Raw genomic sequence first — 144,179 nt, forward strand, 5'->3', positions numbered from 1 at the left:
ACACTGTTAACCCTTTAGATCCCACAGTCCTCTCTGCCATGCTAACACGTGCTACGTTGCTCAGTCGTGTCCAACTCTTAGTGACACCATGGACTCTAGCCCGCCAGGCTGCTCTGTCCATGGGATTCTCCAGGCAAGAATACTGGAGTGGGTTGCCATGCCCTCCTCCAGGAGATCCTCCCAACCCAGGATCTCTTATGTCTCCTGCACTGGCAGGCAGGTTCTTTACCACTAGTGCCACCTGGGAAGCAAGGCCCAGGTGGGCTTTGGTGACAAGCCTGGCTGCTTTTCATAAGGAGGGAGGCTGGCTTTCGGGCAGCCACAGTCTCAGGACGCACCTAGAGGATTCCCTCTGGTCGGTTCTGCAGAGCTCAGGGCCACCTGGGCTCTCAGGGGAGCTCAGTCACTGGGAGACCAGAATCACGCATCCCAGCGTACTTAGCAGATGAGGACACCCAACTGGGGAAACCAAAGAACAGAGAGAGCGGAATCATGAGACAAGCGCTGAGTGACGCTAAAAGCGACTGCTAGCGGCACACATATCAGGAAGCCCAGGCTCTCCTGGGAGATTCCTGCTGTCGTTAAGACCAAGTGCAGGAGGAGATGTGTGCCCGAGACTGAGCTGGACACACTGCAGGTCCAGACGCCAGACGTTGGGGGCATGGGCGAGCTGGAGTGATTCAGCCCCATCACCTGTGAGGACACCTCAGGCCTGGAGCCGTTGTGCTCAGAATTGCAGTTCCCGCTAGCTCTCAGCACAGGGATCCTGTTCTTAGCACTGAATTGGCTTTGGGATGTGTCCGGGAGCATCCCTGCTCTCAGTGGGCCTGAGTCTTACATCTAGATCCCCTGCTCCACAGAAAGCTTCTTCTGGGGGTTCCTAGGACCCCACACCCCTGCAGGTGGATCTGGGAAGGAGAGAGATGCTCTCTGCAGTGTGAATGGTGGGAAGGGGAGAGATGCTTTCCATAATGTGAATGGTGGGAAGGGCAGAGATGCTCTCCACAGTGTGAATGGTGGGAAAGGGGGAGAGTTGCTCCCTGAGAGTGAACAGTGGGAAGGGCAGAGATGCTCTCCACAGTGTGAATGGTGGGAAGGGGACAGATGCTCCCTGAGAGTGAACAGTGGGAATGGGTAAGATGCTCTCCGCGGTGTGAACAGTGGGAAGGGCAGAGATGCTCTCCGCGGTGTGAATGGTGGGAAGGGGACAGATGCTCTCTGCAGTGTGAACAGTGGGAAGGGCAGAGATGCTCTCCACAGTGTGAACAGTGCTGATGCAAATGCCACCACCCCACATGACCCATGTTCTCATATTCTCATGTAAATGGACATCAGCTGCAGAATTTGGGTGCAGGGAGTGAGGGGGGTCTTCTGACAGCCCTTCCCCTCTCTCCTCCAGATTCCTACTGCTGGGCCCTCATCCTCAACTTGCCTCAAGACAGCACCCACTGAAGGGAGAGCTAGCCAGCAGGTCCCAAAACCCAGGAGATGGCACCCAAACCTCTGCCCTCCAGTGTCCACGTGCTGCTCGTCCACCAAAGCCTTGTCTTTCCACCTCGACCTCTCCCAGGCTTTCCTCCTCCAGTGTCCAGGCTTTGCACCTGCTCCCACCCACCACATTCCTTATTCCCCGCAGCCTTTTCTTTCCAGCTGAGAAAGAGAAAAGCCCGGAATCTGGACTCACGCCCACCCTGCCTCTCCTCCTGGGGACCCATGTGGTCTGTTACCAATAAGCCTGAAATGGTCAGGGCTAACGTCCGCTTCCACTTCTTTCTTCCACTAGGTTATTTAAACCTCCCATGACCTCTTGCTTTTGGTAAAGAAGCAGTTCTCATTTGTGGGGAATTGACAAGGAGATCCCAGGTGGGAACTCAGGGTCACTGAGTTACACAGTAAATGCTCTAGCCACCAATCCGGATACTTGCCCTTCGTAGACTCAATGATCTGATTGCTATCTGTGTTCTGGTTCCTTTCCTGCTGAGCTGAACAGGGTTGCCTGGGGAACAATTCCCAGGTCCCTGTTTCGAGCAGGGAATCATTTCCCGCAGGAAATCTGGGCACTCCAGAAGCCAGCTGGGGTTGGGGGGGCGGCGGTGCAGCGCTGCTAGGCCCTGGCCAATCTCACCACGCCAACAGGGGCAGGGGGCTGGCCTGAGGGCGGGGTGGCAGCTGCAGAGGGCGCTGGCCTGAGGCCTCAGCCCGCCTTTGCTGACGTTGGAGCCTTGGAGCAGGGCTGCTGACGTGTACTGACTGGGCTGGCTGTTTACTGAACTGTTTTTTAATAGCTACACTTCCAGTAAGACCTGAGAACACGCCACAGCACCCTCATTTACGGCACTGAGCGTGTCACTCGGGCAGCATGTGGGCCAAGAAAGGGAGAGTCCAGGAAAGGTGAGGTTCACAGGCAGTCAGGAAAGTCACCTGACGTGAAGAGAGAGAGCCTGGGGTAGACCAGATGGCTGCATCAGCGCTGTCCGGGACTACCCCATGGGCTGTATTTTGGAAGGGCCAATTCAGGCAGGATTTCTTCTTGAAAAGGTCCAAATAGCCAAGGCACCTTATTCTGGGAATAGGAACTAGTCTCAGACTGGCTGGTTTCCAGAGTGACGTGGGCGAGTCATTTCTCCTCCTTTGAGCTGCAGTTTCCCTACCTGTTTTGGTGAGGGTGTTCAGCCACTGATTCTCTTGGGGGGCAACAGCCAGCCCAGGGTTGGCATGGGGGCTCTGTCTTTCCGGCCATGGGGCTGTGGGAAAAGCCTTGTCTTGTGAAGACATAATCTTGTCATGAGTTAACACAGACGTTAGTGTCCCTGCTGCCTTTGGGTGCTGCTGTTCTGAGTGTTTGTGTGATAACGCACACAGAACACTTAGCAGAAAGGCAGGTGCCCAGCAAGCACTCAACACCCAGGAGCTCTTATCAGCATCAGCACCCGTTCTTGGAGGGTCTGAGTATTGGGAGCACTGTGCATTGGGCAGGGTGGGGATGGTGTTCTCAGATCCCATCCCACTGGAACATTCCACACCGCTGATCTAATTAAAAGGCACTGACTCTTTTCTTCCCTCTTGATAAAAGTTACAGAAACCTCCATTTCCATTGTACTCAGATTCCTAAAACACAGTCCTTTTTTAATTTAAAACGATTTCCCTAAGGCAAAAGTCAAGCTGTCAATTTGGAATGAAAGATGATGATGATGAAAGCAATAAAAAAAAAATAATAACAATAAATTCGTCTTTACTTGGTATTATAGATTTGAATAGGCTTCCCTGGTGACTCAGGGGTAAGGAATCTGCCTGCCAATGCAGGAGGTGCAGGGTCAATCCCTGGGTCGGGAAGATCCCCTGGAGAAGGAATGGCAACTGACTCCAGTATTCTTGCCTGGGAAATCCCATGGACAGAGGAGCCTGGTAGGCTCCATGGGGTCACAAAGAGTCAGACACAATTTAGCAACTAAACCACCCCCACATAGACTTGAAAAGCACTTGAATCCTCCTGACAGCCCCGTAAATACGAGAAGGGAAAGTTATGTCCCATGAGTTGCAGATGCAGAAACTGATGTCCAGGGCGATTGTCCGAGGTAATGTGCATAATGAGGGCACGGGGGTGGGGGTGGGGGACTAGAAAGTGTGTCCCCTGGCTCCAAATCTAGCTCTTTCTAAAGAAAACTCTATAGTAGTTGGCTTTTCCAAAACTGGGGGGAGGAAATTGCAAAGACGTGTATGATTTGTCTCCCCGTTTTTGCACATGGTTGGCTGTTTGAGAGGCTGTGGACACAGGCTCCAAATGTGCTGTCCGGGCATGTGTAAACGCCACTCTCTGCAGGCTCACTGGGGTGGCCCTATACAAGACCCTCCCACCGGCAGCCCCTCCTGTGGAGGTGTCCTGGGTCATGTGTCAGCCTTTCCTACCTTCCTGGGCCACCTTGGGTAAGCCCTTGAGGAGACAAGAAATCCGTGTGGAAGCCAAGGAAGATTCTAGTCCGGTTCTCCTAGGGGGTGGGGAGATATGCAAGCTCAGCCAATGGAGGAGAGTGACTGGTTACTAAAAGCACTTATGATGAGTGGAGGAGACGTTGAAAACAACACCAAAGGCCAGTTTTAACTGGAAATGACCCGGCCAAAAAGGACAGCGACAGAGACCCTGTGGCTCAGATACCGGGCCTTAAAGGCTTTGCCCAAGTGCCCGGCCACCCTCTCTGACAAGCCGACCGGACTCGACAGGACAGGAGGGAAGAGGCCCCAGGACAAGTCTCATCAGGCTGCAGGGGGCCACTTCCTGGACTTGCTGGCGTCCGAGACCGACGCCACCGCCTCCTCCTCGCTGACACGTAGGCAGCTTATCTCAGGTCTTGTTTTGGCTTAGAAATCCTTTAATCTCCCAGGATCGTTTTAATGGCACAGCCTCTATTTTTATTCTTGGATGGTGGAGAGAATCAGAGACTCAGCCGACTCCTCTGGACGTGTGGAGGCCTGTCCCCCAGAGCACTGAATTCCTTGCCGCTTGCAGCCAAGTGAAGCCCGGAGCCGGGATTCTGAAACGAACACGCCGACAGGAGGGGGCTTGCTCTCAACCACCGAGCGTGGGGCATCGTAGGCATTCGGCAAATATTTGCTGAAAACAAACCCTGAAGGGCTCTATTAATTCCAAGCCGTTTTCCGCCCTGTTGCACAGCCCTGGGGACACGTGGGGCGGCAGCCCACAGGTCGTTTTCTGAACTGATGAGTCCGGTGCCTGTAATTTTCCCAAAGCGAAATATCTGTGGATGTGGCTACGTGCCATGGAACCTTCCAGGCTTCTTGCTTTCCTTTCCATTATAAGGTTACTTTGCTTTACCTTCTTATATGTGGTCACTGTGTTTACCCTCCTGACTCTCTCTAAGGGGAGCCCCAGGGCATGTGGGTGCTGTCTTGAGCCTAGGCTTCCTTTTTGCCTTCTTCTTTTTAATATAGTTCATATATTTTAAATTTTGTTTTTAATTTTTAAAGTATGGTTGGTTTACAACGTTGAGTTAGTTTCAGGCGTATAGCCACATGATTCAGTTCTAGATATATGCATACGTATATATATATAGGCTTCCCAGATGGCTCAGGGGTAAAGAATCTGCCTGCCAAGGCAGGAGACACAGATTCAATTCCTGGGGCAGGAAGATCCCCTGGAGAAGGAAATGCCAACTCACTCCAGTATTCTTGCCCGGGAAATCCCACGGGCAGCAGAGCCTGGTGGGCTACGGTCCATGGGGTTGCAGAAAGTCAGACATGACTTAGCGACTGAGCATGAGCACATATATATTACAAATATAGGGCTTCCCTGGTGGCTCAGTAAGGAAGCTGCTTGCCAATGCAGGAGACATAAGAGACATGGATTTGATCCCTGGGTTGGGAAGATTCCCTGGAGGAGGGCATGGCAACCCACTCCAGTATTCTTAACTGGAGAATCCCTGTGGACAGAGGAGCCTGGCGGGTTACAGTCCATGTGGTCTCAAAGAGTCAGATATGACCGAAGTGACTCAGCACGTACACAGGCACATGTGTAATATATATATTATTTTTTAGATTCTTTTCCCTTCTAGGTTATTGTAAACTATTGAGTACAGTTCCCTGTGTTGCACAGTAGGTCTTTGTTTATCTGTTTTATATATAGCAGTGTGTGTATGTTAATCCCAACCTCCTAATTTATCCTTCTTCCCCTCCCCTTTCCCCTTTGGGAACCGTAATTTTGTCTTCTAAGTCTGTGAGTCTATTCCTGCCTTGTAAATAAGTTCATTTTATATCACTATTTTAGATTCCACCTATAAGCGATATCATATGGTACGTGTCTTTTTCTGTCTGTTTGCCTTCTTCTCCGTGCTTATCAAAATCCATCCTGGGCCCTATAGGAATGGCATTTGGGTTGTTCTGGCTGCCGTGATCTGGGAGCTGCAGAATAACTGGACGCCAGCAGCATCGTGCTCTAGGGATGCTGTTTCATGTTAAGCCGTCAGCACCCTCCCCAGACTGTTGGAAGTGGGGAATGAGAACAACGGGTCCTGAGTGGGCCCTGGACATCTGAGGCCATGCATGGAGCCTCCTGAGCGAATGAGCAGACATGCTCCGGGAGCTTACTATAATCCCAGAGGTCCTGGGGAGAAGGTCAGATTCAGAAGCCCACTGGTTCCCCATCTGGCTCATGTAGTCACAAGGCCCTTGCGGAGGCCATGACCCACACAACCACCAGAGCTGCCCCTTCTGAAGGCAAAGGCTCAGCTCATAGCTAAGCTGAGGTAAGTATCTCTAACCTGCTTCTTATTCTAGGATGTGTGTCTCTGTTAGTTAGGATTTTCCCAAGAACAACAGGATATGATTGTTGTTACTTCACTCATATCTGACTCTCTGTGACCCCTATGGACTGTGGCCCACCAGGCTCCTCTATCCATGGGATTCTTCAGGCAAGAATACTGGAGTGGGTTGCCATTTACTTCTCCAAGGGATGTCCCTGACCCAGGGAGTGAACCCAGGTCTCCTGTTTGGCTGGTGAATTATTTACCATTGAGCCACCTGGGAATCCTATAGGATATGTATCTATCTGTATACACAAACAGACTTATTATAAGGAATTCACTCATGCAGTTATTTGGGCTGAAAAGTCCCCAGGTCGGCAGTCGGCAAGCTGGAGATCTTGGAAGAGCTGATGTTTCAGTCCAGCATACAGGCTAGAAAAGGCCAATGTCCTAACTCACGCACTCAGGCAGGAGGTTTTCTTTCTCTCTCTTTTTTTTTAATTTTTAAAAATCAATTAATTAATTTATTTTTGGCTGTGCTGGGTCTTCCTTGTTGTGCTGGAGCACCTCGTTGCAGTGGCTTCTCTTGTTGTGGAGCACTGGCTCTGGGGCGCACAGGCTCAGGACTTGCAGTGGGCAGGCTTAGTTATCCCATGGCACGTGGAATCTTCCTGGACCAGGGATCAAACCTGTGTCTCCTGCATTAGCAGGCGGACTCTCAACCACTGGACCACCAGGGACGTTGTAGGCTTTCCCTTTTATTGGGCTTTTTGTTCTTCTCAGGGTTTCAGTTGATTGCACGAGGGCCACCCACACTAGGAAGGGCAATCTGTCATACTTGGTCAACTGATTGAAATCTCAAAATCTCAGCCAGAAACACCCAGAAAAATGTTTAACCAGATATCTGGGCAGCCCATGACCCAGTCGACACATAAAATTAACCATCCAAAATTCCAAACCATATTTCCCAGCCTCGGAGAGACTGAGTTGGTCGAAGATCTTGCCCAAACCAAGGATGGCGCTCTGTGGGCTGAGGGACGATCTGTGAAGGTCTGTAGGATAGTCCCCTAAAGCAGGGACAGCAGCAATAAGCAAGGATGGTTATGGCCTCTCTCCTAGAGATATAGACGGAATCAGTCAATTGGTTCCTAAAGGAGAAGCAAGGAGGCATCCAGAGAGAAGTGGAGACCCCTGGGCAGTAGGGGATTCAAGCTAATGGGGATGCCGTAGTGAAGACGCAGGAATGCCTAATGCCAGGGGGCCAGCAGGACAACATGGAACCCAGAGCTGCCTTCCACGCTGAACGACCACCCAGATCACCCTCTGTGGGGCCTGTAGTACATTAGATTCTGTCCACTCTCGTGTCCCTTATTACCAAATGGTTCCTGAACTAAATCATAGAACCCCAGTTCTTAAGGTGAACTGCATGAGTCTGCTCCTTACCATCAAATGAGGTGAAACTTTACCACACATGAGACTCTAATGCCAGTGACGTGAATCCACTTGACTCTTCAGATTGACTGGAGTCCAAGGAGAAGAAGAAACTCACAAGGACACTTTCTGCTCCATCTCCTTCCTCTCTTGGCTGGATGAGAGCTATATTAGAGTAAGAGAAGCAGTCTCCAGAAGACTGGAGACCTTGTCATTGTGTCGATGCCACCGTTCACAGATTTCATTGGATAGAGAAATGTGGGATCAGTTGTTTTCCCCCGTTTGCCATTATAGGCTTTCAGACACAGCTCACTAATCTCATCTTTGATGTTCAGCACAGTCCTTGTAAGTCTTCCCTAAGTGGAGGGTTGGGTAGGTGGAAGGAAAAGATGAGATAAATTCTTACCATGGCAACATTAGAGTCATTATATATGTTAGCTAGAGGAGCATAAAAAATGTACCCTGATTCAGTTGATAATATTGTTAAGCACGTGACCAGTAGGGTCCTAGTGCTTAGAAGATGTCAGTGACTAAAATAAAGATCCCTGACATGGGCACTTACGTTGTCACGGGGGAGCAGACATCAAACAATGAAACATAATAAGATAAAATAGTTAAGTATAATACAGTAAGGTAATAAATATAATAAAATGAGCAAATACAATAAAACTTATGGGATGTTGAAAGTGATAAGGGCACTGGAAACAAGGAAGTATAGAACATGAGAGGGGTGTGTAAAACTTGTTGGGAGGACAGAGGTCAGTCCTACTAAGAATATGATCTTTATGAAAAGACTTGCAAGCGGTGAAGGAGTTAGTCATTGGAGCATCTAGGGCAGAGTGTTCAGGCACATGGAACAGTCACTGCAAAAGTTCTAAGGCGGGAATGTCAGACATGTTCAAGGAGTAAGGAGAAGGTGGGACTTCCCCGGTGGTCCTGTGGTAAAGGATCCACCTTGCAATGCTGGAGACGCAGGCTCAACCCTGCAACTAAGCCTGAGCACTGCAGGTACTGACACTCTAGAGCCCGTCTGTGCTCCACAAGAGAAGCCCATGCCTCAGCTAGAGAAGGCCTGCATGGTGTAATGAAGAGCCCACACAGCCAACATTTCTAAAAAAGGGGAAAAAAAGAATAATGAGAAGTCCACTGTGGTTAGAAGTTGGCAAGAAGGGAGGATACACGAAGCTGGAGAAGAAGGAAGTGGAGTCAGATCACGTAGGGTGTTGGGGATACAGAGAATGAAGGATGGGTCTGAGTCAAAAAAAAAAAAAAGGCAAATGGTGCTGGATTCCTTTAATCCCTGATAGAATCAGTGACTCTCCTGGTGGGGGAGGGGAGCAGTGTGGCATAGCTCCTCCAACCCCCAGAACCTCTTTTTGCACAGCTCCCTTCTTTAGAAGAGCACACTGTCTTAAGGAGGCATCAGTGCTGAAGGGCAGTGATGCATCTTGCCCCTTGCACATGTGAGGGAAGGGAGAGTGCTGAGGACCAACGATGTGGACACGTTGAAATTAACTAACCTTTATTCTTGTCTGCTATGGGCAAACTCTCTTCTAAGGCAACTCTCCATTTGTATCATCTATGTCCCAACAAAAGTATCCTGACCAAGAATATACTAATGTGGTACAATTTTTTAAAGACTCTGAAGGGGTGTATCTTAGTGAAACAAGTAAGGTTTCCGGTAGTTTTCCACGAGTTCATTTCGGATCACAGAACCAATGTAAACTTCATCACTTTCAGATGGAGCTAGATTCTGAGGGGCGGTGACTGTATGATGGGTGAATATCTTGGTTAATGTGGTTTTGTTCCTTGGGGTGCGAGATTTCTCTGTCCTTTTAAACCCCGTTGAAGACATTCTCTGTGGCTTCATCTGATGTTTCTAATAGTCTGTCTTGCACAGTGAATACGTTTTTGGATGTAAGTTTCTCCTTTTGAGTATTTGCTAGCTCAGATGCATGGCAAGGTGGATTCTTCACCACTGGACCTTCAGGAAGTCCCATCTTCTCCTTATTCCTTGAATGTGTCTGATGCTCCTGCCTTAGGACTTTTGCAATGGCTTCCCCATCTGCCTGAACCCTCTTCCCCAGACGCTCCAGTGACTAGCTACTGTACAGGTTCAGGAGGTATGGGGAGTTATATTTTTCTGAGACTCAGCCCCCCGCAGAGATGGTCCTCAGAGGTGCTTCCTGCTCCCCCTCAACTCCTGGCCTCACTGTGGCTTCATTATCCAGAGCTGGCTCTTGACCGCCTCATGTGACGGAGGGACATTTTATCAGCAGAATTGTACTCGATCGTGATATTAACAAGTGCAGTGCCCTGGATGCTTGCATTCCCCCTAAATTGATGTGCTGGTGCTATAACCCCCAACATGATGGTATAAGGAGGTGGGACCTTGGGGTGGTGACTAGGGTGAGATAAGTTTCTGAGGGTGAGGTCCCCATGATGGGGTTAGTGTCCTTGTAAGGAGAGGACATAGCACCAGAACTTAATCTCTCTTCCTGTGAGTGCATGGCACGAAGGCAGGAAGAGGACCCTCACCTAGAATGGAATCTCTTGGCACTTTCCCCTCACAGTCCCACTTAGGTCGATGTAGGATTTGGGCAGTGGTGTATACCATAGTCCTGTTCTGTAAGCCTCTGCTGTTCTTCCTCGGCTATGTTCCACAGTGTTCCCAGCCTCCAGAACTGCGAGAAATACATGCCGTTTAAGCTTCTCAGTCCATGATGTTTTGTCACAGCACCCTGAGTTAAGATAGCAAGGATGAGTAGTCCCTACTATGCAAACTCACAAATGTTTACTATTTCTATTTTTACACTTTCTGACCATTTTTTAACATTTGAAGTATAATTGAAGCATAATAAAAGGCACGGCTTTTACATGTTTAGTTCAAAGTGTTTAGTCACTCAGTCGTGTCTGACTCTCTGTGACCCCATAGACTGTAGCCTGCCAGGTTCCTCTGTCCATGGGGATTCTCCAGGCAAGAATACTGGAGTGGGTAACCCTTCCCGTCTCCAGGGGATCTTCCCAACCCAGGGATCAAACCCAGGTCTCCCTCATTACAGGCAGATTCTTTACCGCTGAGCCACCAGGGAAGCCCAAGAATATTGGAGTGGGTAGCCTATCCTTTCTCCAGGGGATCTTCCCAACCCAGGAATCAAATCAGGGTCTCCTGCATTGAAGGCTGCTTCTTTACCAGCTGAGCTACCAGGGAAGCCAATTCCCTGTTTGAGAAGTTTGGACTATTGTCCACCTCTATCAAAATGTAGAGCTCATCCATCAACCCAGAATGTCCCCCTTTGTTCCTTTCCAGTTAGCTATCGGCCTACTCTGATGACCTTGAAGGCAACCACTGTATAACTTCTGTCATCACAGACGAGCTTTGCCTATTCTAGAGTTTCGATTAAATGGACTCTTCCAGGATGTGTTACTTGTGTTCATGACTCTGTCACTCAGCATTTTTGAGATGCTTTCACGTAATTGCACCTATCCATGACTATGCCAAAGCTGTTGACTGTGTGGATCACAATAAACTGTGGAAAATTCTGAAAGAGATGGGAATATCAGACCACCTGATCTGCCTCTTGAGAAATTTGTATGCAGGTCAGGAACAACAGTTAGAACTGGACATGGAAAAACAGACTGGTTCCAATTAGGAAAAGGAGTACATCAAGGCTGTATATTGTCACCCTGTTTATTTAACTTATATGCAGAGTACATCATGAGAAATGCTGGGCTGGAAGAAACACAAGCTGGAATCAAGATTGCTGGGAGAAATATCAATAACCTCAGATATGCAGATGACACCACCCTTATGGCAGAAAGTGAAGAGGAACTAAAAAGCCTCTTGGTGAAAGTGAAAGTGGAGAGTGAAAATGTTGGCTTAAAGCTCAACATTCAGAAAACGAAGATCATGGCATCTGGTCCCATCACTTCATGGGAAATAGATGGGGAAACAGTGAAACAGTGTCAGACTTTATTTTTCTGGGCTGCAAAATCACTGCAGATGGTGACTGCAGCCATAAAATTAAAAGACGCTTACTCCTTGGAAGGAAAGTTATGACCAACCTAGATAGCATATTCAAAAGCAGAGACATTACTTTGCCAACAAAGGTCCGTCTAGTCAAGGCTATGGTTTTTCCTGTGGTCATGTATGGATGTGAGAGTTGGACTGTGAAGAAGGCTGAGCACCGAAGAATTGATGCTTTTGAACTGTGGTGTTGGAGAAGACTCTTGAGAGTCCCTTGGACTGCAAGGAGATCCAACCAGTCCATTCTGAAGGAGATCAGCCCTGGGATTTCTTTGGAAGGAATGATGCTAAAGCTGAAACTCCAGTACTTTGGCTATCTCATGAGAAGAGTTGACTCATTGGAAAAGACTCTGATGCTGGGAGGGATTGGGGGCAAGAGGAGAAGGGGACAACAGAGGATGAGATGGCTAGATGGCATCACTGACTCGATGGATGTGAGTCTGAGTGAACTCTAGGAGTTGGTGATGGACAGGGAGGCCTGGCGTGCTGTGATTCATGGGGTCGCAAAGAGTCGGACACGACTGAGCAACTGATCTGATCTGATTTGATCTGATGATTTTTATTGTTGAGTAGTATTCCACTGTATGAATATACCACAATTTTGTTTATCCCTCTTCCTGTTGATGGCATTTTTGTTTATTTTTTTGGTTATTGTAAATAAATCTTGCATGTGTCTTTCTGTAGACATGCTTTCATTTCTCTGGGGTAAGTACCTGGAAATGGAATTGCTGGGTCATAAGACAGATGACTGTTGAACTTTAAAAGAACTGCCAAAGAGATCGCTAACACAGTTGGACCATTTCATTCCCTCCTAGCAATGTAAGAGTGTTCCAGTTGCTCTTCATTGCAGCCAACATTTGGCATTGTGTGTCTTTTTCTTATTTTAGCTATTCCAATGGGTGTGTAATGGCATCTAGCTGTAGTTTTAATTTTCATTTCTCTGCTGACTAATACTGCTGAGTAACTTTTCATATGCTTACTGACCTTTCATATATCTTCTTTTGTGAAATGTCTGCTCAAGTCTTTTGACGGTTTTTAAAATGGTTTTTTGGTGTTTCATGTTAATCTGTAGGAGTTCTGTTATTTACCTTTGTACCTGTCTTTCCCCCTGGTTACTCTCCAAATTCCTTGAGATATTTTACTACTTCTCAACTGCAGTGCTCACCACCATTCTTTGTCAATAGCAGGTACTTAATATTTATTGGATTGTGAGCAAGTGCTAGGCTCTGCCTGCTTAGTGGTATAACTTGTTGATTTTTTAAAAAAAATTATTCAGTAAAGTTTATATATTTAATTTTTTGATAGCATCTTTTACTTTTCAGCTTTTGAATTTGACGTTAATCTTGACCTTTGGCAAACATTCAGTATATTTATTTCCAAATGTGTCAAGCCAATCTGGCATATACTACTTGAGTTTGGAAACTATAATAAACTTTATAGTTAATCTTTATAAGACTTAGGAATATCTGAAGTATTCATGATAGGTGGTCTCTTCTAGAAGTTAAAATATTTATAGTTTTAAAAAATAGAAGATTATGACTATCATCTTATGTTTTTTCTCCTCTTCTGAAGTTTATGAGACACTTCTTAACCAAGAACCAGAGCCTAAGGGGCAGAGGAAAAGAGTAGAAATACTTTTATTCAAAGATAAAGATGGTGAGCATCAACAAAGAGAATATTTGAGGCTTTTAAACTCCCATCTACCTGCCAGGTTTGTCAACCAGAGCATTATAAATGATTGTATTACTTTGAAAGAACACCTGCAGTGATGTCATTTCAAATTCCTAAATTAGTTTCTAGGCAGACTGGCCAGCTCGGGACAGCCAGAGAATTATTTCCACTCATCCATTTGAATTTCGTCTGACTCTTTGCTCTTGAGTATTACCCCATGTTTTAGAAAAGCTCTTCAGATTGATTCAGAGGAGCATAATCTTGACTTCTGAAAATTATAAGTAGCCAACAAATTTATTATATTTCACTTGTTTGGTTTTAAACTCAAGTCAATTCAACAAGTCAAAAAATTTTGGACCACCTCAAAAGTTATATTTGCTTGTTGCAGATAATACTGCATAAAAATATAGAGAAAATGAAAATGATCTGAAAGTGTATCTTCATAAAATAATTATTAAAATTATAAATAATTTTAAAATAAAAATAATTATAGACTTATTTAAATCTCTTAAGTTTACTTGAAATCTTTTTAATTTTTCTTTTCCTGGGATTTATATCATTCCTAGCCCACAAAAAGGAATCATAGTGAATATACTCTTACGGATTCTAGGTTTTGTTTATTCAGTTTTGTTTTTTCTAGAATGTTTTCACACATCACTGCAGATATTTAAGGGCTGTGTTTGTCCATTTTTAATGTGCTTTTTCTCATTGTGTTTGGGCTGCGTCTCCATCAAGCTTTATTCTTTTCTTCATGCTGTTAATAAGAAATCTTTGCTATCCATGAGCTATATTTTCAGCTTGCTTGATGTTCTTTGGTGTAGAACTTATTGACTGTTGCACATTTATTTTAAAATCTGGCTCTTTTGCTAAGCTTTCCTTTAAATTCCACACATTACAGAGTTGATTCGCTTAGATGTTTAGGTCGCCTAATCTTAAGGTTGTATATAGTAAACATTTTGTCTCTTCCTTTCCAACAGTTATAGTTCTTATTTCTCTTTCAGATCTTATTACATGAGTCAGATCTTAAGCAACATGAAGCACTACTGCTCGAAGCAGCCACGCCTGCCCTGCTTCTGATTTTAATAGGAAAGCCTTCGGTGATTCACTATTTAGTAAGATGTTGGCCATGTGTTTGTGTAATTATTATGGTATGAAAGAAGAATCTTTTAGTTCTAGTTCTCCCTGAGGATTTTTTTTTTAATTTGTGTATTTATTTTAGGTGTAATTTGATTCCCTTTAAGCCACTATTAAAAAGTGGGTGCTACTGACATCGTTGGTGTTTTTTTTCCTAATCTGAGCTATTTATTGAAATTGTATTGAGGTATGGTTGATTTACAGTATGTTCCATCCTCTGATTTCAATAATGACCATCTCAGGGACAACTTTATTCTCTTGGTACCTCATTCACAGGCTCACTTATTGTCCCCTCTCCTCCATTATTTTGAACAAATGCCATCGTAATTTTATCTATAGCTCTTTTAGCTTTTATCTCTAAAATACAAAGACTCTAAAAGCTAAAGAGAATATTACTGTTCACCTAAAACAGTAACAATAATTTCTTACTACCATCAAATATCTATTTATTCTTCACCTTTCCCCAATTATCTTCTACATGTTTATGATTTGAGTCCATACTTTACGATTGGTTAAGTTTCCTACATTTTTTTTTGAGTATATATTTCTCCCTCCAACACTGTTTGCCTTGAACTTTCTAACATATAATTTCTTATTTGCCTTTTCTTGATTATATTTGCTTGAAATTTAGTTTTTTTTTTCTCATTTCTATATTTGCTCCTTTCCCCCTGTTTTCTTGATTATATTTGTCTAGAGTTTATCTATTATATATATGTTTTTAAGAATCAGATACATAACATTGCTATGTTTTAAGTGGATAACCAAGAACCTACTGTATAACCTGTGGAACGCTGCTCAATGTTATGTGGCAGCCTGGATGGGATAGGAGTTTGAGAGAGAGTGGATACATGTATAGGTACGGGTGAAGCCCTTTGCTGTCCTCCTGAAACTATCACATTGTTAACTGGCTACACTTCAATGAAAAGTAAAAAGTTTAAATGGTGAAAAAAGCAAATCAAGTGCGTATTTCATTAATCAGCTCTGAGGCTGTAGTCTTTGGCTCCTGCAAAATGTATTTAGGTTATTGCCATTTTAGTCTCCTTAGAATTCTTCCTCATCTCTCCAAGCCTGTTTTCCTCATCTTATACTCCTGGCTCATCTTACATTTTTTTTTTTTAAAGAAAGCGAGGTTTATTATTTTTTTAATTTTTTAAATTGCAATCAAACTGACGGTGTATAGAAGTACTTGACAGTAACACTGGCCACACTGCATGTGGGATCCTTGTTCCCCAACCGAGGATCGAACCCACGCCCCCTGCAATGGAAGGGCAGAGTCTCAACCAAACCACTAGACCATCAGGGAAGTCCTGCAGTGTTTATTTTTCATCAACCTTATTTCCATCATCTGTGGAAGAGCAGTGAAGACTGTTACGTGCTGACCCCTACCCACTTGATGCCTGGGCAGTGGGGCTGCAGCCCTGTCTCCAGGGGCAGGCTGGGCACGCCAACCTTCAGCAGCTGAACAGCCACTGAGGGTAACCAAGAGCCTTCAGACCATCCTGGGACCTTGAGTGAAGCCAGACAGCCCACGCCACTCCTCTGTTCCCATCTCTCTGTGATCTCTATACAAGGAGAGATTGGATCTGAATTCCCACTGATGCTCCAGGGAGGTGGTGCCACGTGCGTGCAGAACACCCCAGGCCAGGGCCCACCACATCGGATGCACAGAGCAGAGCACACCCTGGGCCGTTGGTCACACATTGTGCTCCTTCCTCGAGGTTCTCATACAATTACTGTTCCCCCACCTTACCGGGCCCAGGAGTCTTGTGGAGCTGGTGACAAACTTGTCCCTCACACAGTATACTACCTACCACCTTTCTGTTTTTAATGCCCACTGTTCTTTCTCTTTCACCACAGTCAGTTCCTAGATTGTTATTTTCTGATCTTGTTTTGTGGAGGTATCACCATCTTGTATTCTACCAAGGATGAAAAACTATCTCCAAAATAACATTTATTTTTCCTTTAGTAAGTGATTTTCAGAAGTTTTTTTCATCCTCCTCTGAGTCTTCAGGATTGTTGCTTCTTTCAACTTTTTTGAATTTTGTATTCAAATTGGTAACATATCTATTTTTTCCTTTTAGAAATGAAGTACTCTTCCAAGAAGAGACAATTATCTAGACTTAAGTTTGGCCTACAGAAAAACATATTCACTGTCCTTTTATTGTTAATGAGATTGCTGATTACACTGGTCAAGGCTCATAGTGGCAGATAACAGAAAAAAATATATATATATAAGTGTATATATATATACATATATGAAATGTTAGTCCTTCAGTTAGGTCCAACTGTTTTTGATTCCACGGACTGTAGCCTACCAGGCTCCTTTGTACACAGAATTCTCCAGGCAAGAATACTGAGTGAGTTGCCATTCCCTTCTCCAGGGGATCTTCCTGACCCAGGGATCGAACCTGGGCCTCCTGCATTGCAGGCAGATTCTTTACTGTCTGAGCCAGCAGGGAGTTTTATACATACATATATATGTATGTATGTATATATATATGTATATATGTGTATGTATGTGTATATATATGTTGTTGTTGTGTTGTGCTTAGTCATGTCCAACTCTTTGCAACCCCATGGACTGTAGCCACCATATATATAATTATGATTGATTCATATTGTTGTACAGCAGAATTCAACACAACATTGTAAAGCAATCATCCTTCAATTAAAAAATTAAAGTTAGAAAAAAAGGAAAGTGGTTTCTCAGATGGTATTATGAAACTGACAGAATCTCATTGAGACCCAGGACATGAGATTTGATTGCTATACAACTGGAAGCAATGGGAACCAAGGGAAACGCCCAACAGTGTGTGGAGATTTTCTAGAGGAAACCTCAGTCAGTGCTCACTGCCTCAGTCTCATCACTCGCTGCTCAGTACCGAAGTTATTAGGAGCAGACTTCAGAAGCTCCGTCGGAGCTGCCCCAGGGGAGCCAGTGTGTCTGCTGCCTTGCTTGCAAAGACCTCCAGTCTCTCGGCGCTTGGCACTGCCTCGTATCAGTTGCATCCTTCTGGTGTCATGTAGGTATTGACTTGTAAGAAATTAAGTCACACACACCATTCTGGCTCTCCCTAAGTAAAGGTTTTGGTTTCCCAGCATCTGTTATTCTGGAAGACTCACTAAAAGTTGAACTTCCCTGGTGGCTTAGTCAGTAAGGAGTCTGCCTGCAATGCAGGAGACCCAGGTTAGATCTTTGGCTTGGGAAGACTCCCTGGAGAAGGAAATGGCAATCTGTTCCAATATTATTGCCTGGAAAATCCCATGGACAGAGGAGCCTGGCAGGGGGGGAGGTGGAGGGGCTACAGTCCATGAGATCGAAAGAGTCAGACATGACTTAGCAACTAAACTTATCTACCTCACTAAAAGGCAGTAGCAATGGCATCTGAGTGAGCCTGTGAAAAGTTTACTGCCCCAAAAGTTCAGTGATAGATGGAACATGTCTGTGCACAATCCCAGATCCAAGAGGTCTTCATCATTGGTGACTTTGCTACTTAAGTACTGGTCTTTACAATACAGTGATTTTCTGGAACTCTCTACCAAAGAAGGGTGTTTTTAAAAAGCAAACAGACAAACAAACCACAGTTCTTTCTCACACTAACTCTAAGGCTTCTTCTGCTTGAATCTGCTTGTTCTGAACTTTATTTTCTCAGATGAAATGTCTTACCAGCAATCTCTCCCCAAACCCTCCATGCCACAAACCTCTATATCCACTAGTCTTTGAGACTTTCAGTTTCTGAGTGGAAATATAAATATGTGGGGCTTAAAAGGAAAAACCAGTTCTGACAGTAACAGAGTAGTCGACCAGCTGCACCGTTCCTGGTTTGGTGCAGATGATGGATGCATCAGTGGGAAATAGAATGGGGACAAGGAGGGCCTTCAGCAAATCAATTGACTTGTTTGAAGACATTCAAACAAGTTACCTCTTAGCATGTTTTTAGAGGCAATGCCCTATGACTGTATGAAACTCAAAAGTCATTCATTTACATATTAGAAGAGTGCTTTTTCTTTCTTGACAAAAATGATTCAAGACTTTTCAAAAATGGATATCTACATGCAAAATAATAAAACTGAAACCCTATCTCACAACACACACAAAAATGAACTCAAAATGGACCATAGACTCGGATGTAAGAGCTAACACTACAAAACTTTTTAAAAAGAAAACAGAGGAATAAATCTTTGTGACTTTGAATTGGCAGTAATTTTTAGCTACAATACCAAAAGCACAAATGACAAGAGAATACATATATAAATTGGGCTTCATCAAAATTTTAAAAAAAAGCACAAAAGACACAGACTGAGAGAAGACATTTGTCAATCACATATCTGATAATACACATATCCAGGATACATACAGGACACTAGCAACTTAACAGAAAGACAAATAATCCAATTTAAAAATGAGCAAAGCATTTAAACAGACATTTCTGCAAAGAAAAGACCAAAAGATGATCAATATCATCAGTTAAGAGATGTGAATCTAAATGAAAATTTGATACATGTCACACCCAGATAACCACAATGGTGTGATCACTCACCTAGAGCCAGACATCCTGGAATGTGAAGTCAAGTGGGCCTTAGAAAGCATCACTATGAACAAAGCTAGTGGAGGTGATGGAATTCCAGTTGAGCTATTCCAAATCCTGAAAGATGGTGCCGTGAAAGTGCTGCACTCAATATGCCAGCAAATTTGGAAAACTCAGCAGTGGCCACAGGACTGGAAAAGGTAATTTTAATTCCAATCCCAAAGAAAGGCAATGCCAAAGAATGCTCAAACTACCGCACAATTGCACTCATCTCACACACTAGTAAAGTAATGCTCAAAATTCTAAAAGCCAGGCTTCAGCAATATGTGAACCGTGAACTTCCAGATGTTCAAGCTGGTTTTAGAAAAGGCAGAGGAACCAGAGATCAAATTGCCAACATCCGCTGAATCATGGAAAAAGCAAGAGAGTTCCAGAAAAACATCTATTTCTGCTTTATTGACTACGCCAAAGCCTTTGACTGTGTGGATCACAATCAGTTCAGTTCAGTCGCTCAATCGTGTCCGACTCTTTTCGACCCCATGCATTGCAGCACGCCAGGCCTCCCTGTCCATCACCAACTCCCAGAGTTCACTCAAACTCACCTCCATTGAATCGGTGATGCCATCCAGCCATCTCATCCTCTGTCATCCCCTTTTCCTCCTGCACCTAATCCCTCCCAGCATCAGAGTCTTTTCCAATGAGTCAACTCTTCACATGAGGTGGCCAAAGTACTAGAGTTTCAGCTTCTGCATCATTCCTTCCAAAGAACACCCAGGGCTGATCTCCTTTAGAATGGACTGGTTGGATCTCCTTGCAGTCCAAGGGAGTCTCAGGAGTCTTCTCCAACACCACAGTTCAAAAGCATCAATTCTTCGGTGCTCAGCTTTCTTCACAGTCCAACTCTCACATCCATACATGACCACTGGAAAAACGATAAACTGTGGAAAATTCTGAAAGAGATGGGAATACCAGACCACCTGACCTGCCTCCTGAGAAATCTGTGTGCAGATCAGGAAGCAACAGTTAAAACTGGACGTGGAACAACAGACTGGTTCCAATTAGGAAAAGGAGTACGTCAAGGCTGTATATTGTCACCCTGCTTATTTAACTTATATGCAGAGTACATCATGAGAAATGCTAGGCTGGATGAAGCACAAGCTGGAATCAAGTTTGCTGGGAGAAATATCAATAACCTCAGATACACAGATGACACCACACTTATGGTAGAAAGTGAAGAAGAACTAAAGAGCCTCTTGATATAAGTGAAAGAGGAGAGTGAAAAAGTTGGCTTAAGACTCAACATTCAGAAAACGAAGATCATGGCATCTGGTCCCATCACTTCATGGCAAATAGATGGGGAAACAATGGAAACAGTGACATACTTTAATTTTGGGGGCTCCAAAATCACTGTAGATGGTGACTGCAGCCATGAAATTAAAAGATGCTTGCTCCTTGAAAGAAAAGCTATGACCAACCTAGGAGCATATTAAAAAGCAGTGACATCACTTTGCCAACAAAAGTCTGTCTAGTCAAAGCTATGGTTTTTCCAACAGTCATGTATGGATGTAAGAGCTGGACTACAAAGAAAGCTGCATGCCAAAGAACTGATGCTTTTGAACCATGTTGGAGAAGACTCTTGAGAGTTCCTTGGATTGCCAGTCAATCCCAAAGGAAATCAGTCCTGAATATTCATTGGAAGGACTGATGCTGAAGCTGAAACTCCAATACTTTGGCTACCTGATGTGAAGAACTGATTCATTGGAAAAGAACCTGATGCTGGGAAAGATTGAAGGCAGGAAGAGAAGGGGACAAGAAAGGATGAGATGTTTGGATGGCATCACCAACTCAATGCACATGAATTTGAGCAAGCTCCAAGTGTTGGTGGTGGACAGGGAATCCTGGTGTGCTGCAGTCCATGGGTTTGCAAAGAGTTGGACATAACTGAGTGATTGAACTGAACTGAACACCCAGTAGGAAGATTAAAATTTTTAAAAGACAAAATTTGGCAAGCATTTGGAGAAATTAGACCTCTCATTCATAGATGGTACTATTTTATTTTTTAAATAGTGAATTACATTTATTGATGGTCTTTTGTTTTTAATTAAAGTATGATTTAGTTGATAGTATTTTAAAATAGTGCAGTGGCAGTGACTTTGGAAAACAGTTTGGCAGTTTTCAAAAATTTAAACATAAAGTTACCATATGACCCAGCAATTCGAGGACCTATTTCATATTTAAAACATATATCTACACAAAAATCTATACACTAATACTTATATAATCATTATCTGTGCTAGTTAAGGAGTAGAAAAGCCCAAATATCCACCAACTGATGAATAGATAAGCAATTATTGATTGGAATATTACTGCTGCTGCTGCTGCTGCTAAGTCGCTTCAGTCGTGTCCGACTCTGTGCAACCCCGTAGACGACAGCCCACCAGGCTCTGCTGTCACTGGGACTCTCCAGGCAAGAATACTGGAGTGGGTTGCCATTTCCTTCTCCAATGCATGAAAGTGAAAAGTGAAAGTGAAGTCGCTCAGTCGTGTCAGACTCTTCGCAACCCCATGGGCTGCAGCCTAAACAGGCTCCTCCACCCATGGGATTTGCCAGGCAAGAGTACTGGAGTGGGGTGCCATCGCCTTCTCTGTGGAATATTACTCAGCAATAATAAAAAAGATATGAAGTACTGACACGTGATGAATATGGATGACTCGAAAACATTATGCTGTGTGAAAGGAACTAGTCACAAAATACCAGATACTGTATGATCCTACTGGTACTAAATGTTCGTATTAGGCAAATTCATTGAGACAGAGGGCAGATTAGTGGTCAGCAAAGGCTTAAAAGAGGGGAGAAACGAGAGACTGAGAGTGGGTACAGTGTTAATTTTGGGGATGGTGGAAATGTTTCAAAATAACAGTGTTGGTCACCCACATTTGTAAGTACAGTTGACCCTAGAATAAAACAGGTTTGAATTGTGTGGGTCTATTTATACATGGATTTTTTTTCCCCAATGGTATAGAACTACATGATCCATGGTTGATTGAATCCACAGATGCCAAATGGCAGACACAGAGGGCTGACTATGAAGTTATGCATGTATTTTCAGATGCGGCTGGTCAACTCTCCTAACCATTGCATTGTTCAAGGGTCACCTGTATATGAAAAGCCACTGAGTCATACATTTTTTAAAAGGTGAATTTGGGGGTATGTGAATTATATCTCAACAAAATTATATTTAAAAAGTAATGTATGAGATTTGAATTTCAAGCTCATGGCATGAAGTACAGTCCTAGCTTCAGCTAGAGGAATTAACTAAAAAAGAAAATAAGAAATTGAAGTTCCAAATTAAAAAGTATTTGAAAGCAAGACAAAAGAGAGCAGAAGAAAGAAAATAATAAAGATAAAAGCAATAAGTAATCAGATAGAAATTTTAAAAACATAGCATACATAATAAATTCAAATGTAGTTCACGGGAAAAAAAGACAACAAAGAACGTAGACAACTCTACTTAGGAAAAGAGGGAGAAGCACAACTATAATCACATAAATGACAAAGGAAATAATGAACAAAGCAGAGGAAGTTAAAATATAATGAGAACCATCTCTGGCCATGAGAGAAGACAAAGTTCTGATTTACCCTCTCACTGTAAACTATTTGAAAATTGGACAAAATTGATTAGACAACTGTTTTTGGACATTAGACAATACATAGCATAGATCTACAGTCCTTAGTGGGCTTCCCCCGTGGCGCTAGTGGTAAAGAACTTGCCAGCCAATGCAGGAGGTGCAAGAGATGCGGGTTCCATCCCAGGGGTCAGGAAGATCCCCTGGAGAAGGGCATGGCAACCCACTCCAGTATTCTTGCCCAAAGAATCCCATGGTCAGAGGAGCCAGGCGGGCTACAGTCTGTAGGGTTGCACTCGACAGAAGAAGAGTCAGACTCAACTGAAGCGACTTCACATTCACAGCCTCCCTACTCACAGAGAAAGAAAAGAAATAAGCCTTTCGATTGCTCCAGCTTCCTAACTCCAGACATTTTTCCGACCGTAGGTGACAGAGGGGCAACCAAGACAGAGCCCAGTCACTTCATGACTTGAAGAGACAGAGATCAAAATTCAGGGAGATTGGGGCTAGACGAAGTCATAGGGCAGGTTCCCAAACAGGAAAGAGCTACTCAGAAAAAAAAAAGCTGCAGGAACGTGCATCGAGGTTCCTTGGATGTTTGCTAAGTCCTGGGTTGCTTCTGGATACGGTGGATACAGGCAAAGACTGGCTAGGTGCTGTAAGCTGAAGGAAGTGTAATGTTAAATTCTGCCCAGTCAGAGCGGAGAGTCCTCAGTTACAACCTGGGGCATTCATTGAGGAACCCAGAGCAGTCACACCACACTGGCAGGGCTGAACTTTCTGTGGAGTCAAGTTATTCTGGCCCTTCCCTAGCAAACCAAGGCTCACAGGGATCAATCTGACCTTCAAGTAACTTTTCTCCTTCCAAAACAAAGTCCATCACTCTATACAGGAAAACAACAAAATCTAGACATCAAAACATAACATTTACAGTAGCCTGAAAAAATTACCAAAAAAATCCCTATGACTAGGAGAAATTCCTATCTTTAGAAGCAAAGCAGAATTTACAGATGATGGAATTAGTAGATGAGGACATTAAATCAGGAATTACACGTAGATTTTAATATTTAAAGGAAAACATAATGAGGAGAGACATGAGATACATTTAAAACGACTAAATGGAAATTTAGTTCCAGTCCATCCTAAAGGAAATCAGTCCTGAATATTCATTCGAAGGACTGATGTTGAAGCTGAAACTCCAACACTTTGGCCACCTGATGTGAAGAGCAGACTCATTGGAAAAGACCCTGATGCTGGGAAAGATTGAAGGCAGGAGGAGAATGGGACGATAAAGGATGAGATGACTGGATAGCATCACCGACTCGATGGACATGAGTTTGAGCAAGCTCCGGGAGTTGGTGATGGACAGGGAGGCCTGGCCTGCTGCAGTCCATGGGGTCGCAAAGAGTTGGACACGACTGAGCGACTGAACTGAACTGAAATGGAAATTAAAGAGATGACGCTTACAATAAAGGAAATTTAAAAAACATTAGCAGAAGGAATAATAGTACATTCTAATACTTCAGAAGAAAAGACCAATGAACTTGTGGATGTAACAACAGAATTTACATAAAATGAAGCATAGAGTGAGAGAAAAACTGAGAAAAAATGAACTGAGATTCAATTATTTGTGGAAAATTTTCATGCCCTCTAACATAATGGTCAAATCACCATCTGCAGTGAATTGGGCTCCCGGGATTTGGGTGATTCTGGGAGCCCAATTCACTGCAGATGGTGATTGCAGCCATGAAATTAAAAGACGCTTACTACTTGGAAGGAAAGTTATGACCAACCTAGACAGCATATTCAAAAGCAGAGACATTACTTTGCCAACAAATGTCTGTCTAGTCAAGGCTATGGTTTTTCCAGTGGTCATGTATGGATGTGAGAGTTGGACTCTATAAAGAAAGCTGAGCACTGAAGAATTGATGCTTTTGAACTGTGGTGTTGGAGAAGACTCTTTAAGTCCCGTGGACTGCAAGGAGATCCAACCAGTCCATCCTAAGGGAGATCAGTCCTGAATATTCATTGGAAGGACTGATGTTGAAGCTGAAACTCTCAATACTTTGTCCACCTGATGTGAAGAGCTGACTCATTGGAAAAGACCCTGATGCTGGGAAAGACTAGGGGCATGAGGAGAAAGGGACGACAGAGGATGAAATGGCTGGATGGCATCACGGACTCAATGGACATGGGTTTGGGTGGACTCTGGGAGTTGGTGATGGACAGGGAGGCCTGGTGTGCTGCGGTTCATGGGGTCACAAAGAGTCGGACATGACTGAGCAACTGAACTGAACTGAACATGATGGTAGTTGAAATCTCTGAAAGAGAAGTAAGCAGAAAATTATTTGAAGAAATAACGCCTGCAAATTTGATGAAAATCGTATAGTAAGAGAAGCTCAATGAATCCAGAGTAGGATAAAAACACAAAGGCACACACAGGGGTGGATGGGGAGGGAGGTTGGGAGGGGGATTTGGGAGAGAGGGGACATACATACACTTGTGGCTGATTCATGCTGATGTACGGCAGAAACCCACACAATATTATAAAGCACTTATCCTCCAAGTAAAAAAAAATAAACATGTACACACACTCCACCATAAAACATCCCAATAAAATAGCTGAAAACCAGTGATAGAAAAACTCTAAAAGTAGAGGGAAAAGATGGGCAAAAAGGAGCAAAGGTAAGAATGACTGCAGATTTCTTGCCAGAAACTGTGCAGGTCAGAAGACAAAGGAATGATGTATTAAAGGAAAAGAGATAAAGTGATGATAGATAAATAGATAGATGATAAATCTTGTCAACCTATAATTCTATATTCAGGAATTTGAAAATGGAAGTAAAATAAAATCTTTTTGAAAATGAAATTAAAATCTTTTTCAGACAAACATAAGCTGCAATAACTCACTTCCAGGATATCTGCTCTTCAATAAATTAAAGCCAAGTTCTTTGTATCAAAAGAATATGAAACTTGGAATCACATGAGAGCTTGGATCTAGATAAAGAAATGGAGAGTTAAAAAAATTGGAAAATACATGGTTAATATATATTTTTTGCTTCATTTAAAAATTCTTTTAAAAGATAATCAAATATTTAAGAAAAATATAAAAATGTATTGTGTATTTAATATATGAAACATAAAATGTGACAATAACAAACAGAAGGGGAAACATAGAAGTATAATGTTTTAATGATTGTATATTATACATGAAGTGGCATAATATTATTTCTATGTGGATTGTGATGTATTAAACCTGAATATTATAAACTTTAAGAGTAATCACTTTAAAAATAATAAAACATGAAAAGAATAGCTTATTGGCAATAATGCATGTAAATAGAATAGCAAAAAAATACACATAATCCAAAAGAAAGAAAGGAAAGAGAATAAAGAAATACAGAAGGGATGGGACAAACAGAAAATGCAACAAGATAATAAATTTAAATTCAACAATGTAATAGTCTACACTCCAAAGACAGAGCTTCTAAGATACAAAAAGAAAGACAAAACTGTGATCTTCAGAAAACCTACTTTAAATGTGATGACAAAGATACGTACAAGTTAAAAAATGGAAATAGATCACGAAAGTAGTAATCAAGATAAATTGAGCAGCTTTATTATAGGTCTGTTGGTAAAGAATCTGCCTGCAATGCAGGAGACCTGGGTTCGTTTCCTGGGTCCAGAAGATCCCCTGGAGAAGGGATAGGCTACCCACTCTATTATTCTTGGGTTTTCCTTCTGGCTCAGCTGGTAAAAGAATCTGCCTGCAATGTGGGAGACCTAGGTTCCATCCCTGAGTTGGGAAGATCCCCTAGAGAAGGGAAAGGCTGCCCACCCCAGTATTCTGGCCTGGAGAATTCCATGAACTGTATAGTCCATGGGATCCATGGACTATCATGGACTACTCAGTCCATGACTGAGCAACTTTCACTTCTCTTCACTTCATTAACATAAAAGAAAATAGATTTTAGAATTATGAACATGGATAAGGAAAAATATTTCATACTGATAGAGGTCAATTTACCACAAAAACATAACAATCTTAAATGTGTGTATACATACAGTAAATAAAGCAAAAACAAACAGGCCTGCTAGACTAGGCAAATCAACCATTTTACTTGGAAATATTAGCATTCCTTTCTTAATAATTTATAGAACAAGTAAACGGAAACTCAGCGAGGATATTATTCATAACTTGACGTAACTGACAAAAAAAGGTCTCCCCACACCAGCAGAATAAAGCATTCAAGTGCTAATGGAACATACAAGATAGACTATGTGCTGAGTCACAGAATGAGCCTCAACAAACTCTAAAAGGATTGAAATCATACAAAGTTTATGCTTTGCATAACAGCAGAATTTAATAAGAAATCAACAACAGAAGAGTATCTGGAAAACCTTCAAATATTTGGAAATTAAACAGCATGCTTCTAAATAATCCATGGCCCAAAGGAGAAACCACAAGGGAGATTAAGAATATTTTGAGCTAAATAAGAATAAAAATGCAAGCAAAACTTGTGAGGTACAGTTTTTAAAAGTGAGTTGAACTTCCACCTTAAAATTCTAGTAAGGAGAAAGTGCAAATTAAATTCAAAAACAGGAAAAAGGAAATAATGAACATAAAAGTGGAAATCAGCAAAATGAAAAACAACAAAATATCAATATGAATGAAACCCACAGTTGCATCTTTGAAAACAAAATACACAATGAAATTGATATACCTTTAACTAGACTTATTCAGAAAATACAAATGACCACTTCAGGAATGAAATAGAAGCATCACTAGATACTAAAAGATTTAAAAGGATAATAGAAAATATGAGCAATATTACACCAATTACTTCAATAATGTAAATGAAATGATAAATTTTTTCACAGTATTACTTAGTGTATTAAAGAATATCCTTATTTTTAGGATATACAGGAAGAAATATGTGAAGCACAGCTCACTTTCAAACAGTTTGGGACAATTTTGACAATTGGTAGGCTGAGATTTTGACTCTAATTGGTGAGTGTATTTCTTTCCTTTTCTTTTTTCCAGATTTTTTTGGTGTGGACCATTTATAAAGTCTTTATTGAATTTGTTACGACATTGCTTCTCTTTTTTTTATGTTTGGCTTTTTGGCTGTGAGGCATGTGGGAATTTAGCTCTATGACCAGGGATTGAACTGCCACCCCGCTCCAGCTCCCTGCTTTGGAAGCCAGTCTTAACCGCTGGGCCACCAGGGAAGTCCCACTGTGTTTCCTCCTTTATCTTTTCTGTATCCTTGAATGTGTTCATAATTCAAAGTTGGGAAAAATTGATCAGGCATAAATGCTTGTCAGCTAAGAGGCTCTCACTCCAAATTCTCGTTTTGAAATAAGATGATGGTGGGAAAGGCGGGGTCATGACCTTTTTGCCCAGAAGGCAGTGTTGTGACCTTCCCTCTGTGTCAGGGTGAAGCTTCTTGGTGGAGACGCTGGTGGGTTGTGGAACCTCCTATAAGACAAACACAGAGAAGAAGGACCTAGATTACTGGGTGACTAGTCTTCAGCCTTTCACCAGCAGCAAAAGCCAACAAAAATACCAAGTAGCTTAATCCAGGGGTCCAGCCACTAAACAACTTTTAAAATGCCCAGGGCAGTCCGCTTTGGGCCTTGCTCTGTAAACAGAGCCCTGACATACTTAATTCTTCCCAGAGGTTGGAAAAAGAGGCCTTGACTCACACAGACATGAAACTCAGCCTAATTAAATACTAATTACTCATAAGAGCTTTGTTTACCCAAACTTCCCGTAAACCAAGTTTGGTATGAAATGAGAGTAGGCAGAAAGAAGCATAATAGCTGCTAGGAAAATGACACAGATAGCTTTATTCAGTCCTGAAAGTCTTTTTTTTTTTTTTTTTAATGCAGAAATCATGTTGCTAATTGCACAAGAATAAGCAACACACTGAGTTGATAAACCCCACATGCAGGGACTGAGAACAGCTTCCCTTCATTCCTAAGGAGCTGAGTGTTCTAAATGGGTAGAATTGCAAGTGAAAAACAGTTGACCATCTAAAGCCACTTTGGATGAGACAAGCAGAATTTCCCATATTTCTATATATCTCTTTGTGATGAGAGGCTCTGTCAAGGAGACAAACGATTTCGTGCTTATGATTTTAGTAAGATATAAGGAAAAGAGGCAATGGCACCCCACTCCAGCACACTTGCCTGGAAAATCCTATGGACGGAGGAGCCTGGTAGGCTGCAGTCCATGGGGTCGCTAAGAGTTGGATACGACTGAGCGACTTCACTTTCACTTTTCACTTTCATGTATTGGAGAAGGAAATGACAACCCACTCCAGTGTTCTTGCCTGGAGAATCCCAGGGATGGGGGAGCCTGGTGGGCTGCCGTCTATGGGGTCGCACAGAGTCGGACACGACTTAAGTGACTTAGCAGCAGCATGAGTTTCCTTTTGGCCTTTGGTCCTGGCTGACGTCTGGGCACCCAGCCACCCTCTTTGAGTGGAGACCTGAGAGGGAGCCAGAGAGAGGAACAGCATCAAAACTGTCTTGCAGGATGGTGGGACTTCCCTCGTGGTCCAGCGGTTAAAATCCACCTGCCAATGCAGGGGCACAAGTTCGATCCCTGGTCCAGGGAGATCCCACATGCTGCGGGCCAACTAAGCCCATGTGCTGTGCTGTGCTTAGTCACTCAGTCGGGTCCGACTCTCTGCGACCCCATGGACTGCAGCCCACCAGGCTCCTCTGTCTATGGGGATTCTCCAGGCAAGAATGCTGGAGTGGGTTGCCATGCCCTCCTCCAGGGGATCTTCCCAACCCAGGAATCGAATCCCAACCCAGTCTCCTGCATTGGAGATAGATTCTTTCCCAGCTGAGCTACCAGGGAAGCCCAACCAAGCCCATGCACCCTAACTACTGAAGCCCACTCACTCTTCCCTAGAGCCTCTGTTCTGTGATGAGAGAAGCCACCACAATGAGAAACCCTAGAACTGCAACAATTGATTCCTGGGACGGGAAGATCCCCTGGAGGAGGGATGGCTACCCACTCTAGTATTCTTGGGCTTCCCTGGTGGCTCAGACAGTAAAGAATCCACCTGCAATTCAGGAGACCTGGGTTTGATCCCGGAGTTGGGAAGATCCCTTGGAGAAGGGAAAGGCTACCCACTCCAGTAGCTCCTGTTCTCCAAAACTAGAGAAAGCCCATATGCAGCAACAAAGACCCAGAACCGCTCCCCCAAAATATTAGAAAAAAACGTTCTTGCAGGATGAAATCAATCTACTTACACAAGGGGTTAGTTGCTCAGTCGTGTCCAACTCTTTGCAACCCCACGAACTGTAGCCAGCCAGGCTCCTCTGTTCATGGGATTTTCTAGGCAAGAGTAGTGGAGTGAACTGCCATTCCATTCTCCAGAGGAACTTCCCAACCCAGGGAATGAACCCAGGTCTCCTGCACTCCTGCATGCAGATTCTTTACTGACTGAGCTACAGCAAAGTCCAAATTCACTTACCGCATACTACTTATATTTTTATGATCCATTTGTTCAAGAAATGGAGCGGCTCCATCATTAATGCCCTGTAGACACACCACTAGGTACAAGACACAGACAGAATAAATTCTTGTTGTTAAGCAGCTTATATCCTGGTTGATATCATACAATCAAAGTTTTTAAATAGGAAAAAAAGCTGTGAGGAAAACTTTGGACCCAGAAAATCTGAATTCTCATCTCAGCTTTGCAGCTAGCTTTTGGGGGGCCCTGATAACGAGTCCTTTGACACCCATCCCCCCCAACCCAGAACTAGAGGTCTCATACACTAGGTGTGAAAACTTCACCAGATTTCCAATTACAGTCCTTCCGGCCCAATCTTTGTAAGGGGATATCTGAGTACAGTCCAGTGGGGAAGGGCCCGGGTTTTGAGGTAAAGTATTTGGGTTGCTCAGTATTGAATCTCTGATCTTGTTCAACTCATTTAACTTCTCTCTAAGCCTCCGTTTTCTTGCTGCAAAATGAGATGATCACACTCGCTCAAATGAGACCCCACAAACAAAGCGGCCACTCCACTATTGACCTAGCTGTGGCTACCCGGGGGACTGTGAAAAAAGTTTTGCAGTGCAAAGACGATGATTGTTTTGCTTGTGGAGCAACCAGGAAAGTGGGCAATTTCCTCCAAATGCCCTGTCAGCCAAGGCCCAGCCTAAGAACGTTTGGCTCATAACAGAGAAGGAGCCCCACCTCCCTGCGGCCTTCTGATCATCCGTGGTGGGAAGAGCTGCAAAATTCCTTTCAGCTGAGAAAAAATTCCTGGTGGCACGAAGATTCATTATCCACATGGAGTTGATGTTCCTTTCAGGAAATGTGTCCATCTGAACAAGTCAGGGACATCTATCTTGTGGCCCATCCTGGCTCCAAGACATGCTGCAGGAGGAGCAGAGGGACTCGGGCTCTAGCTGCTGTGTGCAGGCGTGTGCAGGCGTGCCCCTCGCAGTGAATATGGTGGGGGACGGCCCTCCGGGGTCCACGTGTTGGGGGGTGGCTCCCTGTGACCACCCGCGTCTATCCCTCAGGGGCTTTGGGGTAGAAATTTCCAAAGCAAGGCTGGAGCAGTGGTCCATTATAATACCATCATTGCTTCCAATTTCCAGACCATGGTAGATAATTAACAACACAAGACTGGGATCCAGAGCCCGCAGAGAACCTGCACAAACCTCTAAGAGAAAGACAAACGAACCAATTACAAACTGCGTCAAAGTCCTGAGCAAGTGCTTTATCATAGAGCAGAGGTCCGCAAAGGAAGGCCCCACAGGCCAAATCCCGCCCCTCCCCAGCCTAGTTTATTAATAGCTTTATTGGAAGAAAGCCACCACCCCCCCCAACCCACTTCACTCCCACATGGTAAGTAAGGGCTGCTTTTCTCTCTAGCAGTGGAGCTGACATGGTTGGAGCAGAGACTATGTGGCCTGTAAACCAAAGATTTTACTCTCAGTGCCCCCTCCCCAAACTCCTTTTTTTTACTTTCTCTATTTTACTTTATTTTTTATTTATTTTTAAATTGAAAGGAAACTGCTTTAAAATGTTGTGTTGGTTTCTGCCATAAAACAAGGCAAGTCAGCCGTAATTATACAAATATCCCCTCCCCTCTTGACCTTCCCTCCTGTCCCCCTATCCTACCCCTCTGGATTATCACAGAGCACCAGACTGGGTTCCTTGTGTTACATGCAACTTCAAAGTGAAAGAGGAGAGTGAAAAAGTTGGCTTTAAGCTCAACATTCAGAAAACTAAGATCATGGCATCTGGTCCCATCACTTCGTGGCAAATAGATGGGGAAACAGTGGAAACAGTGGCAGACTTTATTTTTGGGGGCTCCAGAATCACTGCAGATAGTGACTGCAGCCATGAAATTAAAAGACGCTTGCTCCTTAGAAGAAAAGCTATGACCAACCTAGACAGCATATTAAAAAGCAGAGATGTTACTTTGCCAACAAAGGTCTGTCCAGTCAAGGATATAGTTTTTCCAGTAGTCATGTATGGATATGAGAGTTGGACTATAAAGAAAGCTGAGTGCCGAAGAATTGATGCTTTTGAACTGTGGTGTTGGAAAAGACTCTTGAGAGCCCCTTGGCCTGCAAGGAGATCCAAACAGTCCATCCTAAAGGAGATTAGTCCTGAGTGTTCACTGGAAGGCCTGATGCTGAAGCTGAAACTCCAATACTTTGGCTACCTCACGCAAAGAGCTGACTCATTGGAAAAGACCCTGACGCTCGGAAAGATTGGGGGCAGAAGAAGAAGGGGACGACAGAGGATGAGATGGTTGGATGGCATCACCGACTCAATGGACATGGGTTTGGGTAAATTCCAGGAGTTGGTGATGGACAGGGAGGCCTGGCTTGCTGTGGTTCATGGGATCACGAAAGTCGGACATGACTGAGTGAACTGAACTGGATGTCTATCTTACGTATGATAATGTGTATATGTCGATGCCACTTTCTCCATCCATCCCACCTTCCCCTTCCCACACTGTGTCCACAGTTCTCTACATCTTCATCTCTGTTCCCTCTTTAAAAATGGGTTCATCAATACCATTTTTCTAGATTGCATGTGTATGCATTAGTATATGATATTTGTTTTTCTCTTTCTGGCTAACTTCACTCTGTATCACAGGCTCTGGGTTCATCTACCTAACTAAAAGTGAAAGTGAAGTCACTCAGTCGTGTCCAACTCTTTGTGACCCCATGGACTATATAGCCCAGCAGGCTCCTCTGTCCACGGAATTTTCCAGGCAAGGGTACTGGAGTGGGTTGCCACTTCCTTCTCTTCTCCAGGACATGTTCCCAACCTAGGGATCCAACCCAGGTCTCCCTCATTGCAGGCAGATGCTTTACCATCTGAGCCACCCTACCTAACTAGCACTGACTCAAATTCATTCTTTTTTATGGCTGAGTAATATTCCATTGTGTATCTGCACCACAACTTCTTTATCCATTCATCTGCCCATGGTCATCTAGGTTGTTTCCATGTCCTGGCTATTGTAGATAGTGCTGCTAGGAACATATAAGCCCCTTTCAGAAAAATCTGCAGATCCTGTAATATAGGGGTCCCCAGTCTCTGGGATCGAATGCCTGATGATCTGAGGTGGAGCTGATGTGATGACAACAGAAATAAAGTGCACAATAAATGCATTGTACTTGAATCATCCCCAAACCACCAACCCTCACCCTAGTCCGGGGAAAATTATCTTCCACAAAACCGGTCCCTGGTGCCAAAAGGTTGGGGACAGCTGCAAGAAATCTGAGTCCAATAAGCACATGAAAAGGTGCCCAACGTATTAGCCAAGAGGAACATGTTAAGCCAAACCCACAGTAAGACACCCTTATGCACCCATTAGAATGGTGAAAGCCCCAGAGCCTGACCATTGTGACAATGATGGGGTAACTGGGGCTCCTGGCTTTAGCACCCATGGCTGAAGTGCAGACTGGCACCATCTTGGAAACAGCTGTACTGCATCCAATACAGATAAACACACGTGCCTCCATGACCAGTGATTCCTGGGGCTCAAGAGAGATGAAGCCTCAGGGCACCAAGAGACACTTGTGAGAATGCTCATGATATATTTAGGCACCAGAGCCCCAAACATGAACCAGCCAAATGGTCATCCGCTGTGGGCCCGAGGTGAATCAGTGTGGTATATTCCCGTAATGGGATGGATGGTGCACGCCAATAAAAAACTATCACAGAGGCAAGGGCGCATCACAGACACGGTGCGGATTCAAGAAGGCAGGTCCCAGGGTGTGTCCTGTGTGAACCCACCTGCAGGGGCTTTAGTAACATATGGGTTGGGGGCTCCATACAGCAGTCATCTCCAGGTTGGGGATGATTGAGGGGGGTTGGTTGTTGACCACGAGGGCCCGCTGGGACCTAGAATGTTCTGCATGTTGCTGGGGAAGGTATCACATGCTGGAGATGTATGTTGAAGGTCCCTAAATGGGACCCCAAAGATTCGAGCACCTGCAGTGGAAGTGTTGTATCTCAATAAAAAAGAAAAATAGAAAGAAAGAAAAAAGACCGGGAACCCTTCGGACTTGAACCTTACCACCAGCAGCAGACCGCTGCTTAGTGAGGTGAAACCATAATACCTTCTAAACTTGGCCCTGAAGAGGATTAACATTCCAGAATGTACTGAAGTCCTTCCTAGAAACTCATTTTTCTCCCCATCCCCTCTCACCGAAGCCCAGGACACTAACTATGGGCTCACCTGGCCCTGGCCTGATGCCTGATGTAGGCGTGTTTTAAGGTGACACCCGTTGGGGTGTGTGTGTGTGTGTGTGTGTGTGTGTGAGTCCTACTGCGGAGACGGGGGACGTGGGCTGATGCCAGTTCTGCGCTGGTGGTGATGGAGACCCATCCTGTTCACTGGAAGGCGGAGATGCCTCCCCAGGGTCAGCTGGTCCCATTGGGGTCCCAGCAGTCTTCCTAGGTGAACCCAAGCCCCACCTTAAGGCACAAACACTGGGGATCCCCGTCATACTTCGGCCAAGTAAAGCGTCCTTCCTGCATGGTGCACAGGAGGCGGGCAGACGCAGGATGCGTGAAGGAGGGAAAGCCAAGGCAGCTCCTTTGGGTCTCCAAGCAGGTGAACGTCTCCCGTTAGGGGCTGGGACTTGTGCTGCTCTCCGACAGTCCCCAGGAAAGGCTCGGAAATTTCCCCAGGTTTCATGGGTTACGGAGGACAGAGGGGTGGACTCACCCCGGGGCCCGCCCGGGGACCTCCCCCATCACCGCACAGGTGGAGCACGTCGCAGCCGCCCAGGAACGGGGCGCGAGGCTCGGCGGGTCCCTGAACGCCTATTCCTGGGGGTTTGACTTCACGCCGCCTCCGGGCTCACCCTGAGGGAGGCGAAGGGCCACGCAGGAAACTCAGTGGGACAGACTGTGAGCCCCAGTCGACAAGGCACCCTCTGTGAAAACATGACCACATGATGGGGGTCGCAGGGGCGGCGGGCCTGCCTCTCTGCACCTTTCCTTCCCGCCATTCTTGGGACAGAGACGCCCCCCACCCCCAACCCCCAGGAGCCGGCACAGAAAACAGAATGGAATTTGTCTTCATGGAGCTTTTCCAGGATTACACGCAGGTGCGAACTGTGAACTCAAGGTCCCTGGCGGAATTCACGATGAATCGGTGTCAATCCCAGCACATTGCCTGGAAGGTTATTTTTGAAATATTTAAGGATGTATGTGTATGTTATTTTTCTGTTAAAAGTATGAGGTATGGCTATCAGACATACATACGTTTTTAATATTACCGCAGGTTCCGGCTAACTGAATCCCAGCTTCGAGTTTTTGCAAGCTGTATATTTTGAAGTATCCAGCCGCACTGTTTGGTTTACAGTGGGAGCTGCAGCAAACTGAAAGGCTGGAAAGAACAGAAATGTATTCTCCCCCAAGTTCAGAAGACCGGAAGTCTAACTCAAGGTGTCAAGCCAGGCTGGTTCCTTCTCAAGTCCTGAGCAAAGGTCTTTCCGGGCCTCTCTCCCAGCCCCTGGTGGCCGCACCCTCCCAAGCTCTGCTTCTGTCTTCACGTGGCTTCTTCCCCATGAGTCTGTCTGTTTGCCCCTCTTTAAGAACCTCAGTTACCCAGGATGGGGCGCCAGCCCTAACCCAGTGCCACTTCATCTTGACTGACATCTGCAAAGATCCCATTTCCAATAAGGTCTCCTGAAGTTCCAGGTGGACATGAATTTGGGGAGATGCTCTTCAACTTAGCAGGAGCCCCGAGTGTCCCTATCAATTTTGTCACACCCCACTCCAGTACTCTTGCCTGGAAAATCCCATGGATGGAGGAGCCTGGTGGGCTGCAGTCCATGGGGTTGCTAAGAGTCAGATATGACTGAGAGACTTCACTTTCACTTTTCACTTTCATGCATTGGAGAAGGAAATGGCAACCCACTCCAGTGTTCTTGCCTGGAGAATCCCAGGGACAGGGGCGCCTGGTGGGCTGCGGTCTATGGGGTCGCACAGAGTCAGACACGACTGAAGTGACTTAGCAGCAGCAGTAGCAGAGGACAGGCAGGAAAACCAGCCCGTGACCACGTCCTGAGGGAAGGGCATCTCAGGACATGGGCTCTGGAAGAAGTGTTTGGTGAGCACAGGAGGGGAGGACACGGGCTGGTGAGAAGGTTGCCATGGTAACCGTCTCACGTCTACCATGGTCCCCCTAGTTCCCAGGGGTCCCCTTCCTCCATAGATTATCCACAGTCCACCCACCCTGCACACACCCACCTCTGTGGATGGCCAGCAACCTCTGCTCCTCCCTTGACAATCTGGGATCCTGGGACAGAGCCATGGAGAACCCAGAGATTTGAGTTTTCAGGGTTCCTTAATGAACTTGAATGAAGTTGAAGTTGGATGAACTTGAACTTGAATTCAGTTAATGAAGGAAGTGCTGCATTTTAGTTTGAAGCCAGTGAACATTTAAAAAAATAAAAAACACAAAATTTTTAATGTTCACTGGCTTCCAACTGGGCTTCCCTTGTGGCTCAGCTGGTAAAGAATCCGCCTGCAATGCGGGAGACCTGGGTTTGAACCCTGGGCTGGGAAGATTCCCTGGAGAAGGGAAAGGCTACCCACTCCAGTATTCTGGCCTGGAGAATTCATAAAATGCAGCGTTTCCTTCATTAATTGAATGGAGGCCACACATTACAGCAGGATTAGCTGCACCTCTGATGGGGTCATCAAGCTAAATGACACATATTTCATCCCACATGGATGCGGTTGTGAAATCTTGAAATACTGCTTCGAAATTGTAATAGTTATGAGACCTGACACTGATCTTATTCTACAAAATGCCAAGAAAAAAGTGTAGATCGCTTTTCCACAACTATAATCCAGGGTACAACATTTGGTTTCATTTGTCATCCTCTGAATTTTGTATGCCTAAAACTAGGATTCTGAGAGGGGGGGCCCCTGATCTCCACCAGCCTGTCCCCAGGAGTCACAGCACGTCCTAAGTAGACTCCCCACAACTACACTGTGAGGTAGGTATGAAGAAGCCTCCCATTTACAGATGAAAGTATTGAGTTCACCAAGTGGATAAGTTTCCCCAGGACCCAAAGCCAGTAAGTGGCAGAGTTGGGACTCAAATCCAGAAAGTCTGGTGGGGAGCATGCCTCAGCGCGTTGACTCAGGGGTGACGATCAAGCTCTGGTCCATTGAGGTGGCAGGTGTCAGACCCAAAGCTGATGCATCCTTGAGCTAGGTTCACAAGAAAGTGTGATTTTAATTTTTCCTTTTTTAACTAAATTTTTTCCTTTTCCTGTACATTTCCCCCTAGGTACTAGAATAACAAAATTGTCTTATACTTGCATTGTAGTCTTGGTGTTTGTGTTTATCTGTGTATGTGTGTGTACATGTGTGCATGGGATTGCCACCAATAAGAAACTTTCACGTCATAAAGTAGAAAAATGTCTAAACAGCAAGAAGTACACGTGTGCGTGCTCAGTCGCTTCAGCTGTGTCTCTTTTGTGACCCTATGGACTGTGTAGTCTGCCAGTCTTCTCTGACCGTGGGATTCTTCAGTCCTGGAGTGGGTTGCCATTTCCTTCTCCAGGGGATCTTCCCAACCCAGGGATCAAACCCATATCTCCTGTGTCTCCTGCATTGCAGGTAGACGCTTTACTGCTGAACCACTGGGGCGAGCCTGGAAAGACAATAAAACCTACCGAAAATGAGCGCAGAATGTCAACTCCTCTAAATTATTTAATGGATTTAGGCCATTTGATAAAAATCATGAAGTTTCAGGGATAGTGTATTCGTGTGTGGTTTTTTTTTTTTTTTTTTTTTTTTTGCATTGTGTTTTAAAACCAATTCAGTTTCTTGGGGGCAAAATTTAGATTAACTGTATCCATTTCTAATAACCGTTCATAGCATACAGACATGGTCTTTATTATTTCAAACATCTCTATGTTAAACTTCAATGACGGCTTAAGGAATCATGACTTTTGATTTAAATTAAAATACATTATTTATACTACCTTATTCTATAATTTATACTAACTTATTCTAGAGGGTGCAAGACATACAAATAAGTTATTCCTCAGAAATGTATTAAATAAAACTTTATTCAGAAAAAAATCTTACAAATTATAATGCACCATCTATACGAATAAAAATCGATTATGTAACAGAAGCTAAAATAAAAAGATAAAACATCAAAATTACTTTAAAAAGGGAAAACACACACTGATGTTGTGTCCTGGTCGTGAGTGTCCGGACCCGGCTGCGCTGAGCTGAGTCCCGCCTGCAGGTGACCGCGGGCCCGAGTCCTCACGGCTGGACCCTCCCCCTCGCCGAGGGTGCCTCCTGACCCAGGGGTTCCCCTGACCCCTTCGGGCCCCTGTGGGCTGTGGGTGAAGCAGCAGGGGCATGAAGGCCCCTCGGGGAGAGCTGGGAGTTGAACTCGACCTGGGCCAGCAGCTGCCTGAGGCGGGCCTTCTCTCGGGTCAGCTCGCTGAGCGCTCTCTCCATCCCCAGGGCTGCCACCCAGCTTTCCTGAGCTCTTTCCTGGCAGAGACCCACCTCCTGGCGATGGTAGGCAGTGGTTCTCTCTAATTCTTTGCTCATGTCTCCAGCTATCTTCTTGGAGAGGTTGCGGATCTGACACACGGAGTTCAGCTCTCTACACACGTTGAGGAGTTTCTTCTTCGCTTCCAAGCAGCGCGCTTCTTTCTTGAACAGTCTTCTGTGAAGTTGCATCACGTAGCTGTCGTGTAAATCAGGCAGGCTTTGAAGTTTCCACTTCAGCAGCTGGATCTCACTGTCGAGCTGTGAATTTTCACACCACAGGGACGCTTCCTCAATGTGGAGACTTGTGATTCGTCCTGGAAGCTCTTCCCTCCTTTGCTGATCTCCCCTCGGGTGTCTGGCGGTTGCTTGCTGTTCCTCTTCGGGACGTGGCAGGGACACACTGCAGTCAGCATCGTCAGGGACGCCCTTCAGGTCACCCTCCACCCCCTGGACAGGGGGATGGCTGTTTTCTGCTTCCTTCTTTGGCTGGACGTCTGGGTTCCCTTCATCCCCGCAGTCTCTGAGGAGCTCAGGAAAGGGGAAGACGGTCAGCAGGTGTTTTGCTATGAATCTTAGTCGGTTGACCCTGTCTTCCAGGACCCGCTCCTTGCGGGCCTTGGACGGCTCGGGCCTCCTCCCTGCCCCTCCTTTTCCTGGACTCGCTGCTTTTCTCTCTCGATTTCTTGGTCAGATGGTTCTGGACTTTCTGGAAAATCAACACTGTTGTTCAAATCACTCATGTCTTTCTTCTGAGGTCGTTCTCCACCATCCTCTGATGCTTTGAAGGCGTGTTTTCCGTCAGTAACTTGGGAAAGGGAAGAAGACTGACCGCTCCATGCCTTCTCCAGGAGGTCCGCCGTGTCCTGAAACGATGACCCGCTCAGGTTTGCGTTCACGGCCGACAAGCACAAGGTTTGTGACGTGGGAGAACTGGCCTCCACCCGAGATGGCTTGAGGGCTTCGTCAGCCTGAGCCCGTGGCCCAACATTCTCACTACATTTTCCGCAGACTTCCTCACGGGCAGAAGACCTTTTCCCTAGCGACTTCACACTTCTTAAATTGTGCCATCTCTTTACCATGAGAACCAGCACCACAGCACATACCAGGATCTCCCAGGAAAACTCAGGGAGACCTGAGTCATGTGTCCAGCTCTCAGAGACCACCAGCAGAGTGCCCCATAAATGCTCCAGCATCAGCTGGAAGGCAGATCCCAGGGCAGGCAGCAGGCCCTCCATGTCTGCGAGGGCTCCACTGCTCTATCTCTGAGATCCAGTGTCCCGGGGACCTCAGCAGACCACTGAGAACCCTGCGAAGTGTTCTGTCTCCAAGGTAAACATGTGCCTGACAACCAGGGCTGTCAGTTAGGCTGGGGGAGGGGAGGCCAGCCAGGTTCTAGGAAACAGTTCTCCCTAAGTGCTCTGAAATAGTGATCTAATCCCCTACACAGGCCCTGGGGGAGGTGGAAACAGCTGACCTCAGCTTGGAGGTGGGCCCTATAGGCACAGCTGGCCCTACAGCGAACCTTGTGGGTGGGAGCACAAGAGCAAGTCAGTGCAAAGTGGTGAGACCCACCAGATAGGACCCACAGTCCTATTTGCATTGTGATGATGAATGACCTCTTCCAGACCTTATTTGGTGGAGTTTACCAGCAAATGATAAAATTGTTTCTGAAGGGCTTTATATGGAGATGAATCATGGCTGATACACAATATTTTTGTCCATTTTCTATTTACCCTTTTCCCCCCATTACTGTCTCTGTCCTTCCAGCCTGCCCAGGCCGTGGGTCCACCTTGAATCAGCCTAGCTGGCTCCCTGCCATGTAAACACACAGGTGCGTGCTAAGCCCTGGTCATATGTACACAGCACAGGAACAACTGGCAGGGGTCCAATGTGGCAGTCTCAGGCTGTTTTGCCATCTGAACACGAATTTGGCAAGCAGGAGGGGTCAGTTACTCATAGCACATGGACAGAGGCTATGCCATTTCCAGTTGCAAAGGTGTCAACACACCAGCTATGACCAAAAATGGTCTCTCCCCTAAAGTTAGATTTCAAGCATCATCACATGTTCTAACCTTGCCCAGGAATTGCAAAAGGGTTTACACAATAAGGGGTTTCCTCCTTCCCTGCTTGAGTCTCACTCTTCTGTCGCGTTCTTACAGAAAAGACAGGTTAACATCTAGCCCAGGTTATGGGACTCTCTCATCCACTCAGAGGACTGAGCTGCTGCCAGCTGCTGTGTGTCCGAGGGCTCTGGTTGGAGGCTCCTGGGTCATTTAAAATTCAAAGCCAAGGGCAGTCACAGAAGCCTGGGGGAGTCCTGGGTAGCAGTTTCAACGACATCAGCAAAACTCAGTCTGGTTATCTCGGCAAGGGAGAAGCATCAGGAGACAGAAGACCTGGGTTTGAGTCCCAGTTCTGCTCGGTGTCAGCTTTATCACTGAACTCTGAACCTACGATGCTTCTGGAAGGAGCGTGGCTGTCAGAAGCCATCTGTTTTGCAGGACTCCTGCTGGAAGGCTTTGGCCGTGACTTCCGTGGACCCTCCAGGCCATTGACTTCCCTCAGTCCTAAACCAACAGTGGATCATCCACCCACTCCCCACTTTACGGAGGGGAAACTGAGGCATGGAGTGAGTCATGCGGCCAGGATCACACACCAGTGCTCCAAAAGCTGGGCAAGAGTGGTAACTAGAGGTTTAGCTCCTAAGCACAAAAAAGCCAGCTTGCTCGATGTTTCCAAAGAGGTGATGAAACAGCCCACCCTGCCCCACCCTTGGGCCCTGCCCACCTCCTCTGGCCCCACAGCCACCAAGCTCCCATCCCCACCCCCTGAGCACTCACCACATGGCCCCTCATACGAGGAGTAGCCGGGACTCAGGGAGCGGGGGCCCTAAGGGCAGCTCCTAGCTCTGCTTCTTCTCCACCTTGTGGAAAAGCTGGAATATGGACCACACACACCTCATCTCTTTATGACCTCAGATCTGACCATGTTAGGGGAAAGTATTATTAAAAAAAAAAATCATGATAAAATAAACATTTTTAAAAAGGTTTGGGATTTGAGTGGAACAAGGAAAAGAAGAATGCTGCTGATAGAAAGACTTTGAAAAGATCCAGTTCAGCCTGCGTGAATGAACTTCTTCCTTGTCATGGAGACATCAGACCGTTCTTTTTGCTTTAAATGGAATATGCTTCATCTAAACTGGCTCTGGAAGGGTAAGATTGTAAGCGTGGACGCAGAGAGACAAAAGAAAAATGTTTCCTCCCTGTACACCCTCACTGCCCCAGTTCCAGCTCTTTTGTTCTGGGCGAGCTTCTCCACTTTCTAGAATAGTTCTCAAAGTGTGGTCTGCAGACAACACCCTCTCAGGGGGATCCTCAGGATCAAAATGATATTTATAATAACATTAAAACATTCATTTTTTTTTTTTTTTTTTTTTTTTACTGTGTTGACACTTGCACTGATGGTACTTAAAACCCTTGAAGCCTTAGCACTAAACCATACTAGAGTGTTTCATCATGTACTTACAGGGAAAAAGCACCAGTTTCCTTTAAAAATGTTCTTGAATAAGCAGTAAAAATTAATTTTCTTAATAAGTAAAGATACATCTTTTTGGTTCCTGGTTAACCACATGGGAAATATACAGAAGATCTGGTGCTACTGAGGGAGTTTCGTTGTCCTGGGAAATGCAGTTGAGGCGTGCGCTTGAGTTGCAAGCTACACTGACCCCTTCATACACAACCGACAAACGAGGTTTATTCGGATTTGCGTGTTTGACAAGCATTTCCCCAAAGGAAAATTAAGTGAGCCTGTCAGCCAGTGCCAAAGGAACAACAGATTATTTGTTGCTGATGATAAAATTTGAGCTCTCAGGTGAAAAATCTGAAATTTTGAAAAAAAAATTTGTGTCTGCCACTGGGCGCTTGATAGCTTCTTAGGACTTTTCTGGTGAAATCAGTGGGGAGTGTAACTAATGTGATCATTTTACAGTGTATGTTGAAATGAGTCAACATTTTGAGGCAGTATTTTCCGATGACTAATGCATGTTACAAAATCACACTTGGGTAAAAAGATTCATTCAAGTGCAAGATGGACCCACGGAATTTCATGATTGACAAGTTTATTAACATAGCTTCATCTTCCAACTGCAATTCATGCTTAAGAAACTACCATGTGTCAGCTTAGGTGTAGAATATAACAATATCCAGTTATCTGAAACAACTGTAAAACATGCTCCCTGTTCCAGTTACAGATTTGTGTGAGGCAAGGCAGAAAGTGAAGAGGAACTAAAAAGTCTCTTGATGAAAGGGAAAGCGGAGAGTGAAAAAGTTGGCTTAAAGCTCAACATTCAGAAAACTAAGATCGTGGCATCTGGTCCCATCATTTCATGGCAAATAGATGGGGAAACAGTGGAAACAGTGGCAGACTTTCTTTTTTTGGGCTCCAAAATCACTGCAGATGGTGATTGCAGCCATGAAATTAAAAGACGCTTACTCCTTGGAAGGAAAGTTATGACCAACCTAGATAGCATATTGAAAAGCAGAGATATTACTTTGCCAACAAAGGTCCGTCTAGTCAAGGCTATGGTTTTTCCAGTGGTCATGTATGGATGTGAGATTTGGACTGTGAAGAAGGCTGAGCGCCAAAGAATTGATGCTTTTGAACTGTGGTGTTGGAGAAGACTCTTGAGAGTCCCTTGGACTGCAAGGAGATCCAAACAGTCCATCCTAAAGGAGATCAGTCCTGGGTGTTCATTGGAGGGACTGATGCTGAAGCTGAAACTCCAATACTTTGGCCACTTCATGTGAAGAGTTGACTCATTGGAAAAGACTCTGATGCTGGGAGGGATTGGGGGCAGGAGAAGGGGACGACAGAGGATGAGATGGCTGGATGGCATCACCGACTAGATGGACATGAGTTTGAGTGAACTCTGGGAGTTGGTGATGGACAGGGAGGCCTGGCGTGTTGTGATTCATGGGGTCACAAAGAGTCGGACATGACTGAGTGACTGAACTGAACTTAGTTTCTTTAAAGTGTATCATAACAGATTGATGCAGAAGGCAGTATGTAAATTCAGCTCTTTTTCATTAAATCAGACATCAAAGAGATTTGAAAACACGTAAAACAATGCCATTGTTCCTTTTTTGGAAAGAGTTATTTCTCATAAAAATGTTAATATAGGTGTTATTTCAAAAATGTGGAGTCATATTTTAAATTTTTCTTTAATTTATAATATATTTATATATATATATAGTTAATATTGATGATCAGTGATGTGCTGTTAAATGTATTTCAGTTCAGTTCAGTTCAGTCGCTCAGTCAGGAAAAGGGGACATCCATTGAGTCGGTGATGCCATCCTGCCATCTCATCCTCTGTCGTCCCCTTTTCCTCCTGCCCCCAATCCCTCCCAGCATCAGAGTCTTTTCCAATGAGTCAACTCTTCGCATGAGGTGGCCAAAGTATTGGAGTTTCAGCTTTAGCATCAGTCCTTCCAAAGAAATCCCAGGGCTGATCTCCTTCAGAATGGACTGGTTGGATCTCCTTGCAGTCCAGGGGACTCTCAGAATGTATTTAAGCTCCCTTAAAAGGGTTGGTGGGGAGCCCTGATTTGTAGCAAATGCTGATTTTGTTTTTGTTTAAATAAATGTGTATTTATTTTTAGCTTCACTGGGTGGGTCTTGGTTGCTGCACAGAGGCTTTCTCTAGTTGCAGCAGTCAGGGGTTACTCTCAAGTTGGAGTGCCTGGGCTTTGGTGATTGCAGCATGCAGGCTCAGTAGCTGTTGATACACTGGCTTAATTACCCTGAGGCATGTGGAATCTTCCTGGAACCAGGGATCAAACCCATGTCCGCGGCCTTGGGAGGTGGACTCTGATCCACTGCACCACAGAGGACATCCCAGATGCTAATTTTGGTGGTGCATAACTGCTTTCATCCCAACCAAGTTCCAGCTACCAATACCTCACTGATGCAGCGCTGGGGAGAGGCCCACACCCTCAGCTTGGGTTGGCCCATGGCGAGCCAGCTCCAGCACAGCTTGGACATGATCCATCTACGGTTCTGGAATCCTCACTAATTCTGGAGAGTGGAAAGGAGGTCCAAGAATGAGTTTGCGCTCAGGCGTCCTAGGACCACCACCCTCATCTTGGTCACATCAGAACTCCAGGGCAGTCGAGGCCTCAATTACAAGTCTTTGAGCTTCCAACCCTAAGGTTCTTCTTTCTTTAACTGGATTTTTAAAAACCTATTTTGGTTTTTGGTCATTCCACACAGCATGTGGGATGTTAGTTCCCTGCTGCTGCTAAGTCACGTCAGTCGTGTCCAACTCTGTGAGACCCCATAGACGGCAGCCCACTGGGCTCCCCCGTCCTGGGATTCCCCAGGCAAGAACACTGGAGTGGGTTACCATTTCCTTCTCCAGTGAATGAAAGTGAAAATGAAGCCGCTCAGTCGTGTCCGACTCTTTGCGACCCCACGGACTGCAGCCTACCAGGCTCCTCCATCCATGGGATTTCCCAGGCAAGAGCACTGGAGTGGGGTGCCATTGCCTTCTCCGTTAGTTCCCTGACTAGGGATCAAACCTGCACCCACTGCGCTGGAAGCAGAGACTTAATCACTGGACCAGCAGGGACGTCGCCACCCTCGTGTTCTTAACAGAAATATCCTGAAGTCTCTTCTGTGATCTCTGCCAAAGCCCAGGTGAAGACAAGATACCCGAATCTTTCTAATCTCTCCTTGAAAAACCTTCTCTTTAAGGAACACTTTTTGGGAATTGCTTCAGGAAGGTTTACAGTAGGTTCCAGCTTGGTCCTGATTTGCTGGGGAAGAGGTGTGTAACAGAGAAGGCAATGGCACCCCACTCCAGTGCTCTTGCCTGGAAAATCCCATGGACGGAGGGGCCTGGTGGGCTGCAGTCCATGGGGTCACTAGGAGTCGGACACGACTGAGCGATTTCACTTTATTTTTTCACTTTCATGCATTGGAGAAGGAAATGGCAACCCACTCCAGTGTTCTTGCCTGGAGAATTCCAGGGACGGGGGAGCCTGGTGGGCTGCCGTCTATGGGGTCGCAGAGAGTCGGACACGACTGAAGCGACTTAGCAGCAGCAGCAGAGGTGTGTAAAGTCAGTTCAAAGGGGCTGTGACCTGGAGTGACAGCCACCAAGGGGCAGGCCCAGCACTCTGGATCTCCCGCCTCCATGCTGGGGGAGGGAGGCAGAGGGGTGAAGCACGAAGACTCTTACAAGGAGGAATTGATGTAAACAAAATACTTTATTATTTGAGAAAGAAAAGGCCAGATTACAAAACTTTGATATATAAGTCCTGTTTATTATCATGCCAAAGGTTTACCATGGATTTGATTTTCCATGACTCTTGGCTCGAGCCATGTAAAATTGCCAATTCTGTAGATAAAAACAAATACTGGCAAATTCATGCGGTCAAAGCCCAAATAAAACGAGCGAGCGGATGGCCGATTTCTGTCAGCAGCAAGATGTTCCCAGCCGCATGTCTGTTGATGTTATAAACAGCTGTCCGGCAGATAAACAGGTCTTGCTTGAGAAGAACATCCTGTGCTTAGCGGTACTGCAAACGGTCTTGTCTGGGTATGAGACTCCGTGGTCCCCCTTCCGGCTCTCCCCTGCTCACCCTACCACCCAATTCCCCTGTCTCATCACACGGAGGACTCGTCTTCAGAGACATCACCACTCGTCCCCCTCAGACGCTAGTGAAGACTGTCTGACTTGGAAACCAACTCGCTCGTTTACAAAAGCCAGGAACACAGGCTGAACCAGGGGTTCCTTCAAAAGGACTATGGAAGTCTCCATCACGATGAAGACGCTTTCTTCACATGAATGGCCCCAATGCCTTCTCTTTCCCATCTTGCTGACCCTCTTTCTGCCTCTGGGCATTCTGTGTGCAAGAAAATAAAAACGGTGGACACTCAACAGAAAGGAGCAGCTTGGTGTTGGGAAATCCTGAGACTCCACAGGTAAACAAGATGGGACAAAATCAGGCTCCACTCATGCCCGAGAAGTTTATTAATTAAGCCTCCCCTCCCCCTGCATCTTCAGCTCTGTATGGCTCATGGTGCTGCAGTAAAAATAAAACTTTCTAACAAATTACATTTTTTTTCCAGTGAGTTACTTTTGCAGTAAAAATAGCTGCTACATAAATCCCTCCTGATCTCTGAAAAGGAGTCGCATATTTCCAAAAATAGTATTCCTATTTTAATCATACAGCATAATTTGGGGTGTGGGGGTGGGGCTGGGGAAGGAAATGCCTGGTCAGGGGAGGTGAGTCGCTGGGGAAAACACAGTTGAACTAAAAAATAAAGTAAGTTTTGTTATAAACTTATTTCAAGGCATGCATAGAAATGGAAAACATATGCCATCTGTCAAGAAAAATACTGCTTTATAGCTTTTACATTACAATTAAAGGAGAAGCAGAGAGGCCAGGAGAGGCCCCCAGATAATAACATTAAGTTTCTTATAAAAATTCCCAAATGTACAAAGTCCTTGCCATAGATAACAACCTAGGCAAAACAAAACAAAACAGGAATGAACCTTCTTAGACCTTATTCCTGTAGGCATATTAAATGTAAATAATACACACTTTACAACTTCTCTTAATCTGCACCAGCAGATTAAATGTTTGCAAAAGGACGCCAGTGCTCTTGAAAACCAGCGAACACGGCAAAATGCCATCTGCATTCCTATTTTCACATACAGTTATATAATTATTTTAAATTACAATATACAGTTTCTGTTAAATAGGTCTGTTAGGGGACTCTGATAACAATTACAAGGTTACAGTCATATATACAAACTAACTTGGAAACAGAATGTGTCTTTGCCCCCTCCTCCCCCTCAGAACCAAAGAGAGCTCTTGTGCGATTCCTGGCTGCAAAAAGGCAAAAGAAAAATCCAAGAAGTGTGCGTCTGTGACACGCTCGCAACTTTGAGAAGACCCAACAGCCTGACCGATCCTGTCACCGTACAGCCTGCCCAGGGCTAGGCCGGGGGCCCCAAGCTTCTTCCTGGGCCGACAGAATGGAATAGCATTGTTAAGTGGCGGGTTCCCGGCAGCAGGCTTTCAGAAGCGAGAAACCGTGCTGCTTTCGGCGAAGAACTGCGGTGTCCGATGGAATAAGGCCACTGCTTCCAATAGGCGTGCCGGAGGAGCCGGTCCGGCCTTTCAGGGTCCTGGGACGGGGCGCTTTGACAGCCCCGCCCCCAGCCCGGGCGGGCTCAGTCCTCCGTGTCCGGCTGGACGCCCAGGATGGCGTGCAGTTCCTCGGGCGTGAAGCCCAGCAAGTTCTGCAGGTCGCACACGAAGCGGTACACGTAGCGCTTCCCTGACGTCTTGTGGATGATATTCTTGTCGTAGTAATAGCGCAGACCCCGGCTGAGCTTCTCATAGTTCATCTTGGGCTTGTTTTTCCTCTTTCCCCACCGGCGGGCCACCTGTGGCGGGGATGGGAAAGAGTGCCATTTAAAACTCCTTAATTGAAAAAAAGCACACGTGTCTCCCTCGTCCTGGCAAAAACCATCGCAATACTGTAAAGAAAACTATCCTCCCATCAAAATAAATTAAAAAAAGAAAGAAAAAGCACGCCTTCTCCGTCACAATACTGTAAAGAAAACTATCCTCCCATCAAAATTAGTTAATTTTTAAAGAAAGAAAGAAAAAGCACCCCTTTTGCCCTGATGACAATTTGGATGCATGATTATTGGACCACCACAAAGGGACCGAAGAGATGCCGTCTGCTTTCCTGCTCTGCATCCCTGGGTATTTGTCTGGGGATGGAGGGACAGGCAGATGAGGGAGACGGGTCCCCCGACCCACAGCTTCGTCTGCTGAGGCTTCTCCCTCAGTAAAGTGTTCGGGAGCCAAGGGTTCAGAATCAAGGGGCTGGTCCTGAGACAAAGGAAATGCTATGTGCCCCCAGCTCCTGGGCTCGCACTCCAAGACCACCGCGCCCGCAGCTGCCGCAGTGGGACCGAGGTCCCGTGGACGTCTGCATTCCTCAGTGCCTCTGCCGCCCTGGGTTACTGGGGAGGTGACGCACCACACCCCGCAGGTGCCAGAGACCACGGGCGCCCCTTGCGCTATCCTTGAAGGGTTGCTATGGGACCCGCCCTCAGCTTTCTCATCCAGATGGGCTGGCTCAGCTGAGGAGCGGGGCTCAGTATCTGCCCCCAACCCCCGGCAAGGGAAAGAGGCAAATTTCCTACGACGTTCCGACAGTCAGGCAAGAGCCTCAGTTTATAGCCTGCGCCTTTCGGCTCAATGACAGAGCAAGATGGGGAAGCCCAACAGTGCCACGCACACAATCCACACCAGCGTTCTTGCCTCAAGAACCCCACGGACAGAGGAGCCTGGTGGGCTACAGTGCATGGGGTTGCAGAGAGTCAGAAACGACTGGGCCGCTGAGTACAGCATATTAAACTGCTTATCATCGCAGTAAGACTCTTAAAGGGCCAGAAATTGTCTCCTGCAGAAGTGCTCTCATTTGTATATACTTGGGACCCGTTTCTTGCATGCAAAGCCCATGTGATGGAATTAGGTTTGAGAACCTGGAGACTTGAGTCCCTGGGTCTGGACATACCTCGTCGGGGTCAGCGAGCTTAAACTCCCACCCGTCCCCCGTCCAGCTGATGAATGACTGGCAGGACTTGTCGGAGAGCAATTCTAGAAGAAACTGCCACAGCTGGATAGGCCCGCTTCCTGCAGGGGAGAAGGGGGTGGGTTAGACGTTTTTAAACACAGCAAGGCTTTTAGAGTCACCCTCCTGAAACAAGAACTGTGAGATCAAGTGGTATCAAGTGGGTATCAAGGTGAAGGTGTGGCGCTGGGTGCTGGTGACAGTCTTGGATGCTTTAATGGCAGGAGGCCAGACCCCAAGGTGAGGGCTTCTTCCCCCATGCCTCCTGCTCTTGGGAAAGAGATCACCGGGTCCTTGATCGCTGGGGCTTGGTCTTTTGGAGAAAAGAAACAAAAAAAAAACAAATTCTGGGCCACCATCTCCTTGGCATCAAAATCCTTCCCTCCATTTAATTGTTCCTTATGTCATAACTTTCAAGGTTTATTTCTAGAGACACCTCGTAGGACAGGGGTGGGGGCGTTAGAAGGGGCCTTTCAGCACAGAGCGAGGCATGTCATTCTTGGAACCCCACGCGTGGCTTTCTGACCAGATGACAGTGGCTAAATCGCTTGATCCAAGACTTGGTTGACTGAGTGGTCACTGGGGCACCTAGGGGAGTAGCCAGGGCCTTAGCATGTGTTGGGTGAGGTATAAGCTTTGCAAAGTGCTCTCCGTATATTCCCCAAGGCACAGTGACCGCATCATGGATACAGCTGTGACCTGAGTGACCACAGCTAGCGTCCTCCAAGCCCACTTCCCTGTCTGTGAAATGGGCTACTATCAGCCATGCTAGGCTGCCCTAGGGTCCCAGTACTGTCCTAGTCAACCACAGAGCTGGCAAGGCAACCGATGATCACTAACGTTAAAATGAAAACCCACCCACACCGTGGCTGTTTCCCTTCTGATTAGGCCCTGACGCCCATGTATGAAAATGACAGCTATTTTCACTCTCCAAGTAATTTTCATGGCTGTTTGTTTTACAGGACAGAAAAGAAATGGGATGCCTGCGTATTCTTATTTTAACCTATTGGATTTTTAAAAGCAGGTATTTTTTAAATCCCCAGTGGCTCCATATGGTCAAACTATGGGATTGGGGGGGGGGGTGCATAAAAAAAGGAAAAAAAAAAAAAAAAGCACATTTAAGGACACAGAAAGCAATTAAAAAAAAAAAAAACCCTGGAAATATCTGGTTCTAAAAACAGCTTTAATATTTGTCCCCGCCTAGAATAGCTGTTACTCAAACCTTCAAAATAAGATGGATCTGAGAAGCAGAAGGTAAACAGTCCCTGGGTTATTGGAGGCCAGCTCTGTGCCCCTTCCCCCACCAGGCTACAGTCTCTGAAATTCCAGGCGTGGCTGAGTCAGAGCTTCAGCCTCCAGGGCCCATGTCCCCCACTGTTCTCCTCTCCTTTTGGGGACCGGCCAGGACTGACCAGGTGAGGGAGCAGCCTGGGGATTCCCACCCACTATGCTGAGCTCAGCGACCACGAACATCCCTGTCCATGTGGCCTCTTTCGGGTGCAGGGAGACAGCTCGCTCGGCTTAAGGATGACACCGCACGCGTAAAACCGGGAGCACCAACGCGAGGTCGTCCAGCGAGAAACGCCCTTGATAAACAAGGCGGGCGCACGCACCTGTGAAGCCGGCCAGCACGGCCGCGGGTATAACTGGTTTGCCCTGCTCCACTGGGTCACTCCGGTCCTGGATGTAGTCCTTGAAGGACATGGTCGGCTTGCTGAGGCCCAGGGACTGGCTGCAGTCGTCCTCGAAGCTCTCGAAGGAGGGCACCCGCTGCACGTCCAGCAGAGACGACTGGCTGTTCCAGGACTGCAGCAGCGACTCCGAGCTCTCGAAGCTGTCGCCGCCCGTCTCCGCCGAGTCGTGGTCCCTGGGTTTCCCTGGCAGAGACAAGCATGGGCTCTGACCCCTCTAGGACAACGCAAGGTCAGGCACGACCACTGGCCCCTCCAGGCGTTCGCCCCGCCGGTGCACAGCAACTCAGGTTTCTCACTGAGGCGCCTGTTTCTTATGAATAAACATGCCACTCAAGCGCCTCTTCCATAAAAGGCAAGAGGACAGAGACATTGTGTAGCTCCGAGCGGAGGGCTACACCGCACGGGAAAGGGGCGCCATGCGGATGGATCTCAGACACAATGTGAGCAAAAGCCCAACACGAGAACACTTTGCATCCAGTTCAAGAACGGGAAAGACGGTGATGAGAAAAGTCAGGACAGTAGCATCTTCTGGGGGTAGGGAGAGTGCTACTGAGTGGGTGGGAGTATGAGAGAGCCTTGTGGGATGCTGGCACCCTCTCCATCTCAATCTGGGTGGTGGTCCCCAGGGGTATATATATATATATAAAATCCAATCTGAGTTTTGTACACTGCATACTTGCCAGTGTGTTCAGTCGCTCAGTTATATCCGACTCTTTGCAACCCCATGGACCGTAGCCCTCCAGGCTCCTCTGTCCGTGGGATTCTCCAGGCAGGAATACTGGAGTGGGTTGCCATGCCCTCCTCCAGGGGATCTTCCCGCCCCAGGGATCGAACATATGTCTCATGTCTCCTGCACTGCAGGCGGGTTCTTTATCACTCTGACACCTGGGAATATGCATTTTCGTCTCCACAAAGACATCCCATCACCTGCCTACACCGCCTCCTCCAACAGCGCACTGGGTGGGTGGAGGACTCCTGCTACAGGAGCAGGAACTCTGCTGGTTCCCCAACACCCTCCCGGCCGGAGCAGAGCCGGAGGCACGTGAGGAGCAAGCTCGCTGAGCATCGCTGCTGCGGCCGGGTTCCGGCAGTCCAGCCCTTGACCTCCTCCAGGGGCAGAGCACGGGCCGACTGATTAAGAAACTCAGTCATGGTCTGACCGTGGCCCCGGGAAATCACACCCCCAGCCCCACCGAGAGTGGCGCTCGGGAGCCTGGGTCTCACCAGAAGCGCTGGAGAGCAGGTTCAGGCTGCCGGCCGGGAAGTCCTGCCCCACAGAGCAGTAGTTGACGCTGACGGTGCTGAGTCGGGCCTTGGGGAACATCTGGAAGTCCTGCTCTGGCCCGAGCGTGCTGGGCGCTGAGGACGCTGGACACAAGCCATCCAGGAGGCCGCCTTTAGGGTAACTCTGCGTCTGCATGCCGTACGGCGCCTGCTCCACGCCAAAACCTGTAACAGGGGACCGCGGGCTGTCAGACGACATCAGCGTGATGACCAGAGACCCTACACGCCTCCAACCAGAGGGAACGCGAGCAGACCCTCCCGCTCCAGCCCTCCCTCTGCAAGATCTCAGTGGACACTCTGAGGCTTTGACAGGCAGCTTTTCCACTGAGTCCTCCTCTGTTCTAACTGTCCATCTTCTTAGTCCAGGGCCCTTTCCCAAAAGGCTTGCAGCCTCTGGACCCTTGGGGCAATGCTGCAGGTGGATATTCCTAATGCTTCCGCGGGAGCCTCAGGACGACAGGGTCACTGGCTCTTTCGCCTTCTGAGCAAACAGGTCCAGACCAACTAAGCGATCTGCCGTCCAGCCTGTGACCCATAAGTGAGCCTGTCCAGTCACCCTGCCCATGCCCGAGGGGACCACCGTAAGCTGCGCTCACCAGCGTCAACCACCAGAAACACCGACCCAAATTCTGTAACATCCCAGAGCAAATGGGGTACTGCTGTTCACATACCTCCTGTGCCTGCCACCTTTATCTATTATACTGATCTGACCCTGGCGATCAGCTCACTCCATTCTGCCCCCTTGCGTTATAAATTGCCTTGACCAGCGCTGGCCAATGCAAAGGTTAACACAAGCCACCATAATGCAATGTTAGATTTTCTAACAGCTCCACTGGAAAACTAAAAAGACACTGGCAAAACAAGTTTGAACATTTTACTTGACCCAAGAGATGGTAAAGAACCCGCCTGCCAATGCAGGAGATACAAGAGACGTGGGTTCAATCCCTGGGTTGGAAAGATCCCCTGGAGGAGGAAATGGCAACCCACTCCAGTATTCTTGCCTGGAGAATCCCACTGACAGAGGAGTTTGGTGAGCTACAGTCTATAGGGTCACAGAGAGTCAGATACAACTGATCAGAATGTATGCAAGAAATCCATTATCATTTCAACATGTAATCATAATGTTAAAAGTTATTAAGGAGACATTTATATTAAGACTTTCAGATGGGTGGGCATGAGTTTTATCTCACTGCACATCTCAGTGTGGACCAGCAACACTTCAAGTGACCAGTGGCCTGGATTTGTGAGATGTGACCGTTGTGTGGGACAGTGCAGGTCTAGACCCTGGCTTCGCACCCTTTGTGAATCTAACAGGAAGTCTTAGAACCAAGCTCTCAAGGGCAGAATTCATTGCACTGACCTAACGAATTGCTATTAATCCAATGAGGAACTGAGTTGAGATGCGAATTTTCTTCATACTGATCTTCGTTCTTTTCTTGGTTTTCTGAAAAATTGACAGAGGAGACAGAAAATTACAAATTGAGAGGTTTTAAACGACGCAAGGAAAAAAAGTTCCTTTCTGAATTACTGTTCTACGGTTATTCCAGCATAAAGAAATGCATTTTAGTTGCATACTTAATCCGATGGTGTTCCGTGTCATTATGTTTTTTAAAAGTACTAGAGACAGCAACGTATTTTCCTAATAACTTGAAAAAGACTTCTAAAATTAGTGCTGCCATTGGCAAAGTTAAATTTTCTATTGTATAATTTGAGCGAACTAGATGATGTATTGAATTCATCCATGTAGTCCACAAAGGGTTAAATGCTTATGAAGTACCCTCTTCACCAGGGGCTGGGAACACAGCAAATTAGGGACCTGGACAGGTTCTCTGCCCTGGTGATGCTTCAGATCCATCACCTCAAACCCTAAGGTGTGTCCACGCATGGGAAGAGCTACAGAGATGTCAAAACAGTGCCATGGGCTTCCAAGTGGGACCCATGTGTCCAGGAACTTTAAAAAGGAAAAGGTTGGCATTCTCTGTGTGAACTTACTTCTACAAACACACAACCACACACACACACACATATCCAGACACACACACTGAGAAATCGCAAAACGGGCCCAACATGCCAACAAACAGATTCAAACAGAAACTTGTCAGATCAGACTTGTCCAGGTTCAGGGAAAATTTAAGGGTCTTTAGGTTTCCCTGGCCCTCAGAAGTCATAACTACAAAGAGCTGGTGGGGGGCCCTGAGATCTTTTTAAGATGCTGAGTCTGTAATAGGTGTTGAAACTCAGAGTTTAAAATCAATTGAATGAGAAATATTTCTCTGAACTCCACCAACAGGCTTATTTTCTTATATTTTTAACTTGAAGATTCCTATATCTTGCTTTTTAACTCAATGTGGTTTTTTTTTTTCTTTTATCCAAAATGTGTATTGGGAAGGTTTCCCACTCATCTTGATACAGGGTACGTTGATACAGGGTACGTTGAGCACTGCTTCGGTCTGAATCAAAGGAGCAGCCTTCTGTAAGGCTGGTCCTCCTGTAAGGTTGCTCTTCCTCCTGAAGGCTGGCCAAGAACAGCACAGCAGTGAACACACATAACTACTGCCTGTGCATGGCTAAAGACAGGGTGATTCTGTAGCATCCTGGGCATTTCACACCCATGAAACAGGAACTGGGGCTCTGCACGAGGCACTTGCTCCTGCTTCCTCGTCTCTTCTGGAGAGGGATGAAGGAGATACTTTGCGAGAGGCATGAGCTCATGGGGAGGGCGTCACCGCCCGTAAGGCTCAATGTATTTTTAACACTAGTCTCAATGCTCTGTTTAGGTCTAAATCAACATTTTCTACATGAGAGTTCTTTTGCTTGAAGGCTAGTTTCTGTACAATATTTCAGTGTGTAAAATATACATCAATCACTTCTACATTTGTTTACAAACATAAAACAAAAAGTCTTTGTGGGATCCCATCTGGTCTTAGGGAAAATAACTATAAAATTCCCAGTTTATCAAAGGCACGCTTTGGTTGGGACCAACTGATTTCTCAAGGCTCTGTAAAGTGAGCCCCCAAACACAGGCATCCCAGTTGCCTTGACGTCAGAGCCACATGTATGCCTCCGACTCATGAGGTCTGGCGACACTGAACACCTTGGTGACTAAGGCTCCCACCTTGTGGCTAATGCTCCCCACACACGTACTTAAGTGGAACTGAAATCATTGAAGTCACCATGGAGCTGACTTGTGCAATGCTATTTTCAGTCTATCTGCCTTCCATCACTGAACTGCTGACCCTACAGTTAGCATGCACAGCTCCCCCATCACTCTTTCCCACCACAATCACCCCGTTGCTCACAGGTACCTTTGATCATCTGCTCCAGATGCTCCCAGAGAATATCACCCACAAAGTCGGGCGCCAGCTCCAGAAAGCGCTCCTTGCCAAGGTTACACAACACCTGCCCTGTCATGCCAAACCTCTGCAGGTTCACATCCACCAGACTGAACTCGTTGGTGGCCCAGAGAAGCCACTGGCACACCTGCTGCTCAGTCCACAGCCATGGATCTAGCAGGGAGGGGAGAAAAGCAAGACGGTGAGGCCAGACACACTCCTGATTTACCTGCAGAGCCCCGATGGGCACCAGGGCTCAAGGTGACGAGCCAGCAGATGCTGAGGTGCTAACAGCACTGCTGGAAGAAGTGTTCAGAGGGGTGGCTCAGCTCAGCTTCATGAGATCTCTGCCCCTCTTTGCAAGACACCCTAGGCACATGCTTGAAATGACGCCATCTCAAGCTATGGCGGCCCGACTTCCCGGTCTAGCACAGCGCAGGGCAGAACACAGCTCCAAGAAGCAGCACTTACTCTTTGGGATCCCCAGCCGGCGTTGCTCCTTTTTGAAGCCACTGAAGGTGGCTTTTAAGGCTTGACTCATCACAGCTTTGCTGCATGGGGTCAGCAGAGGCAACTCGCAGTTGGCTGAGTCTGGAAAACAAACCCCATGGGGACGTTAAGAGTTCCAGCTGGCCACAGCACAGGGAGAACGGATAGGGGAGGAGGGAGGGAGTCTTAGCTCCTATGGAAGAACAATGAGGATCCTCAGTCTTCAGCATCATTCCCCAGAGGAGCGTAAATATTAATATAACCAAAATGGTTTCTGAACGAAACTGAGAAAATATATTGCAATTTAATAAAACACGTATTATTTTAATAATTATGTAACTATACTTCTTACAATTTAATAACTACCCTTATTTGAAAAAAAAAAATGTAAAGCAACACTCAAGTCAAATTTTTGCCAAACTTCAGAAAGCAGTGATCGACACCTAGGTAAGGTTTCTTTTGCAGGCCAGCCAGTCTTACATTTTTGACAACAGACGAAGTTGTGTGGTTTCTCACCAAAAGCCTTCAAGGGTTGTAAATGGCTAATCTGGAAGCGACTTCCATCCATTAAACTAAGCTGCAGGCAAAGGGACAGCAGATGTCGCAGGAACACATAGTACTTAGCACCTGTGACGTCAATTTTTTTGAAAAACAACCTTCTCTGCATTCCCTCAGCAATTTCAAGAATGATGAATGGCTGTCACGTGACAGCACACTTACGCAAGCATATGCGTTTTAATTAATTTTCTGGGCTGTATTTTTTAGCACTGACTTCATGTGACAAAGTCATCTCTGGAATGTCTCCTGCTAATAACTCTATCATAGTAATCACAGAGGCATCACCTGACATGCTATTCCTTTCAAAAGAAAGAACACTGATAGGAAGAACTACAGGCACAAAGGCAGATGGTTAAAGATGAGCAGGAATGCTTTGCTGCCCCAAAACTGGCGGTAGCGAGGGGAAAATCTAAGCTAAGGACGTGAACCTAGGATGAAAAGGTGGGGTGCACTCTGAGGTCCACTGGTCTTCATCACAGAGGGGACTGGGAGATGGGGCCTGGGCTGGCTGCAGAGTTGGAGCAGCCTAAGGAGCCGCTCAGGGCCCCCTGCGGTTTGCCCCCAGGAGGGCACCTCCTCTCCCTGGGGTGTGTCTGGCAGGTAAGAACTTCAGAGTCACCAGCTGCATAAAAAAGAAGTGTTTTCTCCCAGATCCCAGCCTCTGTCTGACTTTTCATACAAAGATTCAAGACATCAACGTGCATCCCTTACGAACGGTAATCTATGAACTGAGATCCTTAGGGACATCACGCTCAATTCATCAAGTCTGAGTAACCAATTACCATGAGAAATCGAATCCAAGCCGGTTGGCACTTCCTGGAGTGTTTGCTCTTCATTTAGGGAGGGGAAAACCGCAAGCAGGGACCCATCAAAGGTGTCAAAGGCGGCCTGGCGCTGCAAAGGCAAGAGGGAAAGAAAACGGAAACGTTGGCATTTACACTTAGTTAATGACCTGTTTTAAAAGTGGTCCATGGGCAGCCTCACCAAAACACCCTGATTCAATTTGCCAGTTATAAAGCCACGCACGGCATTGACCAGTTGGCACTCTGAGCAGACTTCGAGAGGATGCAAGTGACCCAAAGGATCTCTTTACTCTGGATCACTTACAGGCACACCTTGGAGATGCTGCAGGCTTGGTTCCAGACCACCGAAATAAAGTAACCATCACAGTAACGTGAGTCACAGAAATTTCTTGGCTTCCCAATACATATACAAGTTACTCTTACAGTATTAAGTGTACAATAGCATGGTGTCTAAAAACTGTGCACATACTTTAATTAAAAAATACTTTATTGCTAAAAAATGCTAACCATCATCTGAGCCTTGGTAATCCTTTTGCTAGCAGAGGGTTTAAAATATGTCGAGGATTACCAATATGTGACACAGAGACACGAAGTGATCAAATGCTGTTGGAAAAATGGTGCCAATCAATGCTAGACTGCAGGGTTAGCACAAGCCTACAATCTGTAAAAAAAAAACAACTCAGTATAGCAAAGTGCAGTCTATCAAGGTCTGCCTGTCATCAACCACAGAATCAGAATGACTAGGAATTTACTTTTAATGGCCTAATCAAGTTAAATGTATAAGTTAAGCAAACAAACCTAAAACCCAGAGAGTCTTAGAACAGTGCCTGGAGGGACTCGGAGACCACCTCAATCCAAACACCTGGCCCTTCTCAGCTAAATGGGTGAGACACGCAGGCCATGTGCATAAGGAAAATGCCTCTTATGCTGTTGTACAGCAGAAACTAACACAACAATGTAACATTATCCCCAACTAAAAAGAAAAAATCCTATGAGAAATCATAATGGAAAATAATATGTTTAAAATGTACATGTATATCTATGTATATATGTGTAAATATATATATATATATATATATAAAAAAACCAAACCACTTTGCTGTATAACAGGAATTAACAACAATGTAAAGTAACTACGTGTGTGTACAGGTAATAGTATCTGACTTTTTGCAACCCTATGGACTGTAGCCCTCCAGGCACCTCTGTCCGTGGAATTTTCCAAGCAAGAATACTGGAGTGGGTTGCCATTTCCCCCTCCAAAGGATCTTCCAGACCCAGGGATCAAACCTGTGTCTCCTGCCTCTCATGCCTTGGCAGGCAAATTGTTTACCACCACACCGCCTAGGAAGCCCTACTATATTTATACTTCAATATATAAGAAAATAAATAAGGAGGGGAAAAAAAATGATCCTTGGCAAAACAGCTTCAGCTCACTGCAGTTAAGATGAAAGGCAGGGAAAGAAAAATATCAAATGACAAAAATCAAACAAAATACATATAAGAACATTCTTTAAGATTTAATTTTGTAAAAATATAGTGTATTGAAAAGGTCACTCCATTACTGCCTCCCATCATCTATGAAGGGGAAAGATTTCCAAAGCAAACAGATTTAAACTACCTACAATTTAGGGGAAGAGACACACACAGAAAGATAAGCCTGGAGCTGTGAGAATTTCAAATACAAAACGGAAGAGCCTGTACTGTAAGAGTCATTTGTAAGTAACAGACAAAGGCCTGATTCATCATTGCCTAACTTGTGGAAGAAAAACGTGAAGAACGGCTATATTTTCCCAACATAAACTGGAAATCCCATGTCATGTGTAATGCAGTGACCCATTTGTTGAGTCATCAATCAGAAAGCGTGTAACACATTTACAGATCCAATGGTTGGTGTGCTTTCTGTTTAGAAATGCAGAACAGTGAATGACATAAGAGGGTAGGCAGAAGTTGGAGCTTGGCCCAATGATGTTGGCACCCAGCCCCCCAAAAAACCCAACTGCCCAAGACGCACGGGGGCAGGGGGTGGGGGGCGGGGAGAGGCCAATCATGCACGTGTGAAATACTCATCTCGAGTTATAAAACAGCTTATTAAATAGCTTATAAAATACCTTATAGCAATGCTAATTTTGGTGACATACCGGATGGATTTTTTAAATTCCTGGCGTGGAAGCTGGGCGTGCTGCAGTCCAAGGGGTTGCAAAGAGTCGTACAGGACTAAGCAGCTGAACAACAAAGCGTGGCCCAGGTGACTAAGAAATGCCTTTCCTTTCCTGACTGCACTTCTGTTCTGTTTTTAAAACCAAGAAGCCAAAAGACAAGATAAATTCCCACGGCATATTTCAAGACATCAGTTTCAGCAAGAACGATTTCTTCTCCAAGCCCAGAAATCACACAGGCCTAAGCTCTTCGAGTTTATAGGAGAAATTTTCTCTCTAGAGGTGTCATTTCAAACTTAATATTACTGTAATTTCTTGTATGGTTTCTGCCAGGCCACAGTGAAAACATCTGACCAGACTGAACAACAACAAAAACCTCACTGGCTTGAAATCTGATCAGTTTCATGATACTCTGGAGAGACCTGTGTCGGTTTTTGCCTCCTGGGGTTTGATCAGACAAACAACCTCATAAACGATAGTAAAAAGCGGAACGTGCCAGAGACACAATATTATACAAAACACTACCAATCTAAAACCACTGCTTCTGAGACATCTTTACCACAGAACACTAAAAAAAAAAAAAAAAAAAAAATCAAATCTCGCTGTCATATTTGGAGAAGGCAAATGGGAAATTATCAATTTGTGTTGCTAAAGAATGTTCCCAAAAGGGAGTGAGATAGAAGCTACATGAAATGTTTATTACAAGGGAGGAGGCTGTTTAATCTGTTTTTCTCTTTGTTTTTAAACAGCCGCAGTTGTCCCAGGAAGGACAGACTGCCTGAACCCCACAGGCTCTGACCCTTCAGATGAGAGCAGGAGCAACAGCCAATAACTGGGCCTGCCTGCCTCCTCTAAGCTCTTTCAGCTCTTTGCCATCACTTGAGGAAACTTCCTGGGTGGATAGAACAGATACCTCCTCCAGTTCTATTCTCTTGAGAATTTATGGAACATTCCACCTGGTAGGAGCCTCAGAAATCAACTACCAAGGTCTCACCATCTACAAATTGAATGGTTTCCTTCATATCTTGGAGGATAAGTCAAACAAACACCAGGAAACCCATTTAACAGAGGAAAACACTGAGACCCAGAGATTAAGCAAACAGTCCAGAGTCACACAACCAGTCTCACAGCTAGAACCGGTCTCCTGGGACCCAATTGTTTTTTCACTCCAAGAAACTGAGCTTTCCAATTTTCTAAGTTTTTATTAAGACTCGTTCACTCACCTTGAGTGTCCCTCTGTAACTGCTGGCCACAGGAGCCACCTGGTCCATGTTCTTGATTCCAAAATCATTCATCTTTAACAAGAAGAAAGAAAAATTAAGAGTTGAAAGAGGAAACAAACCAAGGCGATGGTTAAACCCGCATCCACACCTCAGTTCCAGTGCTCCAGCCCTAACAGGTCATTCAGAACCGAATGCCAGGAATTCTTCTCACAAAGGTGATGCTACTCAAGGAATTAAATAATAATGCCGCCTGCAGAATTCCCTTAGGATCTGAGGGGCTCAGATAAAGCTGCCTTCCGGCTGGCTGGGATAGCAAGGCTGGGGGCCTGGGTCCTTCCAGGACAGAAGTGCAGAAGACCTGTTTTTCATCGCCAATTTCAAGGTCAGGTCGGGGTGTAGGAGCTGTTGGGGGCTGTGGGTGGGTCGGCTGCCTGGCCGTGGACCACCTCCTGCATGCAAGGGGCAGCCAGCTCAACCTGGGAGCTCCAGGGCCAGCCGCCACCTCTGCTCCTGGGCAGATCCAAATCCTGGAAAGCCCACTGGAAGACCCGCCTCGGAGGCGCCCTCCCCCCTCTCCAAGCTCAGGAAGCACAGAGAAAGGAAGAAGGGCAGCTTGAGATGAAACTCTCCTGCATTATCTCAGATTCTCCAGCGTTGAGCACACAAGCTCAAAATCCTGCATTTGCAGGCTGCTCAGCTGTGCGTTTCTTTAAGAGGAAGTAACTCCGACTGCGGACCTGCCTTACTTGGATGGCCTGGGCTTTTGCCTTTGACCCGCGCTGACCCGTGTGGTAACCACGTGTGACTCCTGAGCACTTGGCCCTGGACTAGGGCGGACTCAGATGTGCTTGCCCTCGATTTCAAAGATTTCGCAGCAAAAAGTCAACTATCTCAGTATTGACTCTTTGTTTACTGCGTGTTTATGTAATATTCTGAATGTGTTAGGTTAACTGAAATTAATTTCATCTATTTCACTGTATTTAACTGCGGCCCTTGGAAAGCTTAAGAGCTACATGTATGACCTGCAACTGGACAGTTCCCTAAGTGACCTGTGATTTGCTGTAATCAACTGAAAACTTAACTGGGGCCCTAAAACGTTACTGTTTGCCAGGGTAAGTTAAATATTAGTTCGTGAGAAAAGTACTTAGATAATCCTGCCAGAGCATTAGATGAAAAAAAAAAAACAAAGCAACTGAACCTGATTTTCAAGTACCCTGGGAAAGCCCCCATGACAGTAACCCACCCTCCTGGCTTCAGAACCAGGAACAGGAGGTCTAGAATAGGAAACTTCATGGGTACCTCTCACTGCCCATTCTGAGGTCTCCACTGGGTGCTGCTACCTGTTTCAACCAAAACTTTGAGTAATTAAAATATTGTGCAATGGATAAGGCTGACTAGCAGAGGCAAACAGCATATTTTCCTGTAACTACTTAATTCGAGTTTGTCCTTTCTTGTTTTCTCTTTATGGTCAACACTATGGCTAAACCAGACCTCCTAAGGACTCAGCATACAGACACACACACACCCCCCTTGGCTAGAAAGGCAGTGTGGGAGGAGAGTCCCTGCCACAGGGGAGGCCAGAGGCAATGGTGTGTTTGTGCGGGCGGAGGGTGTGCATGCTCCGTAGTGTCAGACTCCACGACCCCATGCACTGGAGCCTGCCCGGCTCCTCTGTCCATGGAATTTTCCAGGCAAGAATCCTGGAGTGGGTTGCCATTTCCTACTCCAGGGGATCTTCCTGACCCAGGGATGGAACCCGTGTCTCCTGCACTGGCAGGCAGATGCTTTACCACCGAGCCACCTGGGGGGTGGGGGCAGTTGTTAAAAACCTCTGAGGGCAGGTCATCATCAGGGGGGCCGGTGCAGGCTGGAAAGGTTTGACAGTAAATAATGGGGGGTGGGGAGGGGGTGTTGTTCTGGATCAAAAAGGACTGCGTCTGCTCAGAACCCCCACTTGGTGAATCCTGTCATCCACAATCAATCAAAAATCAATATACACTATGGATGATCACTGCCATGGTAGGTTCCTACTTTCAAAGGGCTAAGCCTGAGCTGGGGGACCACGCCTTGTCACCTTACTCAACAGTCTGATATCCCAGAGAGGTAGATGTTATGCCATCTGACAGAGAGGCTACAGAGACACCCCCGTCCCAGGACTTTGCCCAGGATCACAGGGCTACTGCGGGATGGGGGGAGCCCTCAGGGGCACAGAGCAGACCAAAACCCCTTGGGGATATGGCCTGACCTGAGCTCTGCCTTGAGCCAGGATCCCCTGAATGGTGAGGCCTCAACCCTCCTCCCAGCAGTGAAGAGCAGAGATCACACACAGATACCACAAGCCTAGGCTCCTGCTGGCCGACTTTGCACAGATGCAAAATGCTCCTTAATGGAGAGCTTTATGCCACTGATCTGCATGAATGAAGCCCTGTCACCTGTTGATGACATCAGCAAGCCTCAAAACAGGAGACCAAAATGAAAGGACATCTTGGGTGTCAATTACCCATCTCCTTCTCCTGACTTGCAGACTTTACTCCACATTCTTGAGCTCCACGGAGATGGACCGAGAATAGATGTGGAAGGCCATGGAGCAACCTCGCCTGGTTTTTGTGTACAAATTCTGAGAGGAAAGGCAGTCTACCACTCCCATATAAAGAGCTCTAATTACCAGCTGCGGAACAGAATTCTTTTGTTGTTCGGCTTTTAATTTGTTTTGTAAAAACCATGTAGAATCAAAGTGCTCTACCAATCGTTTCTGGCAAACACATAGCTAATCAAATTTAAGTTCCCCTGTGTTACTCAACAGGTTCACAGGTGGCTCAGTGGTAAAAAATCTGTTTGCCAACGCAGGAGACACAGATTCAATCCCTGGGTTGGGAAGATCCCCTGAAGAAGCAAATGGCAACCCACTCCAGTATTCTTGCCTGGAGAATCCCATGGACAGAGGAGCCTGGTGGGGTTCATGGGGTTGCAGAGAGTGAGACGTGACTTAGCGTTTAAACAACAGTTCTACTCAACAGGGCTTGTGAAGACAGCAGACAGGCCAAATCAGTCCACATAAATCAATTTCACATTCAGGTCTTTTTGCCATTGCCCTACTGATCGCTGCTCTTGAGCAACAACAGAAAAAAATGGGTAAATGGCAGACATGTTCAATTTTAAAACAAGTAGAACTTGCCCAACAACAGTACCCTTATGGGAACAAGTGATTGCTTCTAGGAGATTAGAGCACAGGTTTGCATTTAGGCAAATTGGAAAAAAAAAAAAAAAATCAAACCCTAAGCGCACTTTTGAAGATTGGTATTCTTTTTCCTTTGAAAGCTATCAATTTAGGGAGAGGAATGACTAATCCCAGAAATGAGTGTTAGACTATTTCCCTGCAGGACACACAGCACGCTAGTTTACTGTACTGTGATATTATTCAGAATTTTAATAAACCTTAACTTAGAGATTTATCTCCCTGATTGGTGGCGGTGTGGGATGGCAGACAGCGCGCAGGCGCTTCCACTGCACGGAACAAGATGAATCTGTTACCGGTAAATTAACATTAACTACCCCTATCTCCAAAGGGGGCTGCTCATTTCTTTATTCCCTAAATAAACTGCAGGTCAAATACTATTTTAGGATACCGTACAAGTGAATACAGGCCAATAAAAAAGTCTCGAGTGCTTGGAAAAAAAAAAAAACATATACGCACAAACGCTGTTACCCCTTCGTCCAAAATGCTGTAAGATCCCGAAATTAGAGGCAGCCTTGCGCACCCATAACCCCATTTCCGACATTGTCCCCACATTCACCTCCCAGCATCAAGGGGCCCGAATGCAGAGGTCCTGGGGAGCCCCGGGGGTCTCGGTAGAGCCGCCGGATCCTCCCCGCGCCCCCGTTGCCTGCCGCCCTGGCCGGGCCCCGGACGCAACAGCGCAGGTGACCGGGAGCGGGGGTGGGAGCCGCAGTTCCCCAGGTGTTTCAGGCGCCCCGGATCTTGCCGGGCCCGGCGCCCTCCGGTAAGTCACCGGCAAACCAGGGCGCGCCAGGGGCCCTCAGACACCTTCTCGCGCGTCCCCCAAGCCCCCAGGCGAAATCAGGTTCGCCGGGCGCCCACCGGCAGGAGCCACCCCCGCCTTCACGCCTGCGTTTCCTTTTAAAACAAAAGCAAGTGAAACGAGCCGGCGCGCCTTGCGCGCCCCAGCCGCCTCGGCGACCCCAGGCCCCGCGGCCCAAGTTCGGAGCCGGCTCCGCGCGTCACGGCCGGGCCCACCCCGAACCCTGCTCGCCGCCCACCCACCTACCCCCAAAGCCACTCGACACGGGGAATAAGAACCCCAAGCGGACTGATCCTGGACGCGCGACCCCAGAATCCCACGAATAGTCGCCACCCTGCCTGGACCTCGGCTGCGCCCTGGGGATCTGGGGCGCCACCTGCGTCCCAACTCAGTTCCTGGGTTCCCCGGGAGAGAAGCGGGCGCCGCAGAGCGCTCCCCGCCCGCCGACCCCCGCCGGACCCCGGCCACCCCGCCCGGCCCGACCCCGCTCTTACCGCGCCGCTTCGGGCAGGGCCGCCCGGGGCTCGGGGCCCGGGCTTCCTCGGTGCGCGCCGGCGAGCGCGGGGGCGCGGGCGCGCGAGTGGGGCGCTCGGGGAAGCCGGGGGCGGCGGACGGGCTCGGGGCGCTCGGGGAGGCCGGGGCGGACCGGGGACGGCGGGCGGGCTCCGGGAGATCCGGGAGGCCTGGGCGGGCCGGGGACGGCGGGCCGGCTCGCGACGATCGGGGCGATCCGGGCTGTGGCTGCACCGCGCTCCGCGCCGCCGCCGGAGGAAGTAACCGGCCGGTGCCCTCCGCCGCGCGCTCTTCTGGAGCCGGGGTTTCGGGGGGGAGGAGGGAGGAGGGAGGAGGGAGGGGACTTCGGGACAAGGAGGAGGGGCGGAGGGGGAGGGGAGAGAGGAGGAGGGGCGGCGGAGGGGGCCAGGCGGGGAGCCTGCGCGCGGAGAGGAGGGGCAGAGGGGAGGGGAGGAGCACGGAGCCGGAGGCGGAGCCGGACCTGCCCGGTCGGACCTCGCCCGGCGCCTGCTGTCGCTCGGCGGCCGCTCGCCCAGGGCCGCTGCGGACCTGGGCCTCCGACGTCCGGCGCCCCGGGCCGTGTGAGTCCTGGGAGCTCAGGACGAATCTTTCTTTTCTTTCTTTCTTTCCCGGGTCCGCCGCTTTAACCCCCAAAGGTGTCCTGGCAGGACCGGAGTAGCTAGCTACCGCCGGTGCCACCGAGTGGCCGCGGGGCTTGGTCCACCGGGGCACTCATTGTGGCCCCATTCTTGGACATGCTTATGGACTTATGATTTCCGATCGTTTTTATTCCGAGCGTTCTGTCGTGAAAACACGCTGAGATGACAAAGGTACGAAGTAGACCCTCGGTCTGTCACGAAGTCCTCCTGCTCCGGAAAGCCGCCCCCCTCGCCCCAATCCTGCAGCCTCCACGTGAGTGGCGCCCCTAGAGTTGAGCGGTGCCTTGGTGATAACCAGCCTTGGCTGGGCTTCCCTGGGTTGTGCTAAGTGGCTTCAGTCGTGCAGACTCTTTGCGACCCCCTGGACTGTAGCCCGACAGGCTCCTCTGTCCATGGAATACTCCAGGCAAGAACACTGGAGTGCGTAGCCATTTCCTCCTCCAGGGGATCTTTGAACCCAGGGATCGAACCCGCATCTCTTACATCTCTTGCGTTGGCAAGCGGGTTCTTCACCTCTAGCGCCTGGGCTAATCCTCCGTGATAATTCTCCAAGGCCTCATTGTCCTTGCTTTATATATGAGAGAATCGACCCTTAGGGCAAATAACTTGCCCAGTCAGAAGACATACAGATGGGAAATTCAGGGTTGAAACTCCAGTTTATCTGACTTCCAACTATGGTCAAAACTGTGACTGGTACCTCCTGTTTCCATTTTTAGCAGGAAATACTTGAGTCTCTGGCTAGAAATGTGCACATTTCCTATTCAGATTCAGATCAGCTTCTCAATATTTTGGTGGAAGATTTAGTTTCCCAAAGGTGGGTGTAGAATAAAATAGCTCAGCTTAGGCAAGGCCAGGGACTGGAAGTTGGTGCATCTCAGAGACCACAGTGCTATGAAAGGAGAGGGAGAGGGGCCTCACTTCTCTGTTGCCAAGGTTCCCAGTTTCCATGGCAACCCTGAACCCAGGAGTTGTTCAGATAATTGAGATAGTATTGCACCTTAATGTTTTCAGGTACCTGAGGGTCTCCAGGACTCACCATAGCATAGGTCAGAGGCCGGGTCTATACAGCTCAAACCACCAGAAGCAGAAACAGTTGATCGTTCCAGCAGATTGAACGGATTCTAATGGCTTCTCTGTGTACATTCAGGCCTGGATCAGAAATCACAGATAGATAGATCAGGAAAGAATTTCATAAGTGGGATACAGATCCATAGTAAGTTACCATGGAGACATGAAGAGTATGCTACCTTTTTTTTTTTTTTTTTAACTGTACCAGAAAATACTGACTCATTCGGGCTGCGGTTTCAGCTAACAGAGGGACTTACCCTCTAGGCTACTGAAAGCATCTGAGAAACTCGGAAAAGACAGCCATTAGGTCAAGTTCAGTTGCCCGGAGTGGGGCTGCCTTGTCCTGTATACATGGGTATCAGTGCTAGGTGATCAGGGGCCCCCTGGGCCCCTGAGACCCAGTGATCTTTGGGAAGACATCTTTCTTCCTTGAAGAACTCAGAGAGGAGGGGCATCTCCAGCACATCTGAGCAGAAAGACATCAAAAGAAGGGTCACAGGATTTTGAAGACAGTCCGTTCATGACAACCAGCTTTCCCCGTGCTCTAACTGGCTAAACCTTGGGGGGATTCTCAGCTGTATAGAAGCAAGGGTGATTATGCCACCTATGTCATAAGGCTGTGATGGGAGCTCAACACAGAGCCAAATTTGCAAATTTGTCCATCACCTGGTAGAGAGAGGTTCAAAATGATATAGCTATTACATGTCTTTTTCCAAGCTCCCCTCTGGGAGCATTTTATGAAAAATCCTTTAAAATATATACATCAATATATGAAAAAAATCATTCCTACCCTCTCGGATATAAATGCATGAAAACTTATAGAAAATAATCTAGCCAGGGGCACAAGTGCAGAGCTGGAAAAAATACAGCAGCTGAAAGAGACAGGAAGCTCAGGGTACCCACAAGTTGGACTCTTGACTCCCACCCAGACTTCTGCCACTCCCTGCTCCTCTTCCCAGGAGCCCTGGGCTCAGCCAAGCAGCGCCCTTACCCTGGGTCCTACGCAGTAAGTAACCCCCTCTATGCTTGTCTGGGTCACTGGCTCATAATCAAATGGGGCCGTACCGGGGTTCCTAACATTTTTTACCTTCCTGTTATTTGTCGGTTTCCTAGTTACTCAGCAGAACTAAAACCCGGCATGGCTGCAGCCTGTGATTATTCATTGACTATTATGGCTTGATTCACAAGGAACATTGGGTTTTCCAGTGAATTAAACCCAATAAAAGTATGACCCTTGGGCTTCAAGATCAAAAGTCGAAGATGTTAGAAGGAAATGAAAAGTTGGGGCATGCATGGGCTGAAATGACCAGACACACCATGTCAAGCTGAGTGTAGGAGTAGCCTTAACTCTTCCCTTAAGAAAGAAGGAAGCTCATCGAAGAGAGGAAGAAAGAGGAATTATAGCAGAATGAAGGCATTATAAGTACTAAATTTCCAGAGAGTAAAATGCACATAGAGTTCTTTAGAATCCAGATGTAATTATTAAAAATGATTAGCTTACCTAGTCATCCTGTAAAAACTACCACAACAAAAATGGTTCCTTAGAAACATGTCTGTATTTACCTTGAAATATTAATCAATAGGCAGTATACAGTTTGAAGCAGTTTCCAGCTGCAACAGACGTCATATGGTCTGAGGTATATCATTTATTCATTCAGCAAACACAGTGTCAGCTGCCGAGAAGACAGATGAGTAAAGGCTTAGTCCCTGCTCTTGGAGAAGTAAAAATAAAGTCCACAGTTCTGCAAATATCATACACAAACGCGAGACTTTGGAAATCCTAGAAGGGGATAGGCAGTGGAGGAGAAAATGCACTTAGATATAATTTAATTCATTCATTCACCTGGTGGATAAAGGTCTGTCTAGTCAAAGCTGTGTTTTTTCAGTAGTTATGTATGGATGTGAGAGTTGGATCATAAAGAAGGCTGAGCATCAAAGAACTGATGCTTTCAAATTGTGGTATTGAAGAAAACTCTTGAGAGTCCCTTGGACTGCAGGGAGATCCAGGTCCATCCTAAAGGAAATCAACCCTGAATATTCATTGGAAGGACTGATATTGACACTGAAGCTCCAACGCTTTGGCCACTTGATATGAAGAGCCAACTCATTTTGAAAAGACCCTGATGCTGGGAAAGATTGAAGGCAGGAGGAAAAGGGGATGACAGAGGATTAGATGATTGGATGGCATCACTGACTCAATGGGCATGAGTCTGAGCAAACTCTGGGAGATTGTGAAGGACAGGGAGACCTGATGTGCTGTAGTCCAAGGGGTTGCAAAGAGTCAGACACGACTGAGTAACTGAAAAAAATTCATTCATATTCTACCGCCTATGTTTCCTTTACTGACCATTCACCTTGCAGTCACTGGGTCATGTCTGGCAGGAGTTATTCTACTGATACATGTTAGGGTCAAGGAACAGATGAGGACTTCCTGGTGTTCCAGTGGTTAAGAGTCCACCTGCCAATGAAGTGGACGTGGGTTCCATCCCTGGTCTCTGAAGATTCCATATCCTGTGGAGCAACTAAGCCCACGCGCCTCAACTACTGAGCATGCACTTTGCAACAGAAGCCACTGCACTGAAAAGTCCCTGAACCGAAACTAGGGTAGCCCCTGCTCGCTGCAACTAGAAAAATCCTGCGAAAAGCACCAAAGACTCAGCACAGCCAAAAATAAATGAAAAACAATTTTAAAAAGGAACAAATGAAAAAAATAAATAAAAAAATAAAAAGGAACAAATGAAATTAAATTTTAAAGCACCCCCATCTCCCTTCACCTCACACAGCAGATAGGCACACGATGTGGACACCATGCAGTTGCCCTCTACTCATGCCCATCTGCTGTCAGAGGTTCCCAGAATCCAGGCCAACCTGGGGTGATCCAGCACCCTTGCAGTACCACTCGACCCCCCCCAGGCTGGTTCCACACTACTCGAGAGCAGGTAGTTTGGTTCTATACTTCTCTTAAAGATTCCTCAAAACAACCAACATGTGACTATGGAAGGTCAAAAACTGCCCCTAATGTCCTGTGTTAATTTCATCTGCTTTTGGCAGCCTCATTCAGTTCAGCTCAGTTGCTCAGTCCTGTTCGACTCTTTGCAACCTCATGGACCACAGCAGACCAGGCCTCCCTGTCCATCGCCAACTCCTAGAGTTTACCCAAACACGTGTCCATCAAGTCAGTGATGCCATCCAACCATCTCATCCTCTGTCGTCCCCTTCTTCTGCCTGCAGTCTTTCCCAGCGTCAGGGTCTTTTGAAACGAGTCAGCTCTTCGAATCAGGTGGCCAAAGTATTGGAGTTTCAGCTTCAGCATCATTCCTTCCAATGAACACCCAGGACTGATCTCCTTTAGGATGGACTGGTTGGATATCCCTGCAGTCCAAGGGACTCTCAAGAGTCTCCTCCAACACCACAGTTCAAAAGCATCAATTCTTTGGTGCTCAGCTTTCTTTATAGTCCAACTCTCACATCCATACATGACTACTGGAAAAACCATAGCCTTGACTAGATGGACCTTTGTTGGCAAAGTAACGTCTCTGCTCTTTAATACGTTGTCTAGGTGGGTCATAACTTTCCTTCCAAGGAGTAAGCGTCATTTAATTTCATGGCGGCAGTCACCATCTGCAGTGATTTTGGAGCCCAAAATTGGTCCCTTGTGATTGATCCCTGTGGGCATGAAGGCAGGGCAACCAGATAGAGCAAGCCCGTGATCTTATCCTTTGATGGGCCAGTCTCCCTGGGGTCCAGTCCCAGCTCAGCCTTTCATTAGCTGTCCAGCTGCGACCCTGGTAAGCTACAGAAACTGTCTGGGCCTCAGTTTCCTTTTCCATCATTTGCATAATGGCCATGCTTTTCTCCTAGGGCCGCTGGACGATTAAGTGAGTTCAAGGTTCTGAAACTCTTAGAACAATGCCTGGCACGTACAAGGTTGTGACAAATAAGCCAGAGCTCCCCTGACCCTGCAAGGGTTGATCCCACCATCCCCTTCAGCCACGTGTAATGACCACCCAGTTCTACACTCTAAGCAGGATCTTGACTCACAGCGAGGAATAAGATCAAGGCCAATGCCGTCCATAGGCGTACATGGTTTCACTGTAATTCTCTGGCCTTTGGTAGCAGGATATCAAGGAATAAACACTGAATTTTAAAATTGGGGAAAAAAAAGAGAGTTAATAAGTGAGACCAACTTCTGTTTTTATACGGAATCTAAAGCCTACTGAGGATCAATTTCTTGCTGTTGGTCATAAGACTATTTCCTGGTGGACCTGGGGCCCCAGTCCAGGCCAGCTGCCCCCCATGCCTCCCTGACGCAGTCATATTTCCTTATAAGGCAGTGCTCTCAGAGTATATGAGCCGCCTTCAAAATCCACTGTGATATTAAGCTGCATGATGACAGGCTGTAGGCAAGTCTGAACAACAAAAATAGTAAGAGGGACCCGTTGTATTCTGAAGAACTGATAATCCCTAAATAAATGTGTCTGCAATGTGAGTCAGATCTGAGGAGATATAGGATTTCAGAGGTGTGCATGTGTGTTCTGAATCACAAAATGATTCCCACAGTACACGCTGGACTGAATGATGCTTTGAGCACCAGCATGACTATTTATCTTGCAAACTGGACACCGAGCTGCTAGTCTTCACACAAACGAAGAGTTAGTCACTGCTGCGCCCGCCAGTCCAGCCAGTGATTAAGGAAGGCTAATTCACGTTGCCGCTCTTGGTGACAACGTAAAACCTGGATTAGCATTGTAAAGCCCAGGAATGTGACAGAAGCAACACGTGAATAATCATTAAAACCGGGTATTTATGTTATGTCCATTTGAAACTGCTCCCCTCAGGCTGGGACTCGAACCGAGTCAAAGCCCAGATTAGGATTTGAACCCCTTTAGTTGAGATCACACACCTGGTCCCAGGACTTAATGAGGCTCAGGTTCTTTTTACGTTCTTTATGTTCTTCAGGTTCTTTATGCACAGAAGGAATTCCGTGAAAGCCAAAGTGATAGGTAAGAAGTGAATTTATTGAGAGAGATACACATTCCATAGACGGAATTCAGTCCATCTAAAAGGCAAAAATAGCCCCCGGAGAAACACATTCCACAGACAGAGTGTGGGCCATCTCAGAAGGCCAGAGGCTCTGAGATATGGGGTGGTTAGTTTTATGGGCTGGGAAATTTCATAGGCTAATGAGCGGGAGGATTGTTCCAACTAGTTTGGAGAAGGAGTGGAGATTTCCAGGAATTGGGCCACGGCCCACTTTTTGGCCTTGTATGATCAGCCCTGGAACTGTTAGGGCACCTGTGGGTGTGTCATTTAGCTTATGGTAATGTATTATCTTCCCTGGTGGCTCAGATGGTAAAGAATCTCCTATAATGCAGGAGAGTTGGGTTGGGAAGATTCCCCTGGAGAAGGAAATGGCAACCCACTCCAGTACTCTTGCTTGGTAAATCCCATGGACAGAGGAGCCAGATGGTCTACAGTCCATGGGGTTGCAAAGTGTCAGACACGACTTGGCGACTGAACAGCAGCAGTGTATTAAAATGAGCGTATATAAGGCTCAGGGTCTGCTGGAAGTTGAACCTTCTGCTGTCTTGGACCTAGATGATTCTAACCAGTTTATGTCATATCCTCTACTGGGATGTCATTCTTTTAAAGGCTGTGCCCTGCCTCCCTCCCTCTGGTTTCACGTTCTTTTGAGATTTGGCTTTCCAATTGCTGCAAGACATTTTCCCTCGTTTCTTTACTTTTATGATTTCCAGTGTCTATGTCTATTTCAGACCCGTGGATTTGCTAGTGTCTCTGGTTTATAGTCATTATGTAAATCACCTCTTCTCATTGCAGCTAATGCTGGCTTTACCTCTCAGTGCCAGACTTGTCACCTCGAACTTGCCTCTTTGTTTCTGGTTGAGGGTGAAGAGGAGACACCACACAATACTCTCAGCTGTCAAGAGGAAGAACCCCAGGATTCATCTTCTGGAAGGTTCTCACAGAACTCTACAGGGGGTGCCCCAGCTCTCTGAGCAAAGAAACAGTCCTGTATTTGCCCCCTTATTAAAACAAAGCAGAGATGACTCACAGGGACACACCCCTTCCCCACCTCCCATTTTGGAGAAGGAGTGGAGGTTTCCAGGAATTGGGCCACTGCCCACTTTTTGGCCTTTTATGATCAGGCTTGAAACTGTTAGGGCACCTGTGGGTGTGTCATTTGCATTTACACCTGGAAAAAGGGACAATGAGGGGACCAGGTCCCAGTTGCCATCATGAAATTCTTTATACTTAAAAATTTTTACATTTTTTAAAAAATTACATTTTCATTTATTTTTTTGGTCATGCGCTGAGAACTGTGGGATCTTAGTTCTCCCACCAGGGATTGAACCCATGGTCTCATCTGTGAAAGTGCAAAATCCTAACCACTGGACTGCCAGGGAATTCTCTTAATAATATATAAGAGGCTCTTTTCCATTTTGCAGCTGCTGCTGCTGTTAAGTTGCTTTAGTCATGTCCAACTCTGCTACCTCATAGACGGCAGCCCACCAGGCTCCGCCATCCCTGGGATTCTCCAGGCAAGAACACTGGAGTGGGTTGCCATTTCCTTCTCCAATGCATGAAAGTAAAAAGTGAAAGTGAAGTCACTTAGTCATGTCTGACTCTTAGCAACCCCATGGACTGCAGCCTACCAAGTTCCTCTGTCCATGTGATTTCCCAGGCAAGAGTACTGGAGTGGGTTGCCATTCCCTTCTCCCTCCATTTTGCAGAAGGCTCTTCAAATTATGTAGTCAGTCCCTGGTGAGACATTTTCCCCATGACTTTCCCCACGTGCAGGGAGCCAGAGGGCACTTCTATCATACAGAACACACAGCAGACAGGTGGCCATCAGCCCCCTGCTCCCAAGGCAGCAGGTCAGAGCCTCTGTGTCAGTCTGACTTGGTCTTTTCAAGCTACATACTACACAAACTCACTTAAACACCTGTATTGTGATATAATCCACATACTGCAAAATTAACCCATGTAAAAGCCTAGAATGTGAGTCAAGTGGGCCTTAGAAAGCATCACTATAAACAAAGCTAGTGGAGGTGATGGAATTCCAGTTGAGCTATTTCAAACCCTGAAAGATGATGCTGTGAAAGTGCTGCACTCAATATGCCAGCACATTTGGAAAACTCAGCAGTGGCCACAGGACTGGAAAAGGTCAGTTTTCATTCCAATCCCAAAGAAAGTCAATGCCAAATAATGCTCAAACTACCACACAATTGCACTCATCTCAGATCAGATCAGATCAGATCAGTCGCTCAGTCGTGTCTGACTCTTTGCGACCCCATGAATCGCTGCACGCCAGGCCTCCCTGTCCATCACCAACTCCCAGAGTTCACTCAGACTCACGTCCATTGAGTCAGTGATGCCACCCAGCCATCTCATTCTCTGTCATCCCCTTCTCCTCTTGCCCCCAATCCCTCCCAGCATCAGAGTCTTTTCCAATGAGTCAACTCTTCGCATGAGGTGGCCAAAGTACTGGAGTTTCAGCTTTAGCATCATTCCTTCCAAAGAAATCCCAGAGCTGATCTCCTTCAGAATGGACTGGTTGGATCTCCTTGCAGTCCAAGGGACTCTCAAGAGTCTTCTCCAACACCACAGTTCAAAAGCATCAATTCTTCAGCCCTCAGCCTTCTTCACAGTCCAACTTTCACATCCATGCGTGACCACAGGAAAAACCATAGCCTTGACTAGACGGACCTTTGTTGGCCAAGTAATGTCTCTGCTTTTGAATATGCTATCTAGGTTGGTCATAACTTTCCTTCCAAGGAATAAGTGTCTTTTAATTTCATGGCAGCAGTCACCATTTGCAGTGATTTTGGAGCCCAGAAAAATAAAGTCTGACACCGTTTCCACTGTTTCCCCATCTATTTCCCATGAAGTGATGGGACAGGATGCCATCCATGATCTTCGTTTTTTGAATGTTGAGCTTTAAGCCAACTTTTTCACTCTCCACTTTCACCTTCATCAAGAGGCTTTGTAGTTCCTCTTCACTTTCTGCCATAAGGGTGGTGTCATCTGCATATCTGAGGTTATTGATATTTCTCCCAGCAATCTTGATTCCAGCTTGTGTTTCTTCCAGTCCAGCATTTCTCATGATGTACTCTGCATATAAGTTAAATAAACAGGGTGACAATATACAGCCTTGATGTGCTCCTTTTCCTATTTGGAACCAGTCTGTTGTTACATGTCCAGTTCTAACTGTTGCTTCCTGACCTGCATACAGATTTCTCAAGAGGCAGATCAGATGGTCTGGTATTCCCATCTCTTTCAGAATTTTCCACAGTTTATTGTGATCCACACAGTCAAAGGCTTTGGCGTAGTCAATAAAGCAGAAATAGATGTTTTTCTGGAACTCTCTTCCTTTTTCCATGATTCAGCGGATGTTGGCAATTTGATCTCTGGTTCCTCTGCCTTTTCTAAAACACGCTAGTAAAGTAATGATCAAAATTCTCCAAGCCAGGCTTCAGCAATACGTGAACCATGAATTCCAGATGTTCAAGCTGGTTTTAGAAAAGGCAGAGGAACCAGAGATCAAATTGCCAACATCCGCTGAATCATGGAAAAAGGAAGAGAGTTCCAGAAAAACATCTATTTCTGCTTTATTGACTACACCAAAGCCTTTGATTGTGTGGATCACAACAAACTGTGGAAAATTCTGAAAGAGATGGGAATACCAGACCACCTGACCTGCCTCTTGAGAAACCTATATGCAGGTCAGGAAGCAACAGTTAGAACTGGACATGTAACAACAGACTGGTTCCAAATAGGGAAAGGAGGATGTCAAGGCTGCATATTGTCACCCTGTTTATTTAACTTATATGCATAGTACATCATGAGAAACACTGGGCTGAAAAAAGCACAAGCTGGAATCAAGATTGCCGGGAGAAATATCAATAACCTCAGATATGCAGATGACACCACCCTATGGCAGAAAGTGAAGAGGAACTAAAAAGCCTCTTGATGAGAGTTAAAGAGGAGAGTGAAAAAGTTGGCCCAAAGCTCAACATTCAAAAAACAAAGACCATGGCATCCTGTCCCATCACTTCATGGGAAATAGATGGGGAAACAGTGGAAACAGTGTCAGACTTTATTTTGGGGGGCTCCAAAATCGCTGCAGGTGGTGACTGCAGCCATGAAATTAAAAGCTATTTATTCCTTGGAAGAAAAGTTATGACCAACCTAGATAGCATATTCAAAAGCAGAGACATTACTTTGCCAACAAAGGTCCATCTAGTCAAGGCTATGGTTTTTCCAGTGGTCATGTATGGATGTGAGGGTTGGACTGTGAAGAAGGCTGAGGGCCGAAGAATTGATGCTTTTGAACTGTGGTGTTGGAGAAGACTCTTGAGAGTCCCTTGAACTGCAAGGAGATCCAACCAATCCACTCTGAAGGAGATCAGCCCTGGGATTTGTTTGGAAGGAATGATGCTAAAGCTGAAACTCCAGTACCACCTCATGCGAAGAGTTGACTCATTGGAAAAGATTCTGATGCTGGAAGGGATTGGGGGCAGGAGGAGAAGGGGATGAGAGGATGAGATGGCTGGATGGCATCACTGACCTGATGGACGTGAGTCTAAGTGAACTCTGGAGTTGGTGATGGACAGGGAGGCCTGGCGTGCCGCAATTCATGGGGTCGCAAAGAGTCGGACACGACTGAGCGACTGAACTGAACTGAAAGTATATGGTTCAGTGGTTTTAGAAATATTCACAAATATGTGCAGCTGTCACCCCAGTCACATTTAAGACATTTTTATCACCTCAGAAAGAAGCTCTGTTTCCATTAGCCATCATCCCATCAGCCCTTCTCTCCCCTGCTAGCCCTGTGTAATCACTGATCTGCTTTCTGCCTGCCTATTCTATGCTTTTCCCATGAACAGAGGTGTACCATTTTTTGTTTTGTTGTTCAGTCGCTCAGTCACTCTTTGTGACCGCCGTGGACTGCAGCACACAAAGCTTCTCTGTCCTTAGCTATCTCCCAGAGTTTGCTCAAAACTCACGTCCATTGAATCTGTGATGCCATCCAACCATCTCACCCTCTACGGTCCCCTTCTCCTCCTGCCCTCAATCTTTCCCAGCATCAGGGTCTTTCCTAATGAGTCAGCTCTTCCCATCAGGTGGCCAAAGTGTTGGAGCTTCAGCTTCAGCATCAGTGCTTCCAATGAATATTCAGGGTTGATCTCCTTTAGGATTGACTAGTTTGATCTCCCTGCAGTCCAAGGGACTCTCAAGAGGCTCCCCCAACACCACAGTTTGAAAGCATCAATTCTTCCCCACTCAGCTTCTTTATGGTCCAACTCTCACATCCGTCCACGACAACTGGAAAGACCGTAACTTTGACTATACGAACCTTTGTCAGCAAAGTGATGATCTCTGCTTTTTAATACACTGTCTGGGTTTGTTGTAATAGCTTTTCTTCCAAGGAGCAAGCGTCTTTTGTGATTGGCTTCTCTCACTCAGCCTACTCTTCTCAAGGATCATCCAGGTTGTAACCTGTGTCAGCATTTCATTTTTCTTTATGACCCATATATATTTTATTATATCCAATTGTTTGGTTTCTGTTGGCAGCTATCTGTGAAACGTCTGGCTTGTGATTGAGGCTTATAGCATCTTTAACGCCAAGAGAGGGCTGACCAGTGATGCTCTTTTCCTGGACCAGCTTGGGCAGCAGAGGAAGACGCAAAGCCAGGTGGGTAGGAGGTGCCCTGGGCTGTGCCAGACGGTCCGTCACAGGGCTGCGTTCAGGCCTCCTTTGTTTTTCTCCCACGGTGGCTGTCACGGCAGAGGGCCACCTTAGGAACAGCTGGGTCTTCCTCACTGGGGAGAGGAGAGGAGATCAATGAAGCCCTTCCCTCTCTGAGCTTCAACACACTTGATAACGAGGGAGAAGAATATTTGAGGAAACTAGCTGCTTGTCTCTTGTTGCTTTATTTTCACTTTGGTGTTTGTATAGAAAAAAGAGTGAACTATTTCTCTGAAAGAACCACCTGATCTGGTTTACTTAAAAAAAAAAATTGACATTTTGCTCATCCATTCACTCACTCATTCCTTCCTTCATTCATTTCAGTTTTATTGAGGTACAATTGGCACAATTTGACATTTTATTTTGACAGGGAAGTAGGATTTGTTGGTAAGCGTGAGTGAGCAGGGGAAAGCACCAAGCTCTCATGAGTGCAGGCCCACCACTGGTCCGGGGGGCCATAATTAGGGGTGTATTTGATCCCTCGTATCTTCCCTGGTGGCTCAGATGGTAAAGCGTCTGCCTATACTGTGGGTAGACCCGGGTTCAGTCCCTGGGTTGGGAAGATCCCCTGCAGAAGGAAATGGCAACCCACTTCTGTACTCTTGCCTGGAAAACCCCATGGACGGAGGAGCCTGGCAGGCTACAGCCCATGAGGTCGCAGAGAGTCAGACACAGCTGAGCAACTTCACTTTTCACTTTGGCCCCTCAGCCATCCGGGATGAGCCGCTTTTCCGCCACCATGTTTCAGATTCATCCACGTTAAATTTAGCAAATCCCCGCTTCTTGGAGATGTGGACCTTCCGTCAGCCAGGGAACTTGAACTTGGCCTTGTGAAGGGCCTCAGTCGCATGCTCCTTGTTCTGCAGCTTGGTGTGGATGGACTTTATGACTTGGCCGGTGTGGGCCCTGGCCACTGTGCCCTGGGCCTTTCCAAAGGCATCGCAGATACCTATCTGCAGCCTGGATTGAGGGTGGCAGGCCAGTCATGAGTGTCCCCTGGAAAGGGCTGTTTCCAAGGTCCCTTAGGGCAACCCACACAGGCAACAGGCTGCATATACTACCTGACATTTGCAATCACTGCACACCAAGCCCCCATGGGGAATGGAGCATAGTTGGCTTAATTGGCTGCAAATACAATTTGACATTTTAAAAATGATTTGTCAGTGTGACTTGCACATTTGAATACTTATTTCTAAAGGCTTTTAAACACTGTATTTGTTCTCAAAACAGCATCCAGAGGGATCCTGTTAAAACATCTGTCAGACCCTCTCTCCTCAGCTGAAGCCCTCCAGTGGCCCAGGGTGACTCAGAGGAAGAGCTTGAGGCCCTCCGATTTCCCCTCCCCACTCTGAGGCCTCCATCTCTCAGATGTCTCCTCTTGCCCCAGTCCTCCTGGTCCTCAGGGCACCAGCTGGCCTCCCCCAAACATCAGACAGGATCCTCCCTCTCCTGGGAAACCTCTTCCCACGTCTAAAATTTAATCCATTTTTCATCTAACACAGCCTGACTTTTTTTTTCCCTAAAGCCCTTGTCATTATGTAATTTTCCTTTGACATTTTCTTTTTCACCCTGTTCACTCTCCCTGAATATTCATAGGAAGGACTGATACTGAAGCTGAAGCTCCAGTACTTTGGCCACCTGATGCAAAGAGCCAACTCATTGGAAAAGACGCTGATGCTGGGAAAGATTGAGGGTAGGAGGAGAAGGGGACAACAGAGGATGAAATGGTTGGATGGCATCACTGACTCGAAGGACATGAGTCTGAGTAAACTCTGGGAGTTGATGATGGACAGGGAGGCCTGGCGTGCTGCAGTCCATGGGGTCTCAGAGTTGGGCATGACTGAGTGATAGAACAACTCTTCTTCTCCCCTGCATGAATTCTATTTCAGCAGGGTGGGGTTGTATCCATTTCAGGCACTACTTTTCTGCAGAACAATTCCTAACATGGCACTCAATACATATTTGTTGGGTAAACGACACCCATGAATTCCAGGGAATTTTTGCCGCCTTTCTGAGGAACAAGTATAATGTTAGTTTGTACATATGGATGCAGCTGTTACAAGTTTTACCAATAAAAAGAGATAAATACATTATGTGAAGTCTTTCATTTTTTAAAATTTTATTTTATATTGGAGTTTAGTTGATTTACAGTGTTGAGTTAGTTTCAGGTGTAACAGCAAAGTGATTCGTTTATATTGATATTAATACATATACATGTGTCTGTTCTTTTTCAAATTTTTTTTAGCATTTACATTATTGCAGATTATTGAGTAGAGTTCCCTGTGCTGTACAGTAGGCCGTTGTTGGCTATCTGTTGTAAATACGGTAGTGTGTAGGCGTTAATCCCAAACTTCTAATTTATCCTTCCCATGCCCCATCTTTCCTCTGTTGGTAAGCATAAGTTTCTTTTTGAAGTCTGCAAGTCTGTTTCTGTTATGTAAATAAGCTCACTTATATCATTTTTAAGATTTCACATAGGAAGTGAATGGTATTCTTTCTTTGACTTCACTTAGTATGGTAATCTCTAGGTTCATCCATGTTGCCAAGATGGCATTATTTTATTCTTCTTTATGACTGAGTAGTATTCCATTGTATGTATATACTACTCTTCTTTAACCATTCCTGTATTGATAGACATTTAGGCTGCTTCCTTGTCTTGGCTGTTGTAAATAGTGCTGCAATGAACATTAGGGTGCATGTATTTTTTGAATTTGAATTTTGCCCAGTATATGCCTGGGAGCAGGATTGTTGGGTTATATGTTAGCTCAGTTTTTAGTTGTTCAGTGGTCATTTATAGTATATAGCTGAAACAATGAAAACCAGAACAGTGGCAGACCTTGTGTTTACATAGTACTTTATGATTTTCCTAGGCTTACTTTCTATGAAATTACTTATTTTGGATAGCAGTACTATTTCCAGTTTAAATGACTTGCTCCAAGTCACAGAAGTTGCCGACACCTTGATCTTGGACTTCCAGCCACCAGACCTGTCAGAGAATTAACGTCTACTTTTTCAAGCCACTGAGTTTGTGGTACAGAAGCCACAGGAAACTCTTGCAACCTTTTTTTCTGAGACAAGATACTGAAAGGAGAGAAAAAACCACCAGGGATGAAGTTAAGGGATGGGAAGCTTTCTAAGAAAGTGAAGGGCCTTAGTAGGAGTAAGAAAGTTTTGAGTACATTGAAAACAGGATAAAGAGTAAAAAAAGCTGAATTAGGCAGTGACTTGGATCTCTGACCTTCTCTACAAGAAAACGAGAAAAGGAGGTTTATGAAACTGCTTTCTTGAACACTCTAGCCAGTGGGGCCAATGTGTATTTAGGGTGATAACTACACGTTGAAATCTTAAGTACAGTCTTAGAGGTGAGGCACCATCTCCTATTTATGTGAAAAAAATCATTAAAATAAAAAGAATAAGAGCTTAGAATTCAGATCAATTACAAGTTGATAATGGTGTGAAGGGATCAATGGCCTGAAGATTAGAAGAAAACGAGAAGGTTGTCTTTAGTTCTCCTGTTCCTAGTTTCTCCTTGTTGGGGTCTCTGAGCCCCTCAGCTTTGGAATCCGATCCAGTCCCTGTTCCTGAGTCAGGAAGAGAACTGGTCTAGCCCCGTAGACTTTTGGACAGGAGCTAAAGATACACCAAGAGGGAGCCCTGTGGTCTGGTGGAGATTGGCCAGGGTCACCGCTGGGTCCTGAGAAATCCTTGGTCCCTGTCCTTCTGTGCACCGGACTCTCCTCCTTCCTTTGCCTCTGGTCTCCAGGACAGAGCTTCTGCTATGAACTAAATCACAAGCTCAGGGAGAGCAGAACCCTTGTCCGTTTTGTTCATTGCTATGTCCCAGCACCTTTGACAACCTCTGATGTGTTCTAAGTGTTGATGAATATGCCTTCAGTGAATGAATGAATAAATCGGTGCATGAATCCATGACTGAATCTGGCTGAATTCAAGGCACCATTCCTGTCTCTCAGATCTTTATGACTCCCAAGCCTTCCTATCTTCCATTACTAACAACTTTGAGTCACCTATTACCTTGATAAGGAAGTCCTTGAACAAACAGTGACTAAGAGTCAGTTGGTATGTCACTAGGACTCTCCCTCTGGGTGACAATAACTTAGGGATGATTAACTCTTTTTGTATAACTGCCCTGGAAGATCTAAGACATTGAGTGAAATATCCTACTGATGAACAAATAACATCTGTCACACTTGCCTTTTCTGCTTTTCCAGTAAGCTGGAATCAAGATTGCTGGGAGAAATACCAATAACCTCAGATATTCAGATGACCCCACCCTTATGGCAGAAAGTGAAAAAGAACTAACAAGCTTCTTGATGAAAGTGAAAGAGGAGAGTGAAAAAGTTGGCTTAAAGCTCAACATTCAGAAAACTAAGATCATGGCATCCGGCCCCATCACTTCATGGCAAATAGATGGGGAAACAATGGAAACAATGGCAGACGTTATATTTTCACTTCAGTTCAGTTGCTCAGTCGTGTCCTACTCTTTGCAACCCCATGAATCGCAGCACGCCAGGCCTCCCTGTCCATCACCAACTCCCGGAGTTCACCCAGACTCACATCCATCGAGTCAGTGATGCCATACAGCCATTTCATCCTCTGTCGTCCCCTTCTCCTCCTGCCCCCAATCCCTCCCACCATCAGAGTCTTTTCCAATGAGTCAACTCGTCATATGAGGTGGCCAAAGTACTGGAGTTTCAGCTTTAGCATCATTCCTTCCAAAGAAATCCCAGGGCTGATCTCCTTCAGAATGGACTGGTTGGATCTCCTTGCAGTCCAAGGGACTCTCAAGAGTCTTCTCCAACACCACAGTGCAAAAGCATCAGTTCTTCGGTGCTCAGCCTTCTTCACAGTCCAACTCTCACATCCATACATGACCACAGGAAAAACCATAGCCTTGACTAGACAGACCTTTGTTGGCAATGTAATGTCTCTGCTTTTGAATATGCTATCTAGGTTGGTCATAACTTTCCTTCCAAGGAGTAAGCGTCTTTTAATTTCATGGCTACAGTCACCATCTGCAGTGATTTTGGAGCCCAGAAAAATAAAGTCTGACACTGTTTCCACTGTTTCCCCATCTATTTCCCATGAAGTGATGAGACAGGATGCCATGGTCTTCGTTTTCTGAATGTTGAGCTTTAAGCCAACTTTTTCACTCTCCACTTTCACTTTCATCAAGAGGCTTTTGAGTTCCTCTTCACTTTCTGCCATAAGGGTGGTGTCATCTGCATATCTGAGGTTATTGATATTTCTCCCAGCAATCTTGATTCCAGCTTGTGTTTCTTCCAGTCCAGGATTTCTCATGATGTACTCTGCATATAAGTTAAATAAGCAGGGTGACAATATACAGCCTTGACGTACTCCTTTTCCTATTTGGAACCAGTCTGTTGTTCCATGTCCAGTTCTAACTGTTGCTTCCTGACCCGCATACAGATTTATGAAGAGGCAGATCAGGTGGTCTGGTATTCCCATCTCTTTCAGAATTTTCCACAGTTTGTTGTGGTCCACACAATCAAAGGCTTTGGCGTAGTCAATAAAGCAGAAATAGATGTTTTTCTGGAACTCTCTTGCTTTTTCCATGATTCAGCGGATGTTGGCAATTTGATCTCTGGTTCCTCTGCCTTTTCTAAAACCGGCTTGAACATCTGGAAGTTCACGGTTCATGTATTGCTAAAGCCTGGCATGGAGAATTTTGAGCATTACTTTACTAGCGTGTGAGATGAGTGCAATTGTGCGGTAGTTTGAGCATTCTTTGGCATTGCCTTTCTTTGGGATTGGAATGAAAACTGACCTTTTCCAGTCCTGTGGCCACAGCTGAGTTTTCCAAATTGGCTGGCATATTGAGTGCAGCACTTTCATAGCATCATCTTTCAGGATTTGAAATAGTTCAACTGGAATTCCATCACTTCCACTAGCTTTGTTCGTAGTGATGCTTTCTAAGGCCCACTTGACTTCACATTCCAGGATGTCTGGCTCTAGGTGAATGATCACACCATCGTGATTATCTAAGTTGTGAAGATCTTTTTTGTACAGTTCTTCTGTGTATTCTTGCCATCTCTTCTTAATATCTTCTGCTTCTGTTAGGTCCATACCATTTCTGTCCTTTATTGAGCCCGTGGGGGCTCCAAATCACAGCAGATGATGATTGCAGCCATGAAATTAAAAGATGCTTACTCTTGGCAGGAAAGTTATGACCAACCTAGACAGTATATTAAAAAGCAGAGACATTACTTTGCCAACAATGGTCCATTGAGTCAAGGCTATGGTTTTTTCAGTAGTCATGTATGGATGTGAGAGTTGGACTATAAAGAAAGCTTTCTAGCACTGAAGAACTAATGCTTTTGAACTGTGGTGTTGGAGAAAACTCTTAAGAGTCCCTTGAACTGCAAGGAGGTCCAACCAGTCCATCCTAAAGGAAATCAGTCCTGAATATTCATTGGAAGGCCTGATGTTGAAGCTGAAACTCCAATATTTTGGCCACCTGATGTGAAGAACTGACTCATTTGAAAAGACCCTGATGCTGGGAAAGATTGAAGGCAGGAGGAGAAGGGGACGACAGAGGATAAGATGGTTGGATGGCATCACTGACTCAATGGACATGAGTTTGGGTGGACTCTGGGAGTTGGCGATGGACAGGGAGGCCTGGAGTCCTACAGTCTGCAGGGTTGCAGAGTAGGACATTACTGAGCGACTGAACTGAACTGAGTAAGCCCATCAGTTCCCACCAATGTAACCTGCTTTTATGAAATTCTAGCAGTTCAGTGGCAAAGAATCCACCAGAGTTTGCTCAAAACTCATGTCCATTGAGCCAATGATCCCATCCAACCATCTCATCCTCTTGTCCCCTTCTCCTCCTGTCTTCAATCTTTCCCAGCATTAGGGTCTTTTCAAATGTGTCAGCTCTTCACATCAGGTTGAGGAAGTATTGGAGCTTCGGTTTCAGCATCAGTCCTTCCAATGAATATTCAGAACTGACTTTCTTTAAGATTGACTGGTTTGATCTCCTTGCTGTCGAAGGGACTCTCAAGAGTCTTCTCTAACACCACAGTTCAAAAGCATCAATTCATCAGAACTCAGCCCTGTTATGGTCCAACTCTCACATCCATACATGACTACTGCAAAAGCCATAGCTTTGACCATAAGAACCTTTGTCAGCAAAGTAATGTCTCTGCTATTCATTATGCTATCTAGGTTTGCCATAGCTTTCCTTCCAAGGAGCAAGCGTCTTTTAATTTCATGGCTGCAATCACCAACTGCAGTGATTTTGGAGCCCCCCAAAATAAAGTCTCTCAGTGTTTCCATTGTTTCCCCATCTATTTGCTGTGAAGTGATGGGACCGGATGCCATGATCTTAAGTTTTTTGAATGTTGAGTTTTAAGCCAGCTTTTTCACTCTCCTCTTTCACATAAGAGAACACTTAAATGTGTCAGAAACATGATACAACAAATACAGGAGTTAAAGTGAGATAGCAACATATTCTTCCCTGGCAAAACACTCAGGGAAGATGGTCCAAGGTGGGTTTGATGGCTCAGTGATGTTGGGACTTAGGCTCAATTGTCAATAAATCCGTCCCTGAGGTATGTCCCTCCCCCAGGCTATTTCCCTGCTGCTCAGGGATATTCCTCAACCTCTTCTATCTCTTGCTCTCTCCAAATCCATCTGGAACTGAAACTGTGGATTCTAGCTCTGAAATTTCCCTAACACTCAGTCTCTTCTTCTGATTCTTACTGATCTAACAGGGATGAGCACCATAGCATCAGCCAGATCATTTCCAATCAGGTGCCCTCCCTCTGACACCTTCCTCTCAGTCAGTACTACACCAGGCAGCCCAATGTGCTGTGCTTCCTCACCTGTTGGTCTGGTTATGTTATTCCCCTGCTCTGCTCGCTCTCTCTCTCTCTCTTTTTTTTTTTAGTATAGTTGCTTTCCAATGTTGTTTTAGCTTCTTCTGTACAGCAAAGTGAATCAGTTGTACCTATACATATATCTTTTTTTTTTTTTTGCATTTCCTTCCCATTCAGGTCACCACAGAGCATTGAGTGGAGTCCCCTGAGCTCTACAGTCGGTTCTCATTAGTTATCTCTTTTATACACAGGGTATACATGCCAATCCGGATCTCCCAATCCCTCCCTCCCTCTGTCCCCACCTTGGTGGTGGTGGGTTAGTTGTTAAGTCGTGTCCAACTCTTGTAACCCCATGGACTGTAGCCTCCAAGGCTTCTCTGCCCATGGGATTTCCTAGGCAAGAATACTGGAGTGGGTTGCCCTTTCCTTCTCCAGGGGATCTTCCAGACCTAGGGATCGAACCCTCATCTTGAGCCCTCATCTCCTGCATTGCAAGCAGATTCTTTACCACTGAGTCACCAGGGTAGCTCTTACCCCCTTGAGAGCCAAACGTTTGTTTTCTATGTCTGTGTCTCTATTTCTGCTTTGCACATAAGTTAATCTATACCGTTTCCCTAGATTCCATATAGTTGTGCTAATATATGTTATGCACTGCTCTTGTTGCTGTTCTGTCACTAAGTCTGACTCTTTTTGACCCCATGGACTGCAGCACACTAGTCTTGCCTGTCTTTCACCACCTCCTGGAGTTTGCTCAGACTCATGTCTGTTGAGTTGGTGATGCCATCCAACTAGCTTATCCTCTGCCAGCCTCTTCTCCTTCTGCCCTCAGTCTTTCCCAGTCTTTTCCAATGAGTCAACTCTTCACATTAGGTGGCCAAAGTATTGGAGCACTGCTCTTAAAATGAAATCTAAACAGCTTGGCATGACTTTTGTTTGCACTGCCAGCCTCCTCTCCCACTAACCCTCCCACCTACCCCATGAGCCTCAAGGTCCAGCCAAGAGTAGGGAAAGACAGAGAGGAGTAAATTGAAATGCACTGAGGGCTTTCTGAATCATCGTTGCTATGGTCTGAGTGTCTGTGTAGCCCCCAGATTCATTCGCCGAAACCCAGTCCCCCATGAGATAGTATTTGGAGGTGGGCGACTTAGGAGGTAATTGAGTCATGAGAGCTCGGCTATTTTGCACACAGTCCTTATAGTAGCCTCACTGGATCTCTGAGCCGACTCCTGGATCTTAATTCCTGGGCTGTAATGGTCAGTATTGCCTGTTTCTCCCCAGAGACACTAAAGTTCCTTACGGTCCCGGAGAGTCCCCTTCCACCGAGCCTCCTTGGGTGAAGGGAGCACCAGGATCTTTTACAGGGGTCGCAGGCAGGCACTTGCAGGCTGGGGAGGCTGAGGTTGAAATGGGCTCCACCAGTTCTGTGGGTATCAGGATCCTGGCTGGCTGATTGCAAGATGATCCCTTCCTTCCCAAAGGTTTCCAGAAGAGGCAGCCAGACCTGGTCTGTGGCTGTGCTTACTGAGTCATGGACTTATTAGGAACCGAAGCTGCAGGTGGTCCTCAGAGGGCACAAACGCCAGGGCTGGTGAATGGGGCCTGGCCAGTGTCGCTGCACTGAACTCGGAAGGCTCTCAGTAGATTTCAAGGCCTGGATCTGTTCACACCATGTGGATTCGAGCCTTCCTGCTGAGCTCTTCCAAAGGGCTCTGAGTTCTCTCCTGGGGACCCAAGCATCTTTCAGGGTCAATGGGACCCAGGGTCTCTGTGAATACCAACTCCAGGGGGCTGAGATACCCCTCGGCTCTACTGGGGAAGGAGCTGCTTTCCAGGGTCAGATTATAGAGCCCTGGGACAGAAGAAGTGATGAAAAGAAGTTCGGGCTTTGCCAATCACCATGGTGTCTTAAATAGGGCCTTTCACTTCCAATGCCAGAGTTTCTCCCATAAAACAGAGATAATGCCACCTGTCTCATCAACTACACATATCCTGGAAGGGTTATTCCCCCTGTCTCCTTTCCCTCCCCTCTTCCTCCCATCCAGAGCTGTCTGTCAGGTGCCTGCCATGTGCTAGCCCCAGTTTTAGGCAACTTGGGATACATTAATGAACAAAATTGATAGATATCTCAGCCCTCATGAAGTTTATGTAAGAGCAAGGAAATACACATGACAAATAAGAAGCATAACAAGGAAGTGAAGTGTTTAGTAATTAAAATGACCTTAAGTGCAGAACTTGCCTGATGGTCCACTGGTTAAGACTCTGGGCTTCCAGGGCAGGGGGCACAGGTTTGATCCCTGGTCAGAGAACTGAGATCCCACATGTGGGGCAGCCAAAAATATATAAATAAATAAAATGACCATAAGTGCATGATTGGTAAAGAGAAAAGAAAGGACTACAAGGCAAGGAAACCCGAATTATGAGTGACAAAGGACCATTAAGATCTAGTGCCTTGGGTGTCAAATCTTCTTATCTCAGGATACCTCTACATTCTAAAATTTCTCATTTATGTGGATCCTATACATTTTTACCACATTAAAAATCAAGCAGAAAAGTGTTGAAAATATTTATTTTAAAATGACAATAAACCTATTATATGATCGTTTGAATAACAATTCTTAATAAAAGGTGACTCTATCTTCTAAAACAACAAAAAATTAGTATGAAACATGCAATTGTTTTACACTTTTGAGAATCTTCTCAATGTCTGGCTTAACGGAAGACAGTTGGACTTTCTCATCTGCTTCTGAATTCAAACCCTTACAATATCACGTGTCATGAAGCCTCTGAAAAGCTCTACTAGACATTTGTGAAAGATTGAGAGTGAAACAATTATTTATGTAAATTTTGACTTCACAGATGCCAGGGAAAAGGCTCAGGGACCCATAGCCACCCTGGAACACACTTTGAGAACCACCACTCAGGTGTATTCCAGTCTCATTTCAAATGAGAAAACAGGGTCCCAGTGTGAGTTTCTGAGGTCTCACAGCTGATCAGTAACTCTTACTGAGGACTGGATGCACAACTTCTTACCTTAGCCCAAGATTCTGTCCCCAGCAGAAGGTTTATTTGTTGCTTGATCATTTTGATGAAATGCAAAAGCCTAGGTACTTAATCACACTCAAAATGAAGGCACAACTTTTGAAATAAATAAGGTACCAACGCAATGGCCACCCACAGTGCAAGGTAAGCCATCCAGGCCCTCGGAGCACAGCTGTCACAGCTGTTTACTAGGCCATCCGTCTCACTGGGCTCCGGTTTGCACAATGTTCTTTTGTGCTTTCTGAAAAGCCTGTGTATTTTAGGTGTAGCCTTGTGTACAGTAAGAGGAGTCATTACATTAACAGTAATTATTCCCTTTGATGAATGGAACAGAGGTGGTTTAAGCCGAATCTTGATGGAAGGAGGAGAGGTAATGAGCTGCTCTGTGTCAGCTGGTCACACTTAGAAGAGCATCTTATGTCCTGGACAGGTGTATTTGACACACCTCGACTTCGGTCCCAGGAGGCCCCAAGTCGGCTTAATGGATCAGCCCCTCTCATTCAGGGACTGTGGGGACATAGCTGCTAATTGCCACCATTTGATTTCAATTCCTGGAAGGACAGGCCCTTGGAGGGAGTGTGGTCTGAACAAACAGTGCCCTCTCTGAGCTCCCCAGGTGTTGTAGGCATTAGTCATCTAGGTGTTATCAAGATGTAGAAAGTCCTGACTGCATTGGGAGTGAGTCACTGGACTCCATCAAAGACCGATAACACAAACAGAGAGGAAACAGAAAAGTCCATATGGTGTCCTTCACTTGATGAGCCAGGGATTGTGCAAGCAAAGACTTCACCACCTGGAGGGGAAGGTGGTGTCCCCACAGCCCCCAACCCCTGCACCAGCTGATTGGGGTCCAGGGAATTGTTGGGCATCCCTAAGCTGGTGCACAAGACCTGTTATGTTCATCCACAGCCTCTCTGATCTCTCACGGTGGTCTGTCCCCATTTTAGACTGTAAAAATGTAAAATCAGCCACATGGGGACAAGGTACAGGGGCTTCTGGGGACAAGGGAAGGGGGCTCTGCAAGAGAAATAAATGAGTTGTTATTAGAATTAGGAAGAGTAGCTCCAGAGATTTGAAGTTTATTCTTTCAACAAACAGCTTCAACTAAAGGACCTTTATTTTAAGATTTGAGTTCCTTGTTTCTCTTTGGACATTTTTTGATATCATAAAATAATTTGGTTGATAAGGCTTTTATGGCCATCATAAATTTGAATTGTTAAATATTTTACCATGCTTACTGAGACTTTGGAGTAAGTTTAAGGTAACATTTAATGCACTGTATTCTACAAAATAACTCATTTTCACATTTCCCTTTTCAGATTTTCAAAACTTTGCTTGTAAAAGATTAAACTGAAAAAACTAAATTTAGTCACTTAGTCATGTCTTTGTGACCCATTGGACTGTAGCCCGCCAGGCTCCTCTGTCCATGGGATTCTCCAGGCAAGAATACTAGAGTGGGTTGTCATTTCCTCCTCCAGGGGATCTTCCCAACCTGAATCTCTTGTGTCTCCTGTGATTGCAGGTGGATTCCTTACCCTACTGAGCCATCGGGGAAGCTTGCTTTTAAAGCTGTGCTATAATTAAGCATAGATGGAAAAAAAAAAAACCTGAGCCTGTAATTACTGTCTCGTGAGAGGGCTCAATATGAATGACAACTTAAAAAAAAAAAAGTCATTGCTATAAAATCTAGAGCAATGACCTAGCTGAAAGTTAGAATACATAACTAATTTTACACTATGTTTAATGCTAATGTTAAATATTGGTGGTTGAAAGAACTATTGACTTATTTCTATTGAAATGGCCTTTACATAGGCTTATGTCTCTGGACTTGTTTCTGGCTGCGATGGGTCTTCACTGTGGCTCTGGGCTTTCTCTAGTTGTGGCTTAAAGTCTTCTCTTGCTGTGGTTCATGGGCTCCAGAGCCCGTGGGTTCAACAGTCGTGACGTGTAGGCTCGGTTGCGCCGCTGCAAGTGGGATCTTAGCTCTCTGACCAGGAATTGAACCAGCACCCACTGCATTGGATGGCAGATTCTTAACCACTGGACAATCAGGGAAGCCCCCAAGAACTGGACATTCTCACAGGTGACATTCCCTCATCTGTATCACTTACAATTGGGGACAGTCACTCATCTAATACCCTGATGTCAGGCTTTCTGCACCGGGTCAGTATTGTGGGGATATGTAATATGAGAAGCTTTGCTTTTGTTTTTGTCTGATCAAGTTAATGCCCATCTTCTGTGTATCCTAAGGGCTCAGACCACATACTGAATTTAGCATTTTCATAAGAGCATTCTAGATCTACCAAGTCAGATACACTATGTTTTTCCCAGTGGTATAATACAGTGAATGAGAACATGTAGGCTTCTTAATGATGCTTGTTCTGTTTCTCCTTACGTCAATTCACTCATTGGGTGTGTGCGTGCTAAATCACTTTAGTTGTTTCTGACTCTTTTCAACCTCATGGACTGTAGCCCATCAGGCTCCTCTGTCTGTGGGATTCTCCAGGCAAGAATATTGGAGTGAGTTGTCACTTCCTTCTCCACAGCAGGTAGTAGATGGTCAATAAGTATTTACTCTGGGGCTTCCCAGGTGGCCCTAAGCAGTAAAGAATCTGCCTGCCAATGCAAGAAAAGGAAGAGACGCGGGTTCAATATCTAGTTCAGGAAGATCTGGGTCAGCAATAAGTGGTAACCCACTCCTGTATTCTTGCCTGGAAAACTCCATGGACAGAGAAGCCTGGCGGGCTGCAGTCCACTAGGCCACAAAGAGGCGGAAAAGACTGAGCGACTGTGCTCATACATACAGACACATAAATATTTACTGAATGAATGTCAGGGACAGGTTGCAGTAGAAAAAATAATGTATTACAAAGTCAGTAAACCATAAAGTTTATAAGAAAATTCCCATCTTGATAAAAGTTTTTTTGTTTTTTTAATGGTTGCTTAGTGGTGGACACGCAGGATGAACAGGAATTTCAGGAAAAACTTTGGGAAAGTTAGGCAGAGACTATAACCCGGCTGTGCTCCCAGGCATCTGGCTTGGCCCTCACAGGGGAAGATAACGTGAGTCCCCCTGGAACCTCCAAACCCCTCGCTGGGAGGGCCAAGCTGACCACTGATCTCTGCAGCTTTCGGAATTGTTGACATGACCAGGCCCCAAATGGAAATGCTCTGGCCCTGGGGGGACCATGTCAGCACGTGGAAACAGATAAACCTGGTGGCCTTTACATGCACTGCTTGACCAGAAACACGGTGTCTCAAGGCGGCCACTCCCCAGCGCCAAGCCCGCACTGGGTTCTTCTACACTCAGGCCCTTGGCTTTTATCCATTATTATGTACAAGCCTCCTGCCTTCTGCCCCATTTTGTCATTTTCCTAATGGAGACCGTCCGCTTCACAAAGGGTTAAGCAGGTTTGCTCGTATCACCTAAGTTATCTTCTTTTCCTTTTTTTTTTTAATTTCATAGGAGTGTAGCTGCTTTACGATGTTGTGTTGGTTTCTGCTATACAGCAAAGTGAATCAGCCATAGGTATATACACATATCCCCTCTTTTTCTGGATTTCCTTCCCATTTAGGTCACTGCAGAGCATTGAGTAGAGTTTCCTGAGCTACACAGTAGGTTCTCATTAGTTACCTATTTTACACATAATATCAATAAGAGTATGAGCTTCCCTGTTGTCTCAGCTGTAAAGACTCTGCCTACCAATGTAGGAGACACCAGTTTGATTCCTGGGTGGGGATGATTCCCTGGAGAAGGGAATGGCAACCCACTCAGTATTCTTGCCTGGGAAATCCCATGGACAGAGGAGCCTGGTGGGCTACAGTCCACCAGGGGTCATAAAGAGTCAGACACGGCTGAAGCCACCGAGCATGAACATCAATACTGTATATATGTCAATCCCAATCTCCCAATTCCTCCCCCATCTTCCTCCAAAACTGTCTCTTTAATCATTTTTTAACATGTGCCTTTAGGGCCCATTGAAAGATGAAATAAGGCACACTAAATTTTTTTTTTTTTTTAGTTTCTTTAAGCAAAAATCTATTCAAATTGGGCAGGACCAAACTGGAAATGGTTAGCAGCCCTTCACCCAGAGGCCCCAGAGAAGAAACATACGTACATAGACGGTACATGTGGAGGCAGAGATGGGGAATCATTGGTTGGTTGTAGAGAGAGTCAAAGTTGACTTTCTGATTGGTTGTCCTTAGCTTTAGATTTCAGAACCTTGAGGCATCTACGGGCTGAGGTTCTAGTTTACTTATGAAGTTGCCATTTCATGAAGGTATATCAGACTGATGGCTTCCTTGTTTAACTCATTAATTGAACAGGCTTAAACTGCCACACAGAGAAGGCAATGGCACCCCACTCCAGTACTCTTGCCTGGAAAATCCCATGGATGAAGGAACCTGGTAGGCTGAAGTCCATGGGGTCGCTAAGAGTCGGATACAACTGAGCGACTTCACTTTGACTTTTCACTTTCATGCATTGGAGAAGGAAATGGCAACCCACTCCAGTGTTCTTGTCTGGAGAATCCCAGGGACGGGGGAGCCTGGTAGGCTGCCGTCTATGGGGTTGCACAGAGTCAGACACGACTGAAGCGACTTAGCAGCAGCAGCAGCAGCAGACTGTAGTTCAACTTGGTAGCAATCCAGTACCTCTTCCCATGATACAAAGCATGAGTTCTGTTTTGGGTATATCTTGAGAGGGAACCAGACAACATGGAATAGATCCTGCCCTGGATCAGATCTTAGTTCTGTCTTTTCCTAATGGTGTGAACTTAGGCTGGGTGCTGACCCTCCCTGGGTCTTAGCTAAAGCATGGAGATCATAGCACCTATCTCAGTGGTATTGTGCAGGTTGGTAGCCACCCTGACCATTGATATCTATCATCTATCCACCTACCTATCAATCACCAAGTCTATAGACCAGGCTACAGTGTTTTGGCACAGTCTGTGCAGGAAACACAAATGCTTTCATTGACGACACTGCATCTAAAAATGATGTAATTTGATGCTTTTCTCCCTCTTTCTCTTTTTAATTGAAGTATAGTTGGGAGTTCCTTGGTGGCTCAGATGGTAAGGAGTCTGCCTGCAATATGGGAGACTTGGGCTTGATCCCTGAGTCGGGAAGATTCCCTGGAGGAGGGCATGGCAACCCACTCAAGTATTCTTGCCTGGAAAATACAATGGACAGAGGAGCCTGGTGGGCTACAGTTCATGGGGGTTGCAAACAGTCGAACATGACTGAGTGACTAACACACACGAACACACACACACACACACACACACACACACACGAGTTGATTTACGATGTGTCAGTGTCAGGCGTCCAGCTCAGTGATTCAATGATAAATATATGAATACAAACATCTATTTTTTCAGATTCTTTGCACTTATAGGTTATTATAAAATATTAAGTATAGTTCCTTGTGCTATACGGTACATTCTTCTTGGTTATCTGTTTTACATCTAGAAGTGTGTATACATTAATCCCAAGCTCCTAATTTATCCCTACCCACTTCAACCTTCTCCTTTAGTAACTGTGTTTGTATTCTATGTCTATGAGCTTTTTTCGTTTTGTAAATAAATTCATTTGTCTATTTTAAAAAAAATATTCCACATACAAGCAATATCATATGATGTTTGTGTTTCTCTTTCATGCCAAAAACTCAGCCTCTGTGCACTGGTGTCAAATAGAATCTCAGAGACAGAGTGTTAGGTGAAGTGGAGAAGAATAGCTTATTTGCTTTGCCAGACAAAGGGGAACACAACAGGCTTGCACACCTCTAAATCGTGCATCCTACCTGGGAGGATTTGGTGACCAGTTTTGCAGCAATGGTTCGAGGTTGTTGATAAGATTAGGGTGTGTGCAGATCCTGCACTCCTTAAAGTGAAGTCGCTCAGTTGTGTCTGACTCTTTGCGACCCCATGGACTGTTGCCTAATAGGCTCTTCAGTCTACGGGATTTTTGAGGCAAGAATACTGGAGTGGGTTGCCATTTCCTTCTCCAGGGGATCTTCCTGACCTAGGTATTGAACCCGGGTCTCCCGCATTGTAGGCAGACACTTTACCGTCTGAGCTACCAGGGAAGCCCTGCACTCCTTAATCTGCCCTCAAATAATCCCTTGATGAGTTTCTCTAGTTCCTTTACTCTGGTTTCAGGTGCTCTTCTCTGGAACAAAGAATGCTACTTCTTTCATTTGTTGTGGGGTCTAGATATGTAAAGACCTCAAAGATATCATTATGTGTATCCCTTGGGGTAGAATCAGGACCTGCCCCAAGTCTACACTGTTGACTTTTGGTTGCTTCTCCCTTGTTTCTCCATACCCTCTCTTCCCTGATTAGGAACTGTTGAAATCTGCCCTTCAGAACTCAGGGAAGGTCATGGAGGCTGGAATCTGTTCCCTACAAACAAGGAATGGAAGACACAGGAAGGCTTCTGTGCCCAGGAGCCCCACAGGGTCCTGCTCGGTTTCATCTGTGTGACCCACTTCACTGTGATAATCTCTAGGTCCATTCCTGTTGCTGCAAATGGCATTCTTTCATTCTTTTTTATGGTTGAGTAATATTCCATTGTATACATGTACCACATCTTTTTCCGTTCATGTGTTGATGGACATTTAGGTTGCTTCCATGTATTGTAAATAATGCTGCAATGACCATTGGGGTGCATGTATCTTTCCAAATTATGATTTTCTCCAGATATATGTCCAATGATGGTAGGACCATTCAGTAACCCTACTTTTAGTGTCTTAAGGAACTTCCATACTGTTCTCTGTAGTGGCTGCACCAATTTACAATTTCCACCAACAGTAGGAGGGCTCCTTTATCTCCACACAGTATCCAGCATTTATCATTTGTAGACTTTTTGATGTTGGTCTTTCTTGTTGAGGGACGTGATACCTCATTGTGATTTATGTTTTTGTAGGATTTTATGCTTTTGTAGGACTGTTTCATTCTCTAATTTGAGAACTTATTAGATTGACAGAAATTTGAAAATCTAGTAGGACACAATAAAAATGGAAAACTGAGAAGAAACCATAAGGTATTATTTTCTGGTCTTTGTTCTGTCCTACACAGAAATGATTTTTTAAGTGTTTGGTTTAATTGTATTAGACAATGGTATGAATCAGCCTACTGTTTTCAATGAGAGATTACAGCCCCCAGGCTATGGGTAGCCAGTTGGGCACTCAGCCTGTTTCTTACTTATAAAAAGAAACTCTGAGCTTCCCTTTACTGTCCTGGGGAAGATTAATGAGACGATGTTTGCTCAGAGCCGGCTGGAGCGAATACTTTGAACAAAGCCTGTTTCATCCTTCTCGGAAGGCGTTCTTGAAGTTGTGTAAATAGAAACTATTTTGATTTAACCTGCTGCTTGGTTAGCAATGAGTGATGTTTCTGGCACGCGCAATGTAAACCATGAGGTGAAAATGAATTACAGTCCTGAAAGCCTTCCTCTCTGATAAGGACTTGATTGGGCCGATAACTTCCACAGAGAAATTCCTCCCTCTCTCTTTTTTCTGGAGAACCAAATATGACTAATGCACACTCAAGTTAATATGCCAAATTAATCCTTTACCTTTAAAAGTTTTCTATCTACGATTTCAGACATGAAGTGGTAGACCAGAACCCTGCAGCCATTCAGTCAGTAAAGCTGGAGATCCTGGACAAGAGTTTTCCTTTCTAACTGGGACCCTTCCTTCAGGCCTCACTCTTAGTGTCACCTCAGAGGGAGGATCTTCCTGACCTCAGTGAGTGTGTGTGCTAAGTCACAAACTTAGCAGAAGTCTGACTCTTCTGCTACCATATGGACTGTAGCCCACTAGGCTCCTCTGTCCATGGGATTCTCCAGGCAAGAATACTGGTGTGAGTTGCCATGCCCTACTCCAGGGGATCTTCCTGACTCAGGGATCAAACCTTCATCTCTTATGTCTCCTGCATTGGCAGACAGGTTCTTTACTCCTGGTGCCAGCTGGGAAGCCCCCTGACCTCAGACAAGGTTACATTCTGAGCAAAGTGACCCAGGAAGGCTTCTGGCAGTGGGTGGTGAAAGAGATGCTCAGGGTAGCTACAACAGCAGAAAGGAAATGTCACAAATTTCAAGATCACCTTGCTCCATCCCCATTCTTCCCCTAACCAGTGTAAGTGCCACCAGCATGTTCTGAATATTAGTTCCTCTTCCTACAGGCAGATTCTTCATCCTGGCTTTTTCCCCAGATGCATGAGCAATGCCCATTGACAGGCCACCTCCCCGGGGAGGTCTGACTTTGGTTACACTGTGACATCTTTCTTGAATTCCCATCATGTCAGATTTTGGGAACCAAGGAGGTGGATCTGAACCCCAGCACTTGGCCCAGCACTCCATTCCTGGCTTCAAATGATACCATCAACTGTTATGCAGAAACAATCATGATCCTGTTAACTTCACCCTTTATGAAGCTCTCACTTTTCTCTTGAGAATTAATGCAGATTTATACACAACGCAATGAAATTCATGTAGACTTAGCTGTTGTCTCCAAAGTACACAGTAAGAAGTTCAGAGATGGGGACTGGGCTGGAGGTGGTGGGTCAAGGCAGTGAGGTGAGAAAATTCTCATTCTAGGAACATCTTTGTGGCCACTGTGTAGAGAACAGGTGAAGAGGGGACTCCTGTTCCCATGAGGCCAGGTTAGAAGAGGGCTGTGAGGTAAGGGGAGTGGAGATGCAAAGAGGCTTTGCTGAGTCCATGTTGAGAGCGAATTCTTAACTGTGGAAATCAGTGAGGAAAAAAAAAGCCATCAAATGAGAAATAGCAGACTACATTACATGTTAAAAAACAACAAAAGTGGTGATTAATATAACCAAAACAGCTAAACATGTGTGGAAATAAACAAAGACTGTCAAAGTGAGAAAAGCAAAGACTATTTCTAGTTGGCAAGGGAGTTGGCCCCTCTTGAGTCTCTTTGCCTCACCCAACAGGTATAGAAGGACCACAAATCTGAAACCATTCCCCTCAGACTGGGACTTGAACCCACGGTGCTTGGATTCAAACCCAGCCAAAACCCACAGTCTTCCAACTGAGATCACACACTTAGTATCAGGACTTAATGAAGCTTGGTTTCTAGATGTCTCATCAGAGAAAGAATTCAGTGAGAGGCAAAGTGATAGATAAGAAGTGGATTTATTTAGACAGAGACACACTCCACAGACAGAATGTGGGCCATCTCAGAAGGCAAGTGCAGCCTTGAAATATGGCGTGATTAGCTTTTACTGGCTGAATAATTTCACAGGCTAATGAATGGCTATGGTCTAGTCAAGGCTATGGCTTTTCCAGTAGTCCTGTATGGATGTGAGAGTTGGACTATAAAGAAAGCTGAGCTCCAAAGAATTGATGCTTTTGAACTGTGGTGTTGGAGAAGACTCTTGAGAGTCCCTTGGACTGCAAGGAGATCCAACCAGTCCATCCTAAAGGAGATCAGTCCTGGGTGTTCATTGGAAGGACTGATGCTGAACCTGAACAGCTCCAACACTTTGGCCACCTGATGGGAAGAACTGACTCATTTGAAAAGACCCTGATGCTGGAAAAGATTGCAGGCAGGAGGAGAAAGGGATGACAGGATGAAATGGTTGGATGGTATTGCCAACTCAATGGACATGAGCGTGAGTAAACTCTGAAAGTTGGTGATGGACAGGGAGGCCTGGCGTGCTGCAGTCCATGGGGTCTCAAAGAGTTGGAGATGACTGAGCAACTGGATTGAACTGAACTGAACTGAATGAATGGGAGGATTACTCCAATTATATTGGGGAGGGGTCAGAGATTTCCAAGAGTTGGGCTTCTGCCCACTTTTTGGTCTTTGATGGTCAGCCTTGGAAGTGTCATGGTACTTGTGGGAGTGTCATTTAGCTTGCTGATGTTATGATGAGCATATATTGAGGCTCAAGTTCTAGTGAAAGTCGGACTCATCCTTCATCTTGGACCCATTTGGTTCTAATCAGTTTCTGTTGAGTCCTCTGGCTGTGCCATTCTTTTAAATGTTGTGCCCTGCTCCCTTCCTTCCTGTTTCAAAACCATGACTATATAGATTTACCTTTTTGTCAAGCACACATGGAATATTTACCTCAATGTGCACATACTAGGCTAAAAACCTTAACCAATTTCAAATGATTGTTAAAGTGCAGACCACATTTTCTGACCACAGTAGAAATCAACAACAAAAAGGGAACTAGAAGCAAACCCATGTGACTGGAGTTGAAGAAACACAGTTATACATGATTTATAGATGCCCAGAGGTGATTCAGATGGAAAAAAAAATCTCCCTGCTATGCAGGAGACCTGGGTTCTATCCCTAGGTTGGGAAGATCTCCTGGAAAAGGAAATGGGAACCCAGTCCAGTATTTTTGCCTGGGACAGCCTATGGATGGAGGAGCCTGGTGGACTACAGTCCTTGGGGTCACAAATGGGATCATGACTGACTGACTAACAATCCTAAGATTAAAGATGGTGTTCTTATCTGCTATGGTTTTCACCACAAACTCAGTGGCTTAAACACCAAAAATTTATCCTTTCCTACACCCTTCCATTGGACAGTTAGTTTTATCAATATATATTCTCTTTTATTTATATACATAATCTTGTGTGTCAACTTGACTGGGCAAAGGAATGCCTAGATAGCTGATAAAACATTATTTCTGAGTGGGTCTGTGAGGGTGTTTCTGGAAGAGATTAACATTGATTCAGCAGAGTGATCGAGGTTCTCCCTCACCACTATGGGCAGGCATTATCCAATCCACTAAGGGCCCTGATGGAACCAACAGAGGGAGGGGAAATTCTCTCTATCTTTTTGAGCTGGCACATCCATCTCTCCTACCCTTGGACATCAGAACTTCTGGACTTCAGACCAAATTATACCACAGGCTTTTCTGTTTTGTCAACTTGCAGATGATATACTGTGGGACTTCTCAGCCCATATGAATTGGGAATATAGGAACTGTGTGAGTCAATTCCCATAATAGATCTCCTCTTATAACTTATAACTATATATCCTAATGGTTTTGCTTCTCCAGAAAACCCTGACTACTACACGCATTATTTTGCTTGAGGTACCCAGAGTTGATTTTGCTACTGGCAATCCTAGAACTTCAACTAACTTAGACTGTCACCTCTGCTTCACCACTTACTAGGCATATGACCCCATTGTTCAGTCGCTAAGTCTTGCCCGACTCTGCAACCCCATGAACTGCAGCACGCCAGACTTCCCTGTCCTTCACCATCTCCCAGAGTTTGCTCAGATTCATGTCCACTGAGTCAGTGATGCCATTGAACCATCTCATCCTCTGTTGTCCCCTTCTCCTCTTTCCCTCAATCTTTCCCACCATCAGGGTCTTTTCCAAAGTCGACTCTTCGCATTAGGTGGCCAAAGTACTGGAGCTTCAGCTTCAACATCAGTCCTTCCAATGAATATTTAAGGTTGATAAGGAACTTAACTTTTCTGAGCTTTATATTTCTCATAAAAAGTACAATAATAAAAAAAAAATGTAAACATGTTAAGATTAAATTAGATAACACATATAAGTATATAGAAGATCCTTCCTTATGTCTTTAAAGGGAGCTGTAGTTCAATACAGCAGAGGAATAATTGTTATTATTTAGAATGAGCGCCATGATTCTAAGCTAGATTTCATATTGAATATCAACAAAAATAGCTGACTATATTTTCCTTCAGAACTGCCAGAAAGGAGAGACGACAACTTCTCCTGGCATTAATTTGAAGAATTCACAACTTTTCTTCCTAGAAGCTCGTATAACCCTCTTGTTATGACCTAATTCTCAAGAAGAACAAAGCAGTTAGTTACTGCTCCTACTCAGTCAAAATCCTGAATATATTTGAGTACATGGGATAAAAGTCCTTATCTTCCTACGCTTGTTGCCATTTCTTTTTAAACTTCCCCATGGGCTTCAGCCTAATGCTGCCATCTTTGTTAGCTGTTCTCTTTGTATCAGTTGTCATAACTATATTTGTTAGAACTTGATGGGAGGGGAATTCTGCTTCAGAATGTCACAGTTTATTAATAGTATGATTCCTGTTGCTAGAACTGCTTTCTATACAATTGGTGTTACTTTTCCTGTTAGTGTTGTTCCGGTGTTATTTCTAGCAGTTCCTTAGCTTTCTTAAACTAAAAAAAGAAACCCAAACAACAGCAATAATTTATTTTGTAACAATTCTGAAGGCCAGAAGTCCAACATCAAGGTGTTGGCAAGTTTGGTGTTTCCTGACAACTTTTCCCAGTATAATTATAAGTCAGTCATACCATAAGATTTGATTGACCTACTTAGAATTTCGGTGCTTCTAAACATTCATTAAACTTGCAAACTAAGTTAAGAAAGAAAAAGGACACCAGCCAGATTGAATTAAGGACCGCCCTATTGACCCTATTTTTTAAATTTATTTTCAATTGGAGGATAATCGCTTTACAGTGTTGTGTAATAGTTTCTGCTGTACAACACATGAGGATACATACACTGCCTCCCTCTTGAACCTCCTTCCCACCTGCCCCCATCCCACCCCCTAGGTCATGTTAGAGCATGAGCTAAATTCTCTGTGTCATAAGCGGCTTCCCACTAGCTCTCTGTTTTATTCGTGGTAGTATGTGCGTTTCAGCACCACTCTCTTTTCAGTTCATCCCATCCTCTCCTTTCCCCCATGTTCTCAAGTCTGTTTTCTATGTCTGAGATAACGACTCTCAGCTCAGCTCAGTTCAGTTCACTCCAGGCGCTCAGTCATGTCCGACTCTTTGCGACCCAATGCACTGCAGCACGCCAGGCCTCCCTGTCCATCACCAACTCCTGGAGTCCACCCAAACCCATGTCCATTGAGTCAGTGATGCATCCAACCATCTCATCCTCTATCATCCCCTTCTCCTCCTGCCCTCAATCTTTCCCAGAATCAGGGTCTTTTCAAAAAATAATGACCCTATTTTAACCCAATTACCTCTTTAGAGAATCTACCTCCAAAATGAGGTGCTAAAGGTTAGGGTTTCAACATATGAATTTGAAGGCACACAATTCAGCCCAGATAGTTAACCAGAAATTCCTTGCCATTTCTCCCAACCAGAGGCAGGGTCTGTGTCCCTTCCAGTGAATCTGGGATGTCTCTGGGGCTGCTTTGAGCCACAGAATATGGCTGAGGTGGTGCTGTGCCAGATCCCAGGTCTGAACCTTAAACCAGCAGCTTCCCCAGTCCTGCATCATTCTTTCTAGGACCCTGAGCCCACTTGAATTAGTCCAGACATCCCAAGAGTACTGTGTGATGCCACGTGTGCACACACCAGCCAACAGTCTCATCCAAGCCTACCCATCCCTCTCAAGAGGCAAAACATGTGAGGGAGGCTGTCTTGGACCTTCCAGATAAGTCCATTTACTGCCCGAATATCACCAGTTACCTCAGTCAACACTTAGGGGAGCAAAAGAATCATCTAGCTGAAAGTTGCCCAAATTTATAACCCACAAACTCATGAGAGAAAATAAAATGATTGCTGTTTTAAGCTGCTCAACTTTTTATTTCAGTGCAGCACTAGATAACCAAATCAAAAGGTCACGGAAGAAATCATAATGAAAGTTAGAAAATATTTACAATTGAATGATGAGGAATAGACTAAAGATTAAAACATTGGGGATGCAGCTAAAGCAGAACTTAGAAACACAGTCACAGCTTTAGGTGCTCATATTTGTGGGGGGTGGGGGAAGTCTGAAAATGAATGAATTAAATATCTATCTTAATATACAAGAGAAAAAACAGCAAAATAAACTTAGGATCCCAGTTTGCAGATTAAATCTTCAAAGAAATCAGTGGGACCCCTGACCCTGCAAAATTTTGTGTGCATGTGGGAGAGAGTCTACATATTTCAACATATTTGCAAATTTTCTCTGGCTGGTCACACAGATTTTTCGACTTTATTTCAGTTCAGTTCAGTTCAGTCGCTCAGTCGTGTCCGACTCTTTGCAACCCCATGAATTGCAGCTCGCCAGGCCTCCCTGTCTATCACCAACTCCTGGAGTTCACTCAGACTCATGTCCATCGAGTCAGTGATGCCATCCAGCCATCTCATCCTCTATCGTCCCTTTCTCCTCCTGCCCTCAATCACTCCCAGGGTCTTTTCCAATAAGTAAACTCTTTGCATGAGGTGGCCAAAGTACTGGAGTTTCAGCTTTAGCATCATTCCTTCCAAAGAAATCCCAGGGCTGATCTTCAGAATGGACTGGTTGGATCTTCTTGCAGTCCAAGGGACTCTCAAGAGTCTTCTTCAACACTACAGTTCAAAAGCATCAGTTCTTTGGCGCTCAGCCTTCTTCACAGTCCAACTCTCACATCCATACATGATCACTGGAAAAACCATAGCCTTGACTAGACGGACCTTTGTTGGCCAAGTAATGTCTCTGCTTTTGAATATGCTGTCTAGGTTGGTCATAACTTTTCTTCCAAGGAGTAAGCGTCTTTTAATTTCATGGCTGCAGTCACCATCTGCAGTGATGTTGGAGCCCAGAAAAATAAAGTCTGACACTGTTTCCACTGTTTCTCCATCTATTTCCCATGAAGTGATGGGACCGGATGCCATGATCTTAGTTTTTTGAATGTTGAGCTTTAAGCCAACTTTTTCACTCTCCACTTTCACTTTCATCAAGAGGCTTTTTAGTTCCTCTTCACTTTCTGCCATAAGGGTGGTGTCATCTGCATATCTGAGGTTATTGATATTTCTCCCGGCAATCTTGATTCCAGCTTGTGCTTCTTCCAGCCCAGCATTTCTCATGGTGTACTCTGCATATAAGTTAAATAAGCAGGGTGACAATATACAGCCTTGACATACTCCTTTTCCTATTTGGAACCAGTCTGTTGTTCCATGTCCAGTTCTAACTGTTGCTTCCTGACCTGCATACAAATTTAGTTGCCTTAATTGCTGCAGCCATTATGGCTGTTACTATGGGGGCTACTGTTGCTTTTTTTTATATTTGTCTGTGTGTTTGCACCATCATTCATGTCTCTTTTTCAGTAAGACTGTTAATCTAATCATTAAAGCTATGTAGGAAGCCCGTGGTGCTGCTCATTTTTCTCAAGTCTGTTCCCTAATATGCGTTCTTGAACCTGGCCCTTCTTGGCCACCACTATTACTCAAGTCCCTAAAGGACCCTAATGACATGTCCTGGCTACATTGTCCTTAAAACTCATCTAACCCTGGCTACCTGGCTTTGAGTACCACCTTGACATTGAGCATGCTCCAGGATCTGTTCCCCCATCCATATTTGCCCTGCTCCATTCAGGACACACCTGGGCACCTCAGATACTTGCCAGCCTTTCCTTCCAGTCCTGCCCTGCACATGACTCATGAGTTCCTCCCACGGTACCCTATCTCTTGTGTACTGATAAGAAAGAGTCCCAGGGGAGTGGAAGGGCAGGAGCCCTAGACCCAGAGTGATCCAAGTTTAAATTACGGCCTTACGTCTTACTGGTGTGTGATCTTGAGCATGTGATCATGCCTATTTCCAATTCTTTATATTGCTTTTGTGAAGGTGAAAGGAATCATTCTTCAAACAGTTAAATAAAGAGTTACTGGTTATTAACCAGCAATTCCAATCCTAGGCATGGACCCAGAGGAATGAAAAGGTACATCTACACAGAGACATGAACATGAAGGTTTATAGCAAACGTTACTCATCATAGTCAAAAGATGAACACAGCCCAAATGTTCATTAACAGATGATAAACTGTGATGTATGCACACAGTGGAATAACATGCAGTCATAAAAAGGAATGAAGTACTACAACGTAGATGAACTTTGGAAATATTATGTTAAGTGAAAGAACCAGTCACAAAAGATCCCATATTGCATGATTTTATTTATTTGAAATGTCCAGAATAGGCAATTGTATAGAGGCAGAATATAGACTAGTGGTTGCTTAAGACTGGGGGGGACTGGAGGGATAATGAGGTGATAAATAATAGGAACCAAGTTTTGCTGAGGTGATGAAAATACAGTTGACCATTGAACAACATGGAGGTTAAGGGGGCTGACCCCCTGTGGACTTGAAAATTCAAGTGTAATTTATAGTTGGCCTTCTTTATATGATGTTATTCGTATCTATGGTTCCCTGTTACCCACATTTCTACATCCATGCATTAAACTGACCAAGGATCTGTGGCACTCTAGTATTTATGGTTGAAAAAAAACTTCTGGTATAATTGGATCTGCACAGTTCAAATCCCTGTTGTTTTTATTGTAAAAAAGAAGCCAGACACAAAAGGTCACATATTGTATGATTTTGTTCCTATGAAATGTCTGGAAGCGGTGAATGCAGAGAGAAAGAGAGCAATCAGTGGTTACTGGGTGGTGGGGGGAGAGGTGAAGGGGGAGTTATCATTTGATGGTATTTTTCTGGGGTGATGAAAAGACTTGAAACTAGAGACAGGTGGTGATAGCTCAACATTTAGTCAATGTATTCAATGCCACTGTGTTGTAGACTTTAAAATGGCTAATTTATGTTATGTGAATATCAAGTCACTTTTTTTTTAAAGATGAAAGGAATCAATGGCACATGATAAGTGGCGATGATCATTATTAATAATCCACAGTTATTATTACCAGTGTCCTTATTCTGTCAGCCATACTGTTATTCCTTTCTGCCCTATAACCAGCAGACTGGTTTTATGTTTTGTTTCACATTTATCTTTATTTTTTATTGAAGTGTAGTTGATTTTCAGGTGCACAGCAAAGTGATTCAGTTACACACACACACACACATATATGTATGTATTTATATGTATATTCTTTTTCAGATTCGTTTCCATTATAGGTTATTATAAGGTATTGAATATAGTTCCCTGTGCTACACAGTAGGTCCTTTTTTATCTACCAGCAGACCAGTTTTAACGGTCTCCCTCCCGGAGGAGCCTGGTAGACTGCCGTCTGTGGGGTTGCACAGAGTCAGACACGACTGACGTGACTTAGCAGAAGCAGTCCCTTTTGAAGAAATCTCAATGCATTGTATCACGTGTATTAAAATGCACCTATTTTGCATCTTAAACATTTCTTGAATGTAAAATAACTTGAGAAGAATTCTTAAAAATAACATTGCTTTCAAAATGAGTTGGCTACAAGTAGCTAATCTATCGTGCATACTTAAGAATTCTGAATTCTGGAAAACTGAGAAAATCAACCTTACAAATTATTTTAAACGTAGTGGAATTTGTACCTACTTAAATATCCAACAATTGATGAATTGAGATAGATTACAGTTTGCAGTCATTCAGCAAAGACATTTTGATTTCCTAATTTCTTACCCAGGCTTTCAAACATTTTCATAGGCCCCTCTAAAAGTTATGGGCTAAATGTACAAGCTCCAGATGCCAAGTTCCCTTATGGCGTCTGTCCTATTCTTTGCAAATAATCCTGACAGAGTCCAAGTGGTGTTTTTGATGGGTAAGGCCAAGTGTGGATGTCTGCACAGTCTTGAAGGTTTGGCAGGCATCTCAACCTGGGAGGAAGCTTGACTATGAAATAAGGATTAAGGAACAATGGCTTAGGGTGAATATGAATGGCAAAATGAGGGTTTTAAAATAGGATACTCAAAAGAGCCTTGGAGAATAAATAATCATTGATACCATCTATTAAAGCGTTGAATAGGTTGATGTTTATTTAAATGGATTTTTCTGGGAAGCTCCGGATAAAGTTAGTAACTTACTTTCTGGGGTACAGTGGGATGGTATAGTCATGTTAGGGAGGGCAGACAAACACTGAAGCCATATCCTTGCAGATAGGAACTGAGTGGGTGCGGATATTTCAGCTCCTGGGGACAATCTGAGGCCACATCATAGGGTGCTTTAAATAATATTTGAAATTTTAATTTTTTTTTTATTTTTTAAAACTTTTTATTTTGTATTGGGGTATAGCCAGTTAACAATGTCATGACGGTTTCGGGTGGCCAACGAAGGGACTCAGCCATACACATGTACGCATTCTCCCTCACACTCCCCTCCCATCCAGGCTGCTGCATAGCACTGAACAGAGCTCCATATGTTATACAGCAGGCCCTGTTGGTTATCCATTTTAAATACAGCAGTGTGTCCATGTCCAGCCCAAACTCCCTAACTATCCCCTCCCCTTTGTCCTTCCCCTTGCCCCCCTCCTTGGCAACCATAAGCTCATTCTCTAAGTCTGCGAGTCTCTGAAAGAATTTAAATTTTATTTGAATGAAAACGACAGGGCCAGAACTTTTACTGGAGGGTCCGCATGGTGGCAGGCTGGGATGGAAACAAGATCAAAGGCCAAGTGACTGCCGAGGTGGATGGTGAAACATTTCAGGCAGGAGGGCATGAGAACTTCCTAGAGAATCTGTAGCCTTTACTATCTATGTGGTCACCACCGAAAAAACCCCAGGTTTCATTTTGCGCAGGTCCTGTCCTCCACGTGGGAGTGCTTGGGGACCAGTACAGGCAAGGACCTGTTTTTGTGGTGCTTACAGAGACCTCCTGCGAGGTACATGTGTAGGATAATGATGTCACACCTTCCAAGCCCAAGATTCTGATTGTTTTCCAGGTTAAAGTCTCACCAGCCTCAAATTTAAAGTCCATGTATCCATTTCCTGCAGCTAGTGTAAAAAAGTACCGCAAACTAAGTGGCTCAAAACAACACACATCTATTCTTTCACAGTTCCAGAGGTCAGAAGACCTAAAGTCAGGGCGTCTGCAGGGCTGCCTTCCTAGTAGAGGCTCCAGCAGAGAATCTATTTCTTGGCTTTTATTCAGCTTCTATAGGTCACCCACATTCCCTGACTAATGGTCCCTCCCCTGTCTTCAAAACACAGCATCATAGCAGAACACCTTGAATTCTCTTTCTCTGACTTGTCTCTTGCTATGATATGTCCTTCTCTGAGTCAGAGATTCCCGCCTACCTCTTACAAAGACTTTTGTGATTGCATTTAGATTCCACCTGGTTAATCTAGCATAATCTCTGCATTTCAAGGTCTTTAACTTAATCACTTTTATAAGAGTCCCTTTTATAAGGTAACATTCATAATTTTGGGGATTAGGACTTGGACACCCTTGAAGACATTACTTTGCTGACAAAGGTCCGTATAGTCAAAGCTATGGTTTTTCCAGTCATCATGTATGGATGTGAGAGTTGGACCATAAAGAAGACTGAGCACCAAAGAATTTATGCTTTTGAACTGTGGTGCGGGAGAAGACTCTTGAGAGTCCCTTGGACTGCAAGGAGATCAAACCAGTCAATTCAAAAGGAAATCAACCCTGAATATTCAGTGGAGGGACTGATGCTGAAGCTGAAGCTCCAATATTTTAGCTGCGTGGTATGAGGAGCCAGCTTATTGGAAAAGACCCTGATGCTGGGAAATATTGAGAGCAGGAAGAGAAGGGGACGACAGAGGATGAGATGGTTGGATGGTATCACCAACTCAATGGACATGAATTTGAGCAAGCTCTGGGAGACAGTGAAGGACAGGGAACCCTGGCATGCTGCAGTCCATGGGGTCACAAAGAGTCAGACACAACTGATCAACTGAACTACAACAACCCTTGTGGGGGCCATTGTTCTACCAACCACACCTTCCAAGACCAGATCTCATTTTTCTTTCCCTTGAGCCTCTTCCCTGCTCCCAGTGCAAGTTTCCACTCCAGCTGACCTGGGGTTCTCACAATCTCACCCCATGCTCATCCTGGCCTCCAAATTTTCTCGTAATGTCCTTACCCTTGTCTTGACTTTTCCATGTTCTCACCATCTTTTTGGGCCTCTGGAAGCCCACCTCTTTGGGGAGGGAGATTGTAGCCCATCTTTTCTTCCTTGTCAGATTCCTCTCACTCATTGTTAACGTAACGATGTTGTTGTTCAGTCACTAAGTTGTGTCTGACTTTTTATGACCCCATGGACTATAGCATGCCAGGCTTCCCTGTTCTCCACTCTATCCTGGAGTTTGTTAAAATTCATGTCCATTAAGTCAGTTATTTTATCTAACCATCTCATCCTGTGTTGTCCCCTTCTCCCACCTTCAGTCTTTCCCAACATCAGGCTCTTTTACAATGAGTCAGCTCTTCTCATCAGGTGGCCAAAGTATTGGAGCTTCAGCTTCAGCATCAGTCCTTCCAATGAATATTCAGAGTTGAAAGAGGAGAGTGAAAAATCTGCTTAAAACTTGACATTCAAGAAACTAAGATCATAGCATTGGGTCCCATCATTTCATGGCAAACAGAAGAGGACAAAGCAGAAGCAGTGCCAGGAGGCATAATAAGACCCTGCCAGCTCTTTTGTGTATCTGTCTTATCTCCTTGAGGGCAGAGACTGAGCTTCAATCATTGGCTTGTTGGATTCAATAAATTTCAGACCAACACATTATTCTACCTAGTGAGGAAAGAGCCACGAGGCATTTATGTGATGTCAGGAAGCAAAGAAATGAAGACATACAGTGTGGAAACTGAGCAGCAGGCTGCCCCTCATTGAACAGAATGAATGGGAACAAGGCATGGCCGCCAACAGGCTTGGGTCAGCTCTTAAGAAGAATCCCCTGGTCCCCGAGTTTTGAGTCACCGGATTACTAGGGTGGGCCGTGGACGCTCAGGCTTGGCGTCCTTTAGGAACAGGTTAACAGACTGGCCCTCAAGGGTGACCAGGGTGTAACTGTGCTTAGAATCAGGGAATGAACCGAATGACCCTTTTGTTCTAGGAATTTATGTGAATTGGGTCTGGAGTAAGCATCACCTCACTCTGTTCACTTTCTATTCTCTTCCTCTTCCCATCTGGGATCCTTTGGGACTGAGTTGAACCACACGCCTGATCAGGAAAAAAATCTGAAAAAGAAGTTACCTGTAAGCACACCGCTGGGCAGCATCTGTCTATGTTTCCTAGATTTAGATGCAAGCATCAGGATAATAAATGCTATCAATGAATGCTAGCTGCTGTAAGCATCTCCAAACCTCAGTGTCTTAACATCATAAAGATCTCTTTTCCCTCCTCCACAGTCAAATGCCACCTGGGAAGCCCTCCTGGGACCTGTCCTCCAAGTGGGAGCCCAGGGATCCAGTCTCCTTACATCCTCTGAAACCATCATCTTCACGCATGACCTCCAGGGTCATGATGGAAAAGGAGTGTGCATCAGAGACCACGCAGGGTGTGTAATGACCAAGCCCACAGGTAACTCTCAGACCTTCTGCCCACTTTCCACTGGCCAGAACCCAGTAGAATGGCCAACCTGACTTCAAGGGTGGCTGGGAAATGTGTCCTCCTGAGGACATGGACTCTGACCGTCTCGCCTTGTCCACTTGTACTACAGCACGTCTGCACAGACCAGACATCGCATGTGGCCACATCTGAATGTTTGACTAATATGACAGTTCATCCTGATACTCACAGATGTCTGGGGACAAGGGGACCAAATCTTGTCCACTTGACCAGGCCACTGACTAGTGATGCTATCGTATCAACACAGCAAAGATGTTCCTGCAACTCCCGACAACCTGTCCAGCCTGTGCACACAACCTAGAGGTAATTTTCTATAAATACTAATGCCCGGTCAAAGACCCAAGTAGATGTATCCCTAAAGAAGACATACGGATAGCCAACAGACACACAAAAAGATGCTCAGAGAACTGCAAATCAAAAGTACCATGAGGTATCACCTCACTCTGGTCAGAATGGCCATCATTCAAAAGTTGACAAACAATAAATGCTGGAGAAGGTGTGGAGAAAAGGGAAGCCTCCTACACTGCTGGTGGGCATGCCAATTGGTGCAGTCTCTACGGAAAATAGAACTGAAAATAGAACTACCATATGATCCAATAATCCCACTCGGGCATATAGCTGAACAAGATTCACTGCAGCACAATTTAAAATAGCCAAGGTATGAAAGCAACCTAAATGTCCATTGACAGAGGAATGGATAAAGAAAATGTGGTACATATATACAATGGAGGGTTTCCCAGGTGCCACTAGCAGTAAAGAACCTGCATGCCAACGCAGAAGACATAAGAGACATGGGTTCAATCCCTGGGTCAGGAAGATCCCCTGGAGAAGGACGTGGCAACCCACTCCAGCATTCTTGCCTGGAGAATCCCACGGACAGAGAAATCTGGTAGGCTACAGTCCATAGAGTCACAAAGAGTCAGACATACATATCCTAAGTATATGTGAGTTAGGATGGATATACAATGAAAGTGAAAGTGAAGTCGCTCAGTCGTGTCCGACTCTTTGCGACCCCATGGACTGCAGAACCCCATGGGATTCTCCAGGCAAGAATACTGGAGTGGGTTGCCATTTCCTTCTCCAGGGGATCTTCCCGACCCAGGGATTGAACCCAGGTCTCCCGCATTGCAGGCAGACGCTTTAACCTCTGAGCCACCAGGGAAGCCCCTGGATATACAATGGAATATTATAAATATACAATGGAATATTATAAATACAATGGAATATTACTCAGCCATAAAAATAATAAAATAATGCCATTTGCAGCAATATGAATGGACCTAAAGATGATCATACTAAGTAAGGTAAGTCAGAGAAAGAAACACACCTCAGATCAACTGAGTCACATTTGGTCTTTTTATGGCTGAGTAATATTCCACTGTATATATGTACCACACTTCTTTATCCATTCATGGGAAGGAGGCTCAAGAAGGAAGATACATATATATATATATATATATATATATATACACACACATATATATATCAGCCATGAGACATATATATATATATATGTATATATATATATATACATTGTAGTACAGCAGAAACCAACACAACTTTGTAAAAAATTATCCTCCAATTAAAAATAAATTAAAAAAACAAATGCGTGATATCACTTATATGTGAAATCTAAAATATGATACAAATAAACTTGTATACAAAACAAAAACAGGCTCACAGACATAGAAAGCAAACTTATGGTTACGAAAATGGAAGGAAGGGATGGATAACTTAGGAGTTTGGGAACTCCGGGAGTTGATGATGGACAGGGAGGCCTGGCGTGCTGCAATTCATGGGGTTGCAAACAGTCAGACACGACTGAGTGACTGAACTGAACTGATATATGAAATACATAACCAACAAGGACCTACTGTATAAAACAGGGAACTATATTCAGTACCCTATAATAAGATGTAATGGAAAAGAATCTGAAAAAGAATATCCATACCTAGGAACTGGGACTTTGTTTTGTCTTTCTTTTCTTAGAGTTTAACTAAGAACCAAGTTCCAGGTCATTTGGTTTCATGACAAAGGAAACAAAAGTGGGCCTTTTCGACCTTAAACCTCAGTCAGCCAGAGTGACCACACCTGTATGAGGTCAGCAAGGCTGCCAGGCCCTGAAGGCACCAACCGTCCCTCCCGTGTCCACTGGCTGGGCGGGGAGGGGCTTGCCAAAGATGACCTGCGGGCAGCTTTCCAGGCTGTTTCACCCCTAGCCCTCCCATCTCAGTCCTCACCCCCCTACAAAGCAGTCACAGCTTCCGTCAGTGGGGGAAGCTCCAAAGGCAACAATCTTTGCCACACGCTTCTGCAAGAAAGGGAACCTGCTTTGCAAAGTCTGATAGCATTTTTTTTTTTTTACCATATAAAGAGTAGTATGGTCAAAATTCACACTTTTCCCTGTCTCTAATTCTTTCAGAGTTTTAAATGCTTTACTGCATCGCTTACATTCAGCGAGGAAATGAATGCATGTGAAAATGCTTCCAAGCACCATGCCTGACACGCAAAAAATGTGAATTGCTCTATTTATAAATGACCTTTTCTGCCTGGTTTTAGTTGTCTTCATAGTCTCACTGAGACTGTTCCCCTCCCCACTGAAACGGGAATTCTGGTATCAGTGTCCAGATCTTGGGTTCTTGCTATGAGAGGAGAAGAGGCGGGTCTCTTCCCAGGAAGAACTGTGGTCCTATGGCCGCTCTGACTTCAGAATCCTGCCGGCAACCTACCTTCTTCCCCAAATTTCCAATGACTTATTCCCAACGCCTCCTGCCTAGTGCTCCCTGAAATAACATTCTGAGGCAGTCTGCGTCCAGGAGGCCTCTGGAATGTTCTTCAAGTAAATGAACGAATACCATAAGAATGTGTAAGAACTTACCAGGACACGGGCTATTGGATGCTCGTCTTGACCATATGCTGTTCACACGTCTGTTTCGGTGGCATAAGACAAAAGATTCTCTCTTCCATACCTTTGCTGAAATAGCCTGTTGAAGATTCACCTCCTGGGGGAAAACAGATGGAAGCCTAGATGCCTTTGAATTTAACCGTTTTATGTGTTTTCTTAACATTTTGGGCTGGGACATCTGTCTTTGCTTAAAAGCACATCTATTTATATCAGCAACCGTTTACATTGAGTCCCGGGAGGCTGATTCACACAGATGTTGTATTATGTGGGTTTTTAAATACAATTCACTTTGAAAAAATGTGACATTCATTTCTACTCCACTCCTTCCCCCACTCAAGTTGAAGCCTAGAAATCTACAAACCTTAGATTTCTGGGTAGGCAGCATACACCATACGTCCTTTGGGCTTGCGTAACACGTGACTCAGGTTATTGCGTGATGGATGAACGGATGAATCAGTTTTGTAGGAGGAGGCCTGGAGGACAGTGCTTCTGGAGGAGCTGGCTTGCTTAGAAGACTGGAACGAGGTGACTCATTCAAACAGAGACCAGCGCGGAGGCTGGGAGCCGCACACCCAGTGATGTTTACATAGCCACTGCCCTGGCACGGAGCACGGGCCTGGGTAGCTTGGAAGTGGGTGGGAAAGGCTGAGGCTGGTGTTTTAGAGGGCAGTGATGCCAACAAGGCAGAGGCTGATGGGGATCTGGAGGAGAGACCCAGGGTGAAACCACACTCTGCTCATCTGAAAGCTGTGCTCGGGCAGTGAGATTTCTTAGGCGTGGTGGATTCTTCTGGTCTCTTCTCCATAGGTCTGTGCTGGCTCCAGGTGGTGGGGGTGGGGTGGGGGTCGGGGGTGGAGGGGTGCTTCCAGCTTTCAGGGGCCCCAGGAGGTCTGCATTGCCTTTAGGGGAACAGATCCACTAACAGAACCCTGTTGTGTTTGTCTATTTGATTGTCCTTTTTGCTGGCTTCTCTCTCTCTCTCTCCTTTTTCTTTTTAAAAATATTTATTTATTTGGCCACACTGGGTCTTCGTTGTGGCATGCAAACTCTTGGCTGCGGCCTGTGGGGGCTAGCTTCCTGACCGGGGGTCAAACTGGGCCCCCTCCTGCATTAGGAGCACAGAGTCTCAGCCACTGGACTCCAGGGAAGCCCATCACTGCCTTCTCTTCATCTTTCCCAGATCCATCACACTCATCAGTGGCACACAGGAAATTTACTCCCATTCAACTCACATTTGCCTTGGATTTGTACCTGTAGAGAGTTCTTACTGATGGGATGGAATTTGTGAAGCCATTTCGTCCTTATTCTGTGAAGTGACATGTGTGAGCTTATATACACAATGGCTTCTTTTATTGAAGGATACTTTCTGCTGACTCAAGGCCGCTTAAAATGAACTTAGGATGATGAACATGATTTCGTAAAACCAGTGGAGGAAAAATGACAGCTGGGACATCTGGACATTGAAAAGAAAACTTCAGGCACTTCCCTGGCAGTCCAGTGGTTAAGACTTTCCCTGCAAGGGCTTGGGTTTGGTCCCTGGTCAGGGAACTAAGAACGTGCAAGCTGTGCAGGGCAGACTTTTAAAAAATGATAAAATAAATATTTGGGGTTTTTTTTATTAATACATTTTAAATTTTAATTGCAACACCAGCCTTCACCACAAATTGAGTGATTCTAGCAGTTCCTCAGTCATGGTCTTTCACATCAGGAAACCTGTTATTCCAGGCGAGGTTTGAAGTTTCACTTTGTCGTTGACTTGCATTGTTTTTGCACTTTGTTTTCTGATGGTTTCGCTGTTTGTCTGTTTACAAGACTGATGTAGACATCAGCCCAACTTTCTGTAGGCCTGGAGTTGGGTGTTGGGGGTGGGTTTGAGTGTCAGCTCCTTCTCTAAGTGGTGGGTCCATTAGAGAATATTTAAGAAGTATGGTTACTTTGGCTTTACTATGCAATACTGTCGTAAGTTCAGAAGGAATATCCCGATAAATAGAACCCTCTTTGATACATATTAGTCTTCATTATGAGCAAGGCACTTTATTCCCATTAATTCACCTGAACCTCATAATGATTCAATAAGTTAACTGTGACTGTTCCGTTTTATAGATACAAAAATCAGAGGCTCAGAGAGGTTGAGTGACATGCCTGATGTCACACAGTAGATTCCGGAGGAGCGGAGATCCATAGTCAATTGTGCCTGATTTCAACACAGGTGGCCCCAGCCTCTCCACACCCTTCATCCAAGTCAACTGTGCTGGGTGGCCAAACATCTAAGGGTCAAATCCACCCACCCACAGTAACCAGCCGTCATTTTTCCAAATCTCTGACCTGGATTAAAAGGAACTCTGTCAATTCAATTGAAAGGTGCAACCAGTGGTGGAAGCTGGTTTAGGCTAAACCTGAAACAGGACATCATCTTAATCCTATGGGCCTCTGTTATGAGCCACTCCAATCCTCTCACTGTCTCAGAGCATCTGTCTGAACTTCAGAGCATCAGAAACATTCCCACAAGGAATAACAGTCCAAGGACAACAGAAACCCTGCCTGGCAGTGACTGTCTCTGTAGACCAGGTACACTTCGTTGCTGGATTTGAGCAAGTTGACATCCCAAGTGGCGTCAGTGGTAAAGAACCCGCCTTCCAATGCAGGAGACATAAGAGACGCAGGTTCAATTCCCCGAGTTAGGAAGATCCCCTGGAGGAGGGCATGGCAACCCACTCCAGTGTTTTTGCCCGGAGAATTCTATGGACAGAGGAGCCTAGTGGGCTACGGTCCATAGGGTTGCAAAGAGTCTGACACGACTAAAGCTACTTAGCTGAAGAAGGCACTGCAGGACCCTCATGGTTAGGACAGTTTTCTGGTGAACTTTCCAACAGTATTTTTAAAAATTTATTTATTTTTAATTGAAAGATAATTACTTTGCAATATTATGTTGGTTTCTGCCATATATCAACATGAATCAGCCAGAGGTATACCTATGTCCCCTCCCTCTTGAACCTCCCTCCCACCCCTCTAGGTTATCACAGAGCCCCAGTTTAAGTTCTCTGAGTCACACAGCAAATTTCCTGGCTCTCTATTTCACATATGGTAGTGTATATTCCCAACCCACTCCAGTGTTCTTGCTTAGAGAATCCTGTGGACGGAGGAGTCTGGTGGGCTGCTGTCTATGGGGTCGCACAGAGTCGGACACGACTGAAGCGACTTAGCAGCAGCAGCAGCAGTGTATATTCCAACAGTATTTTACAGGGTCTTTGCTGTCAACCAGCGGAACAGGCAGTCAGCAGCCTGACACTGAAGATGATTTTTACTTGTTTTTACTGTGTTCTGTCTGGAAAAGATTCTGGTGAAAATGTCAGATCCTCCGTAGATGCTAAATGTACAACGCTGACTCTGGCAGGTGGAGGGGAGCTGAGTCACCTCACCGGTTTTGGGGCCCCTGATTGGCTGCTGCGCCTGGGGCCCCGCCCACAGGGAGTGATGCTGCGTGAGGTGATGGTTCATAGCACGGAGATCAGGTCTCTAGGACAAATCGGATCTTTGCAGGTGAGCTCCCTAAGTAGGTGAACCTAAAGGCCAGCCGGAGGAGATCTTGTGCTGGCCAAATCACTGTTTCGTTCTTCAGTTTCCTCACTTCTAACATGTAAAAACAACAACACCACCACCACCAGGATCCTGGAAGTATTCTGAAATCAGATGAAATTTTGATGGATAAAGTTTGTGAGTGTGTTGTTAGCCGTAAAAAGCCGATTTCTAGGGAAGGGCTGATGAAGAGCGATTGCAGTTTGTACACAAAGTGAATTTTCTTTTTAATTTAAGATTGCTATGCTGTCACTTCAGTCGTGTCCGACTCTTGTGCGACCCCATAGATGGCAGCCCACCAGGCTCCTCCGTCCCTGGGATTCTCCAGGCAAGAACACTGGAGTGGGCTGCCATTTCCTTCTCCAATGCATGAAAGTGAAAAGTGAAAGTGAAGTCGCTCAGTCGTGTCCGACTCTTAGCGACCCCATGGATTGCAGCCCAACAGGCTCCTCCATCCATGGGATTTTCCAAGCAAGAGTACTGGAGTGGGGTGCCATTGCCTTCTCCGAATTTAAGATTAATGCTTGTTTAATGACAATATCATATTGCCACGTTTGAAGACACTGTTTTGGAAGAAGACATCTGGGCATTCAAATCCAGAGAAAATCAAAACCAGAACATCCCAACATAGCGCTTCAAGGAAACAAAATTTCCATGAACTTGACACTGAGGACTGAACTTCCGAGGCTGATGTTAGACTGTATCCTAAATGACTCTCATAAACAACTGCTCTCACCATCATAGTTACCAGAAAGGTCATTTATATGATACATTTAAGTTTGAGATACAACCACCATTCCACTGCCAACCCCCATGTAATGAACTAAATTCCAGTCCCTGTTAATCATTTGTGTAGGGTGTATATTTGGATGTGATGTATCTGCAATTAGGCTTAATTAAAACCACCCACTTCGGGCATGCTGAAAGACCAGCATTTAAAAATAGGAGCTGAATAATCAGGGTCGTTAATAGGAACTGATTATTTAGTTTATGAGAGCTTAAACGTAAATAGGGATCAGCAGCCTTCTCATTTCTGATGGAAGCAGAGGGCAGACCAAAGCTACTTGGGAGGGAATCCCTCGTGATACGCTCAGGGGTCTTTCTTGTCCTGCATTTTGCTCCACAGCGTCTTCATCAGGCTGTGGAAAGTCGAAACTGCACCCTGTGAAGTTAGAGGAAAATCCCTCTTCCTGGGGAGGAAGGAGGCCAACCAGGTGGGGGCTGGAGTCAGGTTCCTTGACCCTGGATGGAGCCCTCGAGCTGGGTCTGGGCTGCACCGCTCCAGGTGGCAGCCCTCACCCCTGCAGAGGCCTCGAGGAACGAATTCTCCGGAGTCTCTGGTACTGCGGTTCCGGCGTGGATGTCTCCAAGGCTGCTCTGAACCTATGGATGAAACTCCTAGCTCACCCACAGGCTATTACTCCCTGCCCTAAAGTAAACAGTTTATGTACGCGATGTTGCAGCTGTCTGAGACATGCACATTCTTTTGCCTCGCTGGTGGGCACCGGGAGCTTCAGGTGGCTTACTAAGACAATGGGGACTTGGAAAGTGGATGTGAGGCAAGGAGATACTCAGCCTGTACCAGCACCCAGGGTGACCTCAGGAGTACAAAATCCACAGCTGAGCCTGGGTGGGGTGGGGGTGGAGTGGTGACACGTTCAACTCATGCAAGGCACCAGAGGCTCATACCAGTTGGCTGGTACCCAGGGGAAACGGGAAGATTTCTTTTTTCCCCTTAATTTTGTGGGCTTTATTCACAGAAATCCAGAATAAGTGGTGTGTGTGTGTGTGTATGTGTATTGTTAAACAATCAACCACAGAAGAGGCCAAGTTTCTCTTCCTTCCTTTTACTATGGAAATAAGTTTAAACCTTGTTCTCCAGGCTTGGAGTGTAGTTTCAAACTATGAGTAAGTTTATTGTGAGAGACCCAGATCAGCTTCATGAGAATTGGCCCTTCCCTCCAGTGTCTGAAGTCATGTCTGGCTTGCCTAGAAGTCCTGTTCTGTGTTTTGGGTACCACTGTTTAACCTTACTTCATAGTTTTTCAAGGGAGTATATCTCATTCACAATTTTCATTCCAGCTTTTTTGGGAGGAGGGGGAGTTTGGTAGTTGAGATTGGTTTAGATTCATAAGAAAATTATATTGTTTTTGATGTGTTTTGAAATGAACATGTTTTTGATGTGTTTATGAATTTGGTTGAGTAGGATTTTGTATCCATTATAACACAAAAAGCAATCCCTTTAGAAAAACTGTAACACAGGGCATGTCAGTCCCATCAGTTCTGACATTTTAGGCTGGGTAATTTTTCATTGTTGGTGGCTGCCCTGTACTTTGTAGAGTACTGAACAGCATCCCTGGCCTCCACCCGTTAATGCCAGAAGCACTGTCCCCCACCCTCACCCCAGGGTGACAGTCAAAGCCGCTTCCCTCGTGGTTCAGTGGTAAAGAATCCACCTGCCAATGCAGGAGTCAGAGGTTCAATCCCTGGTCGGGGAAGATCCCACACGAGTCAGAGCAACTAAGCCTGGGCACCGCAACTACTGAGCCTGAGCTCTAGAGCCCAGACACAGCGACGACTGACCCCACGCGTCCGAGAGCCTGTATTCTGCAACGGGCCACTGCAAGAGAGGCCACTGCAGTGAGGAGCTGGGCAGCCAAACTAGAGAGTAGCCCCCACCCCCAGCCACAACTAGAGGAGAGCCAGTGCAGCAACAAAGACCCAGCACCGTCAAACTTAAATAAAAAATTTAAAGTCCTTAAAGGGACATTGCCACATGTTCCCTGGGGGCAGGGGGGCTAAATGCCCTAATTGAGGACCTACTATAATGTGATTTATCAGGGTGAGTGAAGTCGCTCAGTCACGTCCAACTCTTTGCAGCCCATGGACGGTAGCCTCCCGGGTCCTCCGTCCATGGGATTTTCCAGGCAAGAGTACTGGAGTGGGCTGCCATTTCGTTCTCCGGGATTTATCAGGGTAGGGAAAATTCATTCAGCCCTTATCAATGTCTAAGCTATCTTGAACTTTGTTTTTCTGTGGTTCTCAAGGAATTATTGAATCTCAAGATTGTTCATCTTCTTCAAGAAGATAAAGTCTTCTACTTTCTTAAAGACTTTTTTGGGGGCCCTGTATTTTTGTGCTTTTGCAATGTACTCTCCAAATTTTTAAGATTTAGGGATGAAATTGTACATAAAGCATCCTTGCACTATGTAAGTTAGGTCTAACTTCTACTTGACCCGAGATTAAAAAAAATATATGTTTTCCCGTGGCTTTTCCACTCCTTTCTATATACTGACAAAATGTCTAACCATCCATAACTGTTGACTCTTTCAGGAGCGTCACTGGAGACCACTTTTTCCCAGCCACGGAAGAAAAATATCGCACATACTGTGGCGGGAAGCCTTAGGGTTAACACTGGCTGGTGAATCTTTTTCCACTTCTCCTCTTGACCGCCTTCAAATCTCTCTCCCCAGAATTTGTGATGTGCACACTCACAAGTTTCAGGTCACACCCACAGAAACTTGTGGCATATTTCCTCAAGGCCCATTGTAAATTTATAATCACCCAGATATCTTACAGAGTTCCCCCAACTCCGATTCACAGTTCCTTTCTAAGATAAATCTCTCTTTACTTGTGTGGGAAGATGAAGACAATCTAGCAACAAATGAAAAAGGAAGTTGTTAGACGCTGTGCTTTAAAAATAAAACAAAAGGAAACAGACAGTGTGACAGCATGTCCATATGGGCAAAGGAGATTCTTCCCCTAGGCAAACCCCACACATGTTATAAATGGTAGTTCCTGGGGAGGACAGGTTTAGGGGTGAAAATCGTGGCAAAGGCAAGTCTGTTTTGACTTTGTACATACTTGTATAATTTTCGTGTTTTGTGTCACCATGCACTGATTTTATAAGTGAAATCAGTGAAACACTTTCTCTTTCACTAGACAGGTGGCACTTTTGTGTTTTCACTTCTGGCCTTTCTTTCCTCAGTTATGACGTTATCTTTCAGTTACTGTTTGAGCGTTCATACTCAGTCGCTCAGTCATGTCTGACTCTTTGAGACCCTCTGGCCTGTAGCCCACCAGGCTCCTCTGTCCATGGGATTTTCCAAGCAAGAATACTGGAGTAGGTTGCCATTTCCTCTTCCAGGAGATCTTCCTGACCTAAGGATCAAATCTGCGTCTCCTGCATTGCAGGCGAGTTCTTTACCGCTGAGCCCCCGGGAGGCCCCGTTTGAGTAAGAACATCATTTGTCATCAGCCAAGGACAAGAACATCATTTGTCATCAGCCAAGGACACCAGTCAAGGATACTGTACAGTCCAGGATATCCTCAGTGAGCAGTTCCCAGGCCTTAGCTTATCCCGCCTGTGTAATGGCGTGCTGGGGGTAGAATCTGCCATCATTTTCTAAATATGTGCCTTTGACACGGCAGCAGAGGTGCTGGGCTCAGCAGGTTTGGCAAGGCCTCCCCGCCGCTTCCTTCCTGGCCCCCAGGACTCATGAGCTTCAGAGCTAAGATCTCCACAGTTAGAGACCCCTGCAGAGCACAGGTGGGCAGAGGCAACTGACTAAAGCAAGCGGGGGTGTTTCTGCTGATGTTGAGTGAATGCACAAACACTCCCAGTCAACTGGGCCTGAAAGCAGTTACTATTCCTGCTGCTGCTGCTGCTAAGTCACTTCAGTCGTGTCCGACTCTGTGCGACCCCATAGACAGCAGCCCACCAGGCTCCCCCGTCCCTGGGATTCTCCAGGCAAGAACACTGGAGTGGGTTGCCATTTCCTTCTCCAATGCATGAAAGTGAAAAGTGAAAGTGAAGTCGCTTGGTCTTGTCCGACTCTTTTCCTAAGATCCGTCAAAATAAGCGCAAGGAAAAAGGCTGGAGACGGAATGGCAGCTAAACCCTAGCTTTACCGTTGTGACTTGATACCATACGTGTGTCCTGCAGTAACAAACTTCCACGGACTAGGAGGCTTAAACAACAGAAAGCTATTCTCAAAGTTTCGGAGGCCATTAGTGAGTCAGCAGGGCCATGAGTAGTGCAAGTGGTCAGTCGTGTCCGACTCTTTGCGACCCCATGGACTGTAGCCTATTAGGCTCCTCCATCCATGGGATTTTCCAGGCAAGAGTGCTGGAGTGGGGTGCCATTGCCTTCTCCAGGGATTGGTGGGGGGGGGGGTCCACTTTAATCCAGTATGATCACTCCTGAATTTAATTATAACTGTAAATCATCAAATCAGGTCATGGTCTAGGGCCAGGGTCCCCAGCCTCTGGGATCCAATGCCTGATGATCTGAGGCAGAGCTGATGCAATAATAATAATAATAGAAATAAAATGCATGATAAATGTAACACATTTGAATCATTCTAAAACCATCTCTCACCCCCACCCCACTGCTCCATGCAGTCTGTGGGAAAATTGTCTTCCATGGAATAGGTCCCTGGTGCCAAAAAGGTTGGGGAGGCCTTGGGGATGCCCTGATGTTCCAGGGCGTCAGGGGTTATGACTTGAACACATTCTGGGGGGACAAAATTCAACCCATAACAGAGTCCTCCACGGGCTTAATTTTTTGGACCGTGGTCATTACCACATCTTCCTGGTCAGACCTAGGTGTGGGGGCTGGGGAGGGTTCTGAGTCCCTTTGCAAGGGGCTTTCTGCTGGCATTTCCTTTCTACTGACATTTCCTTTCTGCTTTCTGCTGGTTTTCCTTTCTGCTGGCATTTCACAGCCCCCTTCCCAGTTACCTGCTCAGCTCCTGAGCCATCTTCTCCCACACCTTCCTATGTCCCTCAGAAGTGACGCTGAACCCATGACTCACCTGCCGTGCATTTGGGTTCCCACTCAGCCTCCTTGAGTTTCTCCAGAAGAAATATGAGGATGTTGGTCTAAAGAGTCTCCCACTTACTTTCCTGGATTTGTTACCAAGTGTGATTAATAGAAAAGCCTGTGATCCCTACCGATTATCTCTGGAAGCAGTTTGGCTATGAATTGCTCTAGAGAGGGCATTTCAACTGAAGGGGAACGAGAATCCGATACAACACCAGTCATATATGATTTCAATTACATGAAACGTTTCCCAACAGACAAATTTAGAGACCCAGCAAGGACATTAATGGTTGCATAACTCAGTCACTATATTAAAAAACATACTTTAAAAGGATGCATTTTAAGGATACATTTTATGGTAGGTGGATTATATCTCAATTAAAAAAAAAATCCTGGGGGAAACAGAGACTGTGCCTACTGTCAACATCTTCAGAGAGATGAGAAGATTTTCAGCTATGAATCAAGAAAAGTAAAAGTGAAACTTAAACATAGCCTGCCAGGCTTCTCTGTCTATGATATTCTCCAGGCAAGAGTACTGGAGTGGGTAGTCATTGCCTTCTCCAGGGGATCTTCCCAATCCAGGGATGGAACCCGAGTCTCCTGCATTGCAGGCAGATTCTTTTTTTTTTTATTATAAACAGGGATGGACACGAGCTAAAAGACTGGGATCCCCCACCCGCGCGGCGAACTCCGCTGCCGCTGTCTCCGCCCCACAGACACGTTGCAGGCAGATTCTTTACCATCTGTGATACTAAAAAAAAAAAAAAAAAATGCTCACCCAACATTTAGAAAACAACAACATCCAAAGATGCTTTGGGGAAGTCACAACATAATGGCAGACATAGAAGACCCAGTGGATGGGTTGGAAAGTGTGGCTGAAAAGCTCTATCAGAAAGTAGAGCAAAATGACCAAGAATGAAGAAGGGGAGAAAATACAAGAAGGTGGAGGCCTGATCTAGGTGGTACAGTATCCAGAAAGAAGGAACTCTAGGAGGAAGGAACAAAGATGTTCAGAAGTCTTTAAAACACAAATTAAGAAACTTCTCCAGGAATGAAGGATGCCAGTCTGCAAGTTGAAAAGGCCCCCTGTGGTGGGTAAAATTAGACCCACACAAAGGCCTAGTGCTGTGAAATCTCAGAACAACCAAGGCAGAAGATCCTGCAAGCTTCCAGAGTGAAGAAAAAGGCAGCCTGTAAATAATCGAGACGCAGAATGGCTGTGGCTTTCCCAGCAGCAACTCTGGAAATGAGAGATCATAGAATGTTCTGGAGGAAAGGTGACTTTCAAGCTGAAATTCTATATCCACAGAAACTATCATTCAAGTGCAAAGGCAGAATAAAGTTACTTTCAGAAATTTGGGGCAGCAATTACAAGGAATAAGTTAGATATTCATTCTGCCACAATGATGGAGCTTAAAAATAGTCCTAAGGGAAAAGAGTCAGAGACAGTGGAGTAAGTAATAGTGGGGCTTACGGCAAACACAGTGCACCCCGCAGATGCCTGGCAAAAGAGGAGCCTGGAGCGGGTGCTGTGGTGTCTCCTTGAGACCCCTCTCCTTGGCCTGTGGATGGCTCTTTTCTCCCTGTGTCCACCCATGGTCTACCCTCCGTGTGCATCTGTGTTCCTAAGCTCTTCTTCTTATAAGGACACCAGTCATCTTGAGTCAGGACCCACCCTGATGGCCACATTTTAACTTTTTCACATCTTTAATATAAACCCTATCTCCAAATAAGGTCCCGTTCTAAGATACCAGGGCTTCCGTGGTGGCTCAGATGGTAAAGAATATGCCTGCCATGCAGGAGACCCAGGTTCAATCACTGGGTCAGGAAGATCCCCCGGAGAAGGGAATGGCAACCACTCCAGTATTCTTGCCTGGGAAATTCCATGGACAGAGGAGTCTGGTGGGCTATAGTTCATGGGTCACAAAGATTTAGACATGACTGAGCAACTAGCACTGGAGAAGGCAACGGCACCCTACTCCAGTACTCTTGCCTGGAAAATCCCATGGACGGAGAAGCCTGGTGGGCTGCAGTCCATGGAGTCTCTAAGAGTCAGATACAACTAAGCGACTTCACTTTCACTTTTCACTTTCATGCATTGGAGAAGGAAATGGCAACCCACTCCAGTGTTCTTGCCTGGAGAATCCCAGGGACGGGGGAGCCTGGTGGGCTGCCGTCTGTGGGGTCGCACAGAGTCAGACACGACTGAAGCGACTTAGCAGCAGCAGCAGCAGAGCGACTAGCACACGCTGAGGTAGCAGGGGCTGGGGCTTCAGTGCATGAATTTGGGGAGATACCTTTTAGGCCATAGCAGCTGGACAGACACCTTTCAGACATACAGTTTTCCCACCTCTAACATATACAGAATAACAGGGCCAAGCTCCCAGAGGTACCAGGGAATCAGCTGGATAAAGTGTCTAAGAGGACATTGTTCAGAGTTTGAGCAACAAACACACCTCGATAGTTATTTCTGCAGGTGAAGGACCTGTGTTTTTGTGATGTTTAATCTTAGCAAAGACAAGTGCTGGAAATGTTCCTCTCTTGTCATCAGAAACCACATTCACAGGGCTTTATCTTAAAATGTTTTTCCATCACGTCATCTCATGGTTTGTTGCTTTGATCTGATAGAGACCCGTCATTGGGATGGGCAGTTTCTGTCTTGTCATTGGCTGGGGACTGAGTGGGTCCAGCGCAGGGTAAGAAGACGGAGTTTGTCCCTACAGGTCTTCTCATTACCCACCTAAGAGTCTTCAGCTCCAGAAACGTGGGCTCTTTCTTTGGTATAAGCAGAAGCACAAATGAAGGTTTGAGGCTTTTTTGCAGTTTGGAAATAAGGTTCTTATTTTTGTTTTTGCCAAACTTGGCATCTTACTGTGGATGGTGAAGGGGCCCCTTTCTTCTCAGAAGTGAGGCGTCTTTGCTGTCTGGCCTCCAGGGCCTCCCGTGGAACACGGTGTTTAACGATGAGTTATGGGAGTCAGAAGCTTTTGTGGGACTGTGTGGGTGGAAATCGCCTTCTAATGAGAATAGAGTCTGAGTTTGCTGGCATCACTGTGGGAGCTGTTTACATGCAAACCTGAAACCCAACCAAACTGACAGAGTGAAACCTTCCAGGCCCTCAAATGTCATTTTACAGCATCCAGCAAATACCAGATAAACACAAACAGCTGTGGGAAAGCCCCAGAGACTACCAGCCAGGCAGACGGAGGCTCCCAGACGGTATGTGTCATGTGTTGCAGGGAGAGTGATCCAGAAAATTCCAGAAGCTTCCAGAAATTCCTAGTGGGTCAGGTTAAATGAACGGAAAAGTCCTGAAAAGATTTTCTTTGGTTTAACAAAATTGTATCAGTCATGCCTAAGTGCTGTGTTAGGCCTCGTGAGCATTCAAACGTGAGGCAGATATTGTTACTGTTGTCAAGGGGTTGCCAATACGTGTGTGTGTGTGTGTGTGTGCGCACGCGTGCGTGCACGTGTGCCTGTGTGTAGCATCAAGAACAAAGCACCGTCAAGTTGGCCCTTCTGATCATAAAACAGGGCAAGATGGAATGTATAGTTGTGCTAAACATGGTACTTCCCACCCCTTCCTCCTGTCAGTCCTTACCAGGGAAGATTTACTTTGCCCTGTTTTATTTTTCTGCAGACCATATGAAACATGGTGTTACCTTACACATTCATTTGTTTACCGTACTGCGTGTCTCCTTCCCTCCCCAGGCTGTTATTTCCACCAGGGCATGTACTTTCCTTTATTCCTACCACTTGGAACTACGCCCGGCATATTTAGGTGCCATAAATATGTGTTGAGTGAACAAATGCAAATCAGAAGGGCAAGCACAAGGTGAGAGGGAAGGACTGACTCCCCCTGAAGTCAGGGGACACACATTTCGAGAGTCCTACACCTACAAAAGTAGGGAAACTGAGGTTCCTAGTTCCACTAAATGGTGGAAAGCCTGGGCTAACAAATTGAAACTGTGTGCATCTTTATGTCACCCTATAACAGATGGACCGGTTATCATCCAAAGATTGTTTTCCAACTCTTTCTTGGGTGAGTGATACAAGCACACAAAAAAGTATGTTGTTGTTCATTCACTAGGTTGGGTCCAACTCATTGCAACCCATGGACTGCAGTACGCCAGGCTTCCTTGTCTTTCACTATCTCCCAGAGTCTGCTCCAAAGAAGAAATGAAACTAGTACCTAGTTTATGAGAAATAGTGCCACTAGCAATTGAGGAAATGGAAATTTAAGGAAAAAAAAAAAAAACCATTTTCAACCTATGAAATTCACAAGAAACACATAAAATGTCATGCAATTCCCCTGTACTACCAAGGATAGGGTAGACAAAATAGTCAAAGTTAGGTAAGTTAATGTGGGTTGCTTTCTGATGGTGGAATTATCGGGAATTTTTCTCTTTGTTTAGCTTTTAAAAATTGTTTCATTTTATAGGTGTATGCACATACTCATGAACACGTACAGCTTATCACTGCCTTACAGGAATTCTGATTTGGGCTATGGCAGGGCTGAAGGTCTGCTCCCGACACGGGTGAACATGAATGCTTTACAGGAATTATGCTGTACAGGAATTGTGCTTTACAGGCACAAAAACATCAGAAACCTTCTTGACAACTTCAATCTCCTCCAAAGAAATGTGGTTAGGGGAAGGCAATGAAAGAATAAGACAGAAGATTTCTGTGGCTTGTGGAATCTGTCATTATTTTGTGGGAACTCTTGGAACTTGGGCTTCTTAAATGTGTTCATGTACTTGTCAGAACATTCATGAAGAGAGATGTTATCACACCATGAAGAAAGACACCACGAGGGTGCTTCCTGACAGTAACCCGGGCCTTAGGGAAAGCAGCGTGATGCCTGTAAAAGCAGATAAAACGGTTAAAGGAGATCAGATCATAAGAACAGAGCAGCAGAAGGCAGGTAGGGGGCAGGGAGGATGATGCACTGTGCTCACGCTTCTGGACATTTGGGAAAATCCATTTTCAGATTGGTCCCCAATTGGGAAGTAATTTTTTTTTTTCTTTTAGCCAAAAGGGTGGAGTTGACCACCTCCCTCCTGTTATTGACCTGTGAGAGAGATGAGGCTCAGAAGTCATCAACTTAAGGACAAGCCCTTTCTCTTACTTGCTATTGAAAAGAACAGTTTTGTGAATGGAATTGATGAAGACTTCATATTTGGAGTGAATTGCAAACAATTAGATCAGCACAATCTAAAAAAAAAAAATCTAGTAATAGTCAAGGTGCTAAACTAGAAATGTGAGCAATGGCATGCAGAGCAGAATGTGGAGTAAAGAGAGTAAAGCCAAAAAAGATAGAAATAGAGATCTCTATCACCTTGAAAAAAGCAGAATCTCACTTGGGCCAATTCTAGAACATTCTCATATTCTCACTAATGAAGAGTTCTTGTGGGTTCCTTAGAAAGCAGAGCCTGGCAGGGTCTGCTTCAACCCAACAGTACAGCTTCACAGTTTTTGTATGTACTTATCTTCAAGTTGATGAACAGGAAAATGGACATCGTCCTTACTTCATAACATGGATTCTATCATTGACACATTATTTTGCCACTAAAACAAGCATGCTTGCACACACACAGGGCTTCAGTTTAAGATAGGAATTTTTATATTTTAACAGTTGGCTAGGTAATTCGGGAAAGTCAGAAATTCTGGTGAAAATAATTTAAGAATTTTTCTTCCATTAACAGAGGAATGGATAAAGAAGATATGATACATAAACACAATGGAATATTACTCAGCCATGAAAAAGAATGAAATAATGCCATTTGCAGCAGCATGGAAGAACCTAGATATTGTTGCACCGAGTAAAGTAGGTCAGACAGAGAAGGACAAATATCATTTGTATTGCTTATGTGTGGAATCTTAAAAAATAGCACAAATGAACTTAACTACAAAACAGAAATAAGAGTCAGAGATGTAGAAAACAATCTTACGGTTGCTAGATGGGAGGAGGGATAAATTGGAAGACTAAGGTTGACATACACACACTGCTGCTGCTGCTGCTAAGTTGCTTCAGTCGTGTCCGACTCTGTGCGACCCCATAGAGGGCAGCCCACCAGGCTCCCCCGTCCCTGGGATCCTCCAGGCAAGAACACTGGAGTGGGTTGCAGTTTCCTTCTCCAATGGATGAAAGTGAAAAGTGAAAGTGAAGTCGCTCAGCCGTGTCTGACTCTTAGAGACCCCATGGACTGCAGCCCACCAGGCTTCTCCATCCATGGGATTTTTCAGGCAAGAGTACTGGAGTGGGGTGCCATTGCCTTCTCATACACATACTGCTATACATAAAAGTGACAACTGATAGGGACCAGCTGAATAGCAGAGGGAGCTCTACTCAGTGTTCTGTAATGATTCATGTGGAGAAGAATCTAAAAAGGAGAGGATATGTGTATATGTATAACTGATTCACTTTGCTGTATAGCAGAAAGTAACACAGCATTATAAATCAACTCTATTCCAATAAAAATTTCTTTAAAATTTCCTAATATAGATTTCTTGGAATTTCCTAATAAATAAAAGCACTAATACATCTGAAAAAAACGTTTTCTTGAGAGCATAAAAAAGCCAACAACTAAACAAAAACAAAAGCCAACAACCAAAAAAAAAAAAGTAAAGACTTAACCAGTCAGGATGCAAGGGAGGACAAAATTCAAAAATGGATAGTCTGGATCTTAAGCTGCTTTTTCTTCTGATTCCTGAAAAGGCAGCAGAAAGGTCAAGAGGCTGAGCTTTATGGGGATGAAACTATGAAAGCCAGGGTTTGTCAAGAAGGGAGAGGAAGTATTAAAGATAAGAGCAGGAATGAATGAATCATAGATCTATGTAACAAGCACTTAATAGAGCTAATTAACAAAGCTAAATAAAGTCAATTTTCTTAGAAAGATTCACGAAACGGATAAATCTCTGGCAAGACAGATTAAGGTGAAAGAAAAGACAGAAGACACAAATAATCAGTACTGAGAATTAGAAGCAAGATAAAATTGTAATTTCTACGGTAAGTGGATATAATGGCTACCTTTGTTGCAAAACATTTAAAGCATTAAGATAATAATTGACAAACTCCTAGAAAAAATACAGCCTACCAAAGTAATGGACTTCCCTAGTAACTCAGATGGTAAAGCATCCATTTGCAATGCAGGAGACTAGGGTTTGATCCCTGGGTTGAGAAGATCCCCTGGAGAAAGAAAAGGCAACCCACTCTAGTATTCTTGCCTGAAGAGTTTCATGGACAAAGGAGCCTGACAGGCTACAGTCCATGGGGTCACAAAGACTCAGACATGACTGAGCAACTAATACACACACACCAAAGTAATATTTAAAGGAAAAATTAGAATAGCTCTACAACCTTTAAGACAATCGAGTCCAGAATTTAACGCTGGCTATTTAACCCTTCTACAACTATTAAGACAATCGAATCCAGAATTTAACGCTGGCTATTTAACCCTACCCCACCCCCCACCAACCACAAACAGATAAATCCTTGGGATCAGAGGGAGCCTCACTAGCTAGAGAGCAAATCTAGCAAATATTTAAGGAAGGAATGTCACTAAAATTATACAAACTGTTCCACAGAATAGAAAAAGGAGCCGCTTCTCAACCATTCATAAGAGCATATCTCTGATACAAAAACCTGACAAAGACATCACAGAAAGAAAAATTACAGGCCAGTCTTATGAATGCAATATAGATGCAAAAATCTGAAACCAAATCTTAACAGATGAAATCCAATAATATAGAAAAATAGCACATGATGACCAAGTTGAATTTAATCCCAAAATACAAGATGGGAAACATTTGGGGGAAAAAAATCATTGAAAATTTACCATATTAACAGAATGCAGGAGGAAATAATAAGGTCTTCTCCGTAGATGCAGGGAAAGCATTCTATAAAATTCAACATCCATGCATGATAAAAAGTCCTAGCATATCAGGAATGGGTAGGAATTGGCTTGATTTGTCAATTGATATCTACAGGAAACCTATAAAGAAAGAGCATCCATTATGGTACAGTGTTGAAATCAGCAAAAAGGCAAGAACATTGTTACTTCTATTCTCCACTGCACTGGAGAGCTTAGCCAGTGCAGTAAGACAGGAAAAAGAAATAAAAATAAGTGTGGTAAGGCAAGAAACAGAAACACAGATAAAAGGTTTGCAAAGGAATAAATAAAATGGTCAGTATTCCCAAATGATTTAATTATGTACATAGAGAACAAAAAATGAATTAGGATTCAGGTTAATTAGTCATATTAATAAGAAAGATTAGTGAGACTCTTTGTTATGAGGTGTATATACAAAACTCAAGTTACCCAATAGAAAAGGACAAGACCTGAAGATGCTTGACCAGGAAGGGTATTCAAATGACTGAAAAATATAGGGAAAGATGCTCAACTTCATTAATAATAGAAAAAATGCAAATTAAAAACACAGAGAGATTCTACAACACATTCACCAGAGTAGCTAAAGTTAAAGGGAGTGCCCACAATGAGGAGTGGTGATGTGGGGAGCAATGGAAACTCTCCCACACACTGCAGTGCTAATAACTGATGGAAGTAGCGTGGTGTGTGCTACTAAAGAGAATATGTGCATGCCTTCTTTCCTAGTAGTTGAACTTCTAGGTAGATGCACAGAAGAAGAGCATGTCTGTGTTTACCAAGGGGCTTCCCCAATAGCTCAGTTGGTAAAGACTCCACCTGCAATGCAGAAGACCCAGGAGATGGGGGTTCAAATCCCTAGGTTGGGAAGATCTTATGGAGGAAGAAACTGGTAGCCCACTCCAGTAGTCTTGCCTGAAAAATCCTATTGACAGAGGAGCCTGGAGGGTATTTACCAAGAGACTTAACAAGAATCTTCACAGCAGCTTTATTCATAGCACCCCACTCCAGTACTCTTGCCTGGAAAATCCCACGGACAGAGGAGCCTGGTAGGCTGCAGTCCATGGGGTCGCTAGGAGTCGGACACAACTGAGCGACTTCACTTTCACTTTTCACTTGCATGCATTGGAGAAGGAAATGGAAACCCACTCCAGTGTTCTTGCCTGGAGAATCCCAGGGACGGGGGAGCCTGGTGGGCTGCCATCTCTGGGGTCGCACAGAGTCAGACACGACTGAAGCAACTTAGCAGCAGCAGCAGCAACCTACCTATCTATCAACAATGGAATCTACTTATGAAAATGTTTTCATATAATAAACTGCTCTAAAGCAGTAAAAATAACTGAACTCTAGTCACATGAACATGAATGGCTCTCAAATATAATAATGAGCAAAAGAAGCCAGATAGTCAAGAAAATCCATGGTAGAACTCCATTGACACAGAGTTTTTAAAAAACAGGCAGGAGTTAATGGTGTTAAAGGAGCCCTGCTTAGGAGGTAAAATTATAGAAGAGCAAGAAAATGTTTAGCAAGAGTCAGGAAAGTGGTTTGCCTGGTGGCTCATAAGGTAAGGAATCTGCCTGCAATGTGGGAGACCCTCGTTCGATCCCTGGGTTGGGAAGATCCTCTGGAGAAGGGCATGGCCACCCACTCCAGTATTCTGGCCTGGAAAGTGCCACAGGCAGAGGAGTCTGGGGGGCTGCAGTCCGTGGGATCACAAAGAGTCAGACATGACTGAGTGACTGACACACACAGGAAAGTGTAACTTTTGTCTTTGGAGGTGGGAAGGGAAAAGTACCAGGAGGATACACTGGGGTCCCGGGTGCTACCAACGTTCTTTTTCTTGACCCACAGCACTGTTACGCCTGTGTGTGTGTGTGTGTGTGAGAGAGAGAGAGAGAGACAGAACGATATTCACTGAGCTGCTCATTTTTCTCTTGCACACTTTTCTGTATGTGAAGTATATGTAACATGAAAAGTCATAGCACAACCTCTCTACATTTGAAAAAATATAAAGTTATTTGGGTTTACTACTGATGGTGTTTAGATGCCCATAGTGAGGAAAATCAGATAATCTATACTAGGGTGCCTTGATGAGTCTCGGTTCCACCTGTGTGTCTTAGCAGTTACCTAGCCAGGGTATGAAAGAGCACATTGGTCAGAATGGGGGAGAACACTAATCATTATGATTCTTACGTGTGCACAGCACTTCTGGGGGTATTAAATGAGAAAGGAAGGTCAGAGATAAAATTTTTTTCAACATGCTTTAAAATTTCACCCAGTCTAAAGAAAAAGCAGCACTACTGGGAAAATAGGATGACAGCCAAGGGGGCCTGTGAGTTGTTGCCAAGGCTAACACACAAAAGCCGTACATCACCTGAGTCATTGAACCCACACAATGGGAGCCCAGTATACAACCACTGTGGCATATGGCGAGTCTAGATTCAAAGTAAATCTACGCGGGGTTTTCTTGCACATGGGGGGTCTACAGATCCCAGGAGAAAAAGTGCTCCTATTTCAGTCTTGGGGACAATAGATCAGGGTGACGAAGCTGACAAAAATTGCAACCCGTGCAGTCCTCTGCCTCACAGGAGTCGTGGGCCAGGTGGTTCCTTACGATAAGCTTTCATAAGAATAAGCTATGTGTGCGGTGCTTTGTGGTCTACGAAAGTTGTCTGTGTACATCGGTTTCATTTTCTTTTAACTCTACAGAGTAGGGAGATCTGCTATCATTACTCCCATCTGCCACAAAAGGAAACCAAGACTTGGGGAAATCACGTGAGTTTGCTCAGGGTTCCATAGCGTGTAATAGGATCAAGTCTTCAGTGTTTCAATTTATCACTCACCCCCTTGCATCAGTGATTCTCTTAGGGATGGCCTCTGGAGTGACTCCTAGGAGTTCAGAAACCCATAAGGGTGATAAAATAATAACATACACATATGCCACCATTTTTTACATCTATGTATTCATTGTGTGTGATAAAAGACAAAATCTTTCAATGCTGTTGGTGAATTCACAGTGAGTTTTGTCATTAGAATCCTTCGTTAATTAAGTAGCTCTACAAACATTTATTGAGCATCTACTATGTGTCAGATGCTTTTCTAGAAACTGGGGATACAGAAGTGTATAAGAGAGAAAAATTTCCTGTTTCCTTGGAGTTTATTTTCTTGTCAGGAAAGAAAGACCATGCAAGAGTCAAGGGCCGGTATAGTTGAGAGAGTGTTAAATGTTATGAAGAAAATAAAGCGGCTTAAGGGGAGAGTATGATTCTGGTAGAGGTGAGGATGGCCGCGGAGAATAACCCCCTCCAGAAAGCTGAGAATACTCCAAAGTACAAAGTGAAGTTGCTCAGTCATGTCCGACTGTTTGTGATCCCATAGACCATAGCCTACCAGGCTCCTCCGTCCATGGAATTTTCCAGGCAAGTGTACTGGAGTGGGTTGCCATTTTCTTCTCCAGGGGATCTTCCCAACCCAGGGATTGAACCCGGGTCTCCCACATTGCAGGCAGACGCTTTACCATCTGAGCTACCAGGGAATACCCCAGCCCTCCACGAATCCTGCCCCATCAGCAAAGGATGCAGGAAGATCATTTTATAAAGTCAACATCCATTCACGAGATGTTGGACCTCCACAAGTCCTGGCCGGCAGGAGGGAGGGAAACAATTTTGTTCAAAGAAAGTGATTTTTAAAAAAGTTACAGAAAACATTTTTTTCCCTCGAGGGAACGGGAACATTTTTATAGCCTGAAGAGATTGGGGACAAAGAGGGGGCGGTTTATGGCATAACATCACAATGCTTTTAAGTCATAGATGGCTCTCAAAAAGAATTAGCTTGGATGCTGTTAACAATAACTGATTTTAGGGACAAAATGTCATAGTTCTAAATTTAAGACTCTGCGTGTGGGTTTTTTTTTTTTTTTGTTGTTGTTGTTGTTGTTTTTAAACCTACTTATAAAAACGTCAGCACTTAAAATATTTGACTTTTTTGCCCAAGAAACTCTCACTTGGCCATCATCATGATTATGTGTGCAACGCCCAACTCTGCAAGTTTCACGTGGCAGGCTAAAAGAGGAACTATCTTCCACCAAGATATCATTGAAGCAACAGATACATTTTCATTTTATTTAAGAACAATTAAGGACAGATCATCCTGGCTTTCAGCTAAAGATTTCTCCTGGCCAGAATTTTCTCCAATTACAAAATAAATAATGGATGTCTCATACTTCAGATTATTTCCACATTTGTTGTACAAGCTATAGCTTGCTCTCAAACGTAAAGCACATTCAGCTGTAAACTGGGAATGGAATGTTCTTAAGACTTGGAAACACTGTGTACTTTGCTTTCGTCTTTTTTTTTTTAAATACTATAGAGCTTGTCTAAACAAATTTAGCCCAGACTTTAACCAAACCTAGTTAGGACAGGAAATGATAAGGTAGGTACAACATTAAAAAGACTTGAGAAAGAGAGTCAAAGGGATGAGATGATATTACATTTAAAAATTAATTTTTATTGGAGTATAGTTGGTTTACAATGTTGTGTCAGTTTCTGCTGTACAGCAAAATGAATATTATACATACACATTTCTCCACTCTTTTTTTCTGCTTTATGGACTATGCCAAAGCCTTTGACTGTGTGGACCACAACAAACCTTCGAAAATTCTGAAAGAGATGGGAATACCAGACCACCTGACCTGCCTCTTGAGAAACCTGTATGCAGGTCAGGAAGCAACAGTTAGAACTGGACATGGAACAACAGACTGGTTCCAAATAGGAAAAGGAGTACGTCAAGGCTGCTGCTTATTTAACTCACATGCAGAGTACATCATGAGAAATGCTGGGCTGGAAGAAGCACAAGCTGGAATCAAGATTGCCAGGAGAAATATCAATAACCTCAGATATGCAGATGACACCACCCTTATGGCAGAAAGTGAAGAGGAACTAAAAAGGCCCTTGATGAAAGTGAAAGAGGAGACTGAAAAAGTTGGCTTAAAACTCAACATTCAGAAAACTAAGATCATGGCATCTGGTCCCATCATTTCATGGCAAATAGATGGGGAAACAGTGGAAACAGTGTCAGACTTTATTTTTTGGGGCTCCAAAATCACTGTAGATGGTGACTGCAGCTGTGAAATTAAAAGATGCTTGCTCCTTGGAAGAAAGGTTATGACCAACCTAGACAGCAAATTAAAAAGCAGACACATTATTTTGCCAACAAAGGTCAGTCTAGTCAAACCTATGGCTTTTCCAGTAGTCATGTATGGATGTGAGAGTTGGATAAAGAAAGCTGAGCGCTGAAGAATTGATACTTTTGAACAGTGGTATTGAAGGAGATTCTTGAGAGTCCCTTGGACTGCAAGGAGATCCAACCAGTCCATCCTAAAGGAAATCAGTCCTGAATATTCATTGGAAGGACTGATGCTGATGCTGAAACTCCAATCCTTTGGCCACCTGATGTGAGGAACTGACTCACTTGAAAAGCCCCTGATGTTGGGAAAGATTGAAGGCAGGAGGGATGACAGAGGATAAAATTGTTGGATGGCATCATCGACTCAATGGACATGAGTTTTATTCAACTACAGAAGTTGGTGATAGACAGGGAGGCCTGGTGTGCTGCAGTCCAGGGGGTTGCAAAGAGTTGGACATGACTGAACTGAACCAAACTGAACTCTTTTTTGGATTCTTTTCCCCTGTGTAGGTCAGAGTACTGAGTAGAGTTCCCTGTGCTATACAGTAGGTTCTTATTGGAAAGTGAAAGTGAGTGAAATGAAAGTGAAAGTCACTCAGTCTTGTCTGACTCCTTGCAAGGCCATGAACTATAGCCTACCAGGCTCCTCTGTCCATGGAATTCTCCAGGCCAGAACACTGGAGTAGGTAGCCATTCCCTTCTCCAGGGGATCTTCACAACCCAGGGATCAAACCCAGGCCTTCCACACTACAGGTGGATTCTTTACCATCTGAGCCATCAGGGAAGCCGCAGGAAGAATAATAGGTTCTTATTAGTGATCTATTTTGTACATAGTCATGTATATATGTTAATCCCAATCTCCCAACTTATCCCTCCCTTTCTTTGCCCCTGGCAACTGTCAGTGTGTTTTCTATATCATGACTCTGTTTCTGTTTTGTAAAGAAGTGCATTTATGTCGTATTTTGGGGGTTCCACATATAAGCAACATCAGGTGATACTTGTCTTTCTCTGTCTGACTGACGTCACTCAGCATGACTATCTCTCGGACCAGCCATGTTACTGCAAGACGTTTCATTTTTTAGGAAAATCAACCTGATTTTTCCCTCCAGAGTTTTTGGAAACTGTGCACTGCAGCAGAGGCAGAGATGGATAAAGTCAGCATCTCCGTTTCCTGAAGACGTGGTGTGAGCTGCCTTGCGTGGCTGTGGGCCCACCTCTCACCCACTTGCTGTCCACTCTCACCAGAGTGCCACTGCCAGTCTCGCTGCCCATCAGCTTTTTCAAAAACAAATTATTTTCTTTCCCCCAGAGGTAGAAGCAGCAGGATAGCTGTAGGGAGCAGAGTCCCCCATGGCCCACCGCATGGTGAATTTTGGCATGGTCTCCCGTTTTGCCCCTGGGGCCAGGTTGTCACTGGGGCCTCTGGGAAAGTGGCCCCTCATCGGGGAGGTGGAGGTTTGCCCAGGCCCATCTCGTGGGTCAGTGGTGTCCTGTCCTGGGAAACCAAGCCGATCTATCCTTTCTGTCTTACTGGGGTGACAGCAGGGACCCAGAGGCGATGGTCCTGGGAGTAAGGAGGGCCACTTGGTGGGAGGCGCTTCTCCCTGCTGGCACTGGCCGGGGGCGGGGAGGGCGCTTATCTGTGCAGCACAGGAGGAAGCCCCCCTGGGCTCTGTGGCGGGGGTGGGGACGATGTGGCCTCCTGACCCCCGGGAGAGGAAGGAGATCCCCAAGAGGCTGTTTGGAGTCCAGAGTCTCCGGATCACTTATACATGTGATGTCCTTTCCCCCTTCCTGTGACTTCACCAGTGGGTCCAGCCGGTGGAATATGTTGGAAAGCGCAAGCTCCTACCCTTCTCACCTTCCCTAAACAGCCCTCTGTGGCTTGATGGGGTCTGAAGTGGCTCGCAACGGGGCACCTTTCTCTCCCTGACGTGAGAGGAAGCTGGAAATGCAAAGAACATGGCAACTTAATTCCTGCCAGTGATCAGTGTCCAATCTGGGAGCTTTCTCCCCAAGAGTCATTTTCAAAGATGCCTGACGGGATGGAGAGATGCCTTTCTGTTCATGCGCAGGGCAGGGCTCAGTGGGGAGCAGGGGATAGCAGGCATGGAGAGAACCTTGGGAGGTCAGGGGCAATGTTGGCTCCCACCTGCAACACACGGCCCTTCTCTACCCAATCCTTGGGGACTGACTTTTGTTCTGAGACGTGGTCCAGGGAGGGATGCTATGGTATGAGACGCTCGTGTCTTGGCAGAGGGAGACTGACATGGTGTCTTTGATCTGCCGCTTCCACAAGGTGAAAACTCCCTTCCCTGGCTTGTGTCTCCATAGGTGTGCGTTAGTGTCCAGACCTCCTTCAGGTCTTGCTGCTGCTGCTGCTGCTAAGTCACTTCAGTCGTGTCTGACTCTGTGCGACCCTATGGACAGCAGCCCACTAGGCTCCTCTGTCCACAGGATTCTCTAGGCAAGAATATGGAAGGGGTTGCCATTTCCTTCTCCTTCGGGTCTTACAGTGGTTCTTTCCATGGTCGTGGGAGGGGTGTGAAGAGAAGGCATGAGAGGACATGACCGAGTAGAACTGAGTTTGGTTAACTGGCGGGGACTTGAAAAAGTGCAACAGAGCAAAGCAAGCCCCTAGTTCCAGGGTTCCCTCATCTGGTTCTTACCCAGCCAGGGATCCCCACTCACCCTGCAGTGAGTTCCTGTGCTTGTTAAGCTAGCAGATATGGAAGCTCACCATGTCCGGATTGCTCCTACAGGCACGTGTTCGTGGACTCATTGCTTCGTTGGTGGCCTCATGGTTCCTCTGGGGGTTTGAGGGGGTGTCAGTCCTGTGTGATTCTGAGGGTCTTCCTTGGGGGTCCATCCAATGTTCTGTAAACAAGAGTCCCTGTTTTCTAACTCCCTGCCGTGTGACTCACCTACAGTAGTTCCTGACCTGAGCATCCAAGCACTCCATGTTCTCAGACGGCATCTAATGTGTTCTCCCCCATGATGGGCTGAATCAGTCCCTCCCCTGCCCCCCACCCCCGCCCACATGGTGAAGCTCTCACCTCCAGTCCAAGCGTGACTGTATTCGGAGGCAAGTTCTTTAAAGAGGTACATGAGGTTGTTACAGTGGGTCTGATCCAGTCCTCATAAAAAGAAGATACGGAATGCACACACACACACACAGGAAAGACCATGTGAAGACACAGGAAGAAGATACCATCTAAAAACCAATGCTGTGTATATGCTAGTCACTCAGTGTCTGACTCTTTGCAACCCTGTGAACTATAGCCTGTTGGGCTCCTCTCTCCATGGGATTCTCCAGGCAAGGATACTGGAGTGGGCTGCCATTCCTTTCTTCAGGGGATCTTTCCAACCCAGGGATTGAACCCAGGTCTCCTGCATTGCAGGCAGGTTTTATACCGGCTAAGCCACCACAGAAGCCCATAGAGCCTCAAAGAAACCAACTCTGATGACACCTCAGTCTGGGATTTCCAGCCTCCATAGCTGTGAGAAGATAAGTGTCTGCCGGGTGAGCCTCCCAGTCTGCGCTACCTGTTGAGACAGCCCCAGAGGACTAACACAGCCACCCTCACTTTGCCTCAACTCCACTGGCATCTTCGTGGCTCCACAGGCATAGAGACAAGCTCCTGCCTCAGGACCTTTGCACTGGCTCTTCTCTCTGCCTGGAATGCCCATCCCCCACACTCCTCACAGCTCACCTGCTTCAGGTCCCCACTCAGAGGCCACCCTCCCTGACCTCTCAAATGAAAGCGGGAAGCCCCCAACTCTCCCGATGCCTTCCCCACTAACTTCTTTCCTTAGCGCTGAGCACCCCTGAGCACGGTCCCTCTTCTGCTTCTCCAGCTTGTCATCTGTCTCCCTAGGCCAAAGGAGGCTCCCTGAAGGCACGGTGCTGGTACGTGTATTTCTCGTACAAACGAATGTGCTGCATGCTCTCCGAGTGCCACACAGTAACTCCATCCTCACAAACAGCCCCTGCGCTCAGTCGCTCAGTCGTGTCTGACTCTTTGGGACCCCATGGACTGTAGCCCGCCAGGCTCCTCTGTCCATGGGATTCTCCAGGCAAGAATACTGGAGTGGATTGCCATGCCCTCTTCCAGGGGATCTTCCCAACCCAGGGATCAAACCCAGGTCTCTGGCATTGAAGGTAGATTTTTTAGTGTCTGAGCCACCAGGGAAGCCAAACAGCCCCTAGAAGTAGGCTACTTGTCATCTCCAACTGAGAGCATAAAAGTTAAGTGACGCACCTGAGGTTGCATTCTGTGTTGGCAGGAGAATGGGGATTTGAACCCAGGCAGCCTGGCTCCAGTGTCTTGGCCTTGGACCAGAGGTTAACTGTCCTGTGCAGAAGTACAGCTGGGGCTGTGGTGTGTTTGGCAGGGGAGGAGGGGTGGTCCCAAGCAGGGAGCTGGAAATGCAAATCCAGGGCCTGGGTGTGGGGACCAGTTTGGGATAATCTATAAATGAGTGATATTTGAAACCCAGGTCCAGGGTGAGACAAAACCGAGTCAAGTTCTCAAGTTGTTTTTTTTTTTTTTTAAAGGAGGAGACCCCTGCCTACATCAAATCATACATTTTAAAATGTAGTCACATCTCAATTCGCATACACATGCATTTGGCTATAAAATAGTTTGAAAGATTTTTTAATACATTTATTTAAAAAAATGAGTTGTTTCATGCTTGGCTAAGATGTCTAGGCAGTCACTCTGTGTACTTAGGGAAGCTTTCAAGTCATAAAATCAAACCTACACTTAAAAAAAGACAAGGTACTTTTTGAACACCAAATTTAGTTATTTTTAAAGTCAATAAATGCTGTGTTGTATGCACAGTTAATTAAGTGGATTGATTTTGAAAGAGGAGATGGAGTGGAGTCAGGGGTAGGGGATTGGAAGGGGGTACCACAACGGAGGGGACGTGGAAGGGAGAGCTTATGATACAGGAAGGATCCCTTCTGAAGATGGGCCCCAGTCCGAGCCACACTGATAAGTGGGAACAGGGATATGAAGAGTGTGGGAGGAGTATGCTTTCATATAGCGCCGTGGTCCATTTGGGAAGAAATGAACCACGTCACATGTATAGACATTTAACATATACAGCATTTGCACATTCCTTCAGGGCCAGAAAAAGCAATCACACACTTTACAAAGCGATCTTAATAATCAATGGGGAAGATTTCACTTGTCCTATGACCTTAGAACAATTTTATCAGCAATTAAGAGTTGTCTTAATATCAGTTATAAATACACAGGGAAACAAAAAAAATTGTGCAGCTAATGTTTATATCATACATTGTGATTTAAACATTAGAAGCATGGAGAATCAGCATGTTTTCTTTGCAAAGAACTCATTGGGAGTAGTTTGAATAATGCTTGTCTTCTTCTCATCATAGAGTTTACGATATTGAGTGAGCATCGTTCCTTTGCCTTGGAAAATTGCCACGCTCCACTCTAAGTTTGGATCAGCTTCCCACATTTTAGCTTTGGTGCTTTCGATGTTGTGAAATATCTATGAGTCCCTTCAATGACAAGATGTTTACTTCCTCTGGGACACTGTCATCCTTTATCCGCAACCACTGAGCTCATTCATGTCATTCAGCAGCTTTCACTTGGTTCCTCTGGCTGCATGTTAGAAGTTTCTGGAACAGCAGCAGTGTTGGCAGTTCACGATCAGCTCTTTCTTCTATAAAACTCCACGAACACTTGATTCAAATTTAGCTTCAACATTATCAATTTTTTTTCCCCTCTGATGTACTCTTTTGGGGCCAATTCCCTTTTTCAATTGTCCATTTTTGTAAAATGTTGTGTGAGCTTATCAGTGGGATACAAGGAAGCAACACAGCTTCACACTTTGCTGCCTGTGTGCGAGCTGAATCACAGATGTGCAGTGACCAGTCAACCACAGACTGGAAGAAGTGACAGGATTATTATTTGGGCAGTGATTCGGGCTTTCCGTTGGCTCAGATGGTAAAGATTCTGCCTGCAATGTGGGAGACCCACGTTTGATCCCTGGGTTGGGAACATCCCCTGGAGAAGGGAATGACAACCCACTTCTGCATTCTTGCCTGGAGAATTCCATGGACAGAGGAGCCTGGCAGGCTACAGTTCTTGGGATCACAAAGAGTCGGACACGACTGAGCAACTAACACATAATTGGGATGCTCCAAGGACCTAACATGTAAACTTCAGAAGGAAGCCTCATGTGTTTAGGGTATGGAGACTCCAGGGTCAAGATCAGGGTGTCTACCCATTTGTCGATATTTCCCTGTTCTCTGTGAGTGCTCCGTCATGTTCAACTTGAGGAGTGAAGGGCCAGCATGAAGGTTTGTACCTTATGCAATTACTCACAGTTAATGGACCCTGGAAGCTGAAATTTGAACCACGATGAGTGAAATTTGTGTGAGACCACAGGCTTTAATTTTCTAACACCAAAGACTCTGCTTTCTGGAATGTGATTAACTGGGGTTCCCAGTGCTGTTTCCTTGCTCTGGAGATCACCTTTCTTTTCTGCTGAAGGTGATCTAAGTTTCTATAGCACGCTTCTGGAGTAAGGGGTTTGTGCCCAGGCTACTTGTCGGCTGTGTCCAAACCCTCTGTGCTCTACGTCCTCTGTGGGGATGGAATTAGTGACACCTGTGTGTGTGTGTGTGTGTGTGTGTGTGCACGCACACATGTGCTCAGTTGTGTCTGACTCTTTGCAAACCCATGGACTGTAGCCCATCATGTTCCTTTGTCCATGGGATTTTCCAGGCAAGAATACTGGAGTGGGTTGCCATTTCCTCCTCCAGGGGATCCCCCTACCCAGGGATCAAACCTGGATCTTCTGCGCCTCCTGCGTTCCACTGAGCCACTCGGGAAGCCCTTACTAACACCGATTTGCAAGGAGTCACAAAGAGTCAGACACAACCGAGCAACCGAACAACTCACAAGGCAATTTTGAGGGTTAAAAAAGGTAATGTGCATAAAACAATGGCAACAGAGCCTGGGTCATACTATGATCATACAATGACAACAGCCTGGGTCGTACTATGAGTGTGACTTATTATTTTTATTCTTTAAAATAGCTAATACGGGGTCATTTCCTTAGTTCAGAGGCAGTGCTAAGAAAACTACAGGTATCGCCTTCTCACATCCCAGTAATAGTACAGGAAGAAGGTTCCAGAATGCCCATTTTACAGATGAGGAGACTGAGGTTTTGAGAGATAATAACATTTCCATGGCCACATTGGACTCAAATTGTCCAACTCCAAAAGCAAAACTTATATTTCTTCAATCATCAAAACTTTGATGATATCTGGTTGATAACCTTTCTCATATACACAGGTAACATGCACATACATCAAGTTAGTGTAATAATCTAGCTTATTTTTCGGTCAGGTCATATCCATATATGTCCTTATATTGTTATCAGGGTCACAAGGACTCTTTGTATCCTAAAAAATAGATTTCTGCCTTCTGGCTTATTCTTCAAGATTTACATAAATTTAGGTCCTGGAACAGATCTACTCAGCCCAAAATTTGGGGCTCACCACCTAAAATGATGGAAATAACTTAGTTTTGTAGTAATTTCCGGGCAACTTCAGATTAAATTTCTTTCAGTCTACATAGAAGTGTAAATATTTCTCCTGGGGAACAATTGGTTTTGGTTTTCTAATTTGATTTCGAAAAAAAGGAAGTGGAATCTCTGTGTTTTGCAGAGAGCAAGGCATTTCAGTGCATTTGGGAGATGTTCAGATATCTGTGTAGGTGTTTTTAATAAGTTAGTTCACCTAATTGTATTTCCTCTCTACTAAAGAAGAAGCATCCTACCCTAATGGGTTTAATCTTCCTAAATTATTTTCTGGTTTTCATTGTGCTCTTTCCCACAAGCACCTAATTTCATTATAAGATTGTAATGCTTTGCTGTGAAAAGCTTGCTTGCACATTAGGAATGCTGGGATTCAAATGTTTACGGGGGATAAAAATGCAAACTTACTCACTTTCTCAAGAGGGAGCAGCAAAGTACTTGAATGCCCACCTGCCCCAGTCCTTGGGGTCTTTGGGAGGTGCAGAATGGGAGGGGCCTGACTCGCTCAGGGGCTGAGAAAGATGCCCAACCTGTCTCAAGACAAGCTGGGTTGTCACTAAAGACTCACAGTCCAAAGTCTAGGCTGATGGTCCACAGCCAGGAAGAGCTTCACTTCTAAACGCATTTGTAGATTTCCCTGGGGGTCCAGTGGCCCGGATTTCGCCTTCCAGTTCCGGGGTGGGGCGGGGGCATGTGGGTCCAACCCCTGGCTGTGGAGCCAGCATCCCACATGCTTCGCAGCCAAAAAGCCAAAACATAAAACAGAAGCAATATTGTAACAAACTCAATACAGACTTTTAAGCAAAAACAAAAATCCATTTGCTTTCACTGAAATAGCAAAGTGACTACTGACCTATAACCCGGCCAGGGATTCAGAAAGTACATCCCACTGAAGAGTTCATGCCTGGAGTGAGAGTGAGCAGTTATCTCTGTAACATTTTTTGGAAAATGTTACACTCCATGCCAAATGAAGGACGAAGCAGAGGAGAAGCACATTTTTGCAGGTGGGAGAAAGCTGCATTTTTTGAGCGTGAAGTCTTCAGCTGCAGGCTTTTGGTTTGTGAGATGCTGAACTGGCCCTATATTTGCAAAATCTACGAGTCCCCTTCCCAGCTTTATCTTCCTCCAAGGACAGCAGGGTCCAGAG

The 144,179-nt window shown here is 45.4% G+C and overlaps 1 protein-coding gene, 1 long non-coding RNA gene and 1 pseudogene across 3 annotated transcripts in view; 1 reads left to right on the plus strand and 2 right to left on the minus strand.

Moving 5' to 3' along the window:
* The window catches only part of LOC138989358 (uncharacterized), a 6,086-nt gene extending 4,121 nt beyond the window's left edge, over positions 1–1,965 (plus strand). For both annotated transcript variants that reach the window (XR_011465538.1, XR_011465540.1), the window contains exon 3: positions 1,400–1,965. This is a non-coding gene — a long non-coding RNA (uncharacterized lncRNA). The remainder of the gene's footprint in view (positions 1–1,399) is intronic.
* Positions 1,966–45,965: 44,000 nt separating this feature from the next.
* On the minus strand, positions 45,966–65,718 carry ETS2 (ETS proto-oncogene 2, transcription factor). Its single transcript, XM_070377228.1, has 10 exons — positions 65,452–65,718; positions 60,918–60,989; positions 57,518–57,629; positions 56,160–56,279; positions 55,662–55,862; positions 53,717–53,800; positions 52,297–52,521; positions 50,992–51,255; positions 49,322–49,440; positions 45,966–48,176 (listed from the first exon to the last, which is right to left on the minus strand). Exons 2-10 carry the CDS (start codon positions 60,987–60,989, stop codon positions 47,961–47,963), a joined length of 1,413 nt encoding a protein of 470 aa, XP_070233329.1. The 5' UTR covers positions 65,452–65,718; the 3' UTR covers positions 45,966–47,960.
* A 13,254-nt stretch (positions 65,719–78,972) lies between these two features.
* On the minus strand, positions 78,973–79,099 carry LOC138989471 (small nucleolar RNA SNORA70; annotated as a pseudogene).
* Between the last annotated feature and the right edge of the window lie 65,080 nt (positions 79,100–144,179).

This window comes from Bos mutus, chromosome 1, assembly GCF_027580195.1.
Source record: "Bos mutus isolate GX-2022 chromosome 1, NWIPB_WYAK_1.1, whole genome shotgun sequence".
Classification (NCBI taxonomy): Eukaryota; Metazoa; Chordata; class Mammalia; order Artiodactyla; family Bovidae; genus Bos; species Bos mutus.

Bases quoted from the DNA above. Each gene is read 5' to 3' on its own strand.
- ETS2 (XM_070377228.1), bottom strand. From the start codon at position 60,989: ATGAATGATTTTGGAATCAAGAACATGGACCAGGTGGCTCCTGTGGCC. The intron at 56,280-57,517 runs GTAATTGGTTAC...TTTGTTTTCCAG, and splicing joins CTTGGATTCGATTTCTCATG to ACTCAGCCAACTGCGAGTTG. The intron at 51,256-52,296 runs GTGAGACCCAGG...TGTCTCTGCCAG, and splicing joins CCTGCTCTCCAGCGCTTCTG to GGAAACCCAGGGACCACGAC.